Source organism: Schistocerca piceifrons, chromosome 8 (genome assembly GCF_021461385.2).
Source record: "Schistocerca piceifrons isolate TAMUIC-IGC-003096 chromosome 8, iqSchPice1.1, whole genome shotgun sequence".
NCBI lineage: Eukaryota > Metazoa > Arthropoda > Insecta > Orthoptera > Acrididae > Schistocerca > Schistocerca piceifrons.
The window spans coordinates 272,216,933-272,361,111 of record NC_060145.1 but is presented as its reverse complement, the minus strand read 5'-3'; the positions used below and the strand labels follow the sequence as shown (position 1 = coordinate 272,361,111).

General features: G+C 44.0%; 1 protein-coding gene, 1 non-coding gene and 2 pseudogenes across 2 annotated transcripts; all 4 read right to left on the bottom strand.

The window, feature by feature from the left end:
* Positions 1 to 43,268: 43,268 nt before the first annotated feature.
* LOC124712262 lies at positions 43,269 to 99,086 on the bottom strand. Its single transcript, XM_047242557.1, has 4 exons — positions 99,053 to 99,086; positions 90,647 to 90,783; positions 56,078 to 56,285; positions 43,269 to 44,116 (listed from the first exon to the last, which is right to left on the bottom strand). Exons 1-4 carry the CDS (start codon positions 99,084 to 99,086, stop codon positions 43,854 to 43,856), a joined length of 642 nt encoding a protein of 213 aa, XP_047098513.1. The 3' UTR covers positions 43,269 to 43,853.
* On the bottom strand, positions 66,436 to 66,510 carry Trnas-cga. The gene has a single exon. It is a non-coding gene; the product is annotated as a tRNA-Ser (tRNA).
* Positions 85,578 to 85,695, bottom strand: LOC124712609 (annotated as a pseudogene).
* A 9,052-nt stretch (positions 99,087 to 108,138) lies between the features above and the next one.
* Positions 108,139 to 108,256, bottom strand: LOC124712680 (annotated as a pseudogene).
* Positions 108,257 to 144,179: the final 35,923 nt, after the last annotated feature.

The window sequence follows — 144,179 nt, the reverse complement described above, 5'->3', positions numbered from 1 at the left end:
TGTACCTATTCAATCTTGTTTGATATATTTAGCTTATAACATTGGACCTTTTAAGGACAAGATTATGTTGTTCAGCCATATTTTACTCCATATTGTTTACCTTAGCTTTCCTCTGAGAACAATTTTAATTTGTCATGTGATTCATTATTTAGTGTGTCACGAAGTTTATCTAACCTAAATATTTTTACATTACATGTATATTAAAATAGTCCCTCTCGTTTAAGTCCTAAATTAGGCATTAACAATTTTTATCTTTGGAACCACATGAAATACTCTGTACTTGCACTATTTTAAAGTCTTTTATCCCACAAAAATATCACAATCAGACATATCTATCTTTGTAACTGATGATGGCGTAATAGTCAAAACTGGTTTGTAAAATAATATTGTAAAATATTACTACAGTTCCTCATGTTTTCTCATTCATAGTAAAGAAACTTCACAAAATTTGGAATCTGGCCGAAACTGACATTGCTTCAGTGCAAAAGCCACACGAAAATTGTTGCTTACGGTAGAGAGCATACAGAAAGTAAGAAATGGACCGACGAACTATTTACGCCAAGATCAAATAATTTCCATACATGCGAAAACTGTGAATGTGAATTCGAAAGAGACTGGGCTTATATAGAGCATTCTCTTTAATATTTGTTTAAATTACTATTTTAGTGCCTAAATTTGTCTTAAATATGTATTAGTGACTTATCAAAATAACTTTGATTTTTATATTCTCAATAATTTTTTTTTTGAATAAATAATTCACTTTTCGTACCTAAATAACGTGTGACAATCAACTTCAACGTGTGAGACATCTAATCTGAAGATGAAATGTACTCTGAAAGAGTAAAAGCCAAATGATGCTACGGCCCTAATTTTATTTGAAAATAAAGCTAAGGACGCGTACTACGAGTTAAACCGATGGTAGGAACGGCGATTGCAAACACATCCTCTTCAAAAATAAAAAATCGTAAATCGCGACAAAGTGCCCCTACCGCCGCACAGGTTCAGTGCTCCTCATACAAACTGAGCGATGTGGCACAGTGATACGGCACTGTGTCCGGGAGGACGGAGGTTCAAATCTCTGTCCGACCATGCAGATTTAGGTTTTCTGTAGTATCACTAAATGAGAAGGCAGGGCCGGCCAAGGCATGACAGTCTGCACGCAAGCCTCTTGTGCAGGGAATGTGCAGGCAGAGGCTCAGCCCCTCTTGGCTTTGCTCGATCCATCTTGCAAGTACTCGGTACAGTGCGACATGTCATTTAGTATTGCGGTGCGGTATGCTTAGATCGGTACAACTTTCCTCAGTTCAGCGGAATCGTGGTGTCAGTGCCAATTACAGTTCGCTATTTAGACTACTGACAGCCTTGGGAGAGCCGGCCCTGACAAAATTCTACCATCTGGTGAGCAAGATGTATGAGACAAGCGAAATACCCTCAGACTTCAAGAAGAAAATAATAATTTCAATCCCAAAGAAAGCAGGTGTTGACAGATGTGAAAATTACCGAACTATCAGTTTCATAAGCTGCAAAATACTGACACGAATTATTTACAGACGAATGGAAAAACTGGTAGAAGCTGACCGCGGGGAAGATCGCTTTAGATTCCGTAGAAATATTGGAGCACGTGAGGCAATACCGATCCTACGACTTCTCTTAGAAGATAGATTAAGGAGAGGCAAACCTACATTTCTAGCATTTGTAGACTTAGAGAAATCTTTTGACAATGTTGACTGAAATACTCTCTTTCAAATTCTGAAGGTGGCGGGAGAGTGAAAGGCTATTTACAATTTGTGCAGAAACCAGATGGCAGTTAAGAGACGAGGGACATGAAAGGGAAGCAGTGGTTGGGAAGGGAGTGAAACAGGGTTGTAGCCTATCCCCGATGTTATTCAATCTGTATATTGAGCAAGCAGTAAAGGAAACAAAAGAAAAATTCGGATTAGATATTAAAATCCATGGAAAAGAAATGAAAACTTTAAGGTTCACCGATGACATTGTAATTCTGTCAGAGACAGCAAAGGACTTGGAAGAGCAGCTCAACGGAATGGACAGAGTCTTGAAAGGAGGATACAAGATGAACATCAACAAAAGCAAAATGAGGATAGTGGAACGTAGTCGAATTAAGTCGGGTGATGCTGAGGGAATTAGATTAGGAAATGAGACACTTAAAAGTGGTAAAGGAGTTTTGCTGATTTGGGGAGCAAAATAACTAATGATGGTCGAAGTAGAGAGGATATCAAATATAGACTGGCAATGGCAAGGAAAGCGTTCTGAAGAAGAGAAATTTGTTAACATTGGGTGTAGATTTAAGTGTCAGGAAGTCGTTTCTGAAAGTGTTTGTATGGAGTGTAGCCATGCATGCAAGTGAAACGTGGACGATCAATAGTTTAGACAAGAAGAGAATAGAAGCTTTCGAAATGTGGTGCTACAGAAGAATGCTGAAGATTAGATGGGTAGATCACATAACTAATGAGGAGGTATTGAATAGAATTGGAGAGAAGAAAAATTTGTGCACAACTTGACTAGACGAAGCGATCGGTTGGTACGGCATATTCTGAGGCACCAAGGGAGTACCAATTTAGTATTGGAGGGCAGCGTGGAGGGTAAAAATCGTAGAGGGAGACCAAGAGATGTATACCTAAACAGATTCAGAATGTTGTAGGTTGCAGTAGGTACCGGGAGATGAAGGTTGCACGGGATAGAGTAGCTTGGAGAGCTGCATCAAACCAGTCTGTGGACTGAAGACAACATTTTTTAGTGGTATAAAGGAAATTCACAGGTCCAGTGGCTGTTTACACGTAAGGAGGCACCTTAGCGATCTATCGTCACAAGCAACAGAGAACAATAAGAATTCTCAGTATCTATTACACAGTTGCATATTGACGGGTACTGGAAATTTTCTGTGGGAGGACATTACAATACCATGCAAAAGGAATGTGAAGATTTAATTGACGGTAAAAGATCAAAATATTAGACCGATCGACAGACGAGATTCCTTGTTCTGTGAACCAAGAATCACTTCGCGCTAAATTAGCGGGCGTGAAGTACTTAATGAAATTGGCGATACGAATAGTAAATTTACTGAAGTCACACGCGTTGTTACACTGTCACTTGCAGCTGTTTTCAATGGAACTGAACGGGGAGTATGGAGACGTCATATATTTCTACACAGTAAGTTGGTTAAGTTGAGGGGCATTCCTGGAAACATTTTCCGATTTAAAACGGGCAGTTGTTGAATTCATTGAAGACAAAGGAAAGCAGGGATGAAAATTAGAATACCAGGAACGTATTTCAGACCTCGCATTTTAAGTGGACTTGACTACATGCGCCTACAGGAAGATAAATGTCAAGGTGAGAAACGACTTATTTCTGATTTGATAGGGATACATTTAAAAAGAAAATCACATTTAGGAAGGGACAAATTGTGACAAAAATAATCGTCTATTTCCCTAAGATCACTGGCGTTAAACCGAGCGAGGTGGCGCAGTGGTTAGACACTGGACTCGCATTCGGGAGGACGACGGTTCAATCCCGCGTCCGGCCATCCTGATTTAGGTTTTCCGTGATTTCCCTAAATCGCTCCAGGCAAATGCCGGGATGGTTCGTTTCAAAGGGCACGGCCGACTTCCTTCCCCGTTCTTCCCTAATCCGATGAGACCGATGACCTCGCTGTCTGGTCTCCTTCCTTAAAACCAACCAACCAACTGGCGTTAAAGAAAACGCGAGTTTTGAAGGATTCAATGCGGCCCTGAAATAATTACAATGATAGTTTTCGAAACGTTTTTGAGAACACTGCGAATCTTACACCCGTTTTGGAGACCGTTTCCGTTTCAGTTGGGGTGCCTCTGGGCAGTTGCAGATGGAACTGATGGGTTTCTTTTTTTGGAGATTTGTGATCGGGTCTTATGGGACCAAACTGCTGAGGTCACTGGTTCCTGAGCTTACACACTACTTAATCTAGCTAAAACTAACTTACGCTAAGGACGACACAAACACACCCATGCCCGAGGGAGGACTCGAACTTCCGAAGGGAGGGAGCCGCGCGGACCGTGACAAGACGCCCAAGATCGCCCGGCTACCCCGTGCGGCTGATGGATCTGCAAAGTAATTCGTGTATAAAAGACAAATACTTTAAAACTGTCAGGAGATCTACGTTGTTTTCCTCAGGAAAGGTTTCCAAGACTTCATACCGATGTTGCAAATGTGATAAAATTTTCGAACAAAATATCTTTGTGAAAGGGTTTTTTAGATTATGCAACTAAATCATTACGATTAGGTGGCAACCTGACGGACTAAAATCGTTTAAACTGTCTGCGTCTGTCTATACGCCGACAATATGTACCAGATACAACCAGGACCGTTGCTGTTGATAAAATATATAATTGACCTACTAGAAAGAGTCGGAAGCTCTTTAAGGCTATTCGCAGATGAACGGCCTGCAGAGAACTGATGAATGGTGCAGGCTCTGGCACTTGACCCAGAACGTAAATAAATGTAATATATTGCGCATACATAGGAAAAACTGTACATCTACACTATTGATGACAAACAGCTGGAGACAGCGCCTGCTGTAAAATATCTAGGCGCAGCTATCGAGAGCGACCTTAAGTGGAATGACCACATAAAACAGATAGTGGGAAAAGCAAACACCAGATTCAGATTCATCCGAAGAACCTTAAGGCCTCTGGCCGTAATAACGGCCTTGATACGCCTGGGCACTGAGTCAAACAGAGCTTGGATGGCGTGTACAGGTACAACTGCCCATGCAGCTTCAACGCGATACCACAGTTCATCAAGAGTAGTGACTGGCGTATTGTGACGGGCCAGTTGCTCGGCCACCATTGACCAGACGTTTTCAATTGATGAGAGATCTGGAGAATGTACTGGCGAGGGCAGCAGTCGAACATTTTCTGTATCCAGAAAGGCCCGTACAGGACCTGCAACATGCGGTCGTGCATTATCCTGCTGAAATGTAGGGTTTCGCAGGGATCGAATGAAGGGTAGAGCCACGGGTTGTAAGACATCTGAAATGTAACGTCCACTGTTCAAAGTGCCGTCAATACGAACAAGAGGTGACCGAGATATGTAACCAATGGCACCCCATACCACCACGCCGGGTGACACGCCAGTATGGCGATGACGAATACACGCTTCCAATATGCGTTCACCACGATTTCGCTAAACACGGATGCGACCATCATGATGCTATAAACAGAACCTTGAATCATCACAAAAAATGACGTTTTGCAATTCGTGCACCCAGGTTCGTCGTTGAGTACACCATCGCAGGCGCTCCTGTCTGTGATGCAGCGTCAAGAGTAACCGCAGCCATGGTCTCTGAGCTGATAGTCCATGCTGCTGCAAACGTCGTCGAACTCCTCGTGCAGATGGTTGTTGTCTTGTAAACGTCCCCATCTGTTGACCCGGGGATTGAGACGTGGCTGCACGATCCGTTACAGCCATGCGGATAAGATGCCTGTCATCTCGATTGCTAGTGATTCGAGGTCGTTGAGATCCAGCACGGCGTTCCGTATTACCCTTCTGAACCCACCGATTCCATATTCTGCTAACAGTCATTGGATCTCGACCAACGCGAGCAGCAACGTCGCGATACGATAAACCGCAATCGCGATAGGCTACAATTCGAACTTTATCAATATCGGAAACGTGATGGTACGCATTTCTCCTCCTTACACGAGGCATCACAACAACGTTTCACCAAACAACGCCGGTCAACTGCTGTTTGTGTATGAGAAATTGGTTGTAAACTTTCCTTACGTCAGCACGTTGTATGTGTCGCCACCGGCGCCAACCTTGTGTGAATGCTCTAAAAAGCTAATCATTTGCATATCATGGCATCTTCTTCCTGTCAGTTAAATTTCGCGTCTGTAGCACGTCATCTTCGTGGTGTAGCAATTTTAATGGCCAGTAGTGTATCAGGGATCCCTATCAGGTAGTACTGATAGAGGAGATAGAAGATTCAACGCAGAGCGGTGCGTTTCGTCACGGGATCATTTAGCTGCGAGAGAGCGTTAGAGAAATGCTAAACATGCCCCACTGGTAGACGTTACAAGAGAGGCGTTGCGCATCATCGAGAGATCTACTACTGAAATTTCGGGACAGCACTTCTCACGAGGAGTCTTCCAACATATTACCTACCCTCACATCTCGCGTATTGAGCACGAGGAGAAAATTCGAGAAATTAGAGCCAATGTAGAGGCTTACAGACAATCAGTTTTCCCACGCTCTATTCGCGAGTGGAACAGGGTTGGAGGGATCAGATAGTGGTACTGAAAGTACCCTCCGCCATACACTATTAGGTGGCTTGCGGAGTACGATGTAGATGAAGATGTAGGTAAATATTTTATCGTGCTTTCAGTGTACCAAAAACAAGTTAATAATATTGAATATTTGTTTTGTTTGTGATCTATTTTGTTGACAAAATGTGATATACAGGATGGTTATAATTAAACTGACGGTGTTCCAGGTACTACAGCGCGCACTGTACACATCACACGACGCTGCAACATTGTAGGTATGTTCATTAATGGATAGACTTGAGAAGTATGCTAAAAATTAATAGTTCTGCTTTCTGCCACCAGTTGAAAATGTGGTGCTGTAAGGAGCTAGAATGTGAAATGTTTCCAGTTTTGACATCAGTAGGGGTGAGTTAGGTTAACTGGGTCACTTTTCTTAAAATTGTTGTGAATCATTCTCTATGAAACTTAGCTTCATTAAATTTGAAGAGCCAATCAACAGCAAATAAAGATTTATTAGCCCTTGACGTAGGTTTCTATGTTTGTAAAAATATCTTCTTCAGAAGCAGTGGGCCGTAGAAATCTATAAAACTAGTTATACATTTATTTTTACAAACATAATAAAATATTAATAGAAAGTATTTGTGAGGTAAGAGTACTCACACGTTACATCACATAATGGTACATTAGATTAGATGAACCCGAGCGGCTCTTGTCATATACAAAACTGACAAAAGAAGAATTATCCCAAGCCATGGCTATAGAAAGCAGCCAGATTACATACATCGTACTTCAAATTAAATGCTTACTAGTATATGCCCACAGGTGGAGGCTCTTGGAACATAAAATTGTAACAAGCGTCACAGGATAAAATATTTGCATAAGTTACGAATACATAATGCCAGAGACTAAGGCTAACTGCTACAAATATACAGGCTCAAGCGACCAGGGAAAATTAGGCTGCACAAGGCGCTAAATACCGGATGATCAAAAAGTCAGTATAAATTTGAAAACTTAATAAACCACGGAGTAATGTAGATAGAGAGGTAAAAATTGACACACATGCTTGGAATGACATGGGGTTTTGTTAGAACCAAAAAAAAAAAAAAGAGTATCGCTAGACGCGTGAAAGGTCTCTTGCGCGCGTCGTTTGGTGATGATCGTGTGCTCAGTCGCCACTTTCGTCATGCTTGCCCTCCCAGGTCACCAGACCTCAGTCCGTGCGCTTATTGGCTTTGGGGTCCGCCCCGGTAGCTGAGTGGTCAGCGTGACAGACTGTCAATCCTAAGGGCCCGGGTTCGATTCCCGGCTGGGTCGGAAATTTTCTCTGCTCAGAGACTGGGTGTTGTGTTGTCCTAATCATCATCATTTCATCCCCATCGACGCGCAGGTCGCCGAAGTGGCGTCAAATCGAAAGACCTGCACCAGGCGAACGGTCTACCCGACGGGATGCCCTAGCCACACGACATTTCCATTGGCTTTGGGGTTACCTGAAGTCGCAAGTGTATCGTGATCGACCGGCATCTCTAGGGATGCTGAAAGACAACATCCGACGCCAGATGCCTCACCATAACTATGGACATCCTTTACGGTGCTGTTCACAACTTTATTCCTCGACTACAGCTATTGTTGAGGAATGATGGTGGATATATTGAGCATTTCCTGCAAACAACATCATCTTTGCTTTGTCTTACTTTGTTATGCTAATTAGTGCTATTCTGATCAGATGAAGCGCCATTTGTCGGACATTTTTTGAACGTTTGTAATTTTTTGGTTCTAATAAAACCCCTTGTCATTCCAAGTATGTATGTCAATTTGTACCTCTCTATCTACATTATTCCGTGATTGACTCAGTTTTCAAATTTATACTGACTTTTTGATCACCCGGTACACGCGCGTAAGAACTGCGTCTTGGTTTTGTTGAACAACTGCATTTTACATTAAAATAAGCAAGAAATTTCCTCTATAAGGCTACTAAAAATATAATAGATTTGTTGGTATACATCACGTATAAAATTACTAATACATTTGCTGACAGAGTAATGCTGTACATAAGTTTAGCGTGCAGAAGGTACTGTTAAGAAAAGATCACTGTTATAAATCTTACTACTGTTACCAAAACCGTGGAGGATATAATAAATGGATAAAGTTACTTTACAACATAAAAAAGAGAATCTTCTGTTACACTGTGCCAACACCATTTTTTAAATATCGACTGTAGGAACATGTGTTGATAAAGCAACGAAACATGGACCCAGTGATATGAAATGTCAGGAGCTCACCATTAGAGAAAAAAATATTTTGAGGAAAACAGCACATTTCTCGACATTGGAGGGCATCGGTATTCACGTATTATGTGAACGTGAGCAGCTGTTTAAATCCATCAAGGAAGTGTTTACACGCGAATTGCAAGTGATCGTTCAAAATGATACGGTCTCCCTTAGCAAGATGTTCGTAAATTTCAAGTTCTCTTAAATAAATCCAATTTCCAGCCTTTTATTTCCTTACATAAAACTACGGTTTCTTCTAATTCCCTCAGAGTATGGTCTGAAATAAGTAAATGTTCAGTAAATGAAGAATTACGCACATTTCCCCCTTTCTTACCCAACAGCTGCTCCTTATATCTGACTTTGTATAGCTCTATCGGTTTGCCCTGTATAATATCTAGGGCAATCTTTACAGACGATTTTATAGATGCCTGAATTTGTGAAAGGATCTTGTCCAGTTTTTAATGTATGTACTAAATTTTTCTTGAAATTATTGTTCGTGGGGAAAGTAACTTTACAAAAGACGGCTAATCCTGTAGGACACATAAGAATGGTATCGAAATAAACTTGCCATTTCCCTCTTCATTACTTTTGTCACCTAGTGTTGAAATTTTTTTCAAATGGTTCAAGTGGCTCTGAGCACTATGGGACTTAACATCTATGGTCATCAGTCCCCTAGAACTACTTAAACCTAACTAACCTAAGGACATCACACAACACCCAGTCATCACGAGGCAGAGAAAATCCCTGACTCCGCCGGGAATCGAACCCGGGAACGCTACCGCACGACCACGAGCTGCGGACGAAAAATTTTTTTTATTTTTTTATTTGCTCTTTTGTTGCTAAGTATCTGGTCGACAACACCTTGCTTATATTTCTGAAAATCGTATGAGGAAAGTGGCGTTGTTAAAGCACGGTTTATTGAATGGAAATACGCAACTTTATGAGCCAGTGGATGGGAAGAATCTGATGGAATAATATTATGAGAGTACGTTGTCTTGCGCTGAATATCGAGTGTGACACTGCCATTCCGTATGCGTAATTTCAGATCAAGGAAATTTAGGTCACCGTTCTCATTTTGAAATTCTTTTGTAAATTTAATTTTCTCGTGGAAGCCGTTAGAGATGTTGAATAACAAATCTAATTCTCGTTCAGTTCCATCAAATGCAAAACTTAGGTCGTGTACATACCGCGCATAGAACCGTATTTTACTCATTAATTCTGACTTGGTTTTGAAGAAGCCATCTTCAACGGAGTTAATGAAAATGTCAGCGAGGATGCCAGCCAAGGGACAACCCATGGCAAGGCCAAAGGACTGAACATACGATTTACCATTAAAAGTAAAATAATTGTATTTGAGCACTACCTTTAGCAAACCTATCAGTTCATTTCCTTCTTTCTTTTCCTTTATTGTATTTCGATTCCCCCGAAGGGGGCGAGCTGGCAGCAACTTATTACGCTGCTCTGCAGCCTACAGAATTTTTAAAATGTAAGGAGAAGATAAGAAACAATAAAAGCAGGCGATAAAACGGGGACTCAAATTGTAAAACGGCGAAAATTTGGGGAAAGTTAAAACATAAAGCAAAGGGTTGGCAAAGCGAATAAAAATACACAGACAGGTAACATAGTAGACAGACAATTAAAAAACATGGCGACAGTCTGGTTTCTGTTCGCAAGAGATATAAAATCACACTCAGCGACAGTATGATGGCCGTTCGCAACACTTCGGAAAAGACACACAACACTGGACACTCACTGTAAACACTGCACTAAAACGTCGGCACAAAGAGGACACACCATAGTCTAGAGTAGATGGGGGGAGGGGGGGGGGAGAGGTGGACCTCGGTAAATGAGGGAGAAAACAAGGAGGGAGGAGAGGGAAAACGAAAGGGGGGGGAACCAAAGAAGGGAGAGGACACATAAGGTGGGGGGGGGGGGAGGGGCAGGGAAGACGCGAGAGGGAATGGGAAAAGGCAGAGGAGGGTAATGCAAAAGGTCTTGGGGGAGAGAACGTGGGGCAGAAGAGGGTAGGTGGGGAAAAAAGATCTTGCTTATTTTTAAAGAAAAAATTACTGTCAAAACTAAAAGATTCCTTGAGTTTGCTCTGAAAATGTCTAGCTAATTTGTTGTGGGTACTCCACATATAGTGTGTCCCACTCAAACCTCCCTGATTTCAAGGACCCAGGAGAGAAACACCACAGTAGATACGACAATGAAAATGCACCACATTGTATTGCATTTCAAAGAATTTATATTGCCGCGTCAGAAGTGCCAAGTATCGTCGCCAGAGTGCAGCATGAAGTGAAAACGGCGACTCCACAGCAGCGTGCACACGCAATAGTGTGGTTTGCAGAAACAAAGTCGCCGATTACTGTGCAACGAAATCATTGACTTGTGTATAAATGTGATCCACCTGACGTGGAAACAATTAAGGAATAGAATAGGAAGATTCCGGCAAAAGGAAGTGTTCTGAAACATTCTGGCGGTGCACGTTACGGACTTTCAGGAGAGACAGTGCAGGACATCAGACAAACATTTCTCAGAAGCCCACGTCAGTCAATTCGTCAAGCATCTAGGCAACTTGATGTACCTCGGCCAACATTGCAACGTGTCGTTCACCAGGGTCTTCGTATGTGTGCTCAAAAAGTGCAAATTCTGCAACATCTGACGCCGAACGACAGACCACGCCTACAACAATTTGCTGCGAATATGCTGCAGCGTATTGATATGGATGCCAGCTTCCTGGAAAGATGTTTATTCTCAGATGAGGCAACCTTTCATCTATCAGGAAGGGTTAATAGGCATAATGTTCGATTTTGGGATTCACAAAATCCACACGTTGCCATTGAACATGTTCGTGATAGCTCTAAACTAAACGTCTGGTGCGGGCTAATGCACGACAGGATTGTTGGACCGTTCTTTGCGGAACTCTGAATGGGGTAGTGCATCTGGAGATGTTGGAGCAGTTTGTGTACCCTCAGGTACATGACTGCAAATATTTTCAACATGGAGCTACGCCGCATTGGTCAACGGATCGGACGTGGGGGACCCATTGCCTGCCCACCATGTTCATGTGTTCTTCATGTGGGGATTCGTGAAGGACCGCGTGTATGCGATTAAAGTGGATGATATTCCTACGTTGCGAATCGTATCACTAATGCGATTCCAACAATAACAGAGGAAATGTTACAAAGAACTTGGCAAGAAATTGAATATAGAAGCGATATTCTTCGTGCTACAAATGGTTCACATGTAGAGGTCTATTGATAATAAATAAATTCTTTGATATTCTCTACGATGTGCTGCATTTTTCACTGTCGTATCTATTGTGTTTTTTTCCTATGTCTTTGAAATCAGGGAGGTTTGAGTGGGACACCCTGTACTACAGGGTGTTCCATTTAACTGATGACGGCCTGTGCGGCGGAGTAGATGCCGGGCAGCGTGCGCTCACTTGCCCTGTGATCAGATGCCGTGTCGCCGGTTTACTGCTGCCGAAAGACGTGACCACATTTACACTACCGACCATTAAAATTGCTACACCAAGAAGAAATACAGATGATAAACAGGTATTCATTGGACAAATATATTATACTAGAACTGTCATGTGATTACATTTTTTACGCAATTTGAGTGCATAGATCCTGAGAAATCAGTACCCAGATCAACCACCTCGGGCCGTAATGACGTCCTTGTTACGCCTGCGCATTGAGTCAAAAAGAACTTGGATGGTGTGTACAGGTACAGCTGCCCATGCAGCTTCAACACGATACCTCAGTTCATCAAGAGCAGTGACTGGCGTATTGTGACGACCCAGTTACTCGGCCACAATTGACCAGACGTATTCAATTGGTGAGAGATCTGGAGAATGTGCTGGCCACGGCAGCAGTCGAACATTTTCTGTATCCAGAAAGGCCCATACAGGACCTGCAACATGCGTCGTGGATTATCCTGCTGAAATGTAGGGTTTCGCGGGGATCGAATGAAGGGTAGAGCCACGGTTCGTAACACATCTGAAATGTAACGTTCACTGTTCAAAGTGCCGTCAATGCGAACGAGAGGTGACCGAGACGTGTAACCAATTGCACCCCATACCATCACGCCTGGTGATACGCCAGTATGGCGATGACGAATACACGCTGCCAATGTGCGTTCACCGCAATGTCGCCAAACACGGATGCGACCATCATGATGCTGTAAACAGAACCTGGATTCATCCGAAAATATGACCTTTCGCCATTCGTGCACCCAGGTTCGTCGTTGAGTACACCAGCGAAGGCGCTCCTGTCTGTGATGCAGCATTAAGGGTAACCGCAGCCATGGTCTCCGAGCTGATAGTCCATGCTGCTGCAAACGTCGTCGAACTGTTCGTGCAGATAGTTGTTGTCTTGCAAGCGCCCCCATCTGTTGACTCAGGGATCGAGGCATGGCTGCACGATCCATTACACCCATGCGGATGAGATGCCCGTCATCTCGATTGCTAGTGATCCAGCACGGCGTTCCGTATTATCCTCCTGAACCCACCGATTCCATATTCTGCTAACAGAACGCGAGCAGCAATGTCGCGATATGATAAACCGCAATCGCGATAGGCTACAATCCGACCTTTATCAAAGTCGTAAACGTGATGGTACGCATTTCTCCTCCTTACACTAGTCATCACATCAACGTTTCACCAGGCAACGACGGTCAACTGCTGTCTGTGTATGAGAAATCGTTTGGAAACTTTCCTCATGTCAGCACCGGTGCCAACCTTGTGTGAATGCTCTGTAGCACGTCATCTTCGTGGTGTACCAATTATAATGGCCAGTAGTGTAAAATAAATTTTGTACTCACCCACGTCACACAAGGGGATGCTGCAAGCGCCTGCCATTACTTTCCACGCATTTCTGGGATCTACTCAAGAAATTATTAATCACACGATGTAATTCTCTCTGAGGTATTGAATTAATTGATTCGCTGATATAATGCTTGAGTTCCTCAATCGCGTGAAGATATGCCGTGTTCACTTTGTCCTTCAGTCCCCCCGACAAATAAAAATGGCGCGGAGTTAAATCAGGACTTCTAACGGCCCAGATATTGTTACTACTCACTCATCGAACACATCGTGAATTGCATGCGAAGAAACATTGGCCTTATGAGCCCTTGCCTAATCCTGCTGAAAAAACGCCAAGCTTCGTTCTCTTTCATTCAGTTCACTAAAAACCGGCCGCAAAATGTTTTGCATATATCTTTCACTTGTAACTGCGTCATTAAAAAAAAAATTGGGCTTATTGTTCTGTTACCACTAACTAAGCACCATGACCCTATTTTCTGATCATGAAAGAGTTCCTCATCAAGCTCAACAGGTCTATCTGTGCTCCAGTGTCAACAATTTTTGGAATTAACGTACCTATGTAAATGGAACCAAGTCTTGTCTGAAAACAGAATAAGATAAGGGTCCATTTCACCGTCACGCACCCTGTGTGTGCGACCACCAGGTCGAAGTTCCTGTACTACTGATTCTTTATACGGTCTTTGCCCAAACAGCTTAGCATCTCTTTACACAGATATTTATTATCTGGTGGTTCGGATGCTGGTTCTTGTGAAGCTTGAACTGGTTTTATAAAACGAGAGGCTTTGGATTCATGTTCACTAACTATTTCTTCTGAAACTTCCAGATAAAGTTTTCAGTATTTTTTAAGCAATTCCGAATTTCTTTCCGCAAGTTAACTACGGGACCTGCACTACTTTCGGTGATACCATTTTTCTCAAAAAACTGTAACGTTTTGTTCACATACTCGTTTTTGTAGTCAATAACTGTATTGCCTCTATCGGCTTTACTTATTACCACTTACTAGCACTGTCTAGACCAATTTTAAGGTCAACCACAAAATCGTTTATAACTGTAGAGTCACTAAGCCTAGGGTCTACATTGTATTTTACGCCTTTTTATAAAATTAGGCCTTTTTCCTCCGAAAAGTTAATTTGAGTTTTACTTAATAAACTCTCAAAAAGTGATGCTGTATTCTGTTATTTATTGTAGCTTTATCCTAATTTATTGGTGTGTTTAAGAAGGTGGAGAGGTACCCGGCCTTCAAATTCGCAAGGCTATTTTGTGTAAACAGGGAAAGGGTTCTGGGAAGTACAAATTGTGTATCCCTAAGGAGCTAGTAACTATGGCTATTAAATATTTCAAAAATGGTTCAAATGGCTCGGAGCACTATGGGACTCAACTGCTGAGGTCATTAGTCCCCTAGAACTTAGAACTAGTTAAACCTAACTAACCTAAGGACATCACAAACATCCATGCCCCAGGCAGGATTCGAACCTGCGACCGTAGCGGTCTTGCGGTTCCAGACTGCAGCGCCTTTAACCGCACGGCCACTTCGGCCGGCTTTAAATATTTCCACGAGAATGCGTCGGGAGGGCATATGGGTTTTAGTAAGACCTTAAACCGCGTGCGAGAGCATTTGTACTGGCCGAGTTTGTACAGGGACATTAGGCGGTTTGTTGCGAAATGCAACGAATGCAAGCGAGACAAACCTGATGTAGCCCCTGTACTGGATTTCTTCAGTCGGAGTCCAGTCCCATGGAGCGTCTCTTTATTGATTACATAGGCCCCCTACCTCGAACTAGGAAAGGTAATAAGTACATCTTGGTGGTAGTTGACGCAATTTCGCGATATTCATGGTTGTTGCCGACCAGAAGTCACGGCGGATATTACTGTTCAGCAACTTGCTAGTGTTTTTTTCTTGGTTTGGCCCTCCGAGGACCTTGGTTAGTGATAACGCCCTGGCTTTCTTATCAGGGCGATTTAAATCTTTTTGTTTCTCTCATGGTGTGAAAAATATAACCACGACACCGTATTATCCCAAAGCCTCCTTTGCTGAACGAGTCAAACGTAACTTGAAAGCTGCCTTGTGCATTTTTCATTCTCGTTCCCCTAAAAGCTGGGACACGTCATTGCCGTGGCTCAACCAGGCGTTTAACTCAGCGCGTCACGAGTCAACCGGCAGCACGCCTAATGCGCTGATGTTTGGGCATTCGATAAATTCCCCCTTGTCTAATTTGTGGAATATTAATGATTTACTGCCCAGGGAAATTACTCCGGCAGGCCTTCGTGAGAACTGGGACAGAGCGAGGCTTAACATTCTGCGCGCGCACAATAGACAAGCCAAACAGTATAATCGTGGTAGACGCGAATTTGAAGGCCGGGTACCTCTCCACCTTCTTTAAGACGCCGATATAACGGTACCCAATATAAAACATCAATTTGCTTCTGGGGTAGGTCGCAAAATAACCCCGGAACCTCCGTCAGTAAGGCCCCCACTCCTATCTCAGTTTCCTCCTCCGTTTCCCCATCCGCGAACATACTGCTGAGAGCATCCGCGACAGTATTACCCGCACCACGAACGTGTCTAACCTCAAATCGAATGGGGGATATGCGAACTGCCCACCGCGCTAATCTGCATGTTTTTCGGGGGCGAGCTAGAACCCAACTGAGAGCCTGATTGTCGGTCTCCAGTACAAACAGGCGTTGTTCCAGGTAAAATGGAAATTTTTCAAGGGCAAACAACACCGCCAAAGCCTCGCACCCATAAACAGAGTACTTCCGTTCCGGATCGGATAAACGACGCGACGCATAAGCAATGGGACGTCGACTACCTTCTTGCTCTTGTAGTAATACGGCGGCAATTCCTCCCCGGGAGGCATCAGTCTGCACAATAAATTGCGAATTGAAATCAGGTGCCGCAAGGACCAGATGATTAGCGATGGCCTGTTTCAAAACGAGAAAATCACTTTGTTGCTGGGAGCCCCAATGGAACTTAGCATTTTTCTTTCGTAACCGATTGAGGGCATCCGCTAACAAGGCAAAAATCAGGGACGAACTTACGCAAAAAATTACACATACTCACGAAACGGGCAACATCTTGTTTATCGCGGGGAGGTTGAAACTCTCTAATAGCTCGTGTCCGTTTCTGATCTACCTCTACACCTCTTTCAGAGACAACATGCCCCAAGAAGGCAATACTAGTCTTACACAATTATTTTGGAAGGCTTAACCGTCAGACCCGCATTACGCAATCTTTCCAATACCAATTGCACATGCGTAAGGTGTTCCTCAAACGACGAGCTGTAAATTGCCAAATCTTCTAAATAATTATAGACGCACTGAAACTTCAGATCACCCAAGAAGTGTCCAGAAGTCTTGAAAGAACAGCGGTGCCCGTAGCCAAACCGAATGGAACTCTATTAAACTCAAGTAAGTTCCAATCGGTGGTAAATGACGTGGCCGGTTTAGAAGATTCACTAAGGGGAATTTGAAAATGGCGCTTGGTTTGGATCTAATACAGTAAATACTTTCGCGCCGCGAAATCAGGTTAAACAATTATGGAGATCAGGCAAGGGTACCGACTAATATAACCTTCTGATTAAGAAGACGATACTCCACCACGACCCGGTGATCGTTTTTACCCGACTTAGGGACCAAGAACACGAGCGAAGCATATGGAGATGTGGAATAACGAATGACCCTCATTTCTAACATTTGATTAATTTTGTCTTTCAAAATGTGCATCTTCAGAGGGGACAGTATAAGGCGCCTAACGCACGGGAATGTTGTCAATAAATCGGATCTCGTACTCAATCAAGCTAGTTACCCCGAGCTTACCAGTCACCACCTCAGGGTAATTCAGCAACGCTCTTAATGCGTCAGTCTGGCTATGGTTTAAATGGGCCATATCAGGGAGTCCTTCCTGAACAGAGACCACCTGGCAACCTCCCCCCTGTCTACAATCACAAAAGGCAATTTTAGTTCCAGGCCGGAACTGGAAATGAAATGTGCCTCTAGAACAATCTATAACAAGACCCGCTTTGTGTGTGAAATCACATCCCAAGATCAACGGGATATTTAACCGCTTGGCGACCACCAACTTCACCGCCCAAGAAAATTTTTCGACAGATAAGCTAATCTTACATTCCCCGAGGATAAGCAACAACTGGCCATTGGCTGCACGACATCTAACCTCAATACGAAGCAAGTTTGAACTACGGGTCGATTTATTAAATTCAAAATACCTGTTCTTATCTATTATAGAACGGGCACTACCAGTATCCAATAGGGCACAAATCTGTTCATCCCCAATCTTCAGGCAAATGTAAGGAGAGGAGGGGTGAGAGACAACACGAATGGCCCAGCAATTAACCGACCAATTTCTCTTACTGCGTCTCCGAACCCATCCCCTCTTCCCATGGCGTCATTTAGCATCACGGGGTGTCCGCGGCACCGGACAGGCCCGAATAAGATGATCGCGCGATCCGCATAAAAAAAAAAAAAAAAAACGCCGCTCCCATCATCTGTCGCTCGATCTTTCATGTATATACCGAGCGCGTTCAAACTTAGGTTCTGTCGGCGAATTCTCATTGCTATTCCTTACGGCCTGCAAACTACGCTCGTCTAACTTTAAAAAAAAAAACAAGACGACTCATTTCCGATAACTGTATTCCATCTAAAATGTGGTCTACGCACGCGGCCTCCGCAATCTGAATGTCTAGCGCTTGAACGGCTATTTTAATTCGCTCCACAAATTGGCCAAGATTTTCATTCCTGGCTTGGGGGTGCCAAAAATATTCTTGCTCCAATCCTTTTCGCATCCTTTCCAACAACTTAACTTTCAAAATCCTATTTCGCAGTTCTTTAAGTGACCCCCTTCTTGCAAAACTTCGTCAATCATGGAAGGAAGACTATCCCGAGACAACGGGTATAATGCAGTAAGAATAACCACACGAGATACGTTAAGTGCATCGCCATCGCGCCACAATCTAACGAACAACCTCAAAACTTGTTGAACCTGATCCATAGTGTCAAGCCAGCCGGAGTGGCCGAGCGGTTCTAGGCGCTTCAATCTAGAACCGCGCGACCGCTAGGGTCGCAGGTTTGAATCCTGCCTCGGGCATGGATGTGTGTGATGTCCTTAGGTTAGTTAGGTTTAAGTAGTTCTAAGTTCTAGGGGACTGATGACCTCCGATGTTAAGTCCCATAGTGCTCAGAACCATTTGAACCATAGTGCCAACCTTAACTTCCGTGATGTCTTGCAACACACCCAAAAGGGGATGTGGTAATTTGGAAAACAGAAACACAATCCCCATCTGTGTTAACCACCTCACTCGCCATTAATCTACTCGCTACCAGTTGGTCAGCAGCTACAGCTCCTTCTCCCAAAGAAATGTAGAGAAGACGCGCGTGCAAGGGATTTGCAAGAGCCCACGTGCGACCATAAAAATCTTTATGCACTTCTTCGACCCCAATTTGATTCAAATCCAACAAATCCTTATGGACGTGGGCTAACTGTGCTTGAGCACAACTAACTTGTTTAGGGGTTGGTGGGTCATTTTCAAAGGCCTTGATGGTTACTTCTGAGGAGGACAAGAAGATAAATATTGTGTTCAACCACTCATTGTGGTCAGGGACAAGATCTGCGCAGACGACTACCGGTAACATTAGAGCTGTCCGAAGTCACGCTATCAATTCCGCCACGGTACCTTCTGTTGGTCGCTTACGAACCCATTATTCGTACATCAACTGCTCTTAGTAAGTAGGTGGAGTCCTGGACAAGCATGAGCCGCCATATTATCAACTTCTGAAAATAGCAAAAGTAGTATTAATGCAAGAAACAATTTAATACTGATTCAACCAGTGAGACTGCTGTTCAGATCATACTAGGAAGGCCACTACGGATCTGATATTGGTATGTTACCATTCGGAAAATCTGACAAGCCAACCGAGCCCACACCCTAACCTGGCAGACGACTCCAAAACTCAGCAACTAATTGTCTCCGGGCCATAGTATCACAGGACCCCACCGGACCTCCACATCAGACAAGCAGGCAGAACAAGTACGCCGACTCCAATTAATCACCACCGCATGGCCAGCACAGCGGCGAGTTGCTTCCGCCCCAGACCACTCTGCTCATATTGCGATGCACAACCACCTTAGTGCTAGTCACCAGCAGGTCAGGCAGAGCGAACTTCACGTTCCATGCAATACCCGGGAAACCGACTACCCTCTCGCTTTCCGCCGGCCACCGCAAACACACGCCAGCGACGTAATAGCAAATCACCACCGGAGCGCCATCCACACCAGAACAGCGAGCTATAATCGATTATATCGCGCGCTCTAAACAAGATCACAGGATAGCGGCGCGCGCCATATCACCTCCCATTATATTGCAAGTACTAATGCTATTCATTCCATTATTTTCACTGCAAATATGCAACAGCACAAAATTATGCCATTTAACTAAATTCTCTGTAAAAGCCCACTGCTCGCCATTACATGACATAATCGGTGACTTTGCAGGGCATAGTGTTCATTGTTTTCTATAAAAACCCATTGCACACATATAACTGACGTAGTATCATGGCAGTGTGGGTGAAACATCATCAAGACTTTGTTGTAAGTGTGCAAGATGACCGGAAGAAGAAAGGTGTACTCCTTTTCCTAGCAACATACGTGCAATAATTGTAGGTCCATCCAACTGTGGCAAGACAAATGTTCTCATGTCGCTGATAACATATCCGGATGGGGTCTGCTTTGAACATATATGTTTATTTTCCAAAACACTGTTCCAGCCAAAATACCAACTACGAGTATTACAGGAGAATAATACGTTATAGCGAAAGGCTATAAGCTATAATGATGAATTCCTAAAAGGAGCGCGCCACAGGACACGCTTTCAAATCGGGTTTGAAAATCCCGAGAGATTAGAATTATGAAAAATAAGGATGGAAGCTGGAGAGGAACGTCCTGGCAAAGTAGAGGCTCTCACTCTTCAGCTGCTTAAAAGAAGCTAGAAGAAAAAGAGAGCAACAAAAGAAGAAGAGGAAAATCAGTTGTGTCAGGATAAGGAAGATCACGATGCTGAGCTATTATGCTACATAAGTTATTTGAACACTTGTACGTACTTTTTTTTCAGTTTTCCGTAACTTTATTTTTATTGCTTCAGATACATTTACACACTTTACTTTTGAACTGCTTATGATGAGGAGCTAGAAATTTGTGTGCTGCTCTATGTTTTGATGTACGGAAAAGTTTTACTTCAGAGTCTCTTCTCCTCAGTCGTTGTTGTTGTTGTTGTTGTGGTCTTCAGTCCTGAGACTGGTTTGATGCAGCTCTCCATGCTACTCTATCCTGTGCAAGCTTTTTCATCTCCCAGTACCTACTGCAACCTACATCCTTCTGAATCTGCTTAGTGTATTCATCTCTTGGTCTCCCTCTACGATTTTTACCCTCCACGCTGCCCTCCAATACTAAATTGGTGATCCCTTGATGCCTCAGAACATGTCCTACCAACCGATCCCTTCTTCTGGTCAAGTTGTGCCACAAGCTTCTCTTCTCCCCAATCCTATTCAATACTTCCTCATTAGTTATGTGATCTACCCATCTAATCTTCAGCATTCTTCTGTAGCACCACATTTCGAAAGCTTCTATTCTCTTCTTGTCCAAACTATTTATCGTCCATGTTTCACTTCCATACATGGCTACACTCCATACGAATACTTTCAGAAATGACTTCCTGACACTTAAATCAATACTGGATGTTAACAAATTTCTCTTCTTCAGAAACGCTTTCCTTGCCATTGCCAGCCTACATTTTATATCCTCTCTACTTCGACCATCATCAGTTATTTTGCTCCCCAAATAGCAAAACTCCTTTACTACTTTAAGGGCCTCATTTCCTAATCTAATTCCCTCAGCATCGCCCGACTTAATTAGACTACATTCCATTATCCTTGTTTTGCTTTTGTTGATGTTCATCTTATATCCTCCTTTCAAGACACTGTCCATTCCATTCAACTGCTCTTCCAAGTCCTTTGCCGTCCCTGACAGAACCACAATGTCATCGGCGAACCTCAAAGTTTTTATTTCTTCTCCATGAATTTTAATACCTACTCCGAATTTTTCTTTTGTTTCCTTTACTGCTTGCTCAATATACAGATTGAACAACATCGGGGAGAGGCTACAACCCTGTCTTACTCCCTTCCCAACCACTGCTTCCCTTTCATGTCCCTCGACTCTTATAACTGCCATCTGGTTTCTGTACAAATTGTAAATAGCCTTTCGCTCCCTGTATTTTACCCCTGCCACGTTTAGAATTTGAAAGAGAGTATTCCAGTCAACGTTGTCAAAAGCTTTCTCTAAGTCTACAAATGCTAGAAACGTAGGTTTGCCTTTCCTTAATCTTTCTTCTAAGATAAGTCGTAAGGTCAGTATTGCCTCACGTGTTCCAGTGTTTCTACGGAATCCAAACTGATCTTCCCCGAGGTTGGCTTCTACTAGTTTTTCCATTCGTCTGTAAAGAATTCGTGTTAGTATTTTGCAGCTGTGACTTATTAAGCTGATAGTTCGGTAATTTTCACATCTGTCAACACCTGCTTTCTTTGGGATTGGAATTATTATATTCTTCTTGAAGTCTGAGGGTATTTCACCTGTTTCATACATCTTGCTCACCAGATGGTAGAGTTTTGTCAGGACTGGCTCTCCCACGGCCGTCAGTAGTTCCAATGGAATATTGTCTACTCCGGGGGCCTTGTTTCGACTCAGGTCTTTCAGTGCTCTGTCAAACTCTTCACGCAGTATCATATCTCCCATTTCATCTTCATCTACATCCTCTTCCATTTCCATAATATTGTCCTCAAGTACATCGCCCTTGTATAGACCCTGTATATACTCCTTCCACCTTTCTGCTTTCCCTTCTTTGCTTAGAACTGGGTTTCCATCTGAGCTCTTGATATTCATATAAGTCGTTCTCTTATCTCCAAAAGTCTCTTTAATTTTCCTGTAGGCGGTATCTATCTTACCCCTAGTGAGATAGGCCTCTACATCCTTACATTTGTCCTCTAGCCATCCCTGCTTAGCCATTTTGCACTTCCTGTCGATCTCATTTTTGAGACGTTTGTATCCCTTTTTGCCTGTTTCACTTACTGCATTTTTATATTTTCTCCTTTCATCAATTAAATAAAATATTTCTTCTGTTACCCAAGGATTTCTACTAGCCCTCGTCTTTTTACCTACTTGATCCTCTGCTGCCTTCACTACTTCATCCCTCAAAGCTACCCATTCTTCTTCTACTGTATTTATTTCCCCCATTCCTGTCAATTGCTCCCTTATGCTCTCCCTGAATCTCTGTACAACCTCTGGTTCTTTTAGTTTATCTAGGTCCCATCTCCTTAAATTCCCACCTTTTTGCAGTTTCTTCAGTTTTAATCTACAGGTCATAACCAATAGATTGTGGTCAGAGTCCACATCCGCCCCTGGAAATGTCTTACAATTTAAAACCTGGTTCCTAAATCTCTGTCTTACCATTATATAATCTATCTGATACCTTTTAGTATCTCCAGGGTTCTTCCATGTATACAACCTTCTTTCATGATTCTTAAACCAAGTGTTAGTTATGATTATGTTGTGCTCTGTGCAAAATTCTACCAGACGGCTTCCTCTTTCATTTCTGTCCCCCAATCCATATTCACCTACTATGTTTCCTTCTCTCCCTTTTCCTACACTCGAATTCCAGTCACCCATGACTATTAAATTTTCGTCTCCCTTCACAATCTGAATAATTTATTTTATTTCATCATACATTTCTTCAATTTCTTCGTCATCTGCAGAGCTAGTTGGCATATAAACTTGTACTACTGTAGTAGGTGTGGGCTTCGTATCTATCTTGGCCACAATAATGCGTTCACTATGCTGTTTGTAGTAGCTTACCCGCATTCCTATTTTCCTATTCATTATTAAACCTACTCCTGCATTACCCCTATTTGATTTTGTGTTTATAACCCTGTATTTACCTGACCAGAAGTCTTGTTCCTCCTGCCACCGAACTTCACTAATTCCCACTATATCTAACTTCAACCTATCCATTTCCCTTTTTAAATTTTCTAACCTACCTGCCCGATTAAGGGATCTGACATTCCACGCTCCGATCCGTAGAACGCCAGTTTTCTTTCTCCTGATAACGACATCCTCTTGAGTAGTCCCCGCCCGGAGATCTGAATGGGGGACTATTTTACCTCCGGAATATTTTACCCAAGAGGACGCCATCATCATGTAATGATACAGTAAAGCTGCATGCCCTCGGGAAAAATTACGGCTGTAGCTTCCCCTTGCTTTCAGCCGTTCGCAGTACCAGCACAGCAAGGCCGTTTTGGTTATTGTTACAAGGCCAGATCAGTCAGTCATCCAGACTGTTGCCCTTACAACTACAGAAAAGGCTGCTGCCCCTCTTCAGGAACCACACGTTTGTCTGGCCTCTCAACAGATACCCCTCCGTTGTGGTTGCACCTACGGTACGGCTATCTGTATCGCTGAGGCACGCAAGCCTCCCCACCAACGGCAAGGTCCATGGTTCATGGGGGGTTCTCCTCAGTCAGCCTATAAAATAAGCGATGCTTGCAAGTTGTTTTTGAAAAACTAATGAAGCAATCAACGTAATTCTTTTCGCACATTAGCTATTGATTCTCGGGCAACGTCTTCTGATTTTTTTTTTAAGAAATTTAGTCACCATAAGCCCGTCCCCACTCCGAGGGGTTAAAGTTGCTGTGTCCAAAATGAGGTGTGTCCATGACGGAGGTCCTGCAGTCTACAAATCTTCTCTGAAATCAGCACATTAACAATTTTCTTAACCTGTAGGATTATAAGGCTTTAAGAGGTTTTTATCCTCGGCTGAGGGTCTCCCTCGGTATCTGTCAGAATTATGGTGGGCATTGCGTCCATGAGATACAGATATAAGCGAACTCTGAGTTATTAGCCATCACCACTTTATTTCTGTGAAGACATTAATAATAAGGCGCTCTTTATGCCAACCCGTTCATAGCTGTATCTGACGTCCTACCACGAACAACCACAGGTTTGACAACACTCCACTATAAAGAGACAGAATTCCGCGTCGGAACCACGCTCGTTGGAATACGTTCTGTCCGTGCAGACGGCCAGCGGCTACTGTGTAAGGCGCTCTGCGACCGGCGTATACTGACACCGCAGTTCGTCGGCATTCCACGATAACGCCAGCTTGCACTCGCAACCGCACGTGGTGGCTGAGTCCGAGCCTGTGACCCTAACAGGATATTCCGCACCGACTAATAGTACAGTTTTTTAAAAATTTGAAAAAAGACAACAAAAAATGGTGGGCGTTTGAAATAAAGATGTACACTACCGGCCATTAAAATTGCTACAGCACGAAGATGTTCTACAGACGCGAAATATAACCGACAGGAAGAAGATGCTGTGATATGCAAATGATTAGCTTTTCAGAGCATTCACACAAGGTTGGCGCCGGTGGCGAAACCTACAGCGTGCTGACATGGGGAATTTTCCAACCGATTTTTCGTACACAAGCAGCAGTTGACCGGCGTTGCCTGGTGAAACGTTGTGATGCCTCGTGTAAGGAGGAGAAATGCCTACCATCACGTTTCCGACTTTGATAAAGGTCGGATTGTAGCCTATCGCGATTGCGGTTCATCGTATCGCGACATTGCTGCTCGCGTTGGTCGAGATCCAATGACTGTTAGCAGAATATGGAATCGGTGGTTTCAGATGGGTAATACTGAACGCAGTGCTGGATCCCAACGGCCTCGTATCACTAGCAGTCGAGATGACAGGCATCTTATCCGCATGGTTGTAACGGATCGTGCAGTAACGTCTCGATCCCTGAGTCAACAGATGGGGACGTTTGCAATACAACGACCATCTGCACGAACACTTCGACGACGTTTGCAGCAGCATGGACTATCAGCTCGGAGACCGTGGCTGCGGTCACCCTTGACGCTGAATCACAGACAGGAGCGCTTGCGATGGTGTACTCAACGATGAACCTGGGTGCACGAATGGCGAAATGTCATTTTTTCGGATGAATCCAGGTTCTGTTTACAGCATCGTGATGGTCGCATTCGTGTTTGGCGACATCGCGGTGAACGCACATTGGAAGCGTGTGTTCGTCATCGCCATACTGGCGTATCACCCGGCGTGATGGTATGGGTGCCATTGGTTACACGTCTCGGCCAACTCTTGTGCCCATTGACGGCACTTTGAACAGTGGACGTTCCATTTCAGATTTGTTACGACCCGTGGCTCTACCCTTCATTCGATCCCTGCGAAACCCTACGTTTCAGCAGAATAATGCACGACCGCATGTTGCAGGTCCCGTACGGGCCTTTCTGGATTCAGAAAATGTTCGACTGGTCAATGGTGGCCGAGCAACTGGCTCGTCACAATACGCCAGTCACTACTGTTGATGAACTGTGGTATCGTGTTGAAGCTGCATGGGCAGCTATACCTGTACACGCCATCCAAGCTCTGTTTGACTCAATGCCCAGGCGTATCAAGTCCGTTATTACGGCTAGAGTTGGTTGTTCTGGGTACTGATTTCTCAGGATCTATGCACCCAAATTGCTTGAAAATGTAGTCACATGTCAATTCTAGTATAATATATTTGTCAAATGAATACCCGTTTATCATCTGCAATTATTATTGATGTAGCAATTTTAATGGCCAGTAGTGTAGTTTCTTCGTGCGTTTTTGGTCACGTTTTTTTGCGACAGCCAATGACTAAATTAAATTTAAAAATTTTGGCTGTTGCTCCTTTCGGACAATCCCCAGGAGTAATTCAGTCAAATTTTATCAAGCAATAACGCCTATAGTGTCAGGCCTATTGTGCGCAGTGTGAATTAAAGTTGACAGCGAATGGTAGGAACATATTAATAGCTCGAATTCCAGCGACATCTACTGGTTCAGTATTGAGGAGACGAGGAGCAAAGAAAATATTGGCACCCTGCGCTCTACTGAGATTGAGGACGCGATACGAATTGCACTGGCGCAAATGTGTTACGTTTACCCCAATGGTGTCCATACGATAGTTTGTAGAGGTGGGCCTAGATCTGGGGGTATGGAGTATTTCTAACATTGTGGGAGACGAATGGCGACTTGTAAGAAGCCAGAAAAAAGTTCCAGTTCCGACCCTGTTAAAAACTTTCGTAATACAGACTTTTAAACGCCTGTCGTTAAACATACATGGCCATGATAACTTATGCGTCGCCACCTCCGAAAGACACAGTTGATTCGATGCCTGTGTTTTGGGCGCCATGGGCTAACAGAAATCAGATGTTCGTTAATGACTTACCTTCTGACTGATGTCATTGCTCAGTGTTCTTGCTGCTTTTCACGGTTTTCTTGAAATTTTTCGAATGAGGAAGGAAACGTTCCTGTTGCTCGTCATTCTATTCGTCTCAGACTGATGCTTAGCAATGGCCTAGGCCATTGCAGATATCCCTGTATTGTTGAGAAACGCGTCATGTTGCGATCTGTTTGTTGTCTACTCTAACAACAGAATGGGCGGAAAAAAGGAACTCCCGCGCCCGTGTTCCTGGGTTCGATTCCCGGCGGGGTCAGGGATTTTCTCTGCCTCGTGATAACTGGGTGTTGTGTGATGTCCTTAGGTTAGTTAGGTTTAAGTAGTTCTAAGTTCTAGGGGACTGATGATCATAGATGTTAAGTCCCATAGTGCTCAGAGCCATTTGAACCATTTGAAAAAAGGAACTTTTAAACTGGGAGGGAAATGCAAACAAAATTAAGATAATCGATCAGTCTACAGAAGTCTTTCGCTTTATCAATGCAATCAAAGATTATTTGGAAATACTTGTGAAGTAATGATGTGCGATCATTTTCCTGCTTTGCTCAGTTTAATGAGCAATCTGCATTAGCTCTCGAACGTGAGTTAGGGTAAACCCGTGATAAACGGCAATAGCGAAAGATGGCCAACACTTATAGTTCTTTCATGATACCCTGTGCAGCGCTATCGGTCAGTCGGTAGTTAGTAAGTTGCGTGATTGTTGCTGCTCCACATGACTCCTTGTTTCAATTAAAACTAAGCAAAATCCATGTTTTTAGTTTTCAATATACCATGAAATTACGTAGTGCGTTATGACCTTTCGATTTGAACACAACTTGGCTCTGAGTAGTGGCGTAAACTTTAATTTTAGAATTGTTTAGGCCTAACTGCATAGCGGTATGTCTTTGACTTTGCGTCCACCATGTTTGACAATGCGCTATGGCAGTGTCTCCCAGCTGATCGGGAGAGACGGCCATACCATCATTGGGATAGATGACCATCCCAGAAGCGTGTTATATAGTAAATTTTGATGGCATCGTTATTTTTTTACAGATGCGAAATAAGTACATTCGAAAGGCCGACGCTTCTAGAAAATCATGAAAAGAAGAAGACCTTAAAAATACTATTAATAAAGTAAACAACAATAGTTATTCTGTGAGAAAAGCTTTCACGTGTTAATTATTCACAGAAACCTCTTGAGAGAAAATCAAAGACTGGCTGTGATTCCAAAATTCTAATGGGTCCTAGTTCTTGTTTGGGTTCAGCTAATGAGTTATGGCTTGTCCACCACATAAAAAAAAGCAAGTCCATGGTTTTCCCACGACGAGGGATCGTATATGAAGTCTAGCTAATGATTTTGCTGTGCAACGTGGCCGAAACATAAATTTAATAACGAAAATTCACGATTGGTTACAAGTGTTCTTATCTCGACATCCAGATCTAAGTGTGCAAAAATCTAAAGACGTATCTTTGACCAGAGTACAGCGAATGAATCGTGATGGAGTCAAGCTATATTTCAACTTACTTTCATTCCTGATGGAGAAAGTGGCTTGCTCAATAAACTGGGAAGTATATTTAACATTGATGATATAGGCCTTCAGTTAAATAGCCCGTCACAAAAAGGAGACACTATTATAGTACTTGCATGCTGAAAGGCTGAAGGGATGTTTCTCCCTCATTGCGTTGTCATGAATGGAGTTAAAAAAAAAAAAAAATGAGAAATGAGGAGTGAGAGGACAACATGCCGCTGGGAAGTACAGCTGCCATGTCAAAAAAAAATCTGCTTGTGTGACACTGAGATAGTTTTTGAATGGCTATGGGATAATTTTATGCCCCATAAACCCCTTGCCACAGTTATGCTGATTTTGGATGGCCATAATTCACACTCCAGCTCGGTACAAATGTTGGAGTTTGTCGAGAGGAAAAGTGCTATTTTAAGGTGCCTCCATCCATACCAATTATTATCTGCAGCCACTGCACTGACATGTCTTAGATTCTTAAAGCTTCATTTTTACAGTGTCGTTGAAAAATGGTAACAAAACAATCACCCACATCAGAAGTTAGGAAGATTGGGGAAATGCTGCAACGCCAGGGAATGCCGTCTCTCGATTCAAAGCAGCAGGAATCTACCGGTTTATCCCAATGCAGTTCCTGATTACGCTTTTGGAAATGAACCAGATAGACTCATGGGAAATGAAAACATCAACTTATCTGGCCAAACACTCCTTCATCCTTGTCCTGTTCCCCTACTAGAGCAGATATCATCGAGTAATCTAGCCAGAAATCCACTGAAAGAGCTCTGTTACCCAAGCCACAAACCACTTTCAGATCCACCGAGTCTACTTCAGCCAAAAATCTCTTGCAAGAAGGGCAACATCACCTCTATCAGAAGCTTCTACAAGATCAGACGATAGACCTATTTGGGCTGGGATATCAAATGAAACGACCCAAGTTACCCCTACAAAAATTTTGAACAATAATTTACCTTTGCCAGCTTGACCCGAACCTCAAACAAACACACGAAGGTTCAAAATGGTTCAAATGGCTCTGAGCACTATGGGACTCAACTGCTGAGGTCATTAGTCCCTTGAACTTAGAACTAGTTAAACCTGACTAACCTAAGGACATCACAAATATCCATGCCCGAGCCAGGATTCGAACCTGCGACCGTAGCGGTCTTGCGGTTCCAGACTGCAGCGCCTTTAACCGCACGGCCACTTCGGCCGGCAAACACACGAAGGTGTCGAAAAATTAAAGCTACAAACCTGACGTCAAAATAAAATATTAAAAAGGTAAAACTGAAACTTGATTCAAAAGGAAAAACAAGTAGGCCTAGTCGAAGGAAACTAGTGGAAAAGACTCGGATCAGGAAGGTTAAAGGTATTTCAGACCGTCCAGATTCGCCAAATAACGTTCACTGCAAGGAAGAGTCAAGAGTCGAAAATCTTGAAGATGAGGACGAGAGCGCTTGATGCGGGAAGACTGCTGAAAAACAGATAAAATCTTTGATTGGATTTAGTGTGCCAGATGTAGGCGTCGGTTACATGAATCCTGCATATCATATGTTGATGTTTGCCGTCGATGTACACTCCTGGAAATTGAAATAAGAACACCGTGAATTCATTGTCCCAGGAAGGGGAAACTTTATTGACACATTCCTGGGGTCAGATACATCACATGATCACACTGACAGAACCACAGGCACATAGACACAGGCAACAGAGCATGCACAATGTCGGCACTAGTACAGTGTATATCCACCTTGCGCAGCAATGCAGGCTGCTATTCTCCCATGGAGACGATCGTAGAGATGCTGGATGTAGTCCTGTGGAACGGCTTGCCATGCCATTTCCACCTGGCGCCTCAGTTGGACCAGCGTTCGTGCTGGACGTGCACACCGCGTGAGACGACGCTTCATCCAGTCCCAAACATGCTCAATGGGGGACAGATCCGGAGATCTTGCTGGCCAGGGTAGTTGACTTACACCTTCTAGAGCACGTTGGGTGGCACAGGATACATGCGGACGTGCATTGTCCTGTTGGAACAGCAAGTTCCCTTGCCGGTCTAGGAATGGTAGAACGATGGGTTCGATGACGGTTTGGATGTACCGTGCACTATTCAGTGTCCCCTCGACGATCACCAGTGGTGTACGGCCAGTGTAGGAGATCGCTCCCCACACCATGATGCCGGGTGTTGGCCCTGTGTGCCTCGGTCGTATGCAGTCCTGATTGTGGCGCTCACCTGCACGGCGCCAAACACGCATACGACCATCATTGGCACCAAGGCAGAAGCGACTCTCATCGCTGAAGACGACACGTCTCCATTCGTCCCTACATTCACGCCTGTCGCGACACCACTGGAGGCGGGCTGCACGATGTTGGGGCGTGAGCGGAAGACGGCCTAACGGTGTGCGGGACCGTAGCCCAGCTTCATGGAGACGGTTGCGAATGGTCCTCGCCGATACCCCAGGAGCAACAGTGTCCCTAATTTGCTGGGAAGTGGCGGTGCGGTCCCCTACGGCACTGCGTAGGATCCTACGGTCTTGGCGTGCATCCGTGCGTCGCTGCGGTCCGGTCCCAGGTCGACGGGCACGTGCACCTTCCGCCGACCACTGGCGACAACATCGATGTACTGTGGAGACCTCACGCCCCACGTGTTGAGCAATTCGGCGGTACGTCCACCCGGCCTCCCGCATGCCCACTATACGCCCTCGCTCAAAGTCCGTCAACTGCACATACGGTTCACGTCCACGCTGTCGCGGCATGCTACCAGTGTTAAAGACTGCGATGGAGCTCCGTATGCCACGGCAAACGCTGACACTGACGGCGGCGGTGCACAAATGCTGCGCAGCTAGCGCCATTCGACGGCCAACACCGCGGTTCTGGTGTGTCCGCTGTGCCGTGCGTGTGATCATTGCTTGTACAGCCCTCTCGCAGTGTCCGGAGCAAGTATGGTGGGTCTGACACACCGGTGTCAATGTGTTCTGTTTTCCATTTCCAGGAGTGTAGTAATGCAATTTTTAAAAATTAAGCCTGCCAGAGTGGCCGAGCGGTTCTAAGCGCTACAGTCTGGAACCGGGCGGCCGCTACGGTCGCAGGTTCGAACCTGCCTCGGGCATGGATGTGTGTGATGTCCTTAGGTTAGTTAGGTTTAAGTAGTTCTAAATTCTATGGGACTAATGACCTCAGAAATTAAGTTCCATAGTGCTCAGAGCCATTTGAACCATTTTTTTTAAATTAAATCTAAGCCGACAAAGTAAACACTCCTTTTAATAAATTTTGCTTATTTCTAGACTAACTGCATAACTGAGACAACTTCTCATTATTTTCTTTATAAAACTAGTATCTTGCAAAGACTAAATAAAAATGTTAAAAAAGGAATTGTAAAATACTCTTCATGAGTGAGATTAAGTTGTAATTCACTACAATCAATATCTCTATAAAATATTTTTTATATAAAGAGATCCAATAAAACATGTTTAAAGTGTTAAAAGTTTTTTGTGATTTTCTCTTCGATTTTAAAGTGTTTTGTCCGATGGCCATCCGTCCCTTACATGTCTGGCCACCGAACTCTGATACTTGGGTAAGATGGCCAAGTTTTACATATATTTTTAAGAATTTGTAGCTAGTGTGAAAGTTGGTGTATCTTCGTAAACGAAGTCGACTCGTGTTCTTTATGAATTGAAATGGCAATTTACGGAAAGTTTCAGGTTGTTTTTGTGGATTATGCTGTGAAACCGGCTTTTGAAAAAAAACCATGGCCATCTATTCCGGATTTACCCTAATGTATTCTGTAGAATGAAAAGGACGAGATTGTTCGCAAGTATTTCAGCCAGTGCTATTCACAATTTAAATTTAGTTCTTAAAGGCGCTGTAGAGACTAAAAGGCTGTTAACGAAACAGCCCTTTGTTTCAAAACACCTAGAATATCTAATCTTTGGACCACAGCATGCTACAGTGGTACGATTTAAATATTTGTTCCACGAGTAGTTTCAGGGTAATGCTAAAGACAGTAAATTCAGCTCATGGACGCAGCAGATACAGCACCATCTGTACGTTGAGCACAAATTCGGTGACACTCTTTAGGGTACGACAAATACAATTCACACTAGTAAATATAGCAATAGGTCTTAAAAACATTACTGAATCCTACAGTTTTCCTTTTTTTAAGATTCAAAGCGGAATAATAGAAAATAACAATATAGTCTGAGAGTATGGACGTTGCAGAGGCATATGACCACTTAGGAACGGCGCTGTCAGGAATAAATGAAGGGAGAACAGGGTTCAACTTCCCGTCGACGAAGAGGTTGTTAGAGAAGGGACGTAAGCTTGGGTTGGTCCAGTGTTTTATCACTGCGACATGTAGGATCGCCGTCCATGTCTATAGCAATGCTACAATATATTTAATTTGAGGGCAGTCGGATTTTTCGAAAGGAGACAACTTACAAACAGCTCGCGACTGGCAAAATAGTGAAATTGTATGCCTACTGCCCGCAACGTATCTACCAAGAATCTGTCCACTGACTTAGTTTATTAATCTTCAAACAATAGGACACGTCCATGTCCTTCTCATTCACGCTGACATAATTCACAGTTCAAAGTCTATTTATTCGAGCGAAGCAACAGTCTGATCATGCTGGTTCCGTGCGAATCTGATGACGAGCACAGTAAGTCGCTTGTAGATTATTCCATGTGCTAGTTCCAACGTTGGACCCATAAAAATTCTTCTGTTCAACACGAAGCACTGTAAAACACACATCTTCTCATTAACCTTTATATATCAAACGCGCTCCCGGTAGCTGAGCGGTCAGCGCGACAGCATGTCAATCCTAAGGGTCCGGGTTCGATTTCCGGCTGGGTCGGAGATTTTCTCCGTTCAGGAACTGGGTGTTGTGTTGTCCCAATCATCATCATTTCATCCCCATCGACGCGCAAGTCGCCGAAGTGGCGTCAACTCGAAAGACTTGTACCCGGCGAACGGTCTAGCCGACAGGAGACCCTAGTCGCAAGATATTTACATTTATATACCAAACTAGCTACCTGCCCCGGCTTCAACTGACAACTTGCCAAGGGTAGCTGTAATAAATGGTGCATGTGATGTCATCCTATTGCAAGTATTACTGGTGTCTGAAATGATCTCGTACCCCTCTTGACTGTGTACTTTTGGAGAAGTCAATCGTTGTATTATTCGTTTCCCTGATCTGAATATTACAAAATCATTTTGACTATATTGTATTCTGTTGTTTTAGAATTACATCATTTCAATTGTGAAGCCATGGCTACTGAGAGAGGATACAGTTACGCTGTTGAGAAGTGATCAGAGCGTACTGTGCGCAAGGAAACGTGAAAGGAAAAGGTTTGCTCCTCCACTCTATCAGATGATCAGTCTCCAGTGAAGTCCATTAGCAAAATAGCATCTGAACTTCATGTATCTCAATCAACAGTAAATAAATTCGAAAGTGAAGGATTTAGTCCGACGATTTGTTAACAAATTTCCTGAAAACATGGAAAAGTGGGTCGTCACCTGCTGTGCTTTCTAGGCACAACTTTCAAATGCCATGTTTTGATCAAGAATGTTAGTTTCTGATGAATGTGCGCTATATCACAGTTCACACAGGGGAAATGTGATTTTCTGGTCTAAGGAAAAAGCCCACTACGTGTAAGAGTTGGAGATGAACTTGTCCCGTGTTATGATTTGGAGCAGGATGTCATCACACTACGTGTTCAGACTGTTGGTTGAGATTAGACATACTTTTTTCCATAGAGCTGTAGGAAAAACTCATAAACATGCGAATATTTTCATTTTAAAATAATAGCAAACTTATTGCCAAGCCTCTCAATGAACAATATACAATGTTCTCACACATCAAAGATAAAATCAGTTCAGAGAGCTCCACTCCACTGAAGAGATGCAGAAGTCAGATTTTACATAGTACTCACAGTATTTGATATTATTTATAGTATTTACACATTGCCAGGTCTATTACGAAATTCGTCAGTGAAGTAGAATGAGCTGAAACTGAACAAAACATTTAGGGTCTTCTTAAACTAAACGTTGTTAGTAGTCAAACATTTTATAGCTGCTGGAAAGTTATTGAGAATGTGTGTTCTTGAATAACACTCACATTTTGGGACCAAGGTAAGTGACTTTAAGTCTTTGTGAAGATTATTCTTATTTCCACTGTTGATTCCATATCTTCAGCTGCTGGATTGAAAAAGAGATATATTATTAATAACAGATTTAAGTAAGGGAATCAATAGTTAGCATTTCCAGATCCTAGAACAAGTCTGTGCAGAATGTTCTTGATTTCACACCTCATTTAGTTCATATTGCACATTTTTCGACTCATAAATCTTTGGCCACTCAACCAGAAATATAATCCTGTATGACATTATAGAATGAATCTAAGCAAAGTATGATAGCTTTTTAATTTTTGCATCACCTATGTTTACTGGAACGGCATACACACTGCAAATAAAGATTTTCTTTCTGGATTGATTAAGTACAGCATCAGTTTTACTATGGTGGCAGGTTTCAAAAGCACCTTGACGCTGTCCTTTCTGACTGTGAATGCTCTCACTCTGGATATATTTACTGAATGTAACAATAATCTACATCCCATATAGCAGTTATATTTTGTCGCATTGGTATCCAATAAGCTAAGTTTAGGGTGCAACTTTTTTTTATACTTCATGAAATGTGATTAACGATAGTCAACACCAAGTCACAGACATTTGTTTATGAGTTTTGCATCTAAGATTATTTTACAGTCTATTGCGTCCTCTCTGTCAGCATACAACCAAGAATATGGACAGAATTGTATGCAGACAAATGATCAGAACAGGGAGATTAAAGAGATGCTGTGCAGAATCGAAGATCTCAGTCTAAGAATTCCCAGACTCTCCAATGTTCCTAGTGTGTGTGCTAGCAGCAAACTGGCCACTACCTTTGTGCTGTTTCAAAACAGTGTAAATTAGCAAAGCCCATTAACGATAGAAATTTTACTATAAAGTCTATATATAATATATACTAAGAAGAATGTCCATTTATTTGTTTGTCTGTTGGTAATTCATACTACTTTATAGTTTCATTCCGATCTTGATGAAATTTTGCACACTTTACCTTCGAGACAAGAAGAAGTTCACTGTCTACATGAGATATCTTAATCTGATTGCAACATACATGTATATAATGTATAAAGAGAAAAGGCTATTACCAAAAATTTCTAAAAGTTCTTGGCTGATTTACCTTAAATTTCTACAGTCAAGTGAAACAATGAAGAAAATTAATGAAAAACCAGATATGCCGTGGTAAACTGACTGCAATACCTACAGCGAGAAGAAATTAACAGTGGCAGTACCGATCTAGGAGATAATACCATCAGATGTCATTAGATCGTGGGATGGGCGAAAGGTCGACAATTTGACAAAAATATGATTGGAAACTCTTATTTATTGATTAACTGACATTGTTAAGTGCGCAACAATACAAAGTTGGCCATGAAGAAACTATTGCTGAACTAATGGAGGCCACCATCATCAGAGGATATGGCACAGGTGAACATGTACTAATTTTTGCATTTCGTTGACACTCAATGATTTAAATATATCCTTCGATATAAAGTAATTACAGTTTCCCATGTGGCTTTCATTCAGTATGAATATCAACAAGGCCTATGGCTAAGTATTTTTTGTAGCAGATAATTAAACATCCTGGGAAATGATGGGCATTGCAGCTAGTATGAAATGATGACTAATGACACAAAAATATTGTCCCCCAAATCTGCTTATTGAGACTATGTCATCCAGAACTAACTGAAATCAAAATCTGTAGCACCAGCTATAAACTATATGTGCTGTACTCTTGCCAGTGTGTATTAAGTCATTCGATGCTGAGTGGTTATGAGAAAATAAATTATGTTCTTTAGATCGAGATATCTCTCACAGCATAGGTGTATTTAATCAGTACCATCCATTTAACATCAGGACGATGTAGGTCGACCTGATACTTGCTGATTAGTGGTTATAAATTTAGTGGTCATAAATCTGAACCACAGAAGTAGCCCCATAAGTCAATTGCATTTTAAAATCATGATAGCCAAGTTTGTTAAAAGCTGTAGTTTGTACCCAACTTTGCTATAGGAAAAATAATTAAATATTTTTACAAAGTTTTTCTTGCAAATAATTCATTGAACAGTTCGATCTCGATCACAATTTGTTAGTTTATTCATTCTGGTCAGTAGACATCGCTATACGAAACCAAAATTAAATATGAGAAGAAACCAAATCTATCAAAGCGGAGGGACAAACACATGGTATCTCTTCAGGGATAGATACAAGGTATCTCTTCAGTGATATATACGAGGTATCCCTTCAGTATGTATTAATATCACTAAGAAGTGCTTAATGAAATGTGTGGACAATAACATCATGTGAAGTTAGTAGTTAATGTGACAGGCAGATGGCACTAAATGTTACATTAATACACAGTTATTTTGTATTTAAAATTAGGCCACTAAAATTACCATGTAATGATACATTATATATACAGCAGGTTCATTACAATAGTTTTTAGTATGTATGCCTTCAAGTCAAAACAATACTAAAATCTAATTTTGTGGAATCATTGCAAAAGGAGTAAAACATATTATGGTCTGCACAGGTAAGAGACAGACTTAAACATTTCAAAATAAATTACAATTGCTTCAAGTGAATGGCACCAAAACATAACACCAGAAAATATTCTGCAATAGCATTGTTTCATTGTTTATTACAATTATGATCTTATTCATAGCTGTCATTTTCTCATCAACAGTTTGTAGTATGATGTATACAACATTTCAGAATAAAATTCAGTTCTCAGTTGCTAGCAATAAATATATCGGAATAAAGTTCAGTTGCCAGTTGCATAGTTATTTTTATTTTGCTTTACTGGTTTTGATAGATAAATCTTTTATCTTCAGACACTTAATACTGCTTTAACAGATTTCGCTATCGTCTTCTCAGAAGCTTGATGCTGTGATCGAAAAATATATATATTCTATGTGAGAATTATAATGACAGATTTATAATTTACAGTAAATGTATCACATTTATCTGCATAGTCAAGTTGTTGTGCTAGTAACAAGTAAAAAATATGTACATTTTTGGACATGGCATGGCAGTATGCTTCTGTGATGGCATTGCATTGCACGGGCCACTGGGGTGCTTCCTCAGCATTGCGGGGCTCTGTGACGCAGATGAGGTGAACAAGGGCACTGTGGTTGGAAACAATAAATCATTTGGAAAGCTGGGAAAAGTCTGAATATGGTGTCTTCTACCTCTTCCTACTGCATTTGGTCTTCATGATACATCCGGTGGCAGAAGTTGCTACTACATTATGTTTCCTCATACTTAGCTTATATTAATGTTACCTAGCAAATGTAAATTTTGTGTGTGTAAAATTTTGTACTTATGTATTTTCTGTAATATGAATGCTACACCCACAGATAAAATGTTACCAATATAAATTTAGTGGAAGGAAAAGATAAAAGAGTCAAAAAACGTTGTAGGAGTGATGTTATGTAGATATGTTGAGAGACAGTGTGTGATTTTTTTCTGAAAGATGGTTCGGACGTATATAAAGTGAGCTGTTTTTCATGGAAAAGTGCGTGGAATAAAGGTAAAATGATACATAATAAGGTGGCTCTATTCAGGCAAAAGTTCCCCAGACATGCTGAAGAAAAGTGTTTGTTCAGAGAAGGCTGTAATGACACTTGTCGATCTTGTTAGCCAGGAAAGAATTTTATAGCTGCAGAAATAAAAATATCATTATCTCTCTCAGAAGTGTATAAAAAGAGCCCCGATTGCTAGTGATTTCATAATAACAATTTAAAATGAAAAAGATTGAGTTCACTAAGGGATATGTGAAATGTATATGAAGCAGATCCAAAAAATTTACACGTACGTTTCCTTGCATAAAGAGTGATCCATGACTCATAATAACAAGCAGTCGTACACTCCTGGAAATTGAAATAAGAACACCGTGAATTCATTGTCCCAGGAAGGGGAAACTTTATTGACACATTCCTGGGGTCAGATACATCACATGATCACACTGACAGAACCACAGGCACATAGACACAGGCAACAGAGCATGCACAATGTCGGCACTAGTACAGTGTATATCCACCTTGCGCAGCAATGCAGGCTGCTATTCTCCCATGGAGACGATCGTAGAGATGCTGGATGTAGTCCTGTGGAACGGCTTGCCATGCCATTTCCACCTGGCGCCTCAGTTGGACCAGCGTTCGTGCTGGACGTGCACACCGCGTGAGACGACGCTTCATCCAGTCCCAAACATGCTCAATGGGGGACAGATCCGGAGATCTTGCTGGCCAGGGTAGTTGACTTACACCTTCTAGAGCACGTTGGGTGGCACAGGATACATGCGGACGTGCATTGTCCTGTTGGAACAGCAAGTTCCCTTGCCGGTCTAGGAATGGTAGAACGATGGGTTCGATGACGGTTTGGATGTACCGTGCACTATTCAGTGTCCCCTCGACGATCACCAGTGGTGTACGGCCAGTGTAGGAGATCGCTCCCCACACCATGATGCCGGGTGTTGGCCCTGTGTGCCTCGGTCGTATGCAGTCCTGATTGTGGCGCTCACCTGCACGGCGCCAAACACGCATACGACCATCATTGGCACCAAGGCAGAAGCGACTCTCATCGCTGAAGACGACACGTCTCCATTCGTCCCTACATTCACGCCTGTCGCGACACCACTGGAGGCGGGCTGCACGATGTTGGGGCGTGAGCGGAAGACGGCCTAACGGTGTGCGGGACCGTAGCCCAGCTTCATGGAGACGGTTGCGAATGGTCCTCGCCGATACCCCAGGAGCAACAGTGTCCTAATTTGCTGGGAACTGGCGGTGCGGTCCCCTACGGCACTGCGTAGGATCCTACAGTCTTGGCGTGCATCCGTGCGTCGCTGCGGTCCGGTCCCAGGTCGACGGCCACGTGTACCTTCCGCCGACCACTGGCGACAACATCGATGTACTGTGGAGACCTCACGCCCCACGTGTTGAGCAATTCGGCGGTACGTCCACCCGGCCTCCCGCATGCCCACTATACGCCCTCGCTCAAAGTCCATCAACTGCACATACGGTTCACGTCCACGCTGTCGCGGCATGCTACCAGTGTTAAAGACTGCGATGGAGCTCCGTATGCCACGGCAAACTGGCTGACACTGACGGCGGCGGTGCACAAATGCTGCGCAACTAGCGCCATTCGACGGCCAACACCGTGGTTCCTGGTGCGTCCGCTGTGCCGTGCGTGTGATCATTGCTTGTACAGCCCTCTCGCAGTGTCCGGAGCAAGTATGGTGGGTCTGACACACCGTTGTCAATGTGTTCTTTTTTCCATTTCCAGGAGTGTATTTGAAGAGGCATAGTACAGACTTTATGAAGTAGCAATAGCACAACGGTGAAAGAAAATGGGCTGGGTGTGTAGTCATTCACAATTGAAAACTTGTGTTTAAGTGAACATTTTGTATCAACCCCATTTGAACATTTCATTCTGAGCATCTTAGAAGTATTTTTTAACTCCAAAACTGCGAATTCAGCGGCATCTCAGTGCTTAAGAGTAGCAATTATTATTTTAATGAACAGTTTGCATTAATTCAATGCAAAGAATTGCCACAATGCCATGCATAAGCAGAGACAGCAGATCCAGAAACTGCGGTATCCCTTGCCACTTAAATACATCATCAGGTAGGATCTGACATCGAATTCAACAAAAGTCTGTACTGGCTAAAAGTAAATCAGTCAGTTCAAATAAACTTTTGTATCAATTTTAATTAGTCAAGGCAAGTTAGTGGTATGAACTCTCCCACGGGATACAGTAAACAGTAGCTTAGATTGCAGATAGATGATTTACATATCCCCAAAATTTAGAAAACTTTTAGTAATAACACATACAAAACGACGTATTTACTGTTTCACATAATCACTTGTCAGCAATTTAAAACATGCAAAATCATATTTGACAATTGTTTCTGTGGCTTTTAGTGTGTGTTGATTTTAATGAAAATTTGCATTATGTAAATGATACGTATTTGAGTGAATATCTAAGTGTATGTATGTAACAAGTCTTATGCTAATGAAAAAATGAAGAAAGTGTGTAGAATACACAGTGCCAGCAGTAAGCATTTGTTTTATCTGGCGACTGAATTGTGGCAAGGCCATATTCAAATGCAGTAAATTAGAGGGAAGAAGGGATTAATATTATCTGATGACACAGTTGATAGGCTGTCTGCATTAGTGTTAGCAATAGAATATACATATGGAGAGATCAATCTATTCAGCTAATGTAAAGCATAATTATAAGGCAGCACAACATTCAAATCAATACCAACAGATAATCCAAATTCTCAAATAGAAAAATATAGATGTCTAAATTAATTATATGATTCTGTCTTTTATCTGCTCAGATTTTCCTCTTGTAATTAAAATAAAATATTGTTTCTTGATGTAGTAACACAACAGCACGTACAAGAAAGTAATGTAGGTCATGCATTCCATTTATAATAAAGTATTGTTTGTTCATTTTAGTGGCTTTAATGATGCTACTCTGCACATAACGCTGTAAACACTTTCAACGGTACTGATTGTAGTAATGTGATATCTTTTGTCTATATTAAATCTACACTGAAGAGCCAAAGAAACTGATACACGTGCCTAATGTTGCGTAGAGCACCCACGAGCATGCAGAAGTGTCACAGCATGATGTGGCATGGACTCGACTAATGTCTGAAGTAGTGCTAGAGGAAAGTGACACCATGAATCCTGCAGAGCTGTCCATAAATCCGTAAGAGTATGAGGAGGTGGAGATCTCTTCTGAACAGCACGTTGCAAGGCATCCCAGATATACTCAATAATGTTCGTGTCTGTGGTGTTTTGTGGCCAGCGGAAGTGTTTAAACTGAGAAGAATATTCCTGGAGCCTCTCTGTAGCAGTTCTTGACGTGTGGGGTGTCGGATTGTCCTGCTGGAATTGCCCAACTCCATCAGAACGCAAATGGACATGAATGGACGCAGGTGATCTGACAGGATGCTTATGCATGTGTCACCTGTCAAAGTCGTATCTAGACGTATCAAGGGTCTCATATCACTCCAACGCACACGCCCAACACCATTACAGAGCCTCTACCAGTTTGCATAGTCTCCTACTGACATGCGGGGTCCATGGATTCATGAGGTTGTCTCCATACCTATACACATCCATCTGCTTGATACAATTTGAAATGAGACTCGTCCGATCAGGCAACATATTTCCAGTCATCAACAGTCCAATGGCGGTGTTGATGGGCCCAGGCGAGGTGTAAAGCTTTGTGTTGTGCAGTCATCAATGCTACATGTGTGGGCCTTCAGCTCCAAAAGCTCATATTATGTTTTGTTGAATAGTTCGCACGCTTACACTTGTTGATAGCCCCATACTGAAATCTGCAGCAATTTGCGGAAGGGTTGCACTTTTGTCTCGTTGAACGATTCTCTTCAGTCGTTATTGGTCCTGTTCATGCAAGATCTTATTCCAGCCGTAGCGATGTCGAAGATTTGATGTTTTACAAGATTCCTGATATTCGCGGTACACTCCCGAAATGGTTGTAAGGGAAAATCTCCAATTTATTGTTACCTCGGAGATGCTGTGTCCCATCGCTTGTGCAGCGACTGTAACACCACGTCTGAACTCACTTAAATCTTGATAACCTGCCATTGCAGCAGCACTTCTCTTATACGGCACTTACGATCACAGTGCAGTATTCTACCTGTTTACATATGCGTATTTCTGTATTTGAATACGCATGCCTATACCAGTTTCTTTGGTGCTTCAGTAAGTGCCATACTGTTTTATCTATGCACACACATATGCATCTTCATAAGAATTACCTATTTTATTCTCATATTTGGCTTTGATTTTATATCATAGATTCTGAAGACAGTTGTTGACCAAAAGGCATAAAGTGTTGAACTGTTATTAATAAATTACTGTACAAACCGAATTACTGTCTAAGTGTTACCTTGTTCCCAGACCTGTACTTAAATTTCAGATTTTATGTTGCTGAAGGATTACAGAAGACTGGAATAAATTATAAGCCAAACAGCTAGCACAGACTCATACATAATTTATAGTGCCACTGTAAATTGCTTATTAGTATTAACAGCAGTGACATAATTTGGAGCTGTCTGCGTACTGTTTTCATAGAAATGGAGAACCACACATTACTGTCTTGGATGGAATGCAAATACCATTTACTGATGATTCGTAGAAATGTTAAGAATGTTAGTATGCTCCATTTCGCCTGCCCGGTTAGGCGTGCGATCTAACTCACGGCTTTCTGCACTGGGATAGAGCGCCTAGTCGCTGGCACAAATCCGCCTGGTGGGCTTGTGTCGAGGTCTGGTGAGCTGGCCAGTCTATGGATGGTTTTTAGGTGGTTTTCCATCTGCCTCAGCGAATGCAAGCTGGTTCCCCTTATTCCACCTCAGCTACACTATGTCGGGGATTGCTGCACAAACAAGTTCTCCACATATGCGTACACCACCATTACTCTACCATGCAAACATAGGGGTTGCACTTTTCTGGTGTGAGACATTCCCTGGGAACGTCCACTGGGGGCCAAACCGCACAATAACTCTGAAAGAGTGGTTCGGTGTGTTGCGGCGGAGGGGTGAAATGGACTGCCGTAGTCATCATGGGGTTGTGGACCATTGCGACTGCAGGAGGGATGGAGCCTCTCTGTCGTTTCTAAGCTCCCGGTTAACATGCAACACACTACAATACAAATGCCCCATTTCAAATTATTACCACTAGGAGCATTCTCTACGTTTTCCTTGTCTCCGTGTCTTTGAATAAATGTTTTTGAGGAAAAAATGTAGATTTTTTCAGTCAGTTGCTAAGATAAAGAAAGGAAGAGCATCAGTGACGATGACTAGAACCACTGTCTTCCATCAGTCTGTAGCAAAGCAAATTCGCAAATTCGTAGTATGATAATGTGAGTAAAGTGTAAAGTAAAGAATCATAGACATCTTGTTCTAATCTCTTTCAAAAAATAAACGCCAAAGAAACTGTTTAGTAAACTTTAATTTAAAATAATTCAGTACATCACTATAGTATAAGTAGAATGTCAGTGTACAACAGTCTTAATATAACGTCTTTCAATGGAATGTCTGTGAACCAGATGTTTTCCTACCCAAAATTTCCTTCCAAAATTTTACAATTCTGTCAGGCTTCAAATCTGTATTTTAAATCAACGAAATCGATTAAACATTTGATGTTGAACCACTGTTTAGCACTTAACGTTGCTGTTGAGTATTCCAAGCCCACAATCGTTGTTTAATAGCCTTACTTGCAAATCCATTGCATGAGGATGAAATCAAAAATAATTTACATGGAAACCAATTTATGTCAGCTACAGCTGCAGGAAATGTTGATATTTTAATAGCGAATTGTAAACTCAGCTACATCAGTACAAGAAAATTAATGTCATTGTAAATGTAATTAAATACTTTAGTTTGCCTGCATTATTACAATTAGCAGCAATAATGATACTTATACTGTAAACGAGTTTTATTTCCCTTATGTCAATAGAAGCAAAAATTTTTGGTTCAGCAGTTGGTTGCACTGCGACAGGTACAATTTTATCTCTGCTCAGTAATTTTGGTGCGCACCGGCGATGGCGTTGTAGTCGCCGTCGTGCTGTGGCTGCTGCGGTAGCAGTGCTTCCCGCTCGGCGGCGATGCGCTGGTGCTCGGCGGCGATGCGTGCGTACTGCTCAGCGTGTTTCTGCTTGGCGGCCGCCACGGTCGGCGTGTCTGCCACGGGCAGGCTCACGATTGGGTGGAAGCCCTGCTTGTCCGCCGTGTACTCAACCGTGCGCACCTGGTACCGCGGGTCGATATAGGCGAACGAACCTGCAAAATCCATCGACTGCTTTCAATGACAGTCAAAACAATACGATCTATACTGGAAAACTCACCTAACAAAATATTAGTCATCACCTTAAAAGAGCCTATTGATCACTTTGGAAAGCTACTCGTATAGAAGACAGTGATTTGGCCCTCCGTTGGTGATGTAATGCTCGGTTTACACTAGCAAGTTATTGCAGCAATTTACTTGTGTGGAGGAACTTGCCGCGCGAGTTGCAAGTGTTAACATATCGCCAAGTCGACTTGCGACTGCAGTAATTCATTGCGGAAGTGACTTGCTGCACGTTTTCCGCTTCCAATGTGCACACCACGCAAAAAGTATCTGCAAGTAACTTGCAGCTTTTAGGATTTATTTCTATTTCCTGCAAGTAGGAAGCACAAGTTATAGTAAGTATGTCGTCTGCATAACACTCATATTTAACGTTTTACTTAATGTTTTGACTTAATTTTATGCAACCATCTTACGTATGATATGCAAACAAATTTCAGAAATGGAGGAGAAATGGGAATGGATGAAGCAGGATACAGAACATTTTATTGAAGCCGTGGAGAGCTACCCTGAAATATGGAATGTGCATAACTGGGACTTTAAGGATAGAATGAAGAAGATGAGCGCATTAAATGAAATCTCGTCGATATTCGACACATCTGTGAAAGAAATACAGAGAAAGTAGCATAACTTGAAGACACAACCCCTTTGCCACCTGCATCCACTCGCTTGTTGTTTTAGGAGTCTAGAAAAAGACGACGTGTAATGATTACATGTTCTATTTAATTTGCTTGTCACTTTCAATTTTATGAGCATTAGAAAAAAAAACATTCTTATAAGCATATTCTGTAAAATGCAGTTTATTTCAATAAAAATTTAATTTCATTGTGTGTTTTCACATACCTTCAAATAATATTCCCTTTTCAAGACGTCAAAAATGGCTCTACATAAATCGGGTACGATCAAAGAAATTGTGCTGACGGGAAAATGAAACAAGTACATTAGGGACTTGTATGAGTCTCCTACAAAGAAAAGATTTCAAAATTCAAACTTTTTTTGGTTGCATGTTTCACATAAACAAATGAAACGGCCTATTTAATTCGTAGCTCACCTGTAGCTATAAATCGTACAGTGACTAGCAAACGTTGCTTTACTGAAATAGAAGTACGGAAGTTTGTGTCACGTTTTGATATGACGGGCGCTATTAACGTCAACAAACACTCAAGATCATTCGAAGACATTCTACAAAAGTTTTCAAAAGTATCCATGCTCTCCAAACTAAGTTCTTGCAAAAGGTTATTATAGGCACCATTTTGCGATCTTCTCATTACCCACTCTCTAACCCAAATACTTCTCTTTTTCTTTTTCACGTTTTTCATTACAGTTACAAGAGCTGCAGCATATCTCACCCGCCTACTTGTCATTTTATACTTAAGCTGACACTCGTAATGGTACTGAAAGCATATGTAAACAGTATCAGCAAGTTGTTGATGCAAGTTTCTTGCCAAAGAACTTGCGGAAGAATCTTGCTTAATTCTTGCACTGCTATGTAAACACAGCTGCAAGCGGCTAGCAATAACTTGCAGCAATAACTTCTGCAAGCGACTTGCTAGTGTAAACCCAGCTTAAGTTATGGCAAGGAAGTGTCTTAATGTGGTATGTGTGTGTGTTCCAGCTAGTTGCATAGTATCACGCAGTAACATGGGTCGACTTGAAGACATGACACAATGACAGAAAGGAGCTACCAGTAATGAATGTGCACATTACTGCATTGTGAATGAAGTTGCCCGATTTTCGGTATCAGTGCGGAATGTCCAACGTGTTCACAACGAATGGTGAAATTCTCGTAACCGTGTAGCACGGCATAAGAACAGTAGTCATAAAAAGATCCTAACCAACAATGGATGGAGACAAGTGTCATCACAATCAGTTTCAAAACTGACGGGAGCTGAGCTACTAGTGAATGCAGATCCACGTCAATCAGTTTCCGAGCGGACATCGCGAAGAAAACTGCATGCAATGAACATTTGGAGTCAGGTACAACACGTCTTACACTGCTAATTAAAACACAGCTGGTCAAGGGGTCGATTCTGACCACAGCTTAAATTTAGAACAAAAATCGTCATCAACGACAGCCGAATGCTTGTGGAGTACTATCATTCTGCCAACAGCCAGAAAGGAGCCCAAGATGGAATTAAAATATACAAACTCGTTGGCAGGAATGAGAGAATAGAAAGACTCTTTAAGTTCTGCAATAAATTTCAGCCAGTAATAGCGAATGTACTGTTCAAAAATGTCAAAAGGAAGAAGTACACTTTGAAAACACCTGAAGATATTGGGTTGATATTGACTGGATTATTTCGTGATGGGACAGAGATTTCGAAATCAGATACTGGAGTGTAAGGCGTATCCAGGAGTCACAATTTACTAACGAAGAATATTAGGCTGAAGATCAAGTGAATAGTCAGTAAGAATCAAACTGTAAAGAAGTGAGATACAGAAGTACTGCATAATAATTATGGGTGCCTGAAGTTCTCGGATGTTCCAGGGCGTTAATGAATACTAGAGTAGGCAGTTTAGTTGGAGAGGATTGGGAATCCCTAAAAAGGGCACTCTGAAGTTGGACAGGAAAAAAAAACATAGGTACAAGGAAGGTAGCTTTGAATAAATATAGGGTGATACCTCAACTGATCGACGAAAGAAGGATGTGCACAAATTTTCAGGGACAGACGGGAATAAAGCAATATAGTTCACTTAGAAATAATGTCAATAGGAGGAGCAGAGAAGATAAAGTGAAATAGCTGTAGGAAAATATACAGCAACCAAAAAGAAAATAATCGTTGGAAAGGCAGATTCAACACACCCAAAGACTTTCAGAGAAATTAACAGCGAGTACATCAGCATTAAGAGCGCAAAGGGAACTTCACTGTCAAACGCAGAGCAAATAGCGGATGGATGAAAATAGTGCATTCAGGCCCTCTAAAGGGCGCTAGAACTATTTGCTGACGTGACAGAAGACCAAGTGGAAGACATAGATGATACAGTATTAGAGATGGAATTTAAATGACTTGCGATTTGGCAAGGTAGGAAGGAGGGACAATATTCTTTTGAAATATGAAACATCGTTCGGGGAAATTGGAAAAATACAGGATGTCCCGTTTATCTTGACCATCCTAAATAACTGTTTGTCCCGATGCAAATTACAAAATGTTTCAAGCAAATGTTCTTTAGCCGTCAGGGGGACATCAATCAGCATGACTGCATTCGTTGTAGCTTTGCTTTTTACGAAGATATGAACAGCAGTATGACTTTTTAAATGGCGCCCTGTATTTTTTATTTGGTAATTCATTTCCTCTCCTAAAGACCTATTTAAAAATGTATCACAATGTACCATTCACTGAAACACAACGTTATTAATTACATAACACAACATTGAATTTGAGCCTGGGATCACAAACTCGTCCACTTGCTGGAGTTGTCAGAAAACAAATGAAAAACAAGTGAAAACATAACACAAAATTGACTTTGACTGTCCTGTACCATTTTCCAGGAGTAGAACATACAAAGGTGCTCAAAGTGGTGACCCTGGACACCGATACACTGTTGCACTCGATGAATGAAAGAATTATTTACTGGCTCAGCGTTGCCTGCTGAAGAGAATTACAAGCGAGCACGATACGTTCTTGCATGTCCTCTGGAGCTGTTGGAATATCGCGATCGACAACGTCTTTAATCCATCCCCAAAGAAAAATGTCCAGAGGATTTAAATCAGGAGACCTAGCACGCCAAATAACTGTTCCTCCTCGACCAATCCATCTGGCAGGATACCTTCGGTTCAGAACGCGACGTGCACGCAAGGCATTATGTGCTGGACATCCATCGTGTTGATTCCACATAAGCATTCTGGTTCTAAGCGGTACTTCATCCAGAAGAGGAGGAAGAATTCGTCTGAGGAAGTTGGCATTACGCTGTGCCGTTTAGACTACCATTGATGAAATAAGGGCCAATAATTGTAGTACCAAGCATCCCATACCAGATGTTAACTCTCCATTGACGCTAATGTTCCACCAGTCTAAGCAATCGTGGGTTGTCGCTGGACCATTAATGCATGTTCCTTGTATTTACCTGTCCTTTGTTTGAGAAGGAACATTCATCGGTAAATAGAACACTGGAGAAGAAGTTCAAGTTGGCGAGGATTTGCAGCTGTGCCCACTGATAGAAGTGTACACGGTTCTGGAAATCATTCCCATGCAGTTCTTGATGTAGATGTACACGGTAAGGATGAAACCGGTGACGTGTAAGAATACGATGTACACTGGTTTTAGGTATGCCAATCTCGTGTTCAAGCTGTCGTGTGCTCACATGTGGATTCACAGCAACGAAAGCGAGAACAGTAACTTCGGCAGCTTCGTCTGCTCGAGTACTATGACGATTACGTTGTCGTGGGTTGAAACATCCCGTTTCCTGAAGCGTCGCAACAGGATGAGAAAACATTCGTCGGGAAGGTGGGTCCTTGTCAGGATATCGCTCTCTGTGCAATTGCGCTGCCTGCGTAGCATCTCGCCTACCTTCAACAACAACAATAAAAGAAACATTATGTCGATGCAGTTTGTAGGAAGGACAGGCGTTACTGTATGTCTACTCTACACTACAGTATTTAAAAGGACTAAACTACCATATTAAATGTACCTGTACATAAGAAAACAGTACTGTAATTACTGTTCTGCTAACTTACATTCCCCATAGATGAGTATCATTTCTACCTTCTCTTCGTTGGTGTACATTCTACTCACACAACTCTTCAACTGACGATGGTTGTCGGAATGACGGGTGTTCATTCTACTTATGTTTACATTTGTCCTCTGTCAATGTCAGCAGGTGGATGTATTCCATTACCCCGAGTACCAGCACTAAGCACTGGGAGCGTCAACTCAATGTTGTGTTATGTAATTAATGATGCTGTGTTTCACTGAATGGTACACTGTGATACATTTTTAAATAGGTCTTTAGGAGAGGAAATGAACTACCGAATAAAAAATACAGGGTGCCATTTAAAAAAAGTCATACCGCTGTACATATCTTTGTAAAAAACAAAGCTACAACGAAGCCAATCATGCTAATTGATGTCCCCTGACGGCTAAAGAACATTTGTTTGAAACATTTTGTAATTTGCATCAGCACAAACAGTTATTTAGGGTGGTCAAGATAAATGGGACATCCTGTATATTATTCAAGTCAGTGTGTATAGTACATTAGATTGGAGACTATCGGACTTTCAAGAGACTATCAACCACACAATCCAGAGGACAGCGGGTGTAGATAAATTCGAGAATTATCTTAACAGCTCATACATACATTGCACACAATATACAGGAGAACGGAAAAGAAAATTGAAGGTTTGTTACATGACGATCAGTTTGTCTTTAAGGAACTTATATCACTGTACTTAACAATGAAAGCATCACTTAACGAAAATCAAGATACTTTCATATGATTGATTAATTGCTCTATGAAAAGCGCTTGATGACGTAGCTTGGCGCAAGACGTTTGAAATAATGAGAAAACTATAGGGAAAGGCGAGTAATGTACTATATATACAAGAACCAAGACGGAACAATAAGAATGGAAGACGAAGAAGGAAGCGCTCAGTTAGAAAAAAAGTGTAAGACAGGAATATATTCTCCCCTGCTGTTACACATGAACATCGAAGAAGTAATGACGGAAATAAAAAACATTCAGGAGTGCGATTAAAGATTCAGGGAGAAAAGATGTCAATGATAAGTTTCGCTAATGGAATTGCTATCCTCAGAAAAAGTGAAGAATGATTTCAGGATCTACTGAATGAAATGAACAGCTTATTGAGCACAGAATATCGATCTAGTGTAAACCGAATAAAGACAAAAGTAAAGAAACATACGATCAAAACTGATGGCCAGAAAATACACGAATTGAAATAATTCTGCTGCAAGAGAAATTCTGCTATAAGTGGAATATTTCTGCTACATACGGCGGACGAAACGAGGAGGATGTAAGCAACAGACTAGCACAGGCGAAGATGGAGTTCCTTGCTGAGGAAAGTTTACTTCTCTGAAGTATATGACTTAATTTGAGGAAGAAGTGTGTGAAAATGTACATATGAAGCACAGCATTCTATGGAAGTGAGTCACGGACTGTGAGAAAACCGGGAAAGAAGTTTATGGAAGCGTTGGAGTTGTGTGTGTCATGTCAAGAAGTTGAAAATTAGGTGGACCTTTAAGGTATCTCCGCAGATTCGGCGAGGGAAGGAGTATGTGGAAAACACTGATTAGACGTAGGAATTGAATGACAGGACATGTGTGAAGACATCAGGGAATAGCTTTCATAGTATTAGAGGGAGCTGTAGAGGAGAAAAACTGTAGGGGAAAACAGAGATTCGAGTATAATGACTGAAAGCTTTTGGTGTACTGGACATTAAAGCCCAATTTCCCAACTGTACGAAGCTTGGTCTTGCAGCACGACACCACTCGTCCCTACACGTGTCGGAAAACCTCGGCTGCCATCGCTGAAATGGTATTGCAGGTAAAGCCACACCCAGTGTTTTCTTCTGACTTTGCCCCATTAACTTCCGTACGTCCTTCTCGAACCACTTTTCTGGAGTCTGTCGCACTCATCGCAGGGCATATACTCGCAGTTGCTTAAGTCTGCAAAATGACCTCTCCGTGCAGAGGTTTATTCATAGCCCTGAATAGGTGGTAATTGAGAAGGAGCCAAGCCGGGAGAATACGATGGGTGTGGCACTACCTGGAACCCAGTTTCAGCGAGGTAAGATAGGCTTTCCGGTTTGTATGGCGACGAGCGCTGTCGTGTTGCAAAAGCACTTTTCGTGACGAATCATATGACGAATCATACTTCCACACACTGCCACCAATCGTTTGTGAATGCCCACAGTGTTTACACCGCTCTACATTGTTCACCACTGTTCTTGATGATCACACTCCATGCTCACATAGTGACAGCAGTTGGGAAATTGCGCAATACTGTTCAGGGATTACACTTCCAATGATCGTCCTCCCATGTACTGTTAGAGATGAATCAAATGATCCACCATGAATGATGGGAAAAAATAAACTTTAAATCAGTATGGAACGCCCCTTGTAATTATACATCGTCAGTAGAAAGCGGACAGCAGCTGACTGGAAGCGTGTACTATTGTCCGACAAGTCGTGATTTTGCTTCTTTTCAAACGATGCAATGCAACGAGGGCACCGCCAGCCCAGTGAGGCGTTTAACCCGCAGTGGTGGCGGGTGTAGTTCAGGACTTTATGATTTTGTGAGCGTGATTTTCGTATCGTGACTTGGGTCTACTCACTTCGATTATCGTTAACACGATCTAGAACGTTTGTTTCGACATTCTTCGTGACCAAATGTTTTCTTTCCTTCCGGATCTTTATAACGAGTGTTGTGCAGGCACTCCGGTCTTCCGAGATGACAAAATCCGTCTTCACAGGTTTGATTTTATGAATACTTAGGCATCCTACTGCCCTCGACTGGCCCTCGTATATCAACAGATCTTAATGTCCACAGAAAATGCCTGGGACTAGTTGGAACAACTGGTGAAAAGTAACAGTCATCATCCCCGGAATTTGCTGGCTTTGTCGGATCTAAGCATCAGTGAGTGGCTTCTGCTGATATGGCATGCATGAAGAAACTCGTGGACTCTGTTCCTCGCCGATCTGAGACCTTAATCAAGACTCGAAGCGGTGTTACACGGGATTAGCGTAATGCTGCCTGTTTGTGTGGTGTGCTGATTATATGAGAGCTAATCTTTTTTTTCTCTCCAAGGTCCAATCGGTCGCTAAACTAAAACCACAGTGAAAACGCAATGACGCTTTGCGCAGATGCGTTGCAGAATGGTTCTAGTACGCCAGTCCATTGCGTCATGTAACGCTTTTCTGTTCTGAGCACACAGTGAGAACATAGAGATGTCTAGAACAATAGTGTCTCCTGCGAAGTGTGAAGTGCGTGCTGTCGTTAGATCTCTGCATCCTGACAGTATCCGCCCGATTTCATGCAGTCCACGTAACGTAATTGTCACGTGTGACAGTGGAGTGCAGCTTTGAAGCGCGACATGCAGACGTTCACGACGCAGGCGGACAGAGAAGGAAGCGAGTGTCAACCGATGATCTTGTTCAACGAGTGGATCAGGCGATTCGAGAAAACTGACTACGAAGGGCAATTCAGAACAAGCGAAGAGGAATATTGTCACCAGGCACTTCTTCATGACAATGATCGACCGCACACTGCAGCTGCGACAATGACGTTCGTGCAGTATTTTAACTGGAGTGTTCGATCATCCACCATACAGCCCGGACCTGGATCCCTCTCATTTTCAACTCCTTGCTCACATGAACCGCTATCTACGAGGACAGCATTTTGGCTCAGACAACGAGCTGCAGATCAGCATGGAGAACTGGCGGGCAGCTGCTTCTATGACGAGGGTGTTAAAATTTGGTACCAAGCTGCGATAAATGTCTAAGAAGGAAACATTCCCAAGTGTAAATAAACGATCTTGATGAAATTTGGCGATGTGTAGAGGGGTCAAAAGAATGCAATACGTGTTTTTTGTTTGTGTTAGTTTCATTTTTAGGGGGTAGAATACATCCTGAAAGGTAATTTGGCACATTATGTTTAGACGAATATCTTCGAAACGGAAACATATAAAAATGTTTTTCATACATGTGTATGTAATTAACGTTGTTGAAAACTATATAATCAATTTTTTAATAATTTGAAATTTTGCAATGTACCACCACCATCAATTTATTTCGAAAAATGAAAGCTTTTGCTACAACATAAAGTATCTTTTCAGCCACATTTGTTCACGTGTAATAAAGCTCGTTTCTGGACTACCACTTCTGGTAAATAAGCTGTACACAACGTGCTGTCGGAGTATTTTCAGCACACCTAATTAAAATATGTGAACATTCATTACCATTCAAATTATTTATTTTAATTATATTTGCAAAAAAGAAAAATCTATGTTTCAAGCATTTATTTACGTATTACGATTATTGTAATGATTTTGCAACTTAATGATTGGTTACTTATTATTTTTAATTAACGAAATACACGTTTGCGAAACGGTGAACTAAAGAACCAAAAAAGAACAAGAATGTAAAAATGACAGTTAAATACAAAACAAATAAAAAATTAAAACACTAACACATGTTTAGATATTTTAAAGAGATATGTTGAAAATTCTGACAGTGCACTGTGTACAGCTTATTTTCCAAAAATGCTATTCTAGACCCCAGCTTTATTACACGTGGACGTATGTGGCTCAAAAGTTTCTTTAACTTTTGTTGTAAAAGAAGTTTCCATTTTGCAAAATAAATTGGTATGGTATAGCACAAAATTTCAAATCATTATAAAAGTTGATTATACAGTTTTCATGAACTATTACATATCGACCTTTATACCAAATACATTTTTATATATCGCCGTTCTGAAGGTATTCCCTCCGAACCTAACATTCCAAAATGGTGTGTTTTACCTTTTAAAAACAATACTAGACACGCAAAAAATACATATAGTGTTATTTTGCCCCCTCTATACACCCGCCAAGTATCATCAAGAACGTTTATCTACACTTGAAAATGTTCCCTTCTACGTCTGAGTAGCGACTATGTATAAAAGTAGGTGGAAGGTGTAGCTAAATGTTGCAGATGAAACATTTCTAGGGTTCCGTGCCTCAATCTACAAAAACAGAACACTTACAGAACCGTTTTGTTGTCTGTCTGTCGGTCTGTTGGACTGTAAAGAGCCCCTTTTCCCAGAAACGGGTAAACGTAACAAGCTCAAATTTATGCCACATATTAATGTCTGAAGTCCCTTGGCGGTTGAAAATTTTCAAGTCTCTAAGTCAGTTCAGTTAAAAGATACAGTCATTTACGTCAGATATTTCGATAATCGAAAACTCACTCATCAAAACCTGCAGGGTGCTTCCCTTTGAACTAGAATCATGAAATTTGGCAAGAAGCAAAGTTTCACAGTACAAGTAAAGCAAAATATCTTAAACTTGTTAAATTGTAATTGTATTACATCAAAAGTATGTTTGCTATTTGAACATACATGTCTTTCATCATCCGTCAAAAACATAATAGACGAACATTGCTGCATCGAAACATAATATATACACTCATGCTCATAAATTAAGGCTAATGCCGATACACGGTGAATGCTCTGGTGGGGAGTTCGCGAGTTTAAATCACCTCAGGGTATGACCTGCCGTGCATTTGACCTGCCGTCGTCGCACGGTGGCGCTGGCAGCAGTCCACATACGCAGAGTTGTGTTGCTGCATGTCAAAGAACGGTGCAGCGAATAAGTGTGCAGACGTTTTTAGACGTGCTAATGGTGACTGTGTGTTGGAAATGGTTCAAAGAACACATATTGACGACGTTATGAGAGGTAGAATACTAGGGTGACTGGAGGCTGGTCAAACACTTTGTGATCTCAAGATTATGGCAACGATTCCAGCAGGCAGGAAACGTGTCCAGGCGCTACAGTACGGGACGTCGACAGTGTACAACACCACAAGAAGACCGATATCTCACCATCAGTGCCCGCAGACTGCCACGGAGTACTGCAAGTAGCGTTGCTCGGGACCTTACCGAAGCCACTGGAACAGTTGTCTCCAGACACACAGTCTACAGACGACTGATCAGACTTAATTTATTCGCCCGGAGACCTGCAAGGTGCATTCCACTGACCCCTGATCACAGGAGAACCCGTAAAGCGTGGTGTCAAGAACACAGTATATGGTCAATGGAACAGTGGTCCCAGGTTATGTTCACGGACGAGTCCAGGTATAGTCTGAACAGTGATTCTCGCTGGGTTTTCATCTGGCGTGAACCAGGAACCAGACACCAACCTCTTAATGACGTTGAAAGGGATCTGAATGGACGTCGTGGTTTGATGGTGTGGGGTGGGATTGTGATTGGTGCACGTACACCCCTGCATGTCTTTGACAGAGGAATTGTAACTGCTCAGGTGTATCGTCATTTTGCACCAGTATGCCCGACTTTTCAGGGGTGCAGTGGGTCCCACCTTCCTCCTGATGGATGATAACACACGGCCCCATCGATCTGCCATCGTGGGAGAGTACCTTGAAACAGAAAATATCAGGCGAATAGAGTGGCCTGCCTGTTCTCCAGACCTAAATCCCATCGGGCACATCTTCAAACCCCTAGGACACTTCAGGAGCTCCGACAGGCACTGGTGCAAGAATGGGAGGCTATACCCCAGCAGCTGTTCGACCACCTGATCCAGAGTATGCAAACCCGTTGTGCGGCCTGTGTACGTGTGCATGGTGATCATATCCCGTATTGATGTCGGGGTACATGCGCAGGAAATAGTGGCGTTTTGTAGCACATGTGTTTCGGGACGGTTTTCTCAACTTATCACCAATACCGTGGACTTACAGATCTGTGTCGTGTGTGTTCCCTATGTGCCCATGCTATTAGCGCCAGTTTTGGGTAGTGCCACGTTGTGTGGCACCACATTCTGCAATTATCCTTAATTTATGAGCATGAGTGTATATTACAGTCATGTTGTAGTAAGTAAATGAAAATGTTTTATTAAATCATCTCTCTCTACACATGTAAATTTAACTCCCCTCCTCGCTTCTCTTTTACGTACGGGCCAGTCTGAGGAACTACTGTAGAGAATTTGATACAATCTTGCAATTCCCGGTTTCAATATCTTGCCAGTATCGATACCGATAACAGGCGAAAACCATTGGGATTCTCGATTCCGAGGATCGATGAACTATAAAATTAACTTTGCACAGAATTCGCGCGTCCTACCCGCACTTGACCAATTATTTACGTTTCCTGTGGTTTCCATTTCACGGCGATAGCCGTCGTAGTAACGTGTTGTGGATTCACACGAGAAAGAAAAAGAAATAATGGTTACTGACCCCTGACGACGCCGGAGCCGTCGCTCTCCTCGTTGTGGGTGCGGTCGATGTGTCCGGGGTAGCGGCCGGCCACGTAGACGAAGCTGTACGGCTGTGGCGGGCCCTCCGTGGTGGTGGTCGTCAGCGAGCCGTCGGCGGCCACGAAGCGCCCCCAGGTCGGCGCACACAGCGCGGACACCAGGAGCGGCACGAACAACAGCGACGGGGCCTGCGCACAGGGGGAGCCACGTGCTGCCGTTAGCGACCTTGCCCTGGCACTTGTGTGCCATTAAAGAATAAACAAATTAACATTTCATTGTAAACTGACAGTCTTCCCCACACTGGGGCCTCGAACCTTGAAGTGCAAGGTTTCGAGTTTGAGTCGATATCCTTCACACAGTTTTAATCTTCCAGGAAGTTTCAAACCAATGTACACACAACTGTCAGCGCGATTCATTAACTCGAGACTTTACGAGCTGTCTCTTCCGAAGTTCGGCGCTATGTGTAGGTAAGACATGCAACCAGTCGATTTTTGAATTTCATAAGAGTTGTTGTACCAGCATGTAGTTTTCGAGTCACTGCAGGCTCGTCGTCACCAGCCAAGTGCACCTAAGTATTTTGTGTGTGGGAGGGGGGGGGTCTCGAGAAAGAGGGGAAGAGGGGAGAGTGGGAGAGGGAGAGGGAGGGAGGGAGGGAGAGGGAGAGAGAGAGAGAGAGAGAGGGAGAGGTTCAAACGGTTCAAATGGCTCTGAGCACTATGCGACTTAACTTCTGAGGTCATCAGTCGCCTAGAACTTAGAACTAATTAAACCTAACTAACCTAAGGACATCACACACATCCATGCCCGAGGCAGGATTCGAACCTGCGACGTAGCGGTCGCTCGGTTCCAGACTGGAGCGCCTAGAACCGCACGGCCACTCAGGCCGGCAGAGGGAGAGGGAGAGGGAGACTGTGTGTCTAAGCTGGCTAAAATGTATAGTGCTGAAAAAAAACTAGTACATCTGAAAAGCCAACGTCGATTTTGACCCGCCACATGGGGGACAGTACATGTACTGAAACTTCCTGGTAGATTAAAACTGTGTGCCGGGCCGAGACTCGTACTCGGGACCTTTGCCTGAGTCGTGAGTCGTGGTCGGGTAGCTCAGATGATAGAGCACTTGCCCGCGAAAGGCAAAGGTCCCTAGTTCGAGTCTCGGTCCGGCACACAGTTTTAATCTGCCAGGAAGTTTCATATCAGCGCACACTCCGCTGCAGAGTGAAAGTCTCATTCTGGAAACATCCTCCAGGCTGTGGCTAAACCATGTCTCCGCAATATCCTTTCTTTCAGGAGTGATAGTCCTGCAAGGTTCGCAGGAGAGCTTCTGTAAAGTTTGGAAGGTAGGAGGCGAGGTACAAGCTGTGAGGACGGAGTGTGAGTAGTGCTTGGGTAGCTCAGATGGTAGAGAACTTGCCCGCGAAAGGTAAAAGTCCCGAGTTCGAGTCTCGGTCTGGCACATCGTTTTAATCTGCCAGGAAGTTTCATATCAGCACACACTCCGCTGCAGAGTGAAAAACTCATTCTGGAAGTAGATGTACTGATAATGGTTTCAACGCTGTCCGCCAGGATGGTTCAAATGGCTCTAAGCACTATGGGACTTAACATCTGAGGTCATCAGTCCCCTAGACCTAGAACCACTTAAACCTAACTAACCTAAGGACATCACACAGATCCATGCTCGAGGCAGGATTCGAACCTGCCACCGTAGCAGCAGCGCCATTCCGGACTGAAGCGCGTAGAACCGTTTGGCCACAACGGCCGGCCGTCCACCAAGAGATAGCATAGTGGCATAACTGCCGGAGCACCATCTGTGTCTATCCTTTAATAGGGAATGTTCACTATCAGAAGGCTCATTCTGGTGCAAACGTTTCAAGCAAGCAGGCAACCATGCCACACAGACGCTCTCCCACTTCCTACAGCCAGCTGAGCGAGTTTGAAAGGGGTTATACTGTGGCCTTCCGAGTGGCTGGATACTCCTTTTGGAGAATTGACACACACGTTGGACGTGCCGTGTCATTTGCTCAACGATGCTCGTATCAGTGATAACGTGAACATTCTCATGCACACAGACGAGGTTCTAGAAGACGCCCACGCAGCGCAGACGCCCGCCAGGATTGTTGTAATGTAAGGACACTTTCCACAGCACAGATAACAGGGCAAGTGAGCCCACGTGTTTCAACACGAGCTGTTGTTAATCGGTTATTAGCAGTGGGACTACGTGGACGTGCACTTCTAGCCAGTCTACCACACACGCCACAGCATCGACGTGCAAGGCTGCACTGGTGCTGTCAGAGGACAACTTGGAAGATGGAATGGCGCGCCGTGGTCTTCAGCGATGAAAGCAAATTATGCCTGCATGCAACTAACGATCGTTTGCGCGAACGGCGTAGACCTGGTGAGCACTGTCTAGTGGAGTACCTTTGTTCAACACACACTGGCCCAACCCCAGGACTTATGGTCTGGCGTGCAACCAGCTACAACTCTCGTTCAACTTTGTGTTTCTGGAGACGACGCTAACCAGTGCACAGTATGTGTATAATGTTGTTAGACACATTCTTCTGCCATTCTTGTAACAGGAAGGTGATATGTTCTTCCAATAGGATAAAGTTCGCCCACACACTGCCCGTGAAACACAACGTGCTCTGCAAGATGTGAAGCAACTGCGCTGGCCAGTTTGATCTACAGACTGATCTCCAATCGAAGACACGTCTACAATCGAGCACGTGTGGGATATCATGGGACAAGAAGTGTGTTATGCGACTCGTCAACCAACAGCTATTACAGAACTACGTGGACAGGCCGAGAAGGTGTGGAATAACGTACCCCAGGACAGTACTCACCATCTCTACGATGGACTGGATGATAGCGTGAGTGACTGAACTGCTGCCAGTGGAGGTTACACCAGGTGTTTCAGCATGGGTCGGTACCTGATACCTCAGAAACGCATATGCACTTTTGAACAATAAATCTTGAGTGAACTGGATACCTGTAAAAGGGCATACAAATGTTTTTTCCTGCAGTGTACATTCTCGAAATAATTTTCTCATTAATATGCCATGTAATCACAGCGACCCTAGAGTCGACTGCACACGATCCAGAAAATACAGGGTGTTTCAAAAAGAACATACGTATTACAGAGTATTACGTTGTCAAAACTATCGATCGCTAAACAACGGCTCAGTTATTCGAGGAACAAATACATTTTCCAGTTTATATTCATTGCCGCTAGATGTCGGTTGTCTTCTCTTATTTGGTTACCGTCAGATATTGTAAAATGGTTACTCCGCAGCAGAAATCATTTTGTGTTCTCGAGTTTGCGAAGTGGAATTCCGCGATTACAGTGCAAAGACATTTCAGGGTGATTCCAAACTGATCCCCCGAATGCATGCAACATTCGCAGATGGTATCGACAGTTTTTAGACACAGGCAGTGTATGTAAAGGAAAGAGTACCCTCGTTTTCTAGCGTGGTCCTACGAAATTAACCCGTCATACCAGTCGGGAGTTACAACTGTCTACAACAACAATTAGGCGTGTTTTGAGATGATTGGTTATGAAGCCGTAGTTACAACTGTTACAGGCTCTACGTCATGACGACAAACACAAACGCGTTGCATTTCTTGACGAGCTTCATAATGCTATTGACAATGATAATACTTTCTCCCAACGCATCGTTTTCAGTGATGAAGCGACTTTCCACCTTGTTGGGAAAGTAGACAAACACAGTGTTCGAATTTGGGGGCTACAGAACTCACATGCACACCCTGAACATGCATGAGATTCACCCAAAGTCAATGTGCGATCTGTTTACGACCCATTCTTCTTTGATGGAAACACGATTAATTGTCAGAAGTATCTCGTTATGTTACAAAATTGGTTGTTTCCGAGGCTTAACGAGGACAACTTTATTTTTCAACAAGATGGAGCACGCCCTCACAGGAACGGCCAAGTACGTGACTATCTGAATGAATCTCTACAGAGTTGTTGGATTGGCCGTCAAACAGCCGTGACTTAGCACTTCTCAGCTTGCCTTCACGGTCACCGAATCTGACGCCCTGTGACTTCTTCCTTTGCAGTTTCATTAAGGCAACGTCTATGCACCAACACTAGCACAGAATCGAGAAGAGTTGAAGAACCGGATCCATACTGCCATAACTACAATGACGGAGGATATGCACGAATACGCGAGGAATTCGAGTGTCGATATGATATTGTTCGTTTCACATGTGGAGCATATACTGAAGATCTGTAATATAAACCCGAGAGACTCGTTGGTACGAGCACGGGGCTCACAACCCGAACCACACGCCACTGTTAAGCACTAATGAAGGACTGGGTCCCTTACTTCGATTGCACATAATTCGTTGTCAATCCAACACATTTATTTCAACTAACATAAATGAAGTTACATTTCAATCTGTCTGACATGAAACAGGAATAAAAAGAACAATGTCAAAAACACCTGATTTAATGCGTGAAGCGCGAGTTAAGCCACTAACCAGATGAAGTAAGCAATTCACCGTAATTCAAAGAAAGAGAAACAAAATTGGATCAATACCCCCCCCCCCCGACATATGTCCAAAAAACCTTACAATACTACTCAAAAGAATACACTGAAGTGGGGAGCAGTCGTTCTCCCAACATAACACTTCAAAATGAGTTCAATAACACAGCTCCGTGCCCCAGAAAACAGCAAGACATTCATACACTTATTTGACAAATACTCATTAACATTATGCCACTACTGTTTGAACTGCAGTGGCCCCAGAAACAGGCGCTTATTCTGAAAGAACAATTTTCTTTTACATATGTTTAAATTACAGCATTAAGGAATTCCAAATCTTTCCCCTTTCTAGGCGGAGGCTGAACCAGAAACACAGAATGCCACAAAAACACAGTTTTGCTGTGAAATCTTACAGGACACCCGGAAGCAGTAACAGACAAGGGGTCGGCACCCACAAATAACACAGGCTAAGAGTCAGGCTGGGAGCACATCCTACGAGAACCTGTTCACACTATGCTCACCACAAACTGTAGACAAAAAATGGTTCAAATGGCTCTGAGCACTATGGGACTCAACTGCTGAGGTCATTAGTCCCCTAGAACTTAGAACTAGTTAAACCTAACTAACCTAAGGACATCACAAACATCCATGCCCGAGGCAGGATTCGAACCTGCGACCGTAGCGGTCTTGCGGTTCCAGACTGCAGCGCCTTTAGCCGCACGGTCACTTCGGCCGGCAAACTGTAGACATTTCAGCCGAACATCCGCATGTGGTGGCTGCCAAAAGGACGAAGCAACCAACAGGCCCACGCCGTGCTTCTCACACAGGCACCTCAATTTGTACAAACATCTAGGCCAACACCAACTCCGGACTCCCCTCTCACTGCGAGGCTTGGCACAGTTTATATCAAATGCCTTCCAGGCAACCAGTAACCGCCGCAAGAGTTTCACGACTAGCAAACAGCCCCAGCGTAACAGGCATCACACATGTGCTTACGCCCGAGCCACAACTCCGCCAGTCTCACTGGCCGCCCCAAACCGACTGCCTCTCGCCGCCCCGCGCGCCCCCCGCCGAAAGCGCAAAGATGCTCATGCCCGGGGACGCGCCAAAGATAACAAGCCGATCGCTCATGATCGACCAGCGATCTGACTCACTCGTAAATGTGTGTCCGATGTTCCATGTGTGTGAATTCCTAAGGGACCAAACTACTGAGGTCTTCGGTCCCTAGATTTACACACTACTTAAAGTAAGTTATGCTAATAACGACACACAGACCTATGCCCGAGGGAGGACTCGAACATCCGGCGGGAGGGGCGGCACAATCGGTGACATGGCGCCTCAAACCGCGCAGCCAGTCCGCGAGGCATATTTCATGGTTGTATGTCTTACAATTTAATAAATATATGTCTTCGAAGTATGTATATTCTTTTTGAAACATCTTGTAATGTTTCTGATAACACCTCAGTCCGATGATGAGCCTGCATTGGCTCAAAAGTACACTGCCTGGAAAAAGAAAAAAAGGAAAAAGAAACAACTGAAGCACCCAGAAGGGGAGGAGGAAACGAACACTTTACGGGGTGAGAGGTTATGTGAAGTCATTGCAATGATTACAAAAGCGAGTCAAATTTACAAAGACCTTAGCAGTATAAGTCCTCTTACCAGTATGATGTTGCACCCCTCCCGGCCTGGATGCATGCACTAATACAGTAAAGAAGGGTGTCATGAAGGAGTCGTATCCCCTCCTGAACCTAGCTGGATATCAAGGCTACTGGTACTGGGGCAAAGTTGATGTCAGATCTGGTCCCACAAGTCGTATTGGGGGTGGATGTGGGATCTTACTGGCCATCGGAAAACTCAACATCACACAGACAGTTCATAGAGACTATGTGCCATGTGTGGGCGAGCATTCTCCTGAAAAGTACACTACTGGCCATTAAAATTGCTACACCACGAAGATGACGTGCTACAGACGCGAAATATAACCGACAGGAACAACATGCTGTGATATGCAAATGATTAGTTTTTCAGAGCATTCACACAAGGGTGGCGCCGGTGGCGACACCTACAACGTGCTCACATGAGGAAAGTTTCCAACCGATTTGTCATACACAAACAGCAGTTGACCGGCGTTGCCTGGTGAAACGTTATTGTGATGCCTCGTGTAAGGACGAGAAATGCGTATCATCACGTTTCCGATTTTGATAAAGGTCGGATTGTAGCCTATCGCGATTGCGGTTTATCGTATCGCGACATTGCTGCTCGCGTTGGTCGAGATCCAATGACTGTTAGCAGAATATGGTATCGGTGGGTTCAGGAGGGTAATACAGAACGCCACGCTGGATCCCAACGGCCTCATATCACTAACACTCGAGATGACAGGCATCTTATCCGCATGGCTGTAACGGATCGTGCAGCCACGTATCGATCCCTGAGTCAACAGACGGGGATGTTTGCAAGACAACAACCATCTGCACGAACAGTTCGACGATGTTTGCAGCAGCATGGACTATCAACTCGGAGACCATGGCTGCGGTTACCCTTGACGCTGCATCACAGACAGGAGCGCCTGCGATGGTGTACACAACGACGAACCTGGGTGCACGGATGGCAAAACGTCATTTTTTCGGCTGAATCCAGGTTCTGTTTACAGCATCGTGATGGTCGCATCCGTGTTTGGCGAAATCATGGTGAACGCACATTGGAAGCGTGTATTCGTCATCGCCATACTGGTGTATCACCTGGCGTGATCGTTTGGGGTGCCATTGGTTACACGTCTCGGTTACCTCTTGTTCGCACTGACAGCACTTTGAACAGGGGACGTTACATTTCAGGTGTGTTACGACCCGTGGCTATACCCTTCATTGGATCCCTGCGAAACCCTACATTTCAGCAGGATAATGCACGACCGCATGTTGCAGGTCCTGTACGGGCCTTTCTGGATACAGAAAATGTTCGACAGCTGCCCTGGCCAGCACATTCTCCAGATCTCTCACCAATTGAAAACGTCTGGTCAATGGTGGCCGAGCAACTGGCTCGTCACAATACGCCACTCACTACTGTTGAAGCTGCATGGACAGCTGTACCTGTACAAGCCTTCCAATCTCTGTTTGACTCAATGCCCAGGCGTATCGAGGCCGTTATTACGGCCAGAGGTGGTTGTTCTGGGTACTGATTTCTCAGGATCTATGCACCCAAATTGCGTGAAAATGTAATCACATGTCAGTTGTAGTATAATATATTTGTCCAATGAATACCCGATTATCATCTGCATTTTTTCTTGGTACAGGAATTTTAATGGCCAGTAGTGTAGCTCCACAACACTGTCGCATGAGAGGTAATATGTGAAGACCCACAATGTCCTTGACGTACAGTTGTTCCCTCCGATTTCCTCAGTCATTGCCAGCCGTGACCTGAACTCTTACCTGATGGCTGTGCCTCTCCAAACAATTGGAAAAATTGGACCTCCCAGCAGGCAGCCACCACGCTAGCCAACGATGGTCCCCTGGGGTAGTGCAGAACCGCGATTCATAACCGATCACAGTGCAACACCATTTATCAGCAGTCCATACTTCCCAGTCATGGCACCACCACCCCATGCTGCTGTTTGTATTGTAGTGATTCCGACAGCCTACACATTGGAGGGCAATTGCCTATTGCTGCTACTTTGCTCTGACCAATGGTGCGGGATGACGCTAAATGTTACAGGGAGTCCATTACTTATCGGGTGGCAAGCACAGATGCGAAGGTGTTACAGTATGCTTGGTGCGCAATATGGCAGTCCTCCCTTGAGTTCCTCAGACCAGGACCTCAGCGACGAGTATACCTGTCCTCACCTTCCACTTTCACGTCCGAAAGCCCCACAAATCTGGATACTGCACGATCCGTTTCAGCTAGCCTGCCACATGGAGACCCACTGTAAAGCCCCTTTAAAACTGTCTAATTTGCTCTTTAGCTCTGTCTCAAACGAGTGTGCAGCATCTCGGTGTCCTTAGCAGTGATCACTCAACATCTGACACTGTTTGCGCTCTTTGTATAGAAAGATTCAAATTTCCTATTATGGGCTTCTATAGGTTGTAGAGGGGACTTAATAGAAGAAGTTTTTATAAGGAATCCTTGTCTGGAAATGCTCCATTTAGATATAAAATCAGTTTGAGGATCGGATCACTTCCATTTCTCCCACTTCACGGTACGCACGCAGCAGAGACAACAAGCTCTGACCTGTATGCTGCAGGATCACTTGGCATGGGCAGTGTTTCGAGTACTTGTCCTCGGGTTCTCTTCTACGTCGTTAAGGACGTCCTCTTTAAAGTCGAGAGTCCGGGACGTCCATGGAGCACCATAGCCAATACTCCCAGTTTCGAACGTACCAATTTCTAAGAGCAGTTGTAGTTGGACGAAGGCGTCATGTGAGGTCACTATTAGAACAGGGACTGACGTCGGCGCCCTTCTCTCAGTTTCTGTGCGTACCGTGAACTGGGAGATTTGCTTGACAGATTGCCAAACTTATGTTACATCAAAATCGTACATTTCCGGACATGGTTTCCTGATCAAAACCTCATCCTCAAAGTGTGCTCTACATCTCCTAGAAGCCTCTAATAGGAACTTTGAATCAACCCGTATATGTTACCAAGCCTGATAACAACAGTAAAGCCGCGCGGGATTAGCCGCGCGGGATTAGCCGAGCGGTCTAGGGCGCTGCAGTCAGGGACTGTGCGGCTGGTCCCAGCGGAGGTTCGAGTCCTCCCTCGGGCATAGGTGTGTGTGTTTGTCCTTAGGATAATTTAGGCAAAGTAGTGTGTAAGCTTAGGGACTGATGACCTTAGCAGATGAGTCCCATAGGATTTCACACACATTTGAACAACAGTATACATAAACAACACAAAAGCACTCTGGTACCACTGCACCTGTCACAGACAACTGTAACTCCAATCGTTTACGTACCCTCTGATGGTGTGTACGTGTACGAAGTTATTTTGGCATCTGACTGTGTCGTCTGGGTGTTTCACGTTTTTGTCCAGGAGTGTAGTTAATGGTATAATGCATCATATTAAATTTAAAAAGCTACTGGTTGCATACCGCTAGTACATAACCCGCCAATTTAAATCACAATTGTCTTTCGTCATGCGTAACGGATATAACGAAGCTTGTAAGATTTGTCTGTTGCATATAGTAATAACTATCATAATACTACAGGCTGTAGGAGATTTAGACAAAGTTTCGTTTATTTCTTCAAAAAAATAGAGCTACGTAAATAATTTTTTTCTTTGTTTTCAGGCACATGTCTGCAGTGATGGTGTATGAAGGCAGTCAAATGAAAACTAAATACCCCCCACAACGAGACCATGCAATGGATCCGTACAAAAGTAACCACCATATATGTATTAAGACACTTATCCCTCTGGAAGACGAGACGTTCATTTCCTGTTTCGTAGATCCATAACCGCACCCATTCTTGCACTTCCTCGTCCGAATGGAACCGACGTCCACGCATGCCTGTCATCAAGTCTCCAAAGATGTAAAAATCACACGGTGAAAGACCCGGGTTGTACGGACGATGTTTTAGTGTTTCCCAACTAAATTGTTGAATTGTTGGAGTGTAGCCTCGTCCGCTCGACAGCGGGAGGCGGGGGGGGGGGGGGGGGGGGGGGGAAGGCGTTATCATGCAATAGGATGATTCTGTCCTGTCCGACAGCGTTCCGACATCTTGAGGGCAAACGGCAGAGCCAACAGAGGAAACATCCCACATTTGCCCTGGCAAAGAAATCTAAAGCTGAAATGAGATTTTCACTCTGCAGCGGAGTGTGCGCTGATAAGAAACTTCCTGGCAGATTAAAACTGTGTGCCGGGCCGAGACTCGAACTCGGGACCTTTGCCTTTCGCGGGCAAGTGCTCTACCAACTGAGCTACCCAAGCACGATTCACACCCCGTCCTCACAGCTTTACTTCTGCCAATACCTCGTCTCCTACCTTCCAAACTTTACAGAAGCTCTCCTGCGAACCTTGCAGAACTAGCACTCCTGAAAGAAAGGATATTGCGGAGACATGGCTTAGCCACAGCCTGGGGGATGTTTCCAGAATGAGAGGTACTGGCAGAAGTAAAGTTGTGAGAACGGGGCATTAGTCGTGCTTAGGTAGCTCATGCCGGCACAAACAAGTTCTGATACGGTCATGATGACCTTCTTCGACTGCAGAAACCCTCTGCTAGTCGCATTCCTCGAGTCTGGAATCACAATCAATGCGCAGCACTCTGAAGACACTTTGCAGGAACTGCGACGCACCATAAAGTCAAAACAATTAGGAGCCCTCTCGGAGGAAATCATCCTGTTTCACGTAACGCCTGTCCCCACACTGCCAATCGGACGAAGGTGGTTGGGAAACACTGCAACATTGTCCGTACATCTCGGATCTTTTGCTATGTGATTTTCACATCTTTGGCGACCTGAAGAAAGATTGAAGTGGACGTTCGTTAGCTGGACAAGGAAAATCAAAAGTGTGTGCGATTATGTGTCCGTCAGCGGCCGACCACGTTCTAGGAAACAGGAACTGAACATCTCGTCTCCCAGTAGGATAAATGTCTTAATGCATGTGGTGATTACTTTTCAATGGAACCATTCCAAGTTCCCATTGTGGCAGGTGTTTGGTTTTAAATTGAAATCTCTGGAAAAATATCGCAGCATGTGGCCAGGCAAGCCAAAAAAAAGAAAAAAACGAATGGTGGAGACTATTAATGAAGTTAAATAGTGTAGGTATTTCGTTTTCTGCTTTTGAACTGAAACAACAATGCAAGAATCCGGGCTGAGTTGCACAACATTTTAAACATGACAGAAGTCGTCGACGCTGGGTGCCGCGATTGCTTACAACCATTCAAGAAGCCCGACGACCCGAGGCACCAGCGGAATGTTGCAGCCCTGTCAGGCCAATGCAAATAACTTGGTGTGCCTCCTAATCCCCATAGCGATAGCTGGCGTATTACTATGACGCCAAGACAACAAAGAAACAAAGCAAGCACTGGAAACAAGTGGATAGACCAACTCCAAAAAAGGCGAATATTATGCTCGTATGTCGTAAATCGTCACAGGAGCACAGGGGTTAGACATGGGGATATGGAGTATTTTTGATATTTTGGAAAATGAATAGCGACTTTTAAGTAGCCAAAAGAACTTCCAACTCCGAACCAGTTAAAAACGTTAGTAATAACTAATTTTAAGTCATTTTCTTGAAATAAAAACAGCTGATTAATTTTTGCTACCACCCTAAAAAGTTTAGAGTGCCAATTGCAAATTTCTGAAAGCTTACTTCTACCGCAGCCGGGCAATAGAGGCCAGCTCAGCCGACGAGCCAATCAAGTAAACCACTGTGCATTATTGTTGACATCATATCAAAACACTACAGGCAGATGGGGTTTGCGACATCAGTCATGGTCGAGGTGCATAGAACTGCTAATGCCTGAAATGGGCTACCTTCTCATCCCTATCTGGAATTCATTCCTCACTTCCATATTCTCTGAAGAGGTTATTTTCTGGACATTATACTGTTATGTCTGTAGACAACTCCAGTAGTAAACTACCATTTAAAAAAATTACTATAAATGAGTTTACTATCTCAGATTAAGTTTCACATTAATGTACTACCCGATTTATATCAGCAACTAAGGGGTACGTGGGGGGCTGCCTAGACGGCACAGTTCTGGAAGACTTGGGCGGGTCTCGATCTTTCTTTGGCGCTGGTTATACACACGGCACCGCGGCAACTGCTGGCCGGGACAAAGGAAGTCACAGGTCCCATCGGGGAAACAGTGCATTCCACAATCGGCTGCTTTTGAACGCACGCAGTGCGATCCTGAGGCCGGACGGAGTGCTGTATAAGGCTGCCTGGGGCAGTAGACTCACTTGCCACGAGCAGACGATTGAGACAAGACAGCTGCTCGTGAAAAAGGGGCGTATGACGGCGGAAACTGTAAATCTAAACGTTGCTTCCAACAACAAGCTCTGCTTTCTAATCACTTGCCCGCGTACCAGATTGAGTCACAAGATCAGTTTGGACTGCTACTTGCTGCTAACCGCGAGTGTTCACAAAAGAAAGCTGCGGAACTTTAGCGATGTAGGTCAAGAAGACAGCGCTCCATTTTATCTTAACGAGTCTCTAAGCATGCGTCGTAGAACATCGGAGAACCTATGACTGGGCTGCCAAACAGATGTCCACCAGTGATTACTGCCAACGAGCTGTGAGATACCTTCGAAGCGCCTTTGTTGCCATTGTCCTGTCTGAAAAAATGTTCAAATGTGTGTGAAATCTTATGGGACTTAACTGCTAAGGTCATCAGTCCCTAAGCTTACACACTACTTAACCTAAATTATCCTAAGGACAAACACACACACCCATGCCCGAGGGAGGACTCGAACCTCCGCCAGGACCAGCCGCACAGTCCATGACTGCAGCGTCTTCGACCGCTCGGCTAATCCCGCGCGGCTGTCCTCTCTGACTCGATGGCCCTGTATAAGTTCACACCGCACTTCGTGACGTCTTTCTGAAATACCACGGAAGTTTGATATTCATTATGTTGTCGTACAGACAGAAAACTTAAATATTAATATCATCCGAACGTGACATATGTTTTATGGTTTTAAAATTGTTCTTCTGAAGTGATGTTCTGTTCACAAATATGTGCGTCTTTAAGGTATCGTATGCCACTTTGGCGACTTGCGTGTCCCTAACCTATCCCAGTTACCCAAGCGGGGAAAAAGCAGCTACAGTTTAACGGGGAATGCGAACTACGTGTCGTTTATGGCGACTCCTCAGTTCGTTAAGAGGTGGAGGCTAGGTTAAAACGCATACTGAAAAATCCGTGGTCCGACCGGGATCCAATACCGCGACATCTAGGCTGCCAGAGACGCCCTTTACCACCAGACAACCAGATTTTACTTTGTACACGTGCATCGATGGGCCGTTGAGGATATGGAAGTTACACGTAAATGCTTAATGGGGATGGACGTGCACCGCACCAAATCTGTCTGGAGTATCCGTTACCTAAAGTCGATCCGACACGGATCACATACACCGAATATCACAAATTCGTATACCGAAAGCTACGTTGTAGAATCCTCATCACAATTTCCTGGTCATGTTATACTATGAATTCAGATAAAATAATTTTTTTACAAAAATAAAAAAAATAAAACAATACTTTTAGACTGTAGACATTGGCGGATTATGGAACTGATAAGCAGTTGTAGGGGAACCCAGATGGACATAAACACTGTTGAGTCGCGGTGTTTCGAAGAGGGACGCCTCATAGTCTCATCGAAATTTGGCGACTTGTTTAATGTCATTGATAAGTTGGAATCTCAAGAAGTGTTCACCAACAACACTTTAAACAAATGCGAAGAAAATATATCAGTGCCTTTCAAAAGCCAAGACACAGTTACATGTAGTTCGAACAGTTATTCTTGTACCCCTCCTACACAGTTACATGTAATTCGAACAGTTATTCTTGTACCCCTCTTGTAATTCTTATTACACTGTTATGTCTCAGTATTTTTTGGGCCTTTATTCTAATATGTTAGTAGGACAGTTGAGCAACCTATTCGCTGAACTAACAAGCTAAGTCTATTGTTACTACCTAAAGAACATTGAGTGTTTTTCTTTTCGTTTGGTACCCGAAAAATTCTGGGACACAGTGAAAAGTGCACGCTGCTGCTGCAACACTGGTCTTTCGACACGCTTGCTTTTACAGACTTGTCCAGGCGGTCGCACCCGGACCAACCACCTCTTTCAGTTAGTCACGCAGGTTAGTCACCCGAGATCGTTCCACTTACTTGGAAAGACATAACAACCTAAGCATGAGAAGCCACAACCAGGGTTCTTACATTCATTTATTTTAATGATTTATTCTCAGCTTCCAGTTTCCTTTTCCTTCAACTTGGTGTTATTTATGCTGTATTCAGAAATTTCATGAAAAAAAAGAAAAAACGTATGCTGTTATCGGCGTCTTTTCCACGTGAAAATATTTGTCTTCAAGCGATTGCCAGACCCTTCGCAAAATAAAATTACCTGTTCGCATGTTGCCGAACTTGTTTCGACTACGCTGCAGAAATTCCAGTGGGAAGCCCACGCACATGCTCCATAACGTCCCGATCTCTCCCCATGCTATTATCATGTTTTTCGAGTCCTGAAGAAAGACATTCGTGGCCGTCAGTTTAATGCGGAAGAAGAGGTGCACACTTGCACAGTGTCAGGGTTCGTAGGCAACCCGCTAACATTTTTCATGAAGGCAATGACAGTCTTGTCTCACCGTCCGATAAATGTGTTAACAGTTACGGCGACTACTTTCGAAAAACACACATAAAAAAAGTTCACTTCGGTTCCGAGAGTTCCGGAACCTGTACAGGAAGTTGGACTAGAGATCAACATAAACATCATTTCCGCCCTTTTTATTGCTCATGAAAACCACACATTGCATGTTGTTCCACCATACAGCGAGAGACCTTCGAAGGTGGTGGTCCAGACTGCTGTACACACCGGTACCTCTAATACGCAGTAGCACGTCCTCTTACTCTGATGCATGCCTGTATTCGTCGTTGCATACTATCCACAAGTTCATCAAGGCATTGTTGGTGCAGATTGTCCCACTCCTCAACAGCTATTCGTCGTCCAGAAACAGCCCTTTTCAATCTATCCCAAGCATGTTTCGATAGGGTTCATGTCTGGATAACATGCTGGCCAATCTAGTCGAGGGATGTCGTTATCCTGAAGGAAGCCATTCACAAGATGTGCGCGATGGGGGCGCGAATTGCCGTCCTTGAAGACGAATGCCTCGCCAATATGCTACCGATGTGGTTGCACTATCAGTCGGTGGATGGCATTCACGTATCATACAACCGTTACAGCGCCTTCCGTGACCACCAGCGGCGTATGTCGTCTCTACATGATGCCACCCCAAAACAGTAGGGAACCTCCACCTTGCTGCACTCGCTGGACAGTGTGTCAAAGGCGTTCAGGCCGACCGGGTTGCCTCCAAACACGTATCCGACGATCGTCTGAACACATATGCGACACTCGTCGGTGAAGAGAACGTGACGCCAATCTTGAGCGGTCCATTCGGCATGTTGTTGGGCCCATCTGTACCGTGCTGCATGGTGTCATGGTTGCAAAGATGGACCTCGCCATGGACGTCGGGAGTGAAGCTGCGCATCATGTAGCCTATTGCGCACAGTTTGAGTCGTAACATGACGTCCTGTGGCTGCACAAAAAGCATTATTCAACATGGTGGCGTAGCTCTCAGAGTTCCTTCGAGCCATAATCCGTAGGTAGCGGTAATCCACTGTAGTAGTAGCCCTTGGGCAGCCTGAGCGGCGAGGCATGTCATCGACTGTTCCTGTCTCTCTGCATCTCTTCACGTCCGAACAACATCGCTCTGGTTCACTCCGAGACGCCTGGACACTTCCCTTGTTGAGAGCCCTCCCTGGCACAAAGTAACAATGCGGACGCGATCGAACCACGGTATTGACCATCTAGACACGGTTAAACTACAAACAACATGAGCCGTGTCTCTCCTTCCTGGTGGAATGACTGGAAATGATCGGCTGTCGGACCCCCTCCGTCTAATAGCCGCTGCTCATGCACTGTTGTTACCATCTTTGGGCGGGTTTAGTGACATCACTGAACAGTCAAAGGGGCTGTGTCTGTGATACAATACCCACAGTCAATGTCTATCTTCATAAGTTCTGGGAACTGTGGTAATGCAAAACTTTTTTTGATGTGTGTAATAAACAGTTAGCTTACTCATTTTCCACCTTACACCTTTTCATTTGAATGCTCCTTATACTGTCAGTGGTACACTACTGGCCATTAAAACTGTTACACCACGAAGATGACTTGCTACAGACGCGAAATTTAACCAACAGGAAGAAGATACTGTGATATGCAAATGATTAGCTTTTCAGAGCATTCACACAAGGTTGGCGACGTTGGCGACACGTACAACGTGCTGACACGAGGAGAGTTTCCAACCGATTTCTCATACACAAACAGCAGTTGACCGGCGTTGCCTGGTGAAACGTTCTTGTGATGCCTCGAGTAAGGAGGAGAAATGCGTACCATCACGTTTCCGACTTTGATAAAGGTCGGATTGTAGCCTGTCGCGATTGCGATTTATCGTATCGCGACATTGCTGCTCGCGTTGGTCGAGATCCTGTGACTGTTAGCAGAATATGGAATCGGTGCGTTCAGCAGGGTAATACGGCACGCCGTGCTCGATCCCAACGGCCTCGTATCACTAGCAGTCGAGATGACAGGCCTCTTATCTGCATGGCTGTAACGGATCGTGCAGCCACGTCTCAATCCCTGAGTCAACAGATGGGGACGTTTGCAAGACAACAAGCACTAGCAGTCGAGATGACAGACATCTTATCCGCATGGCTGTAACGGATCGTGCAGCCACGTCTCGATCCCTGAGTCAACAGATGAGGACGTTTGCAAGACAACAACCATCTGCACGAACAGTTCGACGACGTTTGCAGCAGCATGGACTATCAGCTCGGAGACCATGGCTGCGGTTACCATTGACGCTGCATCACAGACAGGAGCGCCTGCGATGGTGTACACAACGACGAACCTGGTTGCACGAATGGCAAAACGTCATTTTTTCGGATGAATCCAGGTTCTGTTTACAGCATCATGATGGTCGCATCTGTGTTTGGCGACATCGCGGTGAACGCACATTGGAAGTGTGTATTCGTCATTGCCATACTGGCGTATCACCTGGCTGATGGTATTGGGTGCCATAGGGTACACGTCTCGGTCACCTCTTGTTCGCACTGACGAAACATTGAACAGGTGACGTTACATTTCAGATGTGTTACGACCCGTGGCACTACCCTTCATTCGATCCCTGCGAAATCCTACATTTCAGCAGGATAATGCACGACGCATGTTGCAGGTCCTGTATGGGCCTTTCTGGATACAGAAAATGTTCGACTGCTGCCCTGGCCAGCACATTCTCCAGATCTCTCACCAATTGAAAACGTCTGGTCAATGGTGGCCGAGCAACTGGCTCGTCACAATACGCCAGTCACTACTCGCGATGAACTGTGGTATCGTGTTGAAGCTGCATGGGCAGCTGTACCTGTACACGCCATCCAAGCTCTGTTTGACTCAATGCCCACGCGTATCAAGGCCGTTATTACGACCAGAGGTGTTTGTTCTGGGTACTGATTTCTCAGGATCTATACACCCAAATTCCGTGAAAATGTAATCACATGTCATTTCTAGTATAATATATTTCTCTAATGGATACCCGTTTATCATCCGCATTTCTTCTTGGTGTAGCAATTTTTATGGCCAGTAGTGAATATGTGTATCCACCTGTCACGTCTTCATTTGAATTCCCCTTATACTTTTATTGGTGTCTGTGTTTACTGCCGGCGAAATGTGTTACGAATAGTTGTAGCAGTAAAGAACTGATAAAGTGAAACGTCATGTCTGATAATGATTTTTTTTTCAAGAACAGCGAAAATGTAGTAAGGGATACAGTTTTTCCTTTCATGATGTGGGGGTTTGAGTGAGAAAAAATTTAGAAAAATTTAAATTATGCGTAATGTTTCTAGAAGTCGCTAAATGCTCTCATTCTCAAATGGTGTATGAATTTGTGCGCCTAGAATTACGCTGCCTCAAGACATATATAGTTTCTAACATTTATACTACTGATGTATTGCGTTAAACCTTTAAAGTAAGATTATACATCATAATGAGTAGATTATGACCACAATGTAAGTTTCTAAATTCAGTATTTAATTATATAAAATATTGAAATCCAAATTTTTCTTGCCCTTGGAAGTCATTAGACAGAAAACATACGACTGCGACTTTGCACTTTTTCAGCCGTTTGGAGATACAGATTGGTCAGCAAATGACCACATAAACATCAATAATTTCGTAATTACATGAAATGTGTTTCCTGTTGCGATTATAGGCAACGATTAGCTGTATAATGGAATGACGACAATGAATACAGGTGCCGGACTGGGACTTGAACATGTATTTTCCGCTTATCGCTAGCATTAGGCTATCCGTGCACGCTTCGCGGACAGACCCAAGCTTTCATAGTCGTCAATAATGTGTGTACAACCTTTTCGTACATCCATTACGTATATTACCGTATAGGGGAGGCATTTTAATTTAATGGAGCTTGCCTGGTGTAGGTGGATAAAAAGAGACCTGTTCTGCAGTGCCTGTACTGTTGATAAGTAGGATGCAATGTTCCTTCGTACGTCTGAAAAGGACAGGCCCTGCCATACAGTGCCTCGTAATTAGTTCAGCGTTCTGCTGAAAACTTAAGTGAGACGACTTAACCTTAATGTCTTGCTTAAATTGACAGTCGCTGCAGTATTCTCACTTGATATAATGCTGGTCAGTGTTTTAGTAATGTGAAGAAATCACCAGAAGAGCATGACGCAAGTGACATGTAACTAAAACCGCTGCGAACTCAAAGTTTCAAACTAACTTGGTCAAATGTATAGCCACATAAACAGATAAGATGAAGGCTGTACCCATGTCACAAGATTGGCACTGTTCGTTACAGGCCTAGATCTCTCGATGTCCTGAGCGAGAAGCTGCTCAGAACGGCGTCCGCTCGGCCAGTAACTGCGCAGTTCAAGGAAATGATGCAAATTCAAGTAACAAGTGCACTGGTTTTTAGACGGTTTTCCATCTGCCTCGGCGAATGCGGGCTTGTTCCCCTTATTCCGCCTCAGCTACACTATGTCTGCGATTGCTGCGCAAACAAGTTCTCCACGTACGCATACCCCACCATTACTCTACCACGCAAACGTAGGGGTTACACTCGTCTGGTGTGAGACGTTCCCTGGGGGGGGGGGGGGGGGGGAGGGACCACCGGGGGCCGAACCGCACAATAACCCTGGGTTCGGTGTGGGGCGGCGGAAGGGTGAAGTGGACTGCGGTAGTCGTCGTGGGGTTGTGGACCACTACGGCTGCGGCGGGGACGGAGGCTCTCTCCATTGTTTCTAGGCCCCCGGTTAACTAACATACAGTACAATACAACAAGTGCACTAAAGCGAGACACCTACTGTTGGATTCGGTGAAATAGTGTCTCAATCTCTGAGTCTAAGATCACGAATTCGATACTCTAAGGTTCGTTTCCTAATTGCCCGTATCATTTTTCTGTTACCAATCGCTACCCTTACCTCTGCCACTGTAATCAGTTTCTGAAAAATACTAAGTTGTACCATAGTTCGTAATTCACGTTGAATTATAAAGTAGCTCCCTGTGCCTACGTCAGTTCACAATAACCTACTTAGTGCACCACTCCGGACTTTGACGTTCGGGTTGAGAACCATTTCCTTTATTCAAGCGGCGACACAAAAAACTAAATTGTAAACGACCGCGAAGAAGTCCTTTACAGCATGAAGGAAGTGTTAAAAAAGGAAACTTTTCAATCAAGGTCTAAAAATATGGATTTTCTGACTCGTATTAATTTGTTCTGCTGGAAGCCTATCGAAAACAGAAACTATAGAACCGCGCTCAAGTAAAATGTGAGTTTTGTGTGTGTGTGTGTGTGTGTGTGTGTGTGTGTGTGTGTGTGTGTGTGTGTGTGTGCATGTACACTTTGGATCGACGTAAGGATCTCTTCATAAACTCAACACACAATGAACCCAGTGTTACTCATAAACTGTTTAATTTGAAGATCCCTCTGCGCCATAACACACGGCTACTATAAATGATTCATCCGTTTTCGAAGCTCTGTAGTTTCCAAAGTATTTGACTTATGCATGAATACGACCGTAAACTCGCCAAGTTTGCATTTTGCATACTAGAAATGTTCTATGACTGCCGTCTCGTCATCCAAGTGGTAGTCAAGTTCGTTCCCTACCTTGTGCAGCAACAGCTGAGCTGAGCTGTTCCAGGGTTCTTGACACAGGGGTACGTAAACACTGTCCTTATTAGAAACCCTAAAGGAAAGTGTCAGAAGGCGTAGATCAGGCGACCTGGGAGGCCAACAGAACTGACACACATCAGCTTCAGGCGCAGCTCATAATCTTCTGGTTTTACAATACTGGCCATTAAAATTGCTACACCAAGAAGAAATGCAGATGATACATGGGTATTCATTGGGTAAATATATTATACTAGAACTGACATGTGATTACATTTTCACGCAGTTTGGGTGTATAGAGCCTGAGAAATCAGTACCCAGAACAACCAACTCTGTCCGTAATAACGACCTTGATACGCCTGGCCATTGAGTCAAACAGACCTCTGGATGGCGTGTACAGGTACAGCTGCTCATGCAGCTTCAACACGATACCACAGTTCATCAAGAGTAGTGACTGGCGTATTGTGACGAGCCAGTTACTCGGCCACCATTGACCAGACGTTTTCAGTTGGTGAGAGATCTGGAGAATGTGCTGGCCAGGGCAGCCGTCGAACATTTTCTGTATCCAGAAAGGCCCGTACAGGACCTGCAACATGTGGTCGTGCATTATCCTGCTGAAATGTAGGGTTTTGCAGGGACCGAATGAAGGGTAGAGCCACGGGTCGTAACACATCTGAAATGTAACGTCTACTGTTCAAAGTGCTGTCAATGGGGACAAGAGACGACCGAGACGTGTAACCAATGGCACCCCATACCATCACGCCAGATGACACGCCAGTATGGCGATGACGAATACACGATTCCAATGTGCGTTCACCTCGATGTCGCCAAACACGGATGCGACCATCATGATGCTGTATACAGAACCTGGATTCATCCGAAAAAATGACGTTTTGCCATTCGTGCACCCAGGTTCTCCGTTGAGTACACCATCGCAGGCGTTCCTGTTTGTGATGCAGCGTCAAGGGTAACCGCAGCCATGGTCTCCTAGCTGACAGTCCATGCTGCTGAAAACGTCGTCGAACTGTTCGTGCAGATGGTTGTTGTCTTGCAAACGTCCCCATCTGTTGACTCAGGGATCGAGACGTGGCTGCACGATCCGTTACAGCCATGCGGATAAGATGCCTTTCATCTCGACTGCTAGTGATACGAGGCCGTTGGGATACAGCACGGCGTTCCGTATTACCCTCTTGAACCCACCGATTCCAACAGTCATAGGATCTCAACCAACGCGAGCAGCAATGTCGCGATACGATAAACCGCAATCGCGACAGGCTACAATCCGACCTTTATCAAAGTCGGAAACGTGATGGTACGCATTTCTCCTCCTTACACGAGGCATCACAACAACGTTTCACCAGGCAACGCCGGTCAACTGCCGTTTGTGTATGAGAAATCGGTTGGAAACTTTCCTCATGTCAGCACGTTGTAGGTGTCGCCACCGGCGCCGACCTTGTGTGAATGCTCTGAAATGCTAATCATTTGCACATCACAGCATTTTCTTCTTGTCTGTTAAATTTCGCATCTGTAGCACGTCATCTTCGTGGTGTAGCAATTTTAATGTCCAGTAGTGTAATTGGCGCACGAGCTGCAGACGGTACAGTTTGAAATGTAGCGCATTCGCAAAATCTCCCACACAGTTTGCTGCGGTGTTCCAAGTTCGCGGCTTGCGTGGACCTTTGACTTTTTCCTTACTCCGTACGAAACTTTCCCTCGCCCTCCCCACGGATGCATATGGCACGCTTGGTCGATCAGTACTTTTCTTTTTACAGACACAACGAGTTTCCCTAAAGTGTAAATATCAATGTACAATGCTCCTTTTACATTGCGGTTCTCTTCCATAATTCCCCTGAATGCACTCTTGATTGGTGTAAGAGACAAACATCTCGCATATTCCGACACACGAAAACTCTTTTCTTGTCTTGACGCCGTTTCATCAAGCCACTGCACTCGTACGCCAACTGGTGAGCATAATGCAAACTCGGTGAGTTAACGGTTCTATTTATGTCTCAATGATATTTGTACTCTAGCTGAGAAACCCGACATTGCCCGAATGTTTATTTATAGCTATGCCCGAGACTTCGCACGTGTGTTTATTTTTTAATTATAAAGCTTCTTACACGCGATTTCAGTCTTTCTCGGCTTATTCCACTGGAATTCTTCTCGGGTTATCAGCCGAGTGGTGGCGTCGTCTTGTCGCAACGTTTCAATGAGTTTCGTACCCATTATCTTCTGGCGAAGTCAGAAGTTGATGGATATGAAACTCACTGAAACGTTGCGACAAGACGACGCCACCACTCTGCTGATAACCTGAGAAGAATTCATCAATAAAGCTTCTTTATATACAATGTTTGAAGTAGTATGATTGGGGACACGAACAAAGAGCTTGTGTGCTTCCCTAATACGGGAGAAAGCCATGTAGAGCTGCCGTGCGAAAACCCAAACCTGGTACACGCCCTCTGTGGCCTTGTGCTTTCTGTATAGTCATGGCATAACATAAGCGCATTAGGAGTTCTGCATGTTTAAAGTGAAACGGTAAATGGTTAGGGATTAATAGGGATTCAGGGCATAAAAACTGGTTCGCCTGCTCCACATCCCATCACTATCATGTTTCTAAAGAGGGCGTTAAAGCCTGATGTTAAGCGAGCTGCAGCAAGTATTTTGCCACAATCTTCACTGAATTTCTGAGACCACATAGTCCTTAGACTTTTAGATGTTCTGCTGTATTCAGGAAAACTCCACCATTGTCTAGACATTTTTATTCGTAAATAAAAAAAATGAAACAGTAATGAGTAGGCACCTAAATCACAAAGGAATCTTAATAAAATCTTTTTATCTAGCAAAGAACATAAACAAAACCCATCGATAGAAGCAACGGTAATGTCGCGATAGGCAAGTAAATTCAGTGTTAGTTTGTACTTGTAAAGGTAAGACGGCGGTCTTAATTCTGTCTCTGACATGAATTTCCGAAAATGCTTCTGTCAAATTTCCGAAAATACTTCTGTCACTGAGGTGGAAAAAATCTTTCCGTCGAAAGGAGTCAAATATAAATAAAAGCTATCAAAATAAGCAAAGCGACGTCGTTTATGCTCCCAGTAAACAAAGCGAAATCAGTGAACCCGTATATCCTAGCCGAATAAATTCGCTGTTACTTTGTGTTCGTAAAGATAATATTGAGGCGCTTAACTCTGCTACTGATTTAAACTTCCGAAAATTCGTCTGCCACGGAGTTTAAAAAAACCACCAGCGCCATCTATTGGTTCTTTGACGTACTACGAAACTAACAGTGCCCCCTCTTGGTTCTTTGACGTATTACGCTGTGACGATTAAACATCCAAACAACTAAGCATGTTCGCCTCAGTAGCGCAGCGGATTGCTCACCGAAGGGTCCTGGGTTTGATTCTTGGCCAGATCACGAATTTATTCTGCTCAGGGCTGGGTGTTATGTCGTTCTACTATTACTATTGTCATAACTGACATTCACACTGTTAAGATAGCTGTATGTACACGTCCCGATGACAACATTTTTTTAAAAAAGACCTACTAAACTGAACAGACGGTTTTAGATATAACTTTAAATTAAAATATATTTTCCCTGTTCCGATTCTGATGAAATAAAGTCTTTATGTTGCCCCAAGTTACACTCTGATTACCTGTGAAAAGAGTGGTGAAAGACAAGCAGAGAGACATGATAATTTTACTATTTTATTGTTAGTATAAACCTAATACTTCGGAAAATATCAATCTTTGAAAACGAGTGAATAATTTATAGTAGCTCCGTACGTTCATTGATTCAGTTATATTCAAAGCAGAATTACAGATCGAAAAACACGTGCCAGACAAGCAGTGATACGTGTATCTCGAGAGCAAGTCGTCCATATATGTTGTCTACTAATAGTCTGTAGTAGGAATTGAAATCCATGGAGAAGAAATAAAAACTTTGAGGTTCGTCGATGACATTGTAATTCTGTCAGAGACAGCGAAGGACTTGGAAGAGCTGCTGAACGGAATAGACAGTGTCTTGAAAGGAGGATATAAGATGAACATCAACAAAAGCAAAAAGAGGATAATGGAATGTAGTCAAATTAAATCGGGTGATGCTGCGGGAATTAGATTAGGAAATGAGATATTTAAAGTAGTAAATAAGTTTTGCTACTTGGAGAGCAAAATAACTGATGATGGTCGAAGTAGAGAGGATATAAAATGTAGACTGGCAATGGCAAGGAAAGCGTTTCTGAAGAAGAGAAATTTGTTAACATCGAGTATAGATTTAAGCGTCAGGAAGTCATTTCTGAAAGTATTTGTATGGAAGTGAAACGTGGACGATAAATAGTTTAGACAAGAAGAGAATAGAAGCTTTCGAAATATGGTGCTACAGAAGAGTGCTGAAGATTAGATGGGTAGATCACATAACTAATGAGGAGGTATTGAATAGAATTGGAGAGAAGAGAAATTTGAGGCCCAACTTGACTAAAAGAAGGGGTCGGTTGGTATGGCATATTCTGAGGCATCAAGGGATCACCAAATTAGTATTGGAGGGCAGCGTGGAGAGTAAAAATCGTAGAGGGAGACCAAGAGATAAATATACTAAATAGATTCAGAAGGATGTAGGTTGCAGTAGGTATTGGGAGATGAAGCAGCTTGCACAGGATAGAGTACCATGGAGAGCTGCATCAGACCAGTCTCTGGACTGAAGACCACAACAACAACAATGATGTTGAATCGATGCGACCGCAAAGAACTGGTGAAGTAAAGGAACAGTTTGCACAATCGTCGAACGACCGGGAAATTTAAATTGTATAAGAGAAAATATGTAACACTGGAAGTACACCAGCGTCTGGGCACCCTGAATGGTCGGACGGGGATATAAACGCCGCCCCAATCCCTCCTCCCCATCTCGTCGGATGCGATAGCACGATCTTCCCACTGTGCAACCTCACTCAGTTCACTCAGTTCGAGTCCAGAGCCTTGGCCACTATAGTATCACGCGACACACCTCGCTTGGTGAGAATGAGTTGACCTCGTACTTGATAGAAGCGTCCCAGTGTTCGGCTTGGGTGGTTTAGGGAGAGGCGCTACCTGTCCGTGTAATGGAAGAAAAACAGCCTGCGGTTTCCAAGGATCGGCTTCCGTTGCTCAAGGCTGCCAACTGACGGCACCTGCGTTACTTCATCCGGGTGAAAGCCGAGTAGCGACCAAACTGGAGCGCGTCGCGTCCATTACGTCTCGGCCCGCCGAAGTCCTGACGCATCCTTGCGGTGGCCTCCAGCCAAACACTGCCGCCACTGGAGCTGAGCTCGTGGGCCGTTCGTTAAAATCACGGGTGAAAGTGCAGCCCACACCTCGCGAGCGGGTAACGCCACGAATCTGCAGAGTACGCGGACCGCGACTTTTGAGGCCGCGTGGCTGGCCTTCATCGGAGCGGTATGAGGACCAATCGTTGGAAATACGAAATGTTAAATGGCCCTCACAAGTTCAACAATATCGTCTAACCGTCAAGATGCTGACCGTCTGAGGACGGGTACTGAAGTACTGTTTCGCTGTTGCTGTTTGAGTTTACATATTGTCATTTTGTCATTTGGAGGTAGTGTACGAAGCTGTGGACGCTAGAAAATGGAGTGCCGACATATTCCTCTGTTTGAGTTCAATAGAGAGGTGACAGCAGTAGAGGCAGCCAGAAGCATTTACGCTGTATATGGGGATAATGATATTGGACAGAGGACGGTAAGAAAATGCTTTTTTCGTTTTTAAGGAGGATCTACATCTACATAGATATTCCGCTAGCCACCAAGCGGTGTGTGGCGGAGGGCAAAATTCGGGCCAAAGTCACATTGGTTCTGGCTCTACACTATGGAAGTGTCAGCGATATGGAAACTTGAGATCTCAACCAGCTTCCAGTACTCTGTTCCCGACAGTTCGTAGTGCACTCTGGTGGTAGCTTCCGTCCAGATTTAAGGTGGTGTCATGCGTCTATCGGTCTGCGCCAGTCGAATTATCCTACGATTTTCTCGTGGTGTACTCAGACATTCTGGAAGAACCTGTGCCTGCTCTTCTCGCCTGTGGTCATTGCTTTTAGCCTCTCACATCCTTACCGTCAATGATTCGACGTTTCTCAGTGCCCGAAAATAGGGTACATGCACACGTGCTCTGGACGTTCTGTTTTGCAATTTCCACCTCAACAGTTCTAGTAACGTTAGACCCACCCTATAGCCAACATGTACTCACACTATTGTTCATCTGCACGAATGTCTTCTTCCGTACTGAAAATAAGCTCGCATATAGACGAGATTTTAATCAACATATCCTATAGCCACGGAAATACTGGGGTATGAGCAGTCTGGTAGCATCCCGACGAGCTGTGGATGGTTTAATGCCTTCCATTTCGATCAGTTTAACGTAGCCTTCCTCCATTGCTGCTTGGTCACTTCCTTTTCACAGAACATGGTTCAAATGGCTCTGAGCACTATGGGACTTAACATTTATGGTCATCAGTCTCCTAGAACTTAGAACTACTTAAACCTAACTAACCTAAGAACATCACACAACACCCAGTCATCACGAGGCAGAGAAAATCCCTGACCCCACCGGGAATCGAACCCGGTATCCCGGGCGTGGGAGGAGAGAAGGCTACCGCAAGTCCACGAGCTGCGGACCACAGAACATGGATAGTTGCTTTTAAAATACAGAAAACCGTTTTAGCGAAAGTTTCTAAGCGCATACGCTGAAAATTCTGATAACCCTCACAGGCTCAAACCACCAAGACAGGCTGTGAAGTGTGAGTTCTATACTTCCTTTTAATAGCACTACTAACGGCCTTGCCGCAGTGGTAAAACCGCTTCCCATCAGATCACCGAATTTAAGCTCTGTCGAGATTGAGTTAGGTGGGTGACCATCTGGTCTGCCGAACGCTATTGGCAACTGGAGTGCACAAAGGCCTTGTGAGGCAAACTGAAGAGTTGTTTCATTGAGAAGTAGCGGCTCCGGTCTCGTAAACTGACAAACGGCCGGGAGAGCGGTGTGCTGAACACATGCGCCTCCATATCCGCATTCGGTGACGCCTGTGGGCTGAGGATGACACGGCGGCCAGTCGGTACCGGTGGGCCTTTATGGCCTGTTCAGGCGTAGTTTAGTTTTTAATATCACGATTAGTAGTTTTGACACTCTTCAATTCTCAAGCAGCGCTCTACAATACATGGAAAACGAAATAATGAAATAAAATACAGTCTAAAATTTTTGCGTTAGAGATGTTAAGAAATAAAACTAATTAAAGCTGCCGTTAACCAAAGGCTGTCATGAATTATTGCAATGCTGCACAACGCATGCTCTAGTGAACACCTCCCTCTGGCTTTTGTGACTTAGCCAATCAGCTACACAGTCTAGTCACATTAACGTGACCACCGCCTATGATCGACGTCAACGTCCAGTAACCACTCACAGACAGCAGGTGGTAGCACTAGCAGTGGAAGGCATACAAAGCGTGTCGGGGGACGGCGAAAACAGTGCAGTCGTTAATGCAGAGACGGAAGGTTTTATCTGAAGTTCAAAAGGTCATGATCATTGGCTTTTGGGCCAAGGGTGGAAACATTTCTGGAACTGCTAAGTATGTAAACTATTAGCGTGCCGCCGTGGATAAAGCATACTGTACATAGCGAAATGACGTCAAGACAATCCTGGTGTGCAGGCCGTTGTGGGCGAGTGGTTCTAGGAGCTTCAGTCCGGAACCGTGCTACTGCTACCATCGCAGGTTCGAATCCTGCCTCGGGCATGGATGTGTGTGATGTCCTTAGGTTAGTTAGGTTTAAATAGTTCTAATTCTAGAGGACTGATGACCTCAGATGTTAAGTCTCATAGTGCTCAGAGCCATTTGAACCATTTGAACCAATCGTTTTGCACGACGGGTCAAATATGAGTTTCTCCTCAACGACCTTTCAGCAGACTTTGCTGAGTACGGGTCACCGCAGCAGTCACCTGGTTCGTGCTGACTGCTGCTCATTGGTGACGAGGGATGGAATTTACATGCCAGTACCGCAACTGGACGTCCACTGTGTGGCGAAAGATGGTCTTTCCAGATAAATCATGTTTTATACTCTATCGAACAGACGGCCGTTGGCGTGTAAGACATTGACCGTCTGTAAGCAAACACCCAGCAACAACCGTCGAGAGGGTCTAGGCCGGAGTAGGGAGTGTTACGGTCTAGAGAACGTTTACTGGCATTCCATGGATGAGCTCGTCATTCCAGAAGGCACAATGGCTTAGCAAAAGTATATATGTACCCTCGGGGACCATGTTCACCTCTAAATGCTCTTTGTTTTCCCTCGGCACAGTGGCATCTACAAACAGGACAACCCACACAGGTTGCAACGCACGTGCGTGGTTCGAAGAGCACCAGGATGACTCTACCACACTCCCTTGGCCACCAAACTCCACGGATTTAAACCCAGTGTAGAATATATGGGATAACTTGGACTGGGCTGTAGCACCACGGATACTCAACCGAGAAACAGCGCAGCTGGCCACGGCAATGCAGTTGGCATGGCTCTACATCCCTGTAGGAACCTTCTAGAACGTCACTTCCTCTTCCTGCACGCCTCGTGGTGGTCCGCGCTGCGAAAGGTGGTTATTTATGATTTCAACAGGTGGTCACAGAACACCGTATATGGGTCCCTACAGTAACGAGGACTCCACACCACGAAGATACTTACCATCACCAAGTTGTAGCCAGAGGTGAAAGAAGTGATGAGTGACAGGAAAAACTCCTTAAACCGACTGAAGACCAAAGCCCGGAACTTTGAAATATGTTTAAAAACGCGGATAAGAAGGTAGTTGCTTATTAAACAAATAGTGACTGTTAATGATTGACATTTTTTTCAAAGTTGATAGTTGCTCCGTCCGAACAGGCCTTGGAAGGCCCAACGGTACCGACCGGCCGCCGTGTCATCCTCAGACCACAGGCTTCACTGGATGCGGATATGGAGGGGCATGTGGTCGGCGCACCGCTCTCCCGGCCGTATGTCAGTTTACGAGACTGGAGCCGCTACTTCTCAATCAAGTAGCTCTTCAGTTTGCCTCACAAAGGCTGAGTGCACCCCGCTTGCCAACAGCGCTTGGGAGACCGGATGGTCACCCATCCAAGTGCTAGCCCAGCCCGACAGCGCTTAACTTCGGTGATCTGACGGGAACCGGTGTTACCACTGCGGCAAGGCCGTTGGAAAAGTTTATAGTTAAAGGTGCAATATAGGTGAATCTAGAGTAATACATTTAGTTAATAGTTGTAAGGCATCTGCATCGACATCGTAGCTTTTAGGATGGTAAGCTGGTTACTTTGATAGTATAAGGTACAAGAAAACTACAACTTCGGGCCACAGACACACTCCAGCAACGATGAGATAGTTTTATTCCCCTCGTTTACAGAACGATCATCACTAGCCCCCCACCCCACCCCCCTCGCCACCTTCTTCTCACTTCCCTCATCTTCGAAAGGAGGGAGATTTTGAATGAACAGGGAAACCATGATAAGAGACTATAGCACGAAATGGCGATCCTAAGCTACGAATTATCATGGCGGTAAGCAACCTGATGTAATAATATATATAAGAAAAGGACTCCTATCAAAGGGATGTGTGTTTTGCGGAATATTATATAATAAGTCAATATTGTGCAATATGTGGAGGTGGCCTCTGTTCTGGTGGGGGGATTTAGCGAACGACGATTCAAAATTGTACAGTTAGAATGACGCGTATGCCAGCCTGCTAAAACCGCTGTGCAGGGCGTCACTCTTAGCTGTGATCTGAAAAGAGGAAGGACGTGCCTAGGTACACCACGAAACTGCCTGAGTACAGTGGAAGATGAGTAAAAATTCAGTGAAGTGCAGTAGCACACACAGATGATTACTCGTATATAGGCCTAGATGTGTAGATAGTCTGCCACCGTTTATTTACCTGTTTCATTATTCCCAAAATGTTCTTGGCAGTGTGTGGTAGTAAACTTATTTAAATTAAATATCAATGAATATTCAAAGTGCCTCATGGTACGACTGTTAACTTGTAACATCATGCCATCGATTATAAATGCTGTCAGGAAAGTTGGTTCGCTGCCCTGACCTAGACCTGTTCAAATGTTCAAATGTGTGTGAAATCTTATGGGACTTAAGTGCTTAGGTCATCAGTCCCTAAGCTTACACACTACTTAAGCTAAATTATCCTAAGGTCAAACACACACACACACCCATGCCCGAGGGAGGACTCGAACCTCCACCGGGATCAGCCGCACAGTCCATGACTGCAGCGCCTGAGACCGCTCGGCTAATCCCGCGCGGCCCTAGACCTGAAGAACAGCCAAACTTACTTCTTTCTTTTCTACGTAGTTAAACCTAGTAGCGACCCTGTTTTGCAGTATTTAATATATTTTTGTCACATTCCAGAGTTACCAGTTGCCTTGCAATAAAGGTGCTGGTACTGTGAAAGTCAATTCATAATCAACACCCAGAATTCGCGTAACCCTACAATGTGACGGGGACAATTCGAAAGATGAGGGTAGTAATGGTTGCTCAATGGGATACGTGCGACGAAATTATGGTAAGGCAAACGAACATTGTGAAGGTACATTTATGAAACTCAAGAGAAATAAATGAACGACACTGGCGAAAGAATCGAGTATAATACCATTCAGAACAGGGAGGAAGATGTCTGTACATAGAAACCAATTGGTAAAAAGATGAAGAATAGTTTCAAGTGCACTGTAATGGAAACAAAATGCAGCAGAGTTGATATAATGCCATCTGCAAGTTAAATATGTGAGAAATCCGAAGCCGACGAAACTACAAAACATACGTGTATGTGATAGCCGATGGAATATATAAGCCACTGCACTGAAGTAGTAAGGAGATAATGGAAAAGGAAGATCACAATTTTATTGTATGTAACAGGATACTGATGTATTGGAGGAGAAATAGAAACTACATTATTGGTTGAGGAACTGTGTGCTTATTCAAACCGTAGGCGAGGCATACGGGCTTACTGTTTGAGTCTGGCGATGCCGATATCGGTTCATCAACTAACAGCGCTTAAGGAATAATACCGGAGGAACTCCTCTAACAGTGAAGAAAGTAGACAAAAAACGAACGGGTACAGTATGTCAAAATTCGTCCTCCGTGTAAATATTAACAGGTGTTGGGCGTATGTGGTCGTCTTGAGCGACTAGACGTAATTGTAGTTGTCACACGAATTGTCCTAAGTGTGTAAATGACATAATAATAACACTAATCGTACGTGCATACAGCGAGCTTAGGAATATTACATCTATTAAAAAGATTACTTCATATGGAGGAGTACAAAGTCACAATGGAATAAAATGGAAACGGGGCCAGAAAAGGGATCTGAAATCGAGTCGTTCACCGTAAGATGGCTTGGTAGAGGTTATTAAAAATGTAGGCCTATATAAATCTTCATTTTGATGAAAGCAAATCACTTGGTATATGTAATTTAGTTTCTTTTGAAGTTAGTATACTCTCATCAGTATGTAGTAGTTGCGAGACACTGTCCCCTTCATTAGAATTCTGGAAGTCTGATTGTAATTTACTAGTGTGGTTCGCCTTGTTTTTCTAGACGTCGTGAGCTGGGTTTTCGTAATCTTCGCTCTGTTTCATCATTCAGGCTGAACGTGTGAACAAACAGACCCATTACAGTGACCAGACTGATGGCTAAACTAGGACAGCGATTTCGGAATGGACCACAAAATTACCAAAACCAGTAGATGTAAAATAGGATTTGTGGAAAAGGCAACGTGTGGCAACATTTTGGTTATCGTAATCAGACAATCACTTTCACCATGTTGTGTATCAATAGTAAGTCACCTACCGTCCAGTTTATTTTTTTTTTATTTATTTTTTTTTTATCTGATTGGTATCCAAAGGCGACGATGTAGAGATAATAGGTCCGCCTCGACGCTAAACAATTATATATGTTGAAACTTCCTGACAGATTAAAATTTCGGAAATTCTTTGTTTCTCTAAACCACTTGAGGCGAATACAGAAATTGTTACTTAGTTTCACGAACGATTTTCCTCCAGTTCGCTATCCAGCCTGATCTGTAGATATTTATCTCTACTAGTAGTATTATTATTGTGTTCAGATACAAGTTGCAACGCAAGAGTGGTCATAGCCCTGTAGTGTAGAGCCCTAAAACCAGAAAAAAAGCCACACACACGTCGACACTCAGGCTGCAATGTAATCCGCTGTAGTCCGATAACAGGGAGACTTGGAAGAGAGAAACAGAAATAATTTGTCAATTAGCTTAAAGCCGCCTTCAGTGTCGTATTACGAGGACATACATACACTGTATCTCCCGAAAAATAGATTAATTGTACAAGAGTAGCATGGACTAATACCGTGTATTACATTACCTAGGAATATATAATTACCAAAAAATGGTTGTATTGGGCAGACGAAAAAGTGTGTACGTGGAGGAGTCAAAAGTCCTTTAACAATACCGGAGAAGTCGCTACATTCTGGCACGTTACGTAACAACGATCCTAGTCAGGATCATCGCTTTTCTGGACACATACGTGTGCGTTTGCGAAAGGCTTCTACCAAAGAAAGAGACCCCAAGAAATTAATATTCCATACATCTGAAAGCAGATCCAGGACCCAAACTTAGTGAGCAACTTGGTAGTGAACTTATTGTCAAGTTGCCCATTTTATTTCGAGCACCCTAAACACTGAATGCTAATTAAACCATCATTAAAAATCAAGGGAGAACGAGGACTATGATAGATTCCCGACCTACTGAAGAACAGAATTTCGGAATATCATGTCGGTTAACAAATAACACGACTCATCGACTATTCCCAAGGAATTTTAAAGCGATTCCAGACTTGTTAGATCACTGGTACTCAATATAATGTCAAGCAAAGGTATCTTGAAGCCGAAGGTTGGTTTCACAACCACATTTTCACCAAAATACTGTACAGCAGTACGAGGAGCTCTGAATGTTGACGTAAAATAATCCTGTCTTAACACTCTTTGTCGTCTCTTACAGCGTTTAAGCTGCACTGTCAACATAGCTCATCCTGAACAGATGTGGGGGTCTCATATTCTGACAAAGAGTTTTCTGTAGAATCGCAGTCCTGGGTTGTTTCACAGGGAATTCTGAATGATCCCAAACTCGTTAGATAACTGGCCCCCAACACCATAGTAATCAAAACTGTCCTCATCCAAAGGTTGATCTGAACAGTTGGATTACGCCGTCGCTGAAAGTTACTGTAAAAAGTAAGAATCGTAAAATACTTGGATGTAACAGTCCTGAGTGATCTGAAGTGCAATTACAACTTAAAACTCCCTGTACGGAGCGTGTATCCCGTGCTGAAATTGAAATTAATCTTAAGGAAATGATATTCACCTACCGAAGAAGCAGCTTATAAAACACATTTAATACCGAATATTACCATCAGCTTGGGACAGTTGCCAAGTTGGACTAATAGAAGAGATAGAGAAGGTTCAAAAGAGAACAGCAGTGTTGTACATCAAGGAGATGTTTACTGCTGAGATTGCGACAGTGTGCGTTCCAAGAAGACACTGACATCATGCTAGTTCCCACATACGTCTGACAGAATGACCACATCGTAGAATTTAGAATTGCTGCCGAAGTTTGTCCACAGTCGTAGATCCCAGGAACCATTCTCGAATGGCACTGTAAAGGGGGCAAATGATAATGGAGCCAGAAGTACACTGCGCCAAACACTGTAAGGTGGCTTGCAGACTTTACATGTAAATGCAGATGCAGATTTCAATAACAATGCTTTACCTGTACCAAAATCCATTCAAACAATAAGATTAGCTCTATACGTTGACTTAAAATGCTCTGTTATAGAGCCGTTGCCTTCTCCTATGGCATCATTAATCTCCACTACCAGTCTACCTCACCCCGAAAGTCTCGCATTTGCCGTTGGCGGATTTCGTATTCTGACAGTGTCCTATAGTAACACAGTCCTGGGTTGTGCTCAATGGCATTCTTCATTTCGTAATCCGGCTTCTTCATTTATCAGCACCGAGCAAAGAGCTGCGAAGTAATGGCTTGTAGGGAGGCGGCAGTCGGAAGGTGACCTCTGCGGGCGGGAGAATCCACGAAGGCCTCCCCGGTGGCTCGGCGCTGACCCTTGACCTACCAGTGGTGTTGCGTCACAGCAGACGAGCTGGCGCCTTCCAGCAGGTTCTTCCTCACCGCGATCTGCCCTCGCGCCGCTGCCGCGCGTGCGCTGAGCTCTTAGTTCGGACTCCCATGATCTTACTTTTACCTGGTTCCCTACGAGAGAAATTTGTAATAACTGTTATGACTTAAAACGAACTAGGCACTTGGCCCTGTCAGATTACCAGTTAGATTTTGCACCGAGTATGGACCACAATTAGTCCCTTTCCTATATAACAATGGGTGATTCAAGAAGAAAGACCAGATTACAGTTGTTTGTTATAGACAAGTTATAAAAGATAGAAACACATTGCGCACGTCGTTGGATTGACTAACGTTCAAAGTTTTGACACAGCTGTGCACTGTTTGTTTGATGCAACATGGCGACTACACCACAAGAGAAATCATTCTTCGTGTTGAAATTTGCGCAAAGTACGCTACTGGCCATTAGAATTGCTACACCACGAAGATAACGTGCTACAGACGCGAAATTTAACCGACAGGAAGAAGATGCTGTGATATGCAAATGATTAGCTTTTCAGAGCATTCACACAAGGTTGGCGCCGATGGCGACAACGACAACGTGCTGACATGAGCAAAGTTTCCAACCGATTTCTCATACACAAACAGAAGTTGACCGACGTTACCTGGTGAAACGTTGTTGTGATGCCTCGTGTAAGGAGGAGAAATGCGTACCATCACGTTTCCGACTTTGATAAAGGTCGGATTGTAGCCTATCGCGATTGCGGTTTATCGTATCGCGACATTGCTGCTCGCGTTGGTCGAGATCCAATGACTGTTAGCAGCATATGGAATCGGTGGGTTCAGCAGGGTAATACGGAACGGCACGCTGGATACCAACGGCCTCGTATCACTAGCAGTCGAGATGACAGGCATCTTATCCGCATGGCTGTAACGGATCGTGCAGCCACGAAGGGGACGGGACGTTTGCAAGACAACAACCATCTGCACGAACAGTTCGACGACGTTTGCAGCAGCATGGACTATCAGATAGGAGACCGTGGCTGCGGTTACCCTTGACGCTGCATCACAGACAGGAGAGCCTGCGATGGTGTAGTCAACGACGAACCTCGGTGCACGAATGGCAAAACGTCATGTTTTCGGATGAATCCAGGTTCTGTTTACAGCATCATGATGGTCGCATCCGTGTTTGGCGACATCGCGGTGAACGCACATTGGAAGCGTGTATTCGTCATCGCCATACTGGCGTATCACCCGGCGTGATGGTATGGGGTGCCATTGGTTACACGTCTCGGTCACCTCTTGTTCGCATTGACGGCACTTTGAACAGTGGACGTTACATTTCAGATGTGTTACGACCCGTGGCACTACCCTTCATTTGATCCCAGCGAAACACTACATTTCAGCAGGATAACGCACGACCGCATGTTGCAGGTCCTGTACGGGCCTTTCTGGACACAGAAAATGTTCGACTGCTGCCCTGGCCAGCACATCCTCCAAATATCTCACCAATTGAAAATGTCTGGTCAATGGTGGCCGAGCAACTGTCTCGTCACAATACGCCAGCCACTATTCTTGATGGACTGTGGCATCGTGTTGAAGCTGTATGGGCAGCTGTACCTGTACACACCATCCAAGCTCTGTTTGGCTCAATGCCCTGTCGTATCAAGGCCGTTATTACGGTCAGAGGTGGTTGTTCTGGATACTAATATCTCAGGATCTATGCACCCAAATTGCGTGAAAATGTAATCACATGTCAGTTCTAGTATAATATATTTGTCCAATGAATACCCGTTAATAATCTGCATATCTTCCTGGTGTAGCAATTTTAATGGCCCGTAGTGTAACAATGGGTGATTCAAGAAGAAAGGACAGATTACAGTTGTTTGTTACAGACAAATTATAAGAGATAGGAACACATTGCGCACGTCGTTGGGTTGACTAACGTTCAAAGTTTTGACACAGCTGTGCACTGTTTGTTTAATGCAACATGGCGACTACACCGCAAGAGAAATCATTCTGCGTGTTGAAATTCGTGCGAAGTAAATTCAGAGTTCAAGTGCAGCGTGCATTACTCTGTAGAGTAAGCGAGAAGCCGCCTCTACGTCAGCAGATTTCTCACTCGCATACAAAATTCTTGGAAGTTGCTCGCATATGCAAAGGGAAGAGCACTGGTAGACCACGCATGTCTGATGAAAATTTTGAACGTGTCCGAGATGCGTTCACATGGAGCCTTCGGAAATCCACAAGACGGGCAGGCCAGGAGCTTAAGCTTCCTCAGACAGCTGTGTGGCGTGTTCTGAAACGACGCCTGCATAAGAAGCCTTACCAGTTGCACTTAGTGGCCGGCCGTTGGTGGTTGAGCGGTTCTAGGCGCTTCAGTCTGGAACCGCCCGACCGGGCATGCCTCGGGCATGGATGTGTGTGAGTTCCTTAAGTTAGTAGGGTTTAAGTAGTTCTAAGTTCTAGGGGACTGTTGACCAGAGATGTTAAGTCCCATAGTGCTCAGAGCCATTTGAACCATTTTGCACTTACTGCAACAATTGCATCCCGGCGACCGTAACAGACGGAACGAATTTAATTTTGCATTTCAGTTTTCCAGGACATGGCAAAAGGAAACATTTTCCGAAACACTCATCTTTTCGGACGAACTGACGTTTCTTCTATCAGGTAAGGAAACCGCGGTACAAAGAATTTGGGGGTCACAAAATCCTGGCTTTATTCTCGTCGAAAGGAGAGTGACCGAAACTGAAGGTGTTTTGTGCCGTTTCTATTCACAAAGTATATGGACCTTTCTTTTTTGCGGAGGAAACTGTGACAGGAATATCATTCCTGGACGTGCTCCAGATTTGTAGTTTTCTCAACTTTGTGAAGATTCCAATGATTTCATCTTAAGCAGCGATGTTACCCTAACAACACCATCCCACATCGTTGGATCGGAAGAGGTGGACAACATCTTGTTCGTTGCTTTTGTCCTTCCGAGTCATCAGACCTCACATCTTGCGATTTTGTGCGTGTGTGTGTGTGTGTGTGTGTGTGTGTGTGTGTGTGTGTGTGTGTGTGTGTGTGTGTGTATTGAACCGGGGACCTAGAAACGACGGAGAGGCTTTGTCTCGCCGTAGCCCTCAGTGGTTCACAACTCCACAACAGGCCACAGCAGTCCACCCACCTCACCGCTGCCCCACATGGAAACCAGGGTTACTGTGCGGTTCGGCGCCCAGTGGACCCCCCCTCCCCCCCGGGGAACGTCTCATACCAGACGAGTGTAGTCCCCATGTTTGCGTGGTAGAGTAATTATGGTGTACGCGTACGAGGACACGGTGTCTGCGTAGCAATCGCCGACATATTGTAACTGAGGCGCAATAAGGAGAACCATCAGATGGAAAACCATCTTAAAAACCATCCACAAGCTGGCTGGCACACCGGACCTGACACTAATCCGCCAGGCGGATTCGTGCCGGGGACCGGCACGCCTTCCCCCTCGAGTTTCTGTGGGGGGTACTTGAAAGACAGTGTATTTGTCCCATCTATGACAGCTACTCTTCATGAGCTGAGAAATCACATTGTTGAAGCTGTCGATTCAGTGGACAGGGACGTGTTGATACGTGTGTGGAATGAAATAGACTACTGTTTATATGTTTCTCGAGCGAGGCATGGTTCTCATGTTGAGTGTATAGTACAGTGTCTGTGCGAATATGAAACTTTGAACCGTCCTCTACCCAGTGACATTTGTAATGTGTTTCTATCTTTCATAGTTCGTCAGTAACGAACAACTGAAACATGTTCTTGCTTTTTGAATCATTCCTAGTATTTATGTTAAAAGATCTGCCCCTTTAGATATGCAGGCACGCACCTCATTCTCCAGCGCGGACCGCTGCGAGAGATGCAAGAAGAGAATCAATGAGGTTCTGGAAGGCATTGACATGGATGTGGAGCCATGCCGACACCAGTGCCTTGGCCAGCTGCGGTAGGTTTCTCGTTTGCGGATCCATGGCGCGTACAGCTCTGTCGAGATGGTCCCACAGATTCTCCATTGGGTTTAAATCTAGGGAGTTTGGTGGTCAGGGGAGTACGGTGAACTCATACTGGTGTTCCCCCCAACCACACACGCACACTGCGAGCTGTGTGAGACGTTGTGTTCTTCTTCTGGTATATATTATCCGTAGGAAAGAAAATGCGTCGCGTACGGTAGAATATGGTATCCAATAGTAGATGCACACTTGTGTTCATCCATTGTGTCTTCCAGAACGAGATCACCCAGAGAATGCCACGGAAACATTCCCTAGACTGTAACACTGCCTCCTGGTTCCAGGGTGTTTTGTTTCCAAACGTTTCATTCCGTAGACGCCAACGACCATCTGTCCGATGGTCTTGTTCGAGGATGGCTCTGTCATCCGCTTAGATTGTAACGTCCTCTTTTGTGCTGCCGAGAGATTATTTACGTAGAGGTTGAACGACACGGGCTCCAGTGCCCTTTCCTGGGGTACTCCAGCTTGAATACCGTGTCGTGTCGACTGTTTGCCCTGCATTTCAGTGTTAAAACATCTGTACCTACAGATGAGCGCGTATTAATGGTTAATCATAACCAGACGTACGCAATCATCGCAGTACCCACATCCTGCGAAGACCTAACTTAGTGAACACTAACCCCTACGCAGAGATAACTGTAGACCTTTGTGTTGCCCATCGCGCCGGTGTGGGCGTGGAGGGGCTCCACCCTATGTGTGAGTATTATTATTTTTTTTTCCTCTCAGGGATCGTTTCCTTCACCTTATCCCACTTAGCAAAGTCGTCATATACAGGGTGATTTTTTCCACCGTGTACAAACTCTAGGGATTGATCGATGAAAGGATACGGAACAAAAAAAACGCCTAATGAGCATCTGTCCGGAAATGTATGCTTTCCATAGCAGAGACCATTTATTCAATCAGACATTGTTACAGAGACTGCGGCCTAATACGCTCTGCATCATGCAGCCACAGCTGTTTTACGTGTTGAAAATGGGTTCCACATTCCTCTACTCAAGCGTGTATGCCTCGTAGCATGTTCTGTCTCACACTTTCACATCTGCCAGGCAGCATCTGAATAGTGTCAAAGGCAACATGAATACGCTGCTCCAATGGCTGTACATATGGAATCGGCTCTGCATATTCGACACTTCTGAGATGGCCCCATAACCAGAAATCGTACAGGCTGAGATTCGGTGAACGAGCACGCCATGCAACTGGACCCCCTCGTCCGATCCATCGTCCAGGAAAGACACGATTGAGATGCGTCCGGATGTTAACGGCGAAGTGGTCTGGAGCACCATCATGTAGCAGCCACATAAGCATTCGAATCATCAAAAAAATGGTTCAAATGGCTCTGAGCACTATGGGACCTAACATCTATGGTAATCAGTCCCCTAGAACTCAGAACTACTTAAACCTAACTAACCTAACGACATCACACAACACCCAGTCATCACGAGGTAGAGAAAATCCCTGGCCCCGCCGGGAATCGAACCCGGGAACCCGGGCGTGGGAAGCGAGAACGCTACCGCACGACCACGAGCTGCGGACTTCGAATCATCAATGGCACTTCTTCCAGCAGGGGAGGCAAGAAATCCTGATTGTTCCGGCCTGTTAAGCGACGTGGAAGGAAGACTTGTCCCAAAATACGGTCGCCAGTTATCCCTATCCAGACGTTCCGGCTGCACCGATGCTGATGATTCGCTGTCATCATACCATTGGGTTCTGCGTACTATTCCGCAGATGACTGTTATGAAAGTTGAAGATACCACTCCGCATAAAGGTGACCTCGTCTGTGAATAGGAAGGATGACACAAATCCTGGAATCGTGGTTGCCTGGTGAAGAAACCAGTGAAAAACTGCTCCCGATGTGGACAGCCTGTCGCTAATAAACGCTGCACACGCTGTAAGTGCCAAGGGTAGTAACAATTGTCATGTAGAATGTTCCACACGGTCGTCTGGCTTACCCTGTACTGGCGGGATAACTGCCTGGTACTGACACGGCGGTCGCCTTCCACAATATTAAACAGATTATTCTCCAAGTCTGGTGTCCTAACATTTCGGGTAATTCCTTCGTGATTTCCTGCTTCCTGAAACGACCCTGTCTCAGAGAAACGACGAAACACAGTTGCAAACATTGAAAGCTGTAGTGGTTGTCGGCGAGAGTAGGTCTCCTGATACAACCGTGCTCCCCGCCGCCCGTTGGCATTTTCCTTTACGTAAGTAAACACCACGCTGGCAAGCTCTCGATTCGAATACGGGACCGTTGTATACAACGCTGTCGCATATTCACGACAATTTGGGTTCAGCAAGAGAAGTGAATCGGACCCAACACTACCAATTACGATGGCAAAAGAGAGCGCTAGGGCATGACTTATGAGGAACACTACCACCCTCTAGGAGGAAACCAAGCATACTGTACTGCTGCGTGGCTCATACCGTATTAGACCGCAAACAAAGTATGATTAAATAAATGGTCTCAAGCATGGAAATCATGCATTTACAGACATAAGTTCATTAGACCTTTTTTGTTCGGTATCCTCTCATCGCTCAACCCCTAGAGTTTGTACACGGTGGAAAAATCACCCTGTAGGTGCTTCAGCCCACTTTGCTGTTAACATCCGGACGCATCTCAATCATGTCTTCTCTGGTCGATGGATCGGACAAGAGGGTCGAATTGTATGGCCTGCTCGATTACTAGATCTCAGAGAGTGCGATTTCTGGTTGTGGGGCCATCTCAAAAGTATCGTGTATGCAGAGCCAATTCCAGTTGTGGGGGCAGTGGAGCAGCGTATTCATGCTGCCTTTGACACTGTTCGGATACAACCTGGCCGATGTGAAAGTGTGAGACAGAACATGCTAAGGCGCATACAAGCATGAAAAGAGGCACATGGAATCCATTTTCAACACATACTGTAGCTGTAGCTGCCTGGTGCAGCGCGTATTAGAGCGCAGTCTCTGTAACAATGTATGACTGAAAAATGGTCTCTCCTATGAAAACCCTACATTTCGGTATCTTTTGTGTTCCGTATCCTTTCATCGATCACTTCCTAGATTTTGTACACGGTGAAAAAAATAACGCTGTATATGGAATGAGGATGACGTTACTCCTAGCCACTTTACGCCGTTTTGCTGAAATACTAATCGTTTGCATTTCGAATCATGTAGTTTACTTCAAGTCAATTAGACGTTTGTTGCACACCGTCTTTACGGTGTTGCAGATTTCTTGACCGTCAATGTGGCTTAAGTGCTGACACCAGGTTTCCTCGTTTTCCGTCTGGTAATCTTCGTAATCGACGATAACTACATGAACATACCCTTACGCTGCACAACACTCCATGCTGCCATCCAAACAACACTGACACAAATTTGACTCACAAAGCTCAGAAGAGAAACGGGTCAGCATTTCGATATTTCAAAGTATGTCATGTACAATCTTGAAAATATGTTAAATATTGGGGTTAGATACGGAAATTCGTCAGAATTTGGGTAAGAACCGTTTTTCAGAATCGTCGGCCTATTCTGACCACATGGTGCAGCGAACCGAAGGTTTGTGCTACGTTATGTTTGACCTGCGTAACACGCAGATTCCGCAACACAGCTGTATGATTCACGTCTGACTAGCAGGCGTCCATTTTCTTCGAGGTCGGACTACTGGCCCAGCTGCTGTTGCTGCAATAAGACGAACTGATCATTCCACGTCCGTTACGCTCGGAGAGCATCATGCTAACATTTAAGTGGAAAGCTTACGTGTCTTCTTGCAAACCATTGTCTTATATTCGAAGCGCTATCCCAAAGTCCCCCAAAATATATTAATTCATATTAACACGTTTTAACCGCGCGGGATTAGCCGAGTGGTCTTGGACGCTGCAGTCATGGACTGTGCGGCTGGTCCCGGCGGAGGTCCGAGTCCTCCCTCGGGCATGGGTGGGTGTGTTTGTCCTTAGAATAATTTAGGTTAAGTAGTGTCTAAGCTTAGGGACTGATGACCTTAGTAGTTAAGTCCCATAAGATTTCACACACATTTGAACATTTTTTTGAACACGTTTTACCTAGATTTTATTCTGCACCATCACCTCCGAAGTAGTCCCCTTGGTAGAGAATGCCTCTAACCCAACATTTCTAGTACTTTTGCAATATGGCACGCAAGTCTTGCTTTAACGTGCTTAGTACCGTCTGTGACTCTGCTAGATTCTCCATTGTTGTATCAAATCTTCGCTCCTTCAACTTGATTTTCATCTTGAGCTAGAGGAAGAAGTCGCACGGAGCTGGTCGTGCATTCTCATGTTGGAGTAACCAATCGTTCGTACACCACTTATGTTGACGCTTTCTCCCCATCACCTCCCTCTGACGTCTTAGAAGATCCCAATGGAACACTTTATTGATCATCTTACCAGCGGGGACGAACTCTCTGCTAACAATGCACATATAGCCTAAAACAGATCACCAATTATTTAACAATGTCTGATCTGCAAACTTCTACTACAATTAGAGCAAACTCTTCATGTTGATGATACAAGCAAACGTGTTGGTGTCGGCAGTTAACTCTTAGAGGTCATAGGAGAAAACTGTTTTTTACCAAGGTTAATTTTCAACGATGAAGCAATATCTTACGTTAGCGGCAAAATTAACCGGCGTACATACGTATAATAATGGCGGTGTGCCAAATAATTAACTGCAGCGATGGCAGATATGCGTCCGATCAGGACGGCTTCCAGGACAAAAACGGTGCCATCTTCTAGGCAATACAACTGAACTACGTAATTATTCTAAAGTTTCAGAGGTTGCACGCCACAATCGATATAACCGCTTATACTAATTAATATTTTATGTAATTCTTTATTTATATTCTGAACTTATATCTACGTTTTTGCTATATTTCCACGCCCCTCCTACAAATGTGCCTTTAAAGAGTGTGTACTACTGGCAGATTAAAACTTTTTACCGCTCCGGGATCTGAACATGAAAAGTTATCTTTCACGAGCAAGGTATGCAAGACAAAGTTTTTCAAGACAATTTCTCTGGTTCGAACCCTCGCTCGACGCACAGTTTTAATCTGCCAAGAAGTTTCAAATCAGCGCACACTCGTGTGGTGGATGAAATATTTATTAGGCTGTAGCTAAGTTGCTTCTCCACGGTATTCCTTAGTCCAGGGCTAATAGTTCCTCAAGGTATGCAGAAGAAGTTCTGTGAAGTTTGGAAGTGAAGACAGCAATGCTGGCAGAAATACACTAATGGCCATTAAAATTGCTACACCAGGAAGAAATGCAGATTATCAACGGGTATTCATTGGACAAATATATTATACTAGAACTGATATGTGATTACATTTACACACAATTTGGGTGCATAGACCCTGAGAAATCAGTACCCAGAACAACCACCTCTGGCCGTAATAACAGCCTTGATACGCCTGGGCATTGAGTCAAACAGAGCTTGGATGGTGTGTACAGGTACAGCTGTCCATGCAGTTTCAACACGATACCACAGATCACCAAGAGTAGTGACTGGCGTGACGAGCCAGTTGCTCGGCCACCATAGACCACACGTTTTCAGTTGGTGAGAGATCTGGAGAATGTGCTGGCCAGGGCAGCAGTCGAACATCTTCTATATCCAGAAAGGCCCGTACAGGACCTGCAACGTGCGGTCGTGCATTATCCTGCTGAAATGTAGGGGTTCGCAAGGATCGAATGAAGGGTAGAGCCACGGCTCTTAACACATCTGAAATGTAACGTCCACTGTTCAAAGTGCCGTCAATGCGAACAAGAGGTGACCCCATACCATCACGCCGGGTGATACGCCAGTATGGCGAAGACAAATACACGCTTCCAATGTGCGCTCACTGCGATATCGCCAAACAGGGATGCGACCATCATGATGCTGTAAACAGAACCTGGATTCATCCGAAAACATGACGTTTTGCCATTCGTGCACACAGGTTCGTCGTTGAGTACACCATCGCAGGCGCTCCTCTCTGTGATGCAGCGTCAAGGGTGACCGCAGCCATGGTCTCCGAGCCGATAGTCCATGCTGCTGCAAACGTCGTCAAAGTGTTCGTGCACATGGTTGTTGTCTTGCAAACGCCCCCATCTGTTGACCCACGGATCGAGACGTGGCTGCGCGATCCGTTACAGCCATGCAGATAAGATGCCTGTCATATCGACTGCTAGTGATACGAGGCCGTTGGGATCCAGCACGGCGTTCCGTATTACCCTCCTGAACCCACCGATTCCATATTCTCCTAACAGTCATTGGATCTCGACCAATGCGAGCAGCAATATCGCGATACGATAAACCGCAATCGCGATAGGCTACAATCCGACCTTTATCAAAGTCAGAAACGTGATGGTACGCATTTCTCCTCCTTACACGAGGCATCACAACAACGTTTCACCAGGCAACCCCGGTCAACTGCTGTTTGTGTGTGAGAAATCGGTTGGAAACTTTGCTCGTGTCAGCACGTTGTAGGTGTCGCCACCGGCGCCAACCTTGTGTGAATGCTCTGAAAAGCTAATCATTTGCATATCACAGCATGTTGTTCCTGTAGGTTAAATTTCGCGTTTGTAGCACGTCATCTTCGTGGTGTAGCAATTTTAATGGCCTGTAGTGTACAACTGTGAGGACGGGTCTCGCCAGGATAACTCATCCGGTAAGAAAACTACCCGTGAAAAGCAAGGTTCCTAATGTGAACCTCAATCACACATACAGCTTTAACGTGCCAGGAAGTTTCATATATAAGGTTTATGACTAAATTAGCTATAGTCTACATCTTGCCTCGGTAACTTGTGAAGGACACGTACACACTTTCAGGTAAAAAGTATCCGGACACCACTATGTAACATGGAACTGAGCACTAGAAGTCACGAGATGCGGACACATCAGTACAAAAGGAGGCGGTAAGTGTTGTGTTTTGCATAGAGAAGCAGTAACAGCGAAATGGATCGGTCAGGAGAGTTCAATGTCTAAGTGTTGGATATCACCTGTGTAACAAACCTATAAGGAATATTTCAGTCCTTCCGAAGTTTCCTAAGACGACTGTTTGTGATGTGATCTTGAAGAAGAAACGCGAAGGAACAACCACAGCTGAACCAAGACCACACAAACCTCATGTACTGGCGGGTGGGGACGTCGAGTATTGCGGATTGTGCTTACCAAAAATCTCATGAATCCAGTGAAAGGAATCACTGGTGAGTTTCATAGTGCTACCAACATCCAGCTGGAGCAATGTCTCCACGTACAGAGTTTTAAAAAAGTGAGGTAGAACGATCGAGCAGCTCCGAATATGCCACAAATTCCTATAGTATGTATGTGTGAAATTTTATGGGACTTAACTGCTAAGGTCATCAGTCCCTAAGCTTACACACTACTTAACCTAAATTATCCTAAGGACCGGGACCAGCCGCACAGTCCATGACTGCAGCGTCGTAGACCGCTCGGCTAAGCCCGCGCGGCTTCCTTTAGTAAATGATACGCGACGGTTAATAACGTTTAATCGTCCACACCACTGAACAGTGAATGACTGGAAACGAGTTATATTAAGCAATATATCACTCTATACCTTGTGGCGATGCGATGGACATGTTACCTGCTATCATGTGCCGTGCCAAGAGTGAAGTACGGAGAAGGTGGTGTTATGCCGTGGGGGGTGTATTTCGTCGTTAGTGCGTGGCCCCCTTATTGGGCTAAATGCGGAAGTACCGGGTGATAAAAAGGTCAGTGTAAATTTGAAAACTTAATAAACCACAGAATAATGTAGATAGAGAGGTAAAAATTGACACACATGCTTGGAATGACATGGGGTTTCATTAGAACAAAAATGAAAACAACCCATATTGCTAGACGCGTCTTTTGGTGATGATCGTGTGCTCAGCTGCCACTTCCGTCATGCTTGGCCTGCCAGGTCCCCAGACCTCAGTCAGTGCGATTATTGGCTTTGGGGTTACCTGAAGTCGCAAGTGAATCGTGATCGACCGACATCTCTAGGGATGCTGAAAGACAACATCCGACGCCAATGCCTCACCATAACTCCCGACATCCTTTACAGTGCTGTTCACAACATTATTCCTCGACTACAGCTCTTGTTGAGGAATGATGGTGGACATATTGAGCCTTTCCTGTAAAGAACATCATCTTTGCTTTGTCTTACTTTGTTATGCTAATTATTGCTATTCTGATCAGATGAAGCGCCATCTGTCGGACATTTTTTGAACGTTTGTATTTTTTTGGTTCTAATAGAACCCCATGTCATTCCAAGCATGTGTGTCAATTTGTACCTCTATTTACATTATTCAGTGATTTATTCAGATTTCAAATTTATACTGACTTTTTGATCACCCGGTATACTAACACATTTGACGGTGTACTGCGTACAGTAGAGGAATAGTTCAGAGAAAATGGTTTATTTTATCAGCATGACGTCCGCCCCCGGTAGCTGAGTGGTCAGCGCGACAGAATGTCAATCCTAAGGGCCGGGTTCGATTCCTGGTTGGGTCGGAGATTTTCTCCGTTCAAAGACCAGGTGATGTGTTGTCCTAATCATCATCATTTCAGCCCCATCGACGCGCAAGTCGCCGAAGTGGCGTCAAATCGAAAGACCTACACCCGGCGATCGGACTACCCTACGGGAGGCCCTAGTCGCACGACGACCAGCATCCGCATGACAATATACCTCATAATAAAGCAACTCCTGAGAGGCAATGATTTTTGGAAACAGCACTCCTGATATGGTCCGGGCTGCCCAGAGTCCCGACATGAATCTGAACCAGAGTGCCAATGAAAGGTCTTTTGGACGAGTTACGACCTCGACTTCGCTCCAGATCCCAGCGGCTGTCATCACTACCTTGTCTGGTGTCGGCTCTTGAGGAGGAATGGGCTGCCATTCCTCCACAGACACGGCAGTCAAAATGTACGCTGCAGAGTTCAAATCATTATAAACGCGAATGGTGGTTGCATCCCATTTAATGTCCACTAATAGGTTTTGAGTACTTTTAATCAGGTAGTGTAGAATTCGTAACAACGCATCAATAAAACTTTAGGATTTAGTAAGTTTTTGTACTTTCTCCCTCGTTTGTGGCAAGTACAAATCAGTAACTATAAATGATTGAAATCGGAGATATCATTTTTTTTTAATCTGTATTTTGTCCCAGAGAGGTGGCAGTATACGCTCTGACAAATTTGCAGCACCTGTGAGGATAGCAACTGACATAACTTCAGTTAGCGTGCGTATTCGATGTAGTGACCAGAATACGTCATTAAAGCTACAGGTGATCTTGGGGTGTACAGAATGTGAAATTTAGTTCGCAGAGCTGTCAGCTCTGGCACAAGTAATAACTCTAACTTGGATGCACAATGAGTCGAACTGAACTTCGATGACAGGCTTGGTTACGTCATTCTATTCTGCTTCAATTATGCACCAGAGTTCATCAATTGTATTGGCTGGAGAATGGTGGGAAGCTAGTCTCTGGGTGAGGGGTATGAAGAACGTACCGACCAGGACAGCAGTCTAACACCTTCTGCTACGAAATACAGAAGGAGAACATGGGCAACGTGAGGTCTTGCGTCGTCTTGCTGTAAGACCTCGAATACAATGAGGTGACTGAAGTCATGGGATAGCGGCGTGCACATACACAGATGGCGTTAGTATCGCGTATACAAGGTATAAAAGGTCAGTGCATCGGCGGAGCTGTCACTTGTAATCAGGTGAGGCATCCGAAAAGGTTTCCGATGTCGTTATGGCCGCACGACGGGACTGAAAAGATTCTGAACGCTGAACTGTAGTTGTAGTTAGATGCATGGGATATTCCGTTTTGTAACTGTTCCGCGATCCATAAAGTCAAGAGTGTTCCAAGAACATAAAATTTCAGATATTACCTCTCACCACGAACAATGCAGTGACCGACGGCCTTCACATAACAACCGAGACCAGCGGCCTTTTCGTAGAGTTCTCAGTATTAACAGGCAAACAACACTGCGTGAAATAATAGCAGAAATCAATGTGCGAAGTGCGACGAACGTATTCGTTAGAACAGTGCGGCGAAATTTGGCGTTAATGGGCTATGGCAGCAGACGACCGCGAGTGCCTTTGCTAACAGTACGATACCGTCTGTAACGCCTCTCCTGGGCTGGTGACCATATTTGTTGGTCCCTAGACGACTGGAAAACCGTGACCTGGTCAGATGTGTCTCAATTTCAGTTAGTAAGAACTGATGATAGGGTTCGAGTGTGGAGCAGACACCACGAAGCCATGGACCCAAGTTGGCAATAAGACACTATGCAAGCTGGTGACGGGTCCATAATGGCGTGGGTTGTATTTACATAGAATCTTTGAGTGGAAATGGTTATGTTCAGCCACTTGGAGACCATTTGCAGCCATTCATGGACACCATGTTCCCAAACAAGGATGTCATGTCACTAGGCCACAAATGTTCGTGAATGGTTTGAGGAACATTGTGGACAATTCGAGCGAGTGAGTTGGCGTTCCATATCGCCCGACATGAATCCCATCGAACTTTAATGGGACATAACCGAGTGGTCACTTCGTGCACAAAATCCTGCACTGTCAACACTTTGGGAATTATGAACGGTTACAGAGGCAGCATTGCTCAGTATTTATGCAGAGGATCTCCAGCGACCTGTTGTGTCCATGCCACGTCGAATTGCTGTACAGGGTAAAAGGAGGCCTGACAGAGTATTAGGAGTATCCCATGACTTTCCTCACCTTACTGTATGTAGCGGCTGCTGTTCAAATTATCTGCTATGTGAATCAAAAGTGATCGTCTTGTGTTTATACTCAGTGGAGTCCCATATCCCGACGCCAAGTGCTGCACCCATATGGCGGCGACGGATGCAGTCTTTTCAAGTCCGCTATCCTCGTAACCTTTACACACTGATTCATCCATTTTGATGCTGTGCGCCAGACTAGAACTTCTCTGAAAAGACGACGTTGTTACCACTCCTGCGTACAGTGCTCCCGTTGCGCTCACCACTGTCGGAGCGCCACTTTCTACAGCGTCAAGTGAAGCCGAAACAATGGCTCGTGACATTACTGACTGTACGTTTCTACAGTTCCTTAAAAAAAAAAAAAAAACACTCTTCTCTTTGGCACTATTCGCTTGGGATCGCTTTGATCCTGCATGACGTTCAGGGTAGCTACTTTTCTGAACCCATCGGTTTCATTTTCGCAAGACAATGGTGGGAACCGATCAACTCAAGCATCAATAATGCGGAACGATAAACAGTAGACTCGATAGCCCCCAAGTCTTGACGCTGCTGAATTCCGACACGTGCTACATAGAGGGCGAAAATTGTTTAAAACGACAAACTCTGGGAGGCTGCACGAGACACCAAAGCATATAATTTTCTCTAACATCATAATTTCTTGTGAGCATTATTTAATCTGATAGAGGGATTATTCACTCTTCAGTCATAATGACTGATTTGTTGTTGCAGCGGTCGCTGTTGTACTGGTATAGGGCATGCTTCATTGTCCAGTTGTATTAGTTGTTTCACATTCACATTTAGTTATAAGTGCTGACCCAACATATGTTTTTGTTTTCTAATGGAGCGATATACCTAGTGTGAGTACAATGATGGGGTTGTTGTTTACTAAACAGAGATGAGATTTTTTATAACAACAATCGGCTTTTCTGGAGTGGATTTAATCCACCTGCCACCTTTTCTCGCGCTCATCGAGTGCGGTTCTACGTGAATGTGTGGGCAGGTGTTGTTGGTGGCTTTTCAGCTGTGACGTATCTCCTGCCTAGGTCATTAAATCGCAATCATCATTACAATTTCCTCCCCAGAACATTGCCAGAATTGCTGGACGACGTGCCACTCGCTACAAGACAGCGCATGTGGTTCCAGCATGACGGGGCGTCGGCACATTTCAGTCTTCTTGTACGTCGATTCTGGAACTGACAGTTTCCAGAAAAGTGGATTGACAGAGGTGGTGCTGTACCATGGCCCACTCTGGCCCTTTTTGTGTGGGGAGATACGCGCAACTTTGTCTGCAAAACCTCTAGTGAGTGTAAGAGGATCTGGTTGCCTGGGTGTTAGACAGAACATGCTCCCCCCCCCCCCCCCCCCACTACCCTTACCCTCCCACACCCCCACCCCGCTGGTTTACTATCGTTTTACAAGTAAAAAGAGGCATTTTTGAACGTCTACTGTAATTGAAGTAATTGTGCAGTGTTAATTTTGTTGTCTCTCGGTAATAATGAGTTAAAAATTGTTTGTTTTATTTTTTGCCTAGTATAAGATTTAATGTCATAAAACGGTGCCTCGCAAGAAAATACATTACGAAAAGTGTTTTCAATATCCCAAGATTTGTTGATTTAATTAATGTTCATCGAGAGAAAACTCCTCCTAAAGTTTTAAAAAATCCTCACAGGAAAATACGTCAGAGAAAAATATTTGCTTTGATGTGCCATCCAACCACTCATAGTTTGTCCGTTTAAATAATTTTCACCCTATATATACTTAGCAAGTCACCTCGCAGTGTATGGCGGAGAGTACTTTGTGTACCAATTTCGTTTTCTCCCTTTACATCTTCCAGTCGCGATTGGTTCGCGGGAAGAACAATTGCCGGTAAACCGGCACCTGGGTTCCAATCTGTGTGATTTAACCTTCTTGGTCTTTCGGGAGGTATACGTACGAGGAAGACATATATTGGTTGACTCTTCCAGGAATGTACGCTCCTGAACTTTAACAGTGGGCCATATCGTGTTGGTGCGTCTGCCCACTGGAGTTGACTAAGCATCTCTGTGATGTTTGCGCTCTTAGTAAATGAACCTGCAATGCAACCTGTTCCACTGCTTCAGATCTTCTTTACTTCCTCTATCGATCACCTAGTACAGATCCCAGGCTCATGAGCAATATTTAACTGCTAGCCGAACGAGTGGTTTGCAAGCTACCTCCGTTGTTGATGGATTACATTTCCTGAGGATTTTTCCAATGAATCTCAATAAATATGCCTTACCGCGATTAATTTTATGTGGTCATACCACTTCAAACCGCTCTGTAGGCACACTCCTGGATATTTCCGAAAATAGCTGCTTCCAGTCACTATTCTGCAGTCGTGTAATCATACAACAACGAGTCTTTCTGACTATGTGTACGCAATACGTCACATTTTTTTATGTCGAGAGTCAACTGACAACTCCTGCACCAGGCGTAGATCCTCTGCAGTGCTTCCTGCATTTCGCTACACTTCTGCAGCGTTGCGACTTCTCTGTATACAACTGCGTCATCCGCGAAGGGCCTCATGGAATTACCGAGATAAACACTCCGTCTTCATGCCACGCGTGGCCTTCAGGGACCATCCGACCGCCGTGTCATCCTCAGTAGAGGATGCGGATAGGAGGGGCGTGGGGTCTGCACACCGTTCTCCCGGTCGTTATGGTGGTATTCTTGACCGAAGGCACTACTATACGGCCGAGTAGCTCCTCAATTAGCATCACGAGGCTGAATGCACCCCGAAAAATGGCAACAGCGCATGGCGGCCTGGATGGTCACCCATCCAAGTGCCGACCACGCCCGACAGCGCTTAACTTCGGTGATCTCACGGGAACCGATGTATCCACTGCGGCAAGGCCGTTGCCTGGAATTACCGACATAATGCTCTAAATCGTTTATATACGCTGCGGTGACAAAAATCATGGAATAACGTTATACAGGTATACAGTGGCGGTTGTATCGTGTATTCAAGGTATAAAAGGGTAGTGCGTTGTCGGAGCTGCCACTTGTAATCAAGTGAGGCATCCGAAAGGGTTTCCGACGTCATTATTGCCGCATGACGGGAATTAAAAGATTCTGAACGCGGAACTGTAGTTGGAGCTAGACGCATGGGATATTCTGTTTTGGAAATCGTTAGGGACTTTAATCTGCCGCGTTCCATAGAGTCAAGAGTTGTAAGTAGGCTACTTCTGTGTTGGCAGCGCTGTGTAGCGCATTGCATTGGATCTCTGACTGCGCTTTCTTTGTAAGAGACTCAGTGACTGGTTGGAATCGTTGTTGGAAGTTAATCGCCAGTACTGTTGGGCAATTGGAAGTTAGTCGCCAGTAGTGATGGAAGTACTGTTGGGCAGTTGGAGGTGAACAGCCAGCAGTGATGGATGTTAGATGTGAGAAGGTAGCATTGATGGAGGTTAGAGGTCTGAAATGTTAGCGTAGGCTAACGATCTGTACATGTTCGACTTGGAGTTTGAATATTATTCATGATTATATACCTTTGTACTAGATGTCAATGACGATTTATATTCGTGTCTGAATTCGATGTCACATTATTAAGGTAAAAAAATACATAATTTGGTTGCAACAAAATCTTTCCTTTGCTAACCACATGCCTATTAGTAGTTAGTGGCTTTAGTAGTTAGAATCTTTTATTTAGCTGGCAGTGTTGACGCTCGTTGTATTGCAGTAGTTCGCGTAATGAAAATTTTTGTGAAGTAAGTGCTTAATGAAATGTATAGGTTATTGTTAAGATATCTTTTTAGTCAGGGCCATTATTTTGAATTAATTATTTGAAGTCAGGTTTTAATTTTTTTGAGCAGTCAGACTGCGTTGCGCTAGAACATTGTGGGTCAGTGTTGACATGATAAGAAGAAAGAAAGAGAAAGTAGGCCCAGTACGTTCAGTTTTACTCAGCTGTTTAAGAATCAAATAACGTAGAAGTTTCATCTTCTCAGTCATTCTGCAATTTAAGTACAGGCACAGTCATTTAAATAAAGAGGCTTCAGAGTGTTCAGGGAAAATAAAATTTCAGGTATTACCTCTCACCACGAACAATGAGGTGGCCGACGGCCTTCACTTAACGACCGAGAGCAGCGCATTTGCGTAGAGTTCTCAGTGTTAACAGACAGCCACACTGCGTGAAATAACAGCAGCAGTCAATGTAGGACGTACGACGAAAGTATTCGTTAGGGCAATGCGGCGAAATTTGGCGTTAAATGGGTTATGGCAACAGATGATAACAGCATGACATCGCATGCAGTCCCTCTCCTGGGCTCGTGACCACATCGATTGGACGCTAGACGACTGCAGAACTGTGGCCTGATCAGATGAGTTTCGATTTCAGTTGGTAAGAGCTGTTGGTAAATTCGAGTGTGCCGCAGATCCCATGAAGCCATGGACCCAAGTTGTCAATAAGGCACTGTGCAATCTGTAGGCGGTTCCGTAATGGTGGGAACTGTGTTCACAAGGAATGGAGTGGGTCCTCTGGTCCAGCTGAACCGATCATTGACTGGAAACGGTTATGTTCGGCTATTTGCAGACCATTTGCAGACATTCGTGATCATCACGATCCCGAATAACGATGTCTTATCACTGGGCCACAACTGTCCGAAAATGGTTGGAGGAACGTTGTGGACAGTTAAGATAGAATGAATTGGTCACCAGCATCGCCCGACATGAATCGCATCGAAATTTTATGGGAAATAATCGAGAGATCAATTGGTGAACAAAATCCTGCATTGGCAACACTTTCGCAATTATGGACGGCAATAGAGGCAGCATACGGATCTTCCAATGACTGGTTGAGTCCCTGCCACGTCGAGCTGCTGCGAAGGAGGTTCAGCACGGTATTAGAAGGTATCCCATGTCTTCCGTGACCACAGAGTATTTTGTGGAAAGTGTCATATCACACGAAGCATAGCATGACGTAGTCACAAACGACCAACTTTCGAATGCGATTTATGACTGAGGAAGCCGCTCCACTGTCCATCTTCGTATACAAAAAGTAGATGGCATTACTTCTACACGTATTGTAAGGTTGGACTGGGACGCTAAGCGTCCGCATACTGACGCATTTAGTGCACTTCACGCCATTTGACGTTTGTTGCCTCTTTCGTGGTGTGGTAACTTTAATGCCTATCAGTGCAGATAAGTCGTATTTATTTTTATTCTGCTGAGACGACACGAGAGGGTCGGTACGGACCGGGAGCCGAGAGCAGGCGGTAAGCGCGCCCTTGGCACCTATGATTCCCGGATGGGAGGCTGGTGGGCGCTAAGCGACTCCGGGAATCCCAGAGCGAGTGTCGTGACCGGCTGGTATCTGCTGTCTGGCGGCTGCTGCAGCGGAACTGGAGAAGGCCCAGACCTCTGGCAGTCAGGCAGCAAATATTTACTGGCCACTCTTAGCTGCTGCCAACCGTCCCTCCGATCCTCAAAACAACAGGCACCGCTAGCAGCTTAAGAAATTACCTAACTGTTCAGCAGCTGCAGTCGTGTATTTTTTCCACCAAAATAAATAAAAATTGGCCTTGTGCGGGTAGGACTCGCGCACTGAGCTTCCCGTGAAAATTTAATTGTGTATATAAAATTCACACATCCTGGAAATCGAGAATATTAACGATTGTCGCCTGTTATCAGTATGAATACTGGTAAGATATTGGTGCCAGCAATTCCAAGACCATATCAAAATCTCTTCAGTAGTTCTTCAGACTAGCCCGGGCGTACAAAAGGAAGCGAGAAGGGGACTTCAGTTTATATATGCTTAGAGAGAAGATTTAATAAAACATTTTAATTTACTTACTAAAACATGGTTAAAAATGGTTCAAATTGCTTAACATCTGTGGTCATCAGTCCCCTAGAACTTAGAACTACTTAAACCTAACTAACCTAAGGACATCACACACATCCATGCCCGAGGCAGGATTCGAACCTGCGACCGTAGCAGTCGCCCGGTTCCCGACTGAGCGCCTGGAACCGCTAGACCACCGCGGCCAGCGAAAACATGGTTACATGTCTGCAGTAATGTTCGTTTTCGATGCTTTTGACAAATGCTGCGTGCAATGTACGTTCAAATATCAGAAGATACTTTTTATATGATATAATTACAATTTAACAAGTTTCAGATTTTTTACGATATTTGTATAGTGAAACCTTGCTTCTTGCAAAATTTCATGATTCTAGGTCAAAGGAAAGTGTCCTATAGGTTTCGATGACAAAGTTTGCGATTATTAGAATTTGTGAAATAAATAATCAAATTGTTAGACTGCATTGACCTAGAGGCTTCAAGGGACCACAGACTGTAGTATGTGACACAAATCTGAACTTGATAGGCCAATATGTTCCAGAGCAAAGGTGGTCTCAAAAGACGAACAGTTGGACAGACGGATAAAAAAATAACCAAAAAATACTTTCTCGTGTGATTTAATTACAAATTGACAATTGTCGGAGTTTTTCCGTTAAATGTTATGTGAAACCTTGATTTTACCAAATTATGTGATTCTAGGTCAACGGGACACCAACCTGTATGTTCCGACGAGAGAGTTTTCGAGTGTCAAAATATGTGACATAAATAGCCGTATTATTTGACTGAAGTGATTTTTACACCTCCGAGGGACCACAGACCATAATACGTGACATAAATTTAAAATTTATACGTCGACCTATTCCTGAGAAAAATGTTTCTCAACAGTCGGACAAACAGACAGACAGACAGACGGACGAACAAACCGACGGACAACAAAGTGATCCTGTAAGGGTCCCCTTTTCACAAATTGAGGGAGAGGACCCTAAAAATCAGTCGTCAGTTTCACAAAAATATTTAATTTCGCTTTACCTTTTTCCAAAGCTCAAACTGTCTTCGCAAGCCTGATACAGCCTAAAGCACTGGTAAGCCTATGTCGAATAAGGCTCGGATGACAAAGACGCCCTACAAGGTATAAATAACAAATATAAGAAGTTTGTTAAAAACGAAGTATAGTAGACGAGAATACGCTGCTGGCCATCAAAATTGATACACCACGAAGATGACGTGCTACAAACGCGAAATTTAACCGACAGGAAGAAGATGCTGTCATATGCAAATGATTAGCTTTTCAGAGCATTCACACAAAGTTGGCGCCGGTGGCGACTCTTACAACTTGCTGACACGAGGAAAGTTTCCAACCGATTTCTCATACACCAACAGCAGTTGACCGGGGTTGCCTGGTGAAACGTTGTTGTGATGCCTCGTGTAAGGAGGAGAAATGCGTACCATCACGTTTCCGACTTTGATAAAGGTCGGATTGTAGCCTATCGCGATTGCGGTTTATCGTATCGCGACATTGCTGCTTGCGTAGGTTGAGATCCAATGACTGTTAGCAGAATATGGAATCGGTGCTTTCAGGAGGATAATACGGAACGCCGTGCTGGATACCAAGGGCCTCGTATCACTAGCAGTCGAGATGACAGGCATCTTATCCGCATGGCTGTAACGGATCGTGCAGCCACGTCTCGATACCTGAGTCAACAGATGGGGACGTTTGCAAGACAACAACCATCTGCACGAACAGTTCGACGACGTTTGCAGCAGCATGGACTATCAGCTCGGAGACCATGGCTGTGGTTTCCCTTGACGCTGCATCACAGACAGAAGCACCTGCGATGGTGCACTCAACAACGAACCTGGGTGCACGAATGGCAAAACGTCATTTTTCCGGATGAATCCAGGTTCTGTTTACAGCATCATGATGGTCGCATCCGTGCTTGGCGACATCGCGGTGAACGCACATTGGAAGCGTGTATTCGTCATCGCCATACTGGCGTATCACCCGGCGTGATGGTATGGAGTGCCATTGGTTACACGTCTCGGTCACCTCTTGTTCGCATTGACGGCACTTTGAACAGTGGACGTTACATTTCAGATATGTTACGATCCGTGGCTCTATCCTTCATTCGATCCCTGCGAAACCCTATATTTCAGCAGGATAATGCACGACCGCATGTTGGAGGTCTTGTACGGGCCTTTCTGGATACAGAAAATGTTCGACTGCTGCTCTGGCCAGCACATTCTCCAGATCTCTCACCACTTGAAAACGTCTGGTCAATGGTGGCCGAGCAACTGGCACGTCACAATACGCCAGTCACTACTCTTGATGAACTGTGGTATCGTGTTGAAGCTGCATGGGCAGCAGTACCTGTACACGCCATCCAAGCTCTGTTTGACTCAATGCCCAGGCGTATCAAGGCCGTTATTACGGCCAGAGGTGGTTGTTCTGGGTACTGATGTCTCAGTCTCTATGCACCCAAATTGCGTGAAAATGTAATCACATATCAGTTCTAGTATAATATATTTGTCCAATGAATAACCGTTTCTCATCTGCATTTCTTCTTGGTGTAGCAGTTTTAATGGCCAGTAGTGTAAAAAACCAAGTCACATGGAGTTTCGTACAGCTCATTAAACAATAAGTTTTGAATCCACTGCTGACATCTAAAGTGGTGAGACATTTAAATCACGTTATGCGTCCTTACTATTACCAATTTGTCGCAAATCGTTGATCATCAGATAGCTGCATTACATTAGCAATGAGAGGAATATGTAATGTTCTGTTTCTCTACAGAAATAATAATAATTAAATGATAAAGATTGGCAGTTAAGATACTGACTAATTTCAGTTTTAAAAGCAACTGTATTACTGCTTGGCCAAAGTATTTACAAACAAATCTGCCAGTTAAATTTATTTCTCGAAATTTTCAAATTTTTCACATGTTACAAAATATGACCTGGCTGTAACATCTGCTATTACCAGTATAATTACTAAATTTTTAAGCCAAACATTTAAAGTCGGAAACATCTGCACATGTGACTATGCAGTTTAATATTTCATCTATAAATGTCTCACATGCAGTATGTAAAAGGAATTTTTGTAGTATTTGTGAGGGTCAGTCAGAATGTAATGCCTCCTTTTCTTATTTCACAGTAGAAATGAATGCCTTATACAAAGTATAACACATACAATATTCGCGATTAATTTGTCACTTGTTATTATAAACTCCGTCTCTGTCCATAGTTATTTTTTTCATCTTGTATCAAGAGCACGTATACCTTTGCTGTAAAAATCATAGTTCTGTTTCCTGAGCTACAGGTGTACAGATATTTTCAAGGTCTTCGCATCTTCGAGGTAATGCCCAGATAAGCTTCTTTTAATAGGCCGAACAGATGGAAGTCTTTTGGCGCAAGATCAGGGCTACATCACCATACCGTGGAGCAAGGCTACTCAGCCAATTTTTAAAATTTCGCATTGAATTGACTGATGTGTGGTCTTGCAATATAGTGCAGAAGGAGAGCATCAGCCGTACATTTTGATGGGAGAACTCTCAGACGACATACTTTCAATCTGTTGAGGGTATTCACGTATTGTTTCGAAAAAATGAACCAGAATCACAACCTTTGCACCCCAAAAGACTTTCGCCAATACCTTCCCCGAAGAAGGCACTGTTTTGAATTTTTTTCTTTGTCGGCAGTGTTGTCTTATGCCATTCCATGGACGGCTTCGTGGACTGAAGCTCAGAAAAAAAAATGAAACCAGTATCGTCTCCAGTCACAATTGTTCCCAAAAATTCCTCCCCTTCTGCACAAAGGCTGCAACAGATTGGATGCGACTGCTTTCCTCGCCTCTTTATTCTTGTCGCTTAACGTTTTCGGTACCCAATTTGCAGAAATCTTGTAGTGGTCCAGTTTTTCAATACTGGCCATCACACTGTCTTTACGGATGGATAACTTGCGCCACAATTCATCTGTTCATACACGGCGGTCGTCACTGCTGCTTCGCTCGAAATGCTGGACGCCGCCTGAAGTACATCAGCCGCTGGCCGGCCCCTCCGCGTTGCATCAGCTAACTGTATTTATCCTCCAGCTTCTCTACTGCGATGAACCCATCGACTACGGGCCGCTGGCCGGCCCCTCCGTGTTGCATCAGCTAACTGTATTTATCCTCCAGCTTCTCTACTGCGATGAACCCATCGACTACGGTACTGGCGCCCATCTCCATACACATGCAATCTTTCATAAATGTGACTGTGCGTTTCATCTCCTGTAGTAGGGAATTCAATCGCGGATGGCTGACTTATACGTTCGGTAATGTCGGCCATTTTCTAAATTTATGTAGTGATGTCGTCTGTTGACGTAGAATACTGTTAATGTAATGGAGTGCAAAGGAGGTTTAGCGGATATACGCCAAATTCATGGTTTTATTGTATTGTATGTCAACTGGGGACCTAGAAACGACGGAGAGGCTCCGTCCCCGCCGCAGCCGCAGTGGTCCACAACCCCACGACGACTACCGCAGTCCACTTCACCCCTCCGCTGCCCCACACCGATCCCAGGGTTATTGTGTGGATCGGACCCCGGTGGACCCCCCAGGGAACGTCTCACAGCAGACGAGTGTAACCCCTATGTTTGCGTGGTAAAGTTACAGTGGTGTACGCGTACGTGGAGAACATGTTTGTGCGGCAATCGCCGACATAGTGTAGCTGAGGTGGAATAAGGGGCACCAGCCCGCATTCGCTGAGGCAGATGGAAAACCACCTAAAAACCATCTACAGACTGGCTGGCTCACCGGACCTCGACACAAGGCCGACGGGCGGATTCGTGCCGGGGACCAGGCGTTCCTTCCCACTCCGAAAAGCCGTGCGTTAGACCGTTCGGCTAACCGGGCGGGCAAATTCACGGTTGCTACATTACCAACTTAATGAACGAGAGATATTACTTGCTGGCTAACACCAACAATACACACTAACAAAAGTTTGCTTCATGAACTGTTAAATGTGCCCGTCCTTTCATCCGCATATCTTTAAACGCAAGAAAAAAGCCGGTGGAATAGGCTGTGGATAGTTTAGAGATGTTAGCGTCGGACGCGGAAGGAGCAGCCTTTCGGGACCGCGTACAACCTTCCGCTACACGGCAGCTGTCGTCGGCGTATAGTGTGTTGCTGACCTTTCCCGGGACGTCTGGCAGCCCATCACACGGCTGTTTGTCCGCGTACCAGCCACGTGGCGTCAGCAGTATTTTCACGGTAATTAGGGAGCGCCTGTAAGGACGGCTGTGCAGTCGCAGGCACTAAAGGCACGCCTCCCCGCGGAGGACGGCAACTGCAGGGCCGAACCAAGGCGCGTCTCTCCTCACCAGTCGCAGACCCACAGTAGATACAATCCTATTCACAAATAATTTGTTTATTAGTTGGGTTGCGTTGTTTTGGGGGAGGAGACCAGACAGTGAGATCACCGGTCTCATCGGATTAGGGAAGGAAGTCGGCCGTGCCCTTTTAAAGGAACCATCCCGGCATTTGCCTGGAGTGATTTAGGGAAATCACGGAAAACCTAAATCATGATGGCCGGACGCGGGATTGAACCGCCATCCTCCCGAATGCGAGTCCAGTGTGCCAGCCACTGCGCCACCTCGCTCTGTGTTCATTAGTACTGTTACGTTTGGAGCCTAATGAAACTCGCAATATACAACAAAGGGCATTTGTAAAATTTTGCTTTCGGAATATGCTGATGCATTAGCTCCATACTTAGCAATCATATACAAGCTTTCGCTCGACGAAAAATTCGTACCCAAAGACTGGAAAGTTGCACAGGACACTCTATTATTCAAGAAAAGTAGGAGTAATCCACTAAATTATATGCCCATATCGTTAACGTCGATATGCAGCAGGATTTTAGAACATATTTTGTGCTCGAACATTATGAATTACGTCGAAGAAAACGGTCTACTGACACACAGTCAACATGGTTTAGAAAACATCGTTCCTGTGAAACACAACTAGCTCTTTATTCACATCAAGTGTTGAGTGCTATTGACGAGGGATTTCATATCGATTCCGTATTTCTGGATTTCCGGAAGGCTTTTGACACTGTACCACACAAGCGGCTCGTAGTGAAATTGCGTGCTTATGGAATATCGTCTCATTAATGTGACTGGATTTGCGATTTCCTGTCAGAGAGGTCACAGTTTGTAGTAATTGACGGAAAGTTATCCAGTAAAACAGAAGTGATTTCTGGCGTTACCCAAGGTAGTGTTATAGGCCCTTTGCTGTTCCTTATCTAAATAAATGATTTAGGAGACAATCTGAGCAGCCGTATTCGGTTGTTTGCAGATGACGCTGTTGTTTATCATCAGAAGATCAAAATAAACTGCAAAACGATCTAGAAGAGACGTCTGAATGGTGCGAAAAGTGGCAGTTGACCCTAAATAACAAGAAGTGTGAGGTCATCCACATGAGTGCTAAAAGGAACTCGTTAAACTTTGGTTACACGGTAAATCATTCTAATCTAAAAGCCGTCAATTCAATTAAATACCTGTTGTTGTTGTTGTTGTTGTTGTGGTCTTCAGTCCTGAGAGTGGTTTGATGCTGCTCTCCATGCTACTATATCCTGTGCAAGCTTCTTCATCTCTCAATACCTACTGCAACCTACATCCTTCTGAATCTGCTTAGTGTATTCATCTCTAGGTCTCCCTCTACAATTTTTACCCTCCACGCTGCCCCCCAATACTAAATTGGTGATTCCTTGACGCCTCAGAACCTTCTTCTAGTCAAGTTGTGCCACAAACTCCTCTTCTCCCCAATCCTATTCAATACCTCCTCATTAGTTATGTGATCTACCCATATAATCTTCAACATTCTTCTGTAGCACAACATTTCGAAAGCTTCTATTCTCTTCTCGTCCAAACTACTTACCGTCCATGTTTCACTTCCATACATGGCTACACTCCATACAAATACTTTCAGAAATGACTTCCTGATGCTTAAATCTATACTGGATGTTAACAAATTTCTCTCCTTCAGAAACGCTTTCCTTGCCATTGCCAGTCTACATTTTATATCCTCTCTACTTCGACCATCATCAGTTATTTTGCTCCCCAAATAGCAAAACTCCTTTACTACTTTAAGTGTCTCATTTCCTAATTTAATTCCCTCAGCATCACCCGATTTAATTCGACTACATTCCATTATCCTCGTTTTGCTTTTGTTGATGTTCATATTATACCCTCCTTTCATGACACTGTCCATTCCATTCAACTGCTCTTCCAAGTCCTTTGCTGTCTCTGACAGAATTACAATGTCGTCGGCAAACCTCAAAGTTTTTATTTCTTCTCCATGGATTTTAATACCTACTCCGAATTTTTCTTTTGTTTCCTTTACTGCTTCCTCAATATACAGATTGAATAACGTCAGGGAGAGGCTACAACCCTGTCCCACTCCCTTCCCAACCACTGCTTCCCTTTCATGTCCCTCCACTCTTATAACTTCCATCTGGTTTCTGTATAAGTTGTATTTTACCCCTGCCATTTCAGAATTTGAAAGAGAGTATTCCAGTCAACACTGTCAAAAGCTTTCTCTAAGTCTACAAATGCTAGAAACGTAGGTTTGCCCTTTCTTAATCTAGCTTCTAAGATAAGCTCCATACCTAACAATCATATACATTGCACAGGTCACTCCAATATTCAAGAAATGTAGTAGGAGTAATCCACTAAATAACAGTACCGTATCGCTAACGTCGATATGCAGCAGGATTTTAACACATATTTTGTGCTCGAACATTATGAATTACGTCGAAGAAAACGGTCTATTGACACACTGTCAACATGGGTTTAGAAAACATCGTTCCTGTGAAACACAACTAGCTCCTTATTCACATGAAGTGTTGAGTGCTATTGACAAGGGATTTCAGATCGATTCCGTATTTCTGGATTTCCGGAAGGCTTTTGACACTGTACCACACAAGTGGCTCTAACAAGGGGAGGCCGCCAATTGTGAAATTCAGATTCGATTCATACTGCGCATAATAAAAGCTCATGGCCAGAGGTGTAATGTGGCAAAGCACCAAGATGCACTTCTCAGCCGTTGTCGAGAAAATCGACAGTTAAAAGAAACCGTTGCGATGAAATACTCTCGACGATTAGTAATTTTCTACAGCGTCGTGGCGCAGCGGTAAGTGCTCGGGTTCGTAATCCGAAGGTCGCCGGATCGAATCTCGCGCCATGCATTTTTTTTATTATTAGTTTTTTGTAATATATATATATATATATATATATATATATATATATATATATATATAAAGTATTAATGAATTGCTTATGCATGTTGGTGAAGGCGGATCGCTCTCCAATTGTACCGCCTCCATTTTTCCGTTTTTTTTTTTAACAGGGTGTACCAAAGCTCTCCCGTCCGCACTGATTTTCGACAATGTTATAAGTTGCGCTAGGGACCGCATCTACCTTCTTTCGAAGTTAGCAGGCAACTACGCTGTTATGTGGCGGCTCGTTTCGGCCCATTCAACATCTGTCATTCAAGTGTAACGAGCGAGTAACAGAGTTTATATTTCATACCTGCCACAGCAAATTTGTGTTCGTGGGGTCTCTATTCTAATTCGAACGTTTGACTTACGCTATACGTATTCGTTTCGGAATATCGTTTCTACGTCTTCCGTTAACTATACGTGGTTAACATTATGAAGACAATTAATAACATTTGTGAAATACAACTTGGTTTGCGGAAAACGTAATGATGTTCGAAGTCGCCAGTTTTTCCACGACAAACGACTTTCAACAACTTAGGTGTATATGCATAATGGTTGCAATTGATTGCCGGGAATTTTATATATATATATATATATATATATATATATATATATATATATATATATATATTTGAATTATAAAAGACAAATACTAAAAAAAAAAAGTTACGTAGCGCGAGATTCGATCCGGCGACCTTCGGATTACGAACCAGAGCGCTTACCGCTGCGCCACGACGCTGTAGAGAAGCGTTAGTCGTAGAGAGTATTTCACTGCAACGGTTTCTTTTAACTGTCGATTTTCTCGACAACGGCTGAGAAGTGCATCTTGGTGCTTTGCCACATTACACCTCTGGCCATGAGCTTTTATTATGGGCAGTATGAATCGAATCTGAATTTCGCAATTGGCGGCCTCCCCTTGTTAGTGAAATTGCGTGCTTATGGAATATCGTCTCAGTTAGGTGACTCGATTTACAATTTCCTGTCACAGAGGTCACAGTTCGTAGTAATTGACGGAAAGTCATCAAGTAAAACAGAAGTGATTTCAGGCGTTCCCCAAGGCAGTGTTATAGGCCCTTTGCTGTTCCTTATCTATATAAATGATTTGGGAGGTACTCTGAGCAGCCGTCTACGGTTGTTTGCAGATGACGCTGTCGTTTATCGACTAATAAAGTCATCATAACATCAAAACGATTTAGAAAAGATGTCTGAATGGTGCGAAAAGTGGCAGTTGACCCTAAATAACGAAAAGTGTGAGGTCATGCAGATGAGTGCTAAAAGGAACTCGTTAAACTTCGGTTACCCGATAAATCAGTCTAATCTAAAAGCCGTAAATTCAACTAAATACCTAGGAATTACAGTTACGAACAACTTAAATTGGAAGGAACACACAGAAAATGTTGTGGGGAAGGCTAACCAAAGACTGCGTCTTATTGGCAGGACACTTAGAAAATGTAACAGACTCACTAAGGAGACTGCCTACACTACGCTTGTCCGTCCTCTTTTAGAATACTGCTGCGCGGTGCGGTATCCTTACCAGATAGGACTGCCTGAGTACATCCAAGAAGTTCAAAGAAAGGCAGCACGTTTTGTATTATCGCGAAATATTGGAGAGTGTATCACAGAAATGATACAGGATTTGGGATGGACATCATTAAAAGAAAGATGTTTTTCGTTGGGACGGAAACTTCTCACGAAATTCCAATCACCAGCTTTCTTCTCCGAATGCGAAAATATTTTGTTGACACCGACCTATATAGGGTGGACCGATCACCACTATAAAATAAGGGAAATAGAGCTCGTACTGAAAGATGTAGGATTTCATTCTTTCCGCGCGCTATACGAGATTGGAATAATAGAGAATTGTGAAGGTGGTTCGATGAACCCTCTGCCAGGCACTTGAATGTGATTTGCGGAGTATCAATGTAGATGTAGATGTAGATGTAGCTGTTATTTGTGGCCTTATTACTTTCTTTCTCTCAGAATGAGCTCGTTTTCGCTCGTCAGGCCAAATTGTACCGCTCTTCGTAGTTTTTCCTGCCTGGCCATCTGTCCAGTCGTATATCTCCAGTCTGTTATATCAGGTTGCGTCCACCTCTGTAGCTGAACGGTTTGCGTTACTCACTGGCATGTAACAGACCCGAGTTCGATTCTCAGCACTGCCGGGAAGACTGAAGCAAGTGCACTGAGCCTCGTGATGCGAACTGAGTACTGGCGGCACCAGGTCTGCTAAACCGACGACATCCGGGAGTGAGGTGTGCTGGTCACCCACCACTCCACCCAACACGCATGCAAACGGCCTCAAGGGTAGCCGATTGATCGGTCTAGATTAGTCCGTCTTTGGCCAGAGCGGCGTTGCTTATTTTATCCTGTTACACCAAGTTGCGTTATCCCTGCTGCCTTCAGATCTTCTTTTTACGGGAGCCATCCAATGTATTGTTTAAAGTTTAGCTACCGAGTGAGGTCGCGCAGTGATTAGCACGCCAGAGTCGTATTTGGGAAGACGACGGTTCAAGTGCGTGTCCGGCTATGAAGATTTAGGTTTTCCGTGATTTCCCTAGATCGTTCCTGCCAAATGCCGGCATGGTTAATTTAAAAGGACACGGCCGATTTCCTTCCCCATCCTTTCGCAATCCGGAATTGTGTTCCGTCACTAATGACCTCGCTGTCGACGGGAAATCAAACTCTAATCTCCCTTTTCTTCAGTTTTAGCTTTACTGCGACTTTCGTAGAATTTCACAACTTGTCCAGTTAATATAGCTGTTTTCAGTCATTTAAAGTACCCATCGAATTTCAACTTACGTTTCTTGGTATCCGATTAAATGTTGGTACACCTTCCTATTTCGTTATTTGCTGTTACACGGATAGATCCCCAGTGGTGGGGATCGACTTTTAGAAACCATCTATACGATGATGTGGTTTAACGTCCTACAGTCATTCATCCTGGAGGGCCGTCATTTGAGAGTAATCGACGAAAAAAATTTCGGGATTTTGCGAGACGCTCTATAGCTCTAGAAAATAAATGTTACAAAGAGTAGTTTGTAGCGTATCGTTTATAGTACAAGCCTCAAATACTAGAGGTTGTGGCTTCGAAACTTGTCAAATGCTTTAAATCGTTTGATTCATAACTATTTGTAATTATATTATTATTATTATTATTATTATTATTATTATTATTATTATTATATTTTAATTATTTCCGTGTATTAATTTCGGTTGTAATTATATTATTATTATTATTTTTATTATTATTATTATATTTTAATTATTTCCGTGTATTGATTTCGGTTTAATCTGTTCCGTCTCATCATCCCATATTTTCGTCCACATTATTAAATCCATTATTTCTTTTCCTCATTTTACTTGAATTTCGTTTTACTTATAATGCCCTCTTTGATTGAAAACTTCGTCTGCATTATTTTGTGCATAGTCCAATACGAATTTATATTTTAAATGTTTGTATGACGATTATCATCCAAATAAATTACACCTTGTAACGAAATTTCGTTTCTGACACCACTGCACGTATAAACAGATTATTTCATCTTTTGTTTTTTAACCAATAGATCGGCATTTTCAGAGCTTTAAATATTATGATAGATAAATAAAAATAATTAAACTCGCACGTAGAACAATTCCAGCTGGAAAAAGAATGAAGGCAAGGAAAAAATGAGACAACTGAAAAAGTTAAAATTGTGATTAAAACGATCTGAGAAAGGTACATAAATTAAAAAAACGCTTAAACCTACTAACTGAATAAAATTAATGACCAAACTCATTTCGATAAAGAATTAATAACAAAAAATTCCAAACCATGTAATGAGATTTGGTCTCACACCTTCTCGCAAGAGAGACCTAAGTTATAACCATTACGCTAAGCAACCAATCTTTTTAAAACCTTGGAGGATCACGTGAATTTCCGAAATTTCTTTTCATCGTAAATGAGGCCCCAACAGGGTGAATGGTTGTAGGATGTGATACCTGGCCCCAACACCTACAATACTATATAGACGGTTTCAAAAACTCTATCCCACCACTGGGAACCTCCCCTTGTTTGTCTATAGGTAGACACGCTCATACAGCGTAACGCAGTGCGCTAGCTTGCATCAAGCGCAGGTGCACCTGACACCGCTCTAAGCCGCGCAGCGGATTTAAGGCCGTGGGCGGTACACCAGCCCGGCTGAGTGTGCTTCTTAGAGGGTTTTCCTCTCTGGTTTAGACAAATGCTAGGCTGGTGCTAAAATTCCGCTTCAGAGAATACGATACACAAACAGCTAAATTACGACGACACCCAAGATAAAGTTTCCCCTTTTCAAAGACAGACGGCACACACGACTTCTCTCCCTGAGGTAACCTCAACGACTTTGTCGGCTGGAAGAGCATCCGGCCACAAAATAAATAATACACTATTGGCCATTAAAATTGCTACATCAAGAAGAAATGCAGATGATAAACGGGTATTCATTGGACAAATATATTATACTAGAACTGATATGTGATTACATTTTCACGCAATTTGGATGCATAGATCCAGAGACATCAGTACCCAGAACAACCACCTCTGGCCGTAATAACGGCCTTGATACGCCTGGGCATTGAGTCAAACAGAGCTTGGATGGCGTGTACAGGTACAACTGCCCATGCAGCTTCAACACTATACCACAGATCATCAAGAGTAGTGACTGGCGTGTTGTGACGAGCCAGTTGCTCGGCCACCATTGACCAGACGTTTTCAAGTGGTGAGAGATCTGGGGAATGTGCTGGCCAGGGCAGCAGTCGAACATTTTCTGTATCCAGAAACGCCCGTACAGGACCTGCAACATGCGGTCATGCATTATCCTGCTGAAATGTAAGGTTTCGCAGGGATCGAATGAAGGGCAGAGCCACGGGTCGTAACACATCTGAAATGTAACGTCCACTGTTCAAAGAGCCGTCAATGCGAACAAGAGGTGACCGAGACGTGTAAGCAATGGCACGTCACACCATCACGCCGGGTGATACGCCAGTATGGCGATGACGAATACACGCTTCTAATGTGCTTTCACCAAGATGTCGCCAATAACGGATGCGACCATCATGATGCTGTAAACAGAACCTGGATTCATCCAAAAAAAGACGTTTTGCCATTCGTGCAGCCAGGTTCGTCGTTAAGTACACCATCGCAGGCGCTCCTGTCTGTGATGCAGCGTCAAGGGTAACCACAGCCATGGTCTCCGAGTCCATGCTGCTGCAAACGTCGTCGAAATGTTCGTGCAGATGGTTGTTGTCTTGCGTCTGTTGACTCAGGGATCGAGACGTGACTGCACGATCCGTTACAGCCATGCGGATAAGATGCCTGTCATCTCGACTGCTAGTGATACGAGGCCGTTGGGGTCCAACACGGCGTTCCGTATTACTCTTCTGAACCCACCGATTCCATATTCTGCTAACAGTCATTGGATCTCGACAAACGCGAGCAGCAATGTCGCGATACGATAAAGCGCAATCGCGATAGGCTACAATCCGACCTTCATCAAAGTCGGATACGTGATGGTAAGCATTTCTCCTCCTTACACGAGGCATCACAACAACGTTTCTCCAGGCAACGCCGGTCAACTGCTGTTTGTGTATGAGAAATCGGTTGGAATCTTTCATCATGTCAGCACGTTGTAGGTGTCGCCACCGGCGCCAACCGTATGTGAATGCTCTGGAAAGCTTATCATTTGCATATGACAGCATCTTCTTCCTGTCGGTTAAATTTCACGTCTGTAACACGTCATCTTCGTGGTTGTAGCAATTTTAATGGCCAGTAGTGTAAAATAAAGTTTTCTGAAAAAGCAGACTCTGTAGTACAATGGCGAATTGAAAAGTAATGCCTCTGAATTTTTAATGTGAAAACTCTTAAACCTTTTTAAATAAAACAGACGTCATTCTTCATCTTTATTCTTCATGTTTACATATCGGCAGCCCTCTGCTGTTAGAGCGCTCCGAAATGTAGCGTGTAACACGGCGCTTTGTAACGCAACTATGTCGTTGCGTGAAGAGAAACAGCGTGCTGTAATCGAATTAAAAATTCCAAGAGTTCGTCCATATATGGAGCACCCTCTCCTTCACCACGACAATATCAGCGCTGTGATATCTGTAACAACCCGACACCTTGGGTTCACTGTCGTCGGTCATCTTCCGTACAGTGCTGCCTTGGTCCCATGCGATTTTCATCTGTTTCCAAAACTTAAAGAACATATTTGCGAACTTCGCTTTGATAGTAATGAATCGTTGGGAGCAGAGGTGATGTTATGGCTCCGTCAACGAAGTCAAATATTCTAGTGACGGTATCAACAAACTGGTCGCTCATTGAGAGAAATGTGTTCGTCGCCAGAGTGACAGTGTTGAGAAATAAATATGTAGACATGAAGAACAAACCATTAAAATGTTAATAACGACTGCTTTATTTAAAAACCTTTAAGAATTTTCAGATAAAAAAACCCGAGACATTACTTTTCAGCATGCCCTCGTAGACGCGATAAACTCTAGGGAGAAGAAAGAAACCTCTCAGTCTGTATGTCTCTTACTCAGAATAATTTCGACCTAACATTTTCCTGATTACTCTTCGTCCTGACTTTAACTTATCTTCGACATATATCATTTTGTTTAAAATGAATGTTTCAGCCCAATAAAATCACCCTGTTTTGGTGGCTGTGTTGTAGCGTCTCAGTTTTGTGTATTTGAGATGTATTTTTTGTTGTTGTAGATATCTTCTGTAAGTCTGAAGGCTGTTTCCATTATGCGGCAACGAATTTTGCAGCTGATCTTTTCTAGGCCAATCAGTTTTTAGAGTTTAAAGTATTAGATTGTTGCTCGGCATTTACATTATTTTTTCAAATGACGTTTGAAGACCTACTGAAGAAGTCGAACATATTCTGAGTTCGAATATAATATATTTCCCTGAGACGGAAGACCTTCTGTTCAGAAAACAGCACGGATTTAGAAGGGATCACGCGTGCGAAATTCATCTTGCCGTTTTCTCACATAATATACTGCGAACCATGGTGAACGGCAACAGGCAAGTTATACAGGGTGGTCCATTGATCGTGACCGGGCCAAATATCTCACGAAATAAGGGTCAATCGAAATAACTACAAAAAACTAAACTTGTCTAGCTTGAAGGGGGAAAGCACATGGCGCTATGGTTGGCCCGCTAGATGGCGGCCACATAAATAAATCCGGGGACGTCAGATCCGGTGAACGTGCGGGCCATGGTATGGTGCTTAGACGACCAATCCACCTGTCATGAAACATGCTATTCAGTACCGCTTCAACCGTACGCGAGCTATGTGCCGGACATCCATCATGTTGGAATGACATCGACATTCTGTCATGCAGTGAAACATCTTGTAGTAACATCGGTAGAACATTATGTAGGAAATCAGCATACATTGCACCATTTAGATTGCCATCGACAAAATGGGGGCCAATTATCCTTCCTCCCATAATGCCGCACCATACATTAACCCGCCAAGGTCGCTCATGTTCCACTTGTCGCAGCCATCGTGGATTTTCCGCTGCCCAATAGTGCATATTATGCCGGTTTACGTTACCGCTGTTGGTGAATGACGCTTCGTCGCTAAATAGAACGCGTGCAAACAATCTGTCACCGTCCCGTAATTTCTCTTGTGTCCAGTGTCAGAACTGTACACGACTTTCAAAGTCGTCGCCATGCAATTCCTGGTGCATAGAAATATGGTACGGGTGCAATTGATGTTGATGTAGCATTCTCAACACCGACGTTTTCGAGATTCCCGACTCTCGCGCAATTTGTCTGCTACTGATGTGCGGATTAGCCGCGACAGCAGCTAAAACACCTGCTTGGGCATCATCATTTGTTGCAGGTCGTGGTTGGCGTTTCACATCTAGCTGAATACTTCCTGTTTCCTTAAATAACGTAACTATCCGGCGAACGGTCCGGGCACTTGGATGATGTCGTCCAGGATACCGAGCAGTCCGTTGGGCATTTTGATCACAATAGCCCTACATCAACACGATATCGACCTTTTCCGCAATTGGTAAACGGTCCATTTTAACACGGGTAATGTATCACGCAGCAAATACCGTCCGCACTGGCGGAATGTTACGTGATACCACGTCCTTATACGTTTGTGACTATTACAGCGTCATCTATCACAAAGCGGAAAAAGTGGTCCAACTAAAAAATTCATATTTCTTTACGTACTACACGAATACGTAATAAAAAAATGGGGGTTGCTATTTTTAAAAACGCATTTGATACACGTTTGACCTATGGCAGCGCCATCTAGCGGGCCAACCATAGCGCCATCTGGTTTCCCCCTTCAAGCAAGACGAGTTTCGTTCTTTGTAGTTTTTTCGTTTGATGCGTATTTCGTGAGATATTTGGTCCGGTCACTATCAATGGACGACCCTGTATATTCCTAGATTTTTCGGAAAGTCTGTGACACGATTTCCCACTGTAGACTATTAACGAAGGTCCGGCATATGCGTTAATCTCCCAGGTATGTGAGTGCCTCGAAGACTTCTTAGTTAATACAACCCAGTATGTTGTCCTCAAACGCGAAAGTTCATCATGGTCAAGGGTATCATCGGGAATACCCCAGGGAACTGTGATATACCGCTCTTACTCTCAACATGCGTATATGATGTGGCATATTGGGTGAGCAGCATTCTGCGGCTGTTTGCTGATGATGCTGCGGTGTAGGGAAAGGCGTCGCCGTTCAGTAACTGTATGAGGATATATGATGATTTAGACAAAATTTCTAGATGGCGTGATAAATAGCAGCTTGCTCTAATTGTAGGAAAATGTAAGTCACTACCGACTAGTGGAAAAAAATCCCGTAATGATCCAATGCAGTATTAGTTATGTCTTGTTAGCACAGACACGATTAAATATCTAGGCATAACGTTGCAAAGCAATATGAAATGGAACGAGCACATAAGTATAGTGATGGGGAAGGCGGACGGTCGACTTCGCACTATTTGGAGAATGTTAGGAAAGTGTAGCTCTTCTATAAATGAGACAGAATACTGAATAATATTTGATAAACACGTGAGAACTGGGTAGACGTTCGTGGACTCAAATAAGAATCGCTGGAGGGAAGAAAATGTTCTTTTTGCGAAAGGATATCCAGAAATTTACATAACCGGCATTTGAAGCTGACTGCAGAACGATTCGGCTGCAACCAACTTACATTTCGCGTAAGGACCACGAAGATAAGAGAAAATAATGATCGTACTGAGGCATATAGATAATCGTTTTAGCCTCGCTCTGTTTGCGAGTGGAACAGGAATGTAAGTGACTATTGGTACGAGGTACCCTCCGCCATGCACCACACGGTGGCATGCAGGGTATGTTTGTTAACGTAGATGTAGGTGTATTCTTTCTGTTGTTGCTTTAAAAATTTCTATTTGTTTGTGGTGTTTGAATGTCCTGATACTGGATCGTTCTGTCGTCTGCAAAATCTATGCATTCTGTCCAACTACTGGTTCTTCGTAATTTGACTGGTTCGTCTGTTTTAAGCTCCGTTTTCGCGGACAGTATAAACAGCTGGTAACCACTCGTCTGTTGGGTCTGTTGTGCCCTGCTACTACTTCGTCTCCTTTGCACGTCTCTTCTGGGTGGCACTGACTCATAAAGTTCTTAATTATCTACATTATATACTTCAATCGCTGTGTTGGTCTGCAGTTTTTGTCCTTTACGACTCTCTCTCTCTCTCTCAGTCTATCTATCTGTCTCTCTGGTGTCTTAGCACACGCCAGCATATTACTTTTCTAGGCGGTTCTGCAAAGAAGCTCATTTGATATCTCGTTGGTCCATTCTTATTTTCTACAGGTCGCAAAATATTATTACACAATGCCTGGATCCACTTTGATCTATAATTTGGACGAAATTCCCAGTACAGTAAGTGTCACACATGGTTTTTTTCCCCGTTTACTATACAACACGACCGCAACTGCGGATAGAACCACTCTTCAGTCGGTCACATGTCTTACAAAGTTTTCTAATATAAAACCAATATGACGATAAATTTTGTTTTGAAAATTATGCACAGATGACTATTAAACTGACTTGATAAATCATTCCATGTAGGCTTTCACGGCCGGCGTCTTTATCAGTAAACTCTTCCGGGCTAAGTTGCCGTGGTCGATCTGTAGAACTTCTTCTCCCTGACGTTTCGTTCTCAACTACGGAGAACATCTTCCGAGGTGAGTCGACGACTGGCTGCTAGGAGGTGGGGCCGCCGCTTATATAGAGATCATAGGGGGCGCCACCACACGTCACGTGGCGTCGATGTGCAGCTATCTCTGGCTATCGTCTGTTCTCTCGATTGCAGGCAATCGATTGTCACGTGATTGATGCAACGTCGACCGCCATATCTTATCCAATTTTAATCCTTCTTCTTTACGATTAAAATTGTATTGATGTTTGTGGATTTCAATTGCCTCTCTATACATACGTGTATAATAGTGCGACGTCCTCGCTAGCACGCTTGTTTCACCAAATTTTATGTCGTGATCTCCATCCTTAAAAACATGTTCCGCTACTGCCGATTTGTCGATATGTCCCAAGCGACAGTTTCTTTTGTGCTCCGTCAACCGTGTATTGATGCTTCTTTTTGTAGTTCCTATGTAAACCCTGCCGCAACTACACGGAATTTTATATACCCCTGGGGTGGCTAGGGGGTGACGAGCATCTTTTGTTGATCTTAGGCATTCACTAATTTTCTTAGTAGGTCTAAAAATGGTCTCTACCTGAAACTTGGCTAGTACTTTTCCAATGCGATCCGTGATATTATGGATAAACGGAAGAAATACTTTTCCAGCTGATGGTTGTTGCTGTCTCCTATTTTTAGGCATTTTTCTATTTGGGTGAAGTGCTCGATTAATCTCGTTTTTCGTATAACCATTTTTCGCAAAGGCCATTCGTAAATGATTTAGTTCTTCTTGTAAGTAGCCTGGTTCACAAATATTATTGGCCCTATCCACTAGTGTTTTTATGACCCCCCTCTTTTGCCTAGGGTGGTGGTTTGAGTTCTTATGGAGGTAGCGATCGGTATGTGTACCTTTCCTGTAGACCTTATGGCCTAAGGTCCCATCCACCCGTTTGATAACTGATACATCCAAGAAGTTAAGTTGTCCATTCTTCTCCTTATCCATAGTAAATTTAATCTTTGGGTTGATGCTATTTAAGTGTACCAGAGAATCATTCAAGTCTTCTTCCTCATGATTCCATATTACAAAGGTATCATCCACATACCGATACCACTTCGAGGGGCTTTTTTTGGCCGACTGCAATGCTTGATGTTCAAAATATTCCATGAATAAATTCGCAATTGCGGGACTTAGGGGGCTTCTCATGGCTACCCCATCGATCTGTTCATAAAATTCACCATTGTACTGAAAATAGGTTGAGGATAGACAGTGTTGGAACAAGGCTACTATATCAGTAGGGAACATATTGGCTATATGGGAGAGAGCTTCATCAACTGGAACCATCGTGAACAAAGACACTATATCAAAACTGACAAGTATGTCATTAGGACCGACAGTAATTTCCCTCAATTTCTCAATGAAGTGTAGAGAGTTTTTAATATGACTCTCAGTTTTGCCTATGTGAGGTTGTAAAAGTCGTGGGATGGATCCTAATATCGCGTCGAGCCTCCTTCTCCCCGGCGTAGTGCAGCAGCTCGACGTGGCATGGACTCAACAAGTCGTTGGAGGTCCCCTGCAGAAATACTGAACCATGCTGCCTGTATACCCACCCGTAATTGCGAAAGTGTTGTCGGTGTAGAATTTTGTGCACTAATTGTTCTCGATTATATCCCATAAATGTTCGATGGGATTCATGTCGGATGATATGGGTGCTCAAATAATTTGCTCGAGCTGTCCAGAATGTTCTTCGAACAAATTGCGAACATTTGTGACCCCGTGACAAGCGCATTGTCGTCATTGTTTTGGAACATGAAATACATGAATGGCTGAAAATGGTCTCCAGGTGGCCGAACATAATCTCTTCCAGACAATGATCGGTTCAATTGGACCAGAGGACGCAGTCCATTCCATGTCAACACATTCCACACAACTGATGTGGCGTCGACTGAAATATGACTTGCACTTGGCGGCCGAACCCGAATGGGGCCTCCCGGCCAACCATGCCATACGATCACTTCATTTTCATGGAGCCACCACCAGCTTGCACATGGCTTTGTTGGGTCCGCACCACACTCAAACCCTACCATCAGCTCTTGCCACCCGGAATCGGGACTCATCTGACCAGACAACGATTTTCCAATCGCCTATGGTCCAACCGATATGGTCACGTGGCCAGAAGAGGCCCTGAAGGCGCGTCGTTGTCTGCTACGTAGCGCATTAACGCCATATTTCGCCGCACTGTCCTGACAGATAAGTTCGTCATACGCTCCACATTGATTTATGCTGTTATTTCACGCAGTGCTGCTTGTCTGTTATGTCTGACAACTCTACGCAAAGACCGTTGGTCTCGGTAGTTAAGTGAAGGCAGTCGGCCACTGCGTTGTCCTTGGTGAGAGTTAATGCCTGAAATGTGGTATTCTCGGCACCCTCTTGAAACTGTGGACTTCAGAATATTGAATTCTCCTAACGATTTCCGAAATGGAATTTCCTATGGGTGTAGCACCAACTACCGTTCCACCTTTAAAGTATGTTAATTACCGTCGTGCGGCCATAATGACGTCGGAAACCTTTTCACATAAATCACCTAAGAACAAATGACAGCTCAGCCAACGCACTGCCCTTTATTCCATCAGTACGCGGTACTACCGTCTTCTGTATATGTCCATTTCAGTGCAGATTAATTTTCAATGTTGACAGACAGTTTACTTAGTAAAAATAGCTAGAGATAATATGTTGTTGTTGTTGTGGTCTTCAGTCCTGAGACTGGTTTGATGCAGCTCTCCATACTACTCTGTCCTGTGCAAGCTTCTTCATCTCACAGTACGTACTGCAACCTAAATCCTTCTGAATCTGCTTAGTGTATTCATCTCTTGGTCTCCCTCAACGATTTTTACCCTCCACGCTGCTCTCCAATGCTAAATTTGTGATCCCTTGATGCCTCAGAACATGTCCTACCAGCCGGTCCCTTCTTCTAGTCAAGTTGTGCCACAAACTCCTCGTCTCCCCAATTCTATTCAATACATCCTCATTAGTTATGTGATCTACCCATCTAATCTTCAGCATTCTTCTGTAGCACCACATTTCGAAAGCTTCTATTCTCTTCTTGTCCAAACTATTTATCGTCCATGTTTCACTTCCATACATGGCTACACTCCATACAAATAGTTTCAGAAACGACTCCCTGACACTTAAATCTATACTGGATGTTAACAAATTTCTCTTCTTCAGAAATGCTTTCCTTGCCATTGCCAGTCTACATTTTATATCCTCTCTACTTCGAATCCTGCCTCGGGCATGGATGTTGATGATGTCCTTAGGTTAGTTAGGTTTAAGTAGTTCTAGATTCTAGGGCACTGATGACCACAGATATTAAGTCCCATAGTGCTCAGAGCCAACTTCAACCATCATCAATTATTTTGCTCCCCAAATAGCAAAACTCCTCTACTACTTTAAGTGTCTCATTTCCTAATCTAATTCCCTTAGCATCACCCGACTTAATTCGACTACATTCCATTATCCTCTTTTGCTTTTGTTGATGTTCATCTTATATCCTCCTTTCAAGACACTGTCTATTCCGTTCAACTGCTCTTCCAAATCCTTTGCTGTCTCTGAGAGAATTACAATGTCATCGGCGAACCTCAAAGTTTTTATTTCTTCTCTATGGATTTTAATACCTACTCCGAATTTTTCTTTTGTTTCCTTTACTGCTTGCTCAATATACAGTTTGAATAACATCGGGGAGAGGCTACCACCCTCTCTCACTCCCTTCTCAGGTACTCGTAATTGAGACGAAGCTCGTGGTCTTGTGGTAGCGTTCTCGCTTCCCGCGCACGGGGTTCCGGGTTCGTTTCCCGGCGGGGTCAGGGATTTTCCCTGCCTGGAGATGACTGGGTGTTCTTGTGTCGTCTTCATCATTATCATTCATCCCCATTACGGTCGGAGGAAGGCAAAAGGCAATGGCAAACCACCTCCGCTAGGACCTTGCATAGTACGGCGGACCGGCCGGAGTGGCCGTGCGGTTCTAGGCGCTACAGTCTGGAACCGAGCGACCGCTACGGTCGCAGGTTCGAATCCTGCCTCGGGCATGGATGTGTGTGATGTCCTTAGGTTAGCTAGGTTTAAGTAGCTCTAAGTTCTAGGCGACTGATGACCTCAGAAGTTAAGTCGCATAGTGCTCAGAGCCATTTAGTACGGCGGTGCGGGTCTCCCGCATCGTCACCTACGCTCCTCGGAGTATGGGATATCATCATTATCATCAATGGAGACGAAAAGGTGTTTTCAATAACAGAACTATGAAGAACAGCAGGAGGCACAGAATATTGAACGGGAGGAGGATAGGGGGAGGGATCGCAGATACGTTAGGATGACAAGGATGGAATGTTACAGGTTTCGGTTGGTAGGACTGGTTTCGTGGTTGGGAGTGGAAACAGATCAAAGCTCCGGAACGACTGGACGGAAAAGGCTTAGCTCTGCATAGGAGGTGGAATATGGTTGAAATGTCAGAGCAGAGTAATCCTCATTGCAGAAAAGAAAGTAAGTTGTGGGGTGCTGGGCTCAGTTTCCCGAATTAAGTACCAGATTCGCAGATGTACGAAGAGATGAAAGGGGGGACACTGGACGAGGTTGTATAGTATGTGTAGTATGTGAGATAGAGAAAGACAGATGCGGAATGTGAGGTGGAGTGCATGTCTGTCGAGGATTACAGGGGGCTTGTAAAATTTTGGAGGGACAGATATTCAGACAGGATTGCCATACGCTAAGATGGGGTGGATGAAGGATTTGTAGGTGAGGACAGTGATAGGGGAACCAAGGTGTAGCTTGTTAGTGGTTTTAGACGGTTTTGTGTTTTGTGTGGAATAGTAAAGAGCTGTATTTTCCACATTAATTTCCCATCAAAGGTTAATTCAAAGTACTTTACTGTGTGGGTAATAGTAACGGGTTGGTTTGAAGATTGAGGCATGGAAACTGAGATGACAGATTGCGGTACGACTAAAAACTGTAGACTTTAAAATTTACAAACGACACGTTATTGTGCGTATGTAATAAGTAAATGACTGGTCAATACCGTACTGCATTCGCATCACGACTCCAAGCTTCGTTCAACACTTTGCTAACATGAAACACACGCGGACGGTGAAAGGGCGAAAGTCGAATGTCTTCCGGTTGGCAGGCTGCAGTTCCCCATGTAAGCATTCCGATGTGGCTGCCGCGGCGGGGAAGGGGTTTAGCGGAAGAGAAAACCGACCTCCTGCGGTTGGACCGCGGTTCTCGAGTGGTCCTACCCGGGGAAATGAATGCGAACGAACTGAAAGCTTTAAACGAGTCGCTGGAGCACTCGCCTTTGAAATAGATCTCCGTGGAAACGGTCCGTTAAAAGCTCGGGAATTTCCACTCCTAACTCTTCGGCTTTTAGTCAACGAGTAAGGCGCGTTTTCGCAATTAAATTTATACGCGTGGTAGTATCTACTACTGGCGCTAGTAGCATATCGATAAAAACTATCAGAGAAGCTGGTACATTTTAAGAGGATTCAAAATGTACAGTATATAATGTTTCTTAATTTTATCCATTGCTGCCAATGTTGCTTCCGAGTCAGTATTACTTTCGTGAAATAATTTTAAAAAAAGCCTTCAGTCACAAATTGTGATTTGTATTTCGAGGTCTGGGGGCTCGTCTTCGGATGCGTTTGGTCAGCGTACATCACTTTAAAAAAAAATAGTTTACTACTGGTCCTATTACGAGTACACAGGCAATCCTATTAAGAGTACATAGGCATATAACAAGTCTCACCGACTACTGTTGTTACGAAACTAATACTGCACCCGAAAATTACTTACCGTCTGCAGTAGTGTTTGCATGGTTTTAAGCACAGTATGAGCAGACATGTCATACACATATAGGGGAGAGTGTTGTAGCTAATACTTTTCAGCCTTTCGCTTCATAGCGTTATACAGGGTGTTACAAAAAGGTACGGCCAAACTTTCAGGAAACATTCCTCACACACAAATAAAGAAAAGATGTTATGTGGACATGTGTCCGGAAACGCTTAATTTCTATGTTAGAGCTCATTTTAGTTTCGTCAGTATGTACTGTACTTCCTAGATTCACCGCCAGTTGGCCCAATTGAAGGAAGGTAATGTTGACTTCGGTGCTTGTGTTGACATGTGACTCATTGTTCTACAGTACTAGCATCAAGCACATCAGCAGGTAGCATCAACAGGTTAGTGTTCATCACGAACGTGGTTTTGCAGTCAGTGCAATGTTTACAAATGCAGAGTTGGCAGATGCACATTTGATGTATGCATTAGCACGAGGCAATAGCCGTGGCGCGGTACGTTTGTATCGAGACAGATTTCCAGAACGAAGGTGTCCCGACAGGAAGACGTTCGAAGCAATTGATCGGCGTCTTAGGGAGCACAGAACATTCCAGCCTATGACTCGCGACTGGTGAAGACCTAGAACGACGAGGACACCTGCAATGGACGAGGCAATTCTTCGTGCAGTTGACGATAACCCTAATGTCAGCGTCAGAGAAGTTGCTGCTGTACAAGGTAACATTGACCACGTCACTGTATGGTGAGTGCTACGGGAGAACCAGTTGTTTCCGTACCATGTACAGCGTGTGCAGGCACTATCAGCAGCTGATTGGCCTCCACGGGTACACTTCTGCGAATGGTTCATCCAACAATGTGTCAATCCCCATTTCAATGCAAATGTTCTCTTTACAGATGAGGTTTCATTCCAACGTGATCAAATTGCAAATTTTCGCAATCAACATGTGTGGGCTGACGAGAATCCGCACGCAATTGTGCAATCACGTCATCAACACAGATTTTCTGTGAACGTTTGGGCAGGCATTGTTGGTGATGTCTTGATTGGGCCCCATGTTCTTCCACCTACGCTCAATGGAGCACGTTATCATGATTTCATACGGGATACTCTACCTGTGCTGCTAGAAGATGTGCCTTTACAAGTACGACACAACATGTGGTTCATGCACGATGGAGCTCCTGCACATTTCAGTCGAAGTGTTCGTACGCTTCTCAACAACAGATTCGGTGGCCGATGGATTGGTAGAGGCGGGCCAATTCCACGGCCTCCACGCTCTCCTGACCTCAGTCCTCTTGACTTTCATGTATGGGGGCTTTTGAAAGCTCTTGTCTACGCAACTTGAACATTTCCTGTAACTAAGTGATTGAAGTCACGCTGGTACGTTCTGTTGCTGTGTGTTTCCATTCCATGATTAATGTGATTTGAAGAGAAGTAATAAAATGAGCTCTAACATGGAAATTAAGCGTTTCCGGACACATGTCCACATAACATATTTTCTTTCTTTGTGTGTGAGGAATGTTTCCTGAAAGTTTGGCCGTACCTTTTTGTAACACCCTGTATATGCTAGACGTGAAATACGTATTTGCAATGCCCCCATGTAACTTCGTAACAGTGTAAAGTGTGAGAAGAAAATATACCAACAGAAACATATTAATATCGGCGAATACGGTGAATATCTTTTTATTCTTTACTGTGTAAAATCCGTTCTGTAACTAAATTCATAGCCAGCCGCTGTGGCCAAGCGGTTCTAGGCGCTTCAGTCCGGAACCGCGCTGTTGCTACGGTCGCAGGTTCGAATCCTGCCTCGGGCATGGATGTGTGTGATGTCCTCAGGTCAGTTAGGTTTAAGTAGTTCTAAGTCTAGGGGACTGATGACCACAGATGTTAAGTCCCATAGTGCTTAGAGCCATTTGAACCATTTGAACTAAAATCATAACAAAAACATTTGGTCAGAGACTTTAGCTAAAGACACCAAACGGAAACGAACTTTGTATATCTTTTGTTGTAAAAGAAATTAAACTAATTAATTCATTCTCGTTATTCTGTTGCGTCCTTTTTGTCTGGTTGTTGTAGAGTAAGCACACACGTTTCTAAGTACTGTAACTTTAGGAAAAAACATAACATAGCTATTTTTTGGAAATGTGCAAGCGGGATTTAATTGCAGTATCAGATCTGATCATATCCCATGATAATAACCATAAATTTGCATGAATATTTGCATCTTTCTCGTCAGAAGCCTTAAACAAAGGATTGATGAAGATTTGTTAGACAGCAGAACGACCCAACACATTATGTGCTCTCTCGTTACTTATTCAACAACGCTAAGTACAATCACCATGGAATGGATTTGCCGATCATTTCTTGTCGTTCTTTACTCGTATTTTTATACGTAAAAATTTTACTAGGTTGATCGGTAGATCATCTTCGAACAATGGCCTCGGCAGTCACTCCAGTGGCTTGATTAATATTGTGTCTCACGATATTAATGGTCGGTAATCTGATAATTGTGGGAATGCACTGATCAGACAAAACATTATGAACACTTCCCACAGTGACGTTGGATGCTGCCTGGTAGGGTTCGGGCATGTGACGCGCTAACATATGAATGTAAGCGGAGCAGACACGGACGGGCGATTACCCTAGCGAAGATATGGGCTGCAAATGTGGAAATCCATTTGATAAACGATTTTGACAAAGGGCAGATTATTATTACGTACAGCCTTTGAACGAGTATATTGAAAACGGCGAAACTGGTCGACTGTTCACGTGCTACGTCGTGAGCATCTACGGAAAGAGGCAGAAGGACAGTGAAACTGTCATTAGGCGCTACATGGTCGGAATTCCACGAGTCTCCAGAGAACGTTGGGTTCGGAGGCTTGTCTGCTCTGGAAAGTAGTATAGATGGTGATCTGTGGCATCTCTGCCGAAAGAGCACAATGCTAGTGCACGCACAAGAGTTTCGAAGCACACCTTTTATTGAACATTGTTGAATATGGAGCTCCGCAGCAGACCACCACTACATGTTCACATGTTGACTGAACGACATCGAATACGATTGTAGAGGGCTCGGGACCGTCGGGATTCGACCGTCGATCAATGGAACCGCGTCGTCGTTTTGGGTGAATCACATTTTTGCCACAATGGGTCGCTAGTCGTCTCCACAAACGCCGTCATTGAGGTGAACGGCAGCTCGAAATGTCCAGCGTGCCACAGACGCAGGCTGGTGGGGCGGGGGGGGGGGGCAGTATTATGCTATGGGAGACGTTCTCTTGCACTTGCATGGGACCTATGGAGTAATCGAAGAAACGGTGACATCTGCGAACCACCTGCACCCCTTCACGCTTCATATCTTCCCCGATGGTGGTGTCATCTTTCAGCAGTGTAACTGTGTGTGTCGCGGGGCCAGAAGCGTGCTACAGTGGTTTGAGGAGCATTAAAGTGAACTCATGTTGATGTCTCGGCCACCAAATTGGCCTGGTATAAATCCTACGGAACTCATGTGGATCGCTATCGAGCGCCATCACCACGTGCACAAATCAGCGGCCCTTTACTTACGCGAATTACGTAACCTGTGCTTAGACGTCTAATGCTACATACCTCCGCAAATCTACCAACAAACTGTCAGATCCGTGATGCCCAGAATTACTGATGTATTTCGTTCCAAAGACGGACAAACAAGTTATTGAGGAGGTGATTATAATGTTTTGGCTCACCAGCGTATGCAATTTACCGGGTGATCAAAAAGTCAGTAAGCTGGCCGGAGTGGCCGAGCGGTTCTAGGCGCTACAGTCTGGAACCGCGCGACCGCTACGGTCGCAGGTTCGAATCCTGCCTCGGGCATGGATGTGTGTGATGTCCTTAGGTTAGTTAGGTTTAAATAGTTCTAAGTTCTAGGGGACTGATGACCTCAGAAGTTAAGTCTCATAGTGCTCAGAGCCATTTGAAAAAGTCAGTAAAAATTTGAAAACTGAATAAATCACGGAATAATGTAGATAGAGAGATACAAATTGACACACACCAAAGTAAGACAAAGCAAAGATAATGTTCTATACAGGAAATGCTGAGTCAACAATAGCTGTAGTCGAGGAATAATGTTGTGAACAGCACTGAAAGCACGTCCGGAGTTATGGTGTGGCATTGGCGTCGGATGTTGTCTTTCAGCATCCCTAGAGATGTCGGTCGATCACGATACACTTGCGACTTCAGGTAACCCCAAAGCCAATAATCGCACGGACTGAGGTCTGGGGACCTGGGAGGCCAAGCATGAGGAAAGTGGCGGCTGAGCACACGATCATCACCAAACGACGCGCGCAAGAGATCTTTCACGCGTCTAACAATACTTATTTTTGGTTCTAATAAAACCCCATGTCATTCCAAGCATGTGTGTCAATTTTTACCTCTCTATCTACATTATTCCGTGGTTTATTAAGTTTTCAAATTTATACTGACTTTTTGATCACCCGGTACATCTTGCGACAATAATCATTAACTCATTTATATTTTTTGCTCAGCTTTGCTGTTTTTGAACTTTCCCTCTTTCGTCAAGAACTGCATAGTAATCAGTATTCTTATTTGTTGTGGCATGCTGGGAAAAGTTGTCATAATAGTAATATCCCAGGCCTTTCTCTCGAACTGTAAATCCTAGAGGGAAGTCTCTAGCCAACTCTGTAAGAGAAGTTCACTAAATTTTCTCACTCCATTGTGAAATGGTGGCATTCACGTTATATGAACTGCAGTCTTTTACTGAAGTTACAAAAAATACTTTGGATATTATGGTTTTTTCTAATGTGAGAGATTGTTTCAAAGTAAAACATGACCATATATCAAGGAAAAAATGTTCTATTCGAATGAAGAAGTGTTGCAACTTAGAAAATCTCGTCAACTCTATATTTAATAGTCTCTGTATTACATTATTATTCTACTAGACACCAAAATTCAGTAAGTGAAACCAAATTAAGAAGAAGTATCATATGAAATCAGTCACAAGTCAAAAACATACTGAAAAAGAAGCTATTACCAACCAACAGACATATCCACTTTCAAGACAGTAAAAATTGTTAATACTTAACAGAAACTTAGTTCATTTTCAAATAACACATGTAAAGTGGTAGAAGAACATCTGTTTCAAAGTACAAGTTGATGCACGACTAATGAAGCGTGGCTTACCCATTCACACGTTACGTAGCTAGATTTAAAAATATACACCATTTTATTCACCAAGAAACTCTGTAACTGAGGAATTAACAATGTTCTTGAAATAACTTTAATAGGTTACAAGGAATTTAAATATATACAGCTCATAATACTTAACCGCATTACAAAAAAAAAAAAAAAAAAAAAAAGTCTCACAACAACAAGAGCAGTGTAAAATGTAACTGCTTATGGCGGTCTCTGTTGCACGTTCCTTCAAGCGATTCTAAAATCAGTCAGTAGATTGAAAGACTGACCAGAAAACATCGTATGTTTCTACGTACACTGTCCTCCAGGTACAACACTCTTCCCTAATTATGGCTATTTCATACAATATTTGTATCAACTTTGAAATCCAACCCCTGTGTATTGTCGAAAGGTAACATTTTGATATTCTTTCACTTGTTTTGATTTGTAAAAAATGGTTCAAATGGCTCTGAGCACTATGGGCTTAACTTCTGAGGTCATCAGTCCCCTATAACTTAGAACTACTTAAACCTAACTAACTTAAGGACGTCACACACACCCATGCCCGAGGAAGGATTCGAACCTGCGACCGTATCGGTCGCGTAGTTCCAGACTGTAGCGCCTAGAACCGCTCGGCCACCTCGGCCGGGTTTTGATTTGTATTTACAGATTTGCTGTAGCACGAAAAGTGTGTATGTGTACATGACAAGTCTACTCATATCGTGCTTGAAAAGCACGTAACCACTACTGGAAAGAGTAATTAATTTTTTGGTGTTGTCCTAGTTTTGTTGACAGTACAAGTACACTACTAGCCATTAAAATTGCTACATCACGAAGATGACTTGCTACAGACGCGAAATTTAACCGACAGGAAGAAGATGCTGTGATATGCAAATGATTAGCTTTTCAGAGCATTCACACAAGGTTGGCGCCGGTGGCGACACCTACAACGACATGAGGGAAGTTTCCAACCGATTTCTCATACACAAACAGCAGTTGACCGGTCTTGCCTGGTGAAACGTTGTTGTTATGCCTCATGTAAGGAGGAGAAATGCGTAGCATCACGTTTACGACTTTGATAAAGGTCAGATTGTAGCCTATCATGATTGCAGTTTATCGTATCGTGACGTTGCTGCTCGCGTTGCTCGAGATCCAATGACTGTTAACAAAATATGGAATCGGTGGGTTCAGGAGGGTAATACGGAACGCCGTGCTGGATTCCAACGGCCTCGTATCACTAGCAGTCGAGATGACAGGCATCTTATCCGCATGGCTGTCACGGATCGTGCAGCCATGCCTAGATCCCTGACTCAACAGAAGGGGACGTTTGCAAGACAAAAACCATCTGCACGAACAGTTCGACGACATTTGCAGCAGCATGGACTATCAGCTCGGAGACCATGGCTCCGGTTACCCTGGACGCTGCATCACAGACAGGAGCGCCTGCGATGGTGTACTCAGCGACGAATCTGGGTGCACGAATGACAAAACGTCATGTTTTCGGATTAATCCAGGTTCTGTTTACAGCATCATGATGGTCGCATCCGTGTTTGGTGATATCATGGTGAACGCACATTGGAAGCGTGTATTCGTCATCTCCATACTGGCGTATCACCTGGTGTGATGGCGTGGGGTGCCATGGGTTACACGTCTCGGTCACCTCTTGTTCGAATTGACGGCACTTTGAACAGTGGACGTTACATTTCAGATGTGTTACGACCCGTGGCTCTACCCTTCATTCGATCCCTGCGAAACCCTACATTTCAGCAGGATAATGCACGACAGCATGTTGCAAGTCCTGTACAGGCCTTTCTGGATATAGAAAATGTTCGACTGCTGCCCTGGCCAGCACATTCTCCAGATCTCTCACCAATTGAAAACGTCTGGTCAATGGTGGCCGAGCAACTGGCTCGTCACAATACGCCAGTCACTACTCTTGATGATCTGTGGTATCGTGTTGAAGCTGCATGGGCAGCTGTACCTGTACACGCCATCCAAGCTCTGTTCGACTCAATGCCCAGGCGTATCAAGGCCTTTATTACGGTCAGAGGTGGTTGTTCTGGGTGGATCTATGCACCCAAATTGCGTGAAAATGTAATCACATGTCAGTTCTAGTATAATATATTTGTCCAATGAATACCCGTTTATCATCTGCATTTCTTCTTGGTGTAGCAATTGTAAAGGCCAGTAGTGTAGTAACTTAAATTCAATAAAGTATGTTTACTGCTCAAGCACTTGAAGGTGAGCCCCAAGGGCTCGAAATGCATCGTTCATTACAATAAAAATTCGATTTGTGACTAAAAGCGGTTTGTTTTTTATTTTACACAATTATAGTGGCTCAGTACATTGAAGCGACGAAAGTCATTAGATATGCACATAGACAGATGTCGGTAGTCCCGCGCACACACGGTGTAAAAAGGGCACTGGATCGGCAGAGCTGGCATTTGTACTCAGTTGATTAATGTAAATAGGTTTCCGACTTGGTTATGTCTGCATTACGGGTATCAACAGACTTCGAAAGCGGAATGCTAGTTGGAGCTAGACGCAAGGGCATTCCATTTCGGAAATCGTTACGGAATTTAATATTCCGAAGTCCACAGTGTCAAAAGTGTGCGGAGAATTCAACATTTCAGGCATTACCTCTCACCACACACAATGCGGTGGCCGACGGCCTTCATTTAACAACCGAGATCATGCGTAGAGTTGTCAGTGCTAGCAGACAAGCAACACTGCATGAAATAACCGTGGAAATCGATGTTGGACGTATGACGAAAGTATCAGCATACTGCAGCGAAATCTGGTGTTAATGGGCTATGGCTGCAGGCGACGCAAGTACATTTGCTAACAGCACGATGTCGCCCGTAGCGCGTCTCCTGCACTCCTGACATATCAGTTGGAGCCTAGACGACTGGAAATCCGTGGACTGGTCAAATGAGTCCCGATTTCCGTTGGTAAGAGCTGATGGCAGAGTTCAAGGGTGGTGCAGACCCCACAAAGCAATGGATCCATGTTCTCAACAAGGCACTGTGCAAGCTGGTGGTTGCTCCATAATAATATGGGCTGCGTTTACGTGAACTAGACTACGTCAGCTGGTCCAACTGAACCGATCATTGACTGAAAATGGTTATCCTCGTCTCCTTGGAGATCATTTGCAGCCATTTATGGACTTCATGTTCCCGAACAACGATGTCATTTCATCGGGCAACAGTTTTGCGCGATTGGTTTGAAGAACATGGTGGATACTTCGCACGAATGATTTGGACACACAGGTCGCTCAACATGAATTCCATCGAACATTGATGGGGCATCATCGAGAGATCAGTTCGTGGACAAAATTCTGCATCGGCAACACTTTCGAAATTATGGTCGACTGTAGAGGCAGCATGGCTCAGCACTTCTGCAGACAACTTCCAATGACTTGTTGAGTCCATGCCACGTCGAGTTGCTGCGGTACGCCGGGCAAAAGGAGTTCCGACACGATATTAGGAGGTATTCCATGACTTTTGTCAGCTCAGTGTGTTTACCTCTACACTTTACATGATCTTAAGAGACTCTATAAATGTAAACCATTCACTGCAGCCATTGAAATGGAA

Excerpts from the sequence above, each read along its gene's own strand:
- LOC124712262 (XM_047242557.1), bottom strand. The coding sequence starts at position 99,086 with ATGTGCATTGTTAGCAGAGAGTTCGTCCCCGCTG. Across the intron at positions 56,286-90,646 it reads GCTGTGACGCAACACCACTG|GCCCCGTCGCTGTTGTTCGT; the intron begins GTAGGTCAAGGG and ends CCCTGTGCGCAG. Across the intron at positions 44,117-56,077 it reads CGGCTCCGGCGTCGTCAGGG|GTTCGTTCGCCTATATCGAC; the intron begins GTCAGTAACCAT and ends TGGATTTTGCAG.